The following is a 127442-nucleotide window of genomic DNA, read 5'->3' as shown; positions in this document are numbered from 1 at the left end:
ATTGTCTGTTCCTGTGCGCTGCTCAGATCTCTCCTCCGAACGAGCACATCGTGCTGGGCAGCCCCTGGAGGCCCTGGTGGCAGAGGTACCAGCCAATCAGCTACAACCTGTGCTCCCGATCTGGCAGCGAGAACGAGCTGAGAGACATGATCACCAGATGCAACAACGTCGGGGTAAACAATGGTTGATTTGAATTAACGTCTCTGTCTTCGGGCTGAACCAGTGGAGAACAGCACGGCTCTGGCACGAGCAGTGGGAGGAATGTGTGAGGGAGGGTGTGAAAACAACAGATAGGAGGATAAGTGTTGAGTGTTTGTGTTGCAGGTCAACATCTACGTGGACGCTGTCGTCAACCACATGTGTGGAGCCGGTGGCGGAGAGGGAACACACTCGTCATGTGGAAGCTGGTTCAGCGCCGGCAGGAAGGAGTTCCCCAGTGTCCCCTTCTCCAATCCGGACTTCAACGACCACAAATGCAGGACCGGCAGTGGAAACATTGAGAACTATGGTGACTCCAATCAGGTAAAGAATGCCACTGAGCAAACTGAGGGGAGATGCCCTGGCCCCTTAGAGTCCACTCATCCTTACATTTGTTATTTATTCCGTTGTTTTGGTCAAACTGACTTAATTCATTTGATTAATTTGGTCGTCAGACTAATCTGAATGAGAAACTTACCATGTTGGACTTTAAAGGTCACTGATGATCTCAATATTCATGAGTTTTAAGACTGATGATGATTTATCTTCATAAATATATTTTAATAAGGATTCTATACATTTAGTTTTCATTGGTATGATATTACCAGCTCCTTTGAAATGTTATAAATATGTAAAGGACAGCCGCTCAAGATAAACTCTGGAATCATATACTTTTAATGCACCTATTATAACTGTGCTGACATGCAAATCATAGAATAATGTACATTATTAAGTAACTTAGGCACAATGAATAGACTAACACCTCATTAGCTGACTCTACTGAAAAGTCATGGACGTATTTAACCAAGTGTGTTTTAGATCCCGTCAGTTTGATGTTGAGGGAGAAAAAAAACATGAATTTTCTTGCTAGAATTATCTTATTGACTGTTCCACTCATAAAATCTCATTAGTCAACGGGCTGCTGCTAAAACTTGTCAACAAGCTCTGGTGAGTGGTTTTCCATTAGCGGAGGTTTGCAGTGGCTCAGTGCTGAAGGAGCAGGCGCAGCTGGGCCGGCTGCTGGCAGAGGCGTCACGAGGAGTTTGGTGCAAGTTAAACAGGAGGAGAAATGAGGCGGCGTGATTTATCGTCATTCCGGGGGAACGCATTACATAATAAAGTAAACACCATGCAGACGCAGCACATTGTACCGTGCAGCGCTCAGATCAGTGAACTGGTTTGTGGACAGCAGTGGAGTCACAGCACTCTCTGGTGGATTAACTACACAGTAGAGACTCTGGTAATAAAGTAGTTCCAGCCTTTATAAACACAGACACAAGTTTATTTGCAATTAGCTTAAATCAGCTGATAAACCTGGTCGGCCAATGTATCGTCGTTTGACCTTTAATTGGTAAATCAAATCATAAATAATGCTTTGAGTTCTGATCTCCACTGCTCCAGGTGCGTGACTGTCGCCTGGTGGGTCTGCTGGACCTCGCCCTGGAGAAGGATTACGTCCGGGGGAAGGTGGCCGGCTTCATGAACAAGCTGATCGACATGGGCGTGGCTGGATTCCGAGTGGACGCCTGCAAGCACATGTGGCCCGGCGACCTGGCTGCCGTCTACGGCCGTCTGCACAACCTCAACACCAAGTGGTTCAACGGGGGCTCCAGACCATTCATCTTCCAGGAGGTACACGTTTGTTTTATTTCCGCACAGGATTGATGGAATATTTTAAACATAGAAAAAGTAAAATATCGTCCAGGACACAAACCTTGGACTTCTCTTGAACATAGCCTAAATAAAGTAGGTCATCATGTATTTGACAGTTTAGTGTTTTGCTCTGAACTGAACCTGAAGAAGAACGGTACAGCCAGTGAGCATGAATTTAAACATCTTTTTTAATGTCTTTAACATAGAGAAAAACGTTCAGTGCCATTTAATGTTTGATGCAACAGCAGCAACTTGGTTGAGATCTGTTGTAACGTCAGATTTTCCAGTGCAAACATATTATTGTAGACCCATTAAACATCAGACTCAACGTACCACAGCGTGCAGGAATATGCAGAACACGTGGATGATATCAACTTTGTGTGTTTTCCGTGCAGGTTATTGATCTGGGAGGTGAGCCCATCACATCCAGGGAGTACTCCCATCTGGGAAGAGTGACCGAGTTCAAATATGGAGCCAGACTGGGAGGAATCTTCAGAAAGTGGAACGGCGATAAGTTGTCTTACACCAGGTATGTGTGTTTCTGCTTTTGTGGCTGGATAATATTTCAATTAGTTTTTACATGCAAAGGATTAAGCTTTGGCCTTTTATATTCAAACTCATTGATATACTTGTGTTCTTGTCTGCAGGAACTGGGGAGAGGGTTGGGGTTTCATGCCCGACGGCAATGCTTTCGTCTTCGTCGACAACCACGACAACCAGAGGGGCCACGGTGCCGGTGGTGCTTCCATTGTCACCTTCTGGGACCCCAAGCTCTACAAGATGGCCGTTGCCTACATGCTGGCTCATCCGTACGGAGTGACCAGGCTGATGTCTAGCTACCGCTGGAACCGAAATATTGTGAACGGAAAGGTAAAGTTATCAATGACCGACATTATCAATAAAATCTGTTTACTCATCTAGCAAGTGCATTATCGAACCTTCTCCAGCCAGGAAGTGTTGCTTCAACCGAAGTGGTGACATTGAGGAAATGCATTGAATTGTGTGTATTTGGATCGTTTCTCCATCACTGTAGGATCAGAATGACTGGATGGGACCTCCCAGCCACGGTGATGGATCCACCAAGTCAGTTCCCATCAACGCTGATCAGACCTGTGGAGACGGATGGGTGTGTGAGCACAGATGGCGTCAGATCAAGTGAGTCTTCAGGAAGCGAGAGGCAACACGTGCACACAACACTGGTCACCTCTGCTGGGTCACATGCCTGTGTCGTTTAGAAACCTCATGAATATATTTTTTTGTGACACACCCCTCTAGGAACATGGTGAAGTTCCGTAACGTTGTGAACGGACAACCTCACTCCAACTGGTGGGACAACAAGAGCAACCAGGTCGCCTTCGGACGCGGAAACCGTGGTTTCATCGTCTTTAACAATGACGACTGGTGAGACCTTTATAATCTAACTAGAACTGACAAAAACTAATGTCTTGCAATTACTAGCAAGATAAAACAAACGTGCATGACCAGATCGAAATGCATGTCGACATCCAAGGAACAAAGAAGTCTGTGTTTCCTTAAACAACATTATTGTCCAGAATAAATAATTCAACAAGGTTCTTCTAAAGGTTTTTAAAATCTGAGAAATGTACCCTGTCTTCCCCCTGAAGGAATCTGGATGTGACCCTGAACACCGGCATGCCCGGTGGCACCTACTGTGACATCATTTCCGGCCAGAAGGAAGGAAACAGGTGCACAGGGAAGCAGATCAATGTTGGAGGCGACAGCCGCGCTCACTTCAAGATCAGCAACAGAGACGAGGACCCTTACGTTGCCATCCACGCTGAATCCAAGCTGTAAAAGCGTCCTGTGTAACTAGAAATAAAATTTATTTTCTATCTTGAGTCATGAATTGTTTTTTCTCTCACAAATATTGTTATTTTATGCATAATTTATTTCCTTAAATCTACAATATTGGTATTAATGAAAGCCTGGCATTTCTAGAACAAATTTTTATTTAGAAAAGTAAGGCCAACAGAATTAATCAGCATGTAAGGCTGCGGGGGGCGCTGTTGCTCAACAAAATATACATAGTGTTGCTTTAACATCGGTGGTTCTGGATATGATCACATATCTTGCCTCCTGAAGAGGAAATCGCATGAAACAGCCATTGATGCATTAACAAGGGGGGAAAACTAGGACAACATGACGATACTGTTTAACCACCGTCTGCTTGAAAAGTCTCTTGACTACAGTTTCCTTCAAACCTTCGCTGTGATTACCGGGCTGGGAGGGTGCTGGATATATTAAAGGTTAATAAGCTGTCAGAGGTGTTCAACACTGGAGGAAAGGAGACTTACAGTATGTTCAACTCTAATAATAACCAGAGGAATAAGTCTGACTTCACAGAAAGTGTGAGGTGCAGTCAGACCAAGCGCTAAAGGTAAATGTTCTGTGACATTCAAAGAGAATCAGCACGCCAATGCTACACTGTGCTGCAAAATAAAGAAGAAATATCCATATTGGTCAAAAGTTACAGTTTTTAAAACTATAAAAACTTAAAGTTACCAAAAAGGAGTGGAATTTTTCTTTTTTCCATAAACAAGGAATAGATTCAATAATATTCCAGAGAGAGTGAGAGATAAAGGCAACCTGTGAATCCACATTCAGGTTTTAAAGATCTCCTCCAGTCAAGGACAGTCACTGCATTATATAAACAGGTTATTGGTCCAAATCCAATCTTTGGAGCTGAGTGTGAGTTGAAGCTGCTGCTGTGTCCACATGACATGGTTACTGAACTGATGATAAAAGAGGAGAAATGGAAATTGTCGGGTTCTGACTGGTAAGAGTTTCCAATACAAAGGTACGGTCTTAATATTAAAATGAATGCAAAATAAATGTCTAAATGTGACATTATGGTAATATTCAAAGTCAGAAGAAGGTTTTAGGTGATCTTTCATGTTCTTAAAGTTCATCTTACTGCTAACTGACAGAGGATGATTCCTCTGAGCTTGCTCACAGTTTTTTTTTACCTGTACAAAGAATGGAAATATTTCAGAGGAGGTTCAGGAGGCCTCAGGCTCTTTGGGATGTGTTCAGTCTCTTCTCACATTACATTTAAAGAGGGTGTACATGGGCACCTCATGTTTCCACTGCTGGTTCAGAATGAAGGAAGGAAACCTTGATAAAGAAGCACCTGTTTAACATCCAAGCTGATATTGGCCGGCCTCTCATTGGTTCGATAAGAGAATCAGAACCAGTATAAATACTAAGTGGAGAGGCAGCTGCAGAGTGTTGTTTTCTCTCTCATCCTGAGGAAAGCATGAAGTGGTTCATTCTGGTGGCCCTGTTCGGGCTCGGCCTCGCCCAACACAACCCGCACACCAAGAAGGGCAGGACGGCCATCGTGCACCTGTTCGAGTGGCGCTGGGCCGACATCGCCGCGGAGTGCGAACGCTTCCTGGGTCCCAATGGCTTCGGTGGAGTTCAGGTGTGTGTGACATTGTTTTACTCAATTCTCTGTCTGATTCCCATTAATCGAGCTGCAAATTGATGATTCACAAGTCAGATTGAACAAAGATTACTATAATCTTCTGGAAAACAAAAAGGATTTTAAAGACGTTTTGGTCCTACAAATCAAGAGCTTTTAAACGGTGTAGTAAACACCAAACATTACCTTTAACAATATCACTTGATTTTTATGTAATCCCAAAAATTCTAGGATGAGGAAAATCATGTGGTTTCATTACCAGTGGGGGTGACACATGGTCAAGTTTACCGGAATCTTTGTGTCTGTTGTTCCCAGCAACTCTGACTTCCTCCAAAGGAATGCAGACTCTGATTCAATTACCTGGAAACTCTAAATTGCGATGCACTGATGACCTGTTTCTTGAGAATCACTCATTCTGAAAAACTTTCTTGGGCCGTCACAGTTACCAACCAAATTTAAGGCCGATCATTTGAAAACTGAAGTACAGACAGATGGTGAATTATGATCTATTTTCTACTGATGAATGAAGCCTGGAAAAGGACAGTAAAAGCTAAAGCATCCGGGAAGGAGAAACTCTGAGCAAGCTCCGAAAATAATGGATCATACATTTCTTACCATGCACCTGTATAACAGCTTGTATTAGACCAAGCTACTGCTACAGAAAAACACACACACACACACACACACACACACACACACACACGTCTTTCAAAAACCCAGTTTGCAGGAATACTATTAAATACAATTTAAATAACAACCATAATGGCATAAACAGGGTTATTCTTTTCAAACTTTTGAAAGTTCTCCTGGACCCAACACCACACTGTCTCCAGAAGTCCACATGTTAAATTGCTGTGATGCCTCTTTTATAACCATTAAGTAGACTCATTATCGTCCTGGTTAGCAACGATCTTCTGTCTGCAGAGGATGCCTGTGTTCAAACTGATTATTGCTACCGTGTCTACTTCCTGTGCGCTGCTCAGATCTCCCCCCCGAACGAGCACATCATACTGGACAGCCCCTGGAGGCCCTGGTGGATGAGGTACCAGCCAGTCAGCTACAACCTGTGCTCCCGATCCGGCAGCGAGGACGAGCTGAGAGACATGATCACCAGATGCAACAACGTCGGGGTAAACGACTCTACAACAGTCATCATTTAGTGAGAGGCATTAAGGACGCTGCTCTCGAGCGTTAGACAGCAGCTCTTAAATCTTCAGCCTCGTACGAGACAACAAACTCCTTCCAGGATCCTAACGAACCATTTGACTCCTTCTGCTTCATTATCAAAGTGTTTATACAGCAACAGGTACCTGGCAAATTCAAAACATAAAAGATATCACTGGATGAAAAGCAGCAATTAAACAAATTTAGAAGAACTTTCATTTAACAAATGTTACTTGAGGCAATTAGCTTGAAAACTGAAATTCCCGACAGGTCAACATCTACGTGGACGCGGTCATCAACCACATGTGTGGAGCCGGCGGTGGAGAGGGAACGCACTCCTCATGTGGAAGCTGGTTCGACGCCGGCAAGAAGGAGTTTCCCAGCGTCCCCTTCTCCAACTGGGACTTCAACGACAACAAATGCAAGACCGGCAGTGGGGACATTGAGAACTACGGGGATGCTTATCAGGTAATGACTCAGAGACAAGGTCCAAACATTTCTCCCTGATTTACGTTTTCCAATCAATTTTAAAACACAGTGACATCAGAAGCTCTCACAATACCCACTGACTAAAATTACTTTGCATTATAAGTCTGATTATTGTCATATAGATGTTATAGACAATCATCTTAACAGAAACAACAGTTATAATGTAGCAAAACTTAGTCAAGGTGAATTTGAGCAATTATATTAGTAGGAGGAGTTTTAACTAACTTTGTTTCTATAGCATATATCCTAACAAGGTTACAGACACAATAAAACAACACAAGACATATAATTCATCCTAACTATATATGTTTAAAACTGTTAAAATCCGGCATTAAAAGGCTTCCATATTATATATAGTGTTTTAAGTGCTGGTTAAAGTCTGATCTCCTCAGACGAGGACTTCCAGAGCCTTGAGGTCCTGATGGCAAGCCCTGACTACAAGCTGGTTGGAAGATTTTAGATTTAGGTTTGGAGTAGCTCTGTAATATAACAAATTAATAAACCGATTCTTAGATCCTGAATTTAACATGAAGCCAGTGAGTGGGAGGCAACAATTAGAGAGATTTGGGGCCTTTATGCTTCGTGTTGGTTCAAATACAAGCAGCATGTGAATAACAGCAGATTTCCACTGCTCCAGGTGCGTGACTGTCGTCTGGTCAGCCTGCTGGACCTCGCCCTGGAGAAGGATTACGTCCGGGGGAAGGTGACCGACTTCCTGAACGACCTGATCGACATGGGCGTGGCTGGATTCCGAGTGGACGCCTGCAAGCACATGTGGCCCGGCGACCTGGCTGTCGTCTACGGGGGTCTGCACGACCTCAACACCAAGTGGTTCTCTGGGGGCTCCAGACCCTTCATCTTCCAGGAGGTAGCTTGTTTCTTAAATTGTTTTTTTTAGAAGTTGCTAAAGGAATGATTCAATACCTCAAGAAGAAAGCAAGAAAATGTCAATCAGCGCACGACCATTAACCTTCACTGAACCAAAAGGCTGGTTGACGATTTACAGGGAAATCAAGAAAATGCAGCAGGGTAAAAAAAAAACAGATGTGCATTCAAGGGCGTGATTGGGCAAACCCCCGGCAGTAATCTGTATGCAAGGAGGTGATTGGAGAAGTGGGAACCGCCCCCTTGTCTAAATATTGGTACTGATAATGCCTCTGCAGTCAGCAGAGCCGTGGGAAAGAGTCAAGGTGGTGAACACAAACACTGTGGGAGCAGGTGGTTGTATCAAAGAAGTCATTATCAGCCGACAAGCACCATAACAGCACACGAGATTTAATGCTGTTATATAAAACGCAACTTGGAGGCTGTGAGTTCCTAGAATAACCTGCAATCAAAAAATAACAGGGTGCTCTGTCTTCACTAAGAGACACCAGGGTTTAGCTCCATAAACATGGTTCTTATTATAAAACCAAAATGTTTACTTCGTGTCTTTTTAAATTCACAAATCTCTCACAGGGCACAGTTAATACAATCTAACATTATATGACTGATGGATTAGTGATATAAATGTGAGGCTGTCTTTCCCTGCAGGTTATTGATCTGGGAGGTGAGTCCATCACAACTCGTGAGTACGTCAATCTGGGAAGAGTGACCGAGTTCAAATATGGAGCCAAACTGGGAACTGTCTTCAGAAAATGGAACGGCGAGAAGCTGTGCTACACCAGGTGTGTGACATCTGCTATACTTTAAGGCCCAAAGTGAAAATACCAATTTTAAATACTTTATGTAATATATTGATGCTTGTGTTCCTGTCGGCAGGAACTGGGGAGAGGGTTGGGGTTTCATGTCCGATGGAAACGCTGTCGTCTTCGTCGACAACCACGACAACCAGAGGGGCCACGGTGCCGGGGGCGCTGCCATCGTCACCTTCTGGGACCCCAGGCCACACAAGATGGCCGTCGCCTACATGCTGGCTCATCCTTACGGAGTGACCAGGGTGATGTCGAGCTTCCGCTGGAACCGACACATTGTGAACGGAAAGGTAAAGTCACTTTAAGTAGAAATTAACAGACCTTTATCGTGCATATTTGGAATTGTTTTGTCTAAATCAATTCATCCCTAATGGTATTGTAGGATCAGAATGACTGGATGGGACCTCCCAGTCACAGTGATGGATCCACCAAGTCGGTTCCCATCAACCCCGATCAGACCTGTGGAGACGGATGGGTGTGTGAGCACAGATGGCGTCAGATCACGTGAGTCCTCGGGAAGCGAGAGTGCATCTCTTCTCAAGTAGCTGAAATTTACACCAACTGTCTCTTTTTGATTTTCTTTGACATAGAAATGAATCACCTGAAGCTGAGACGCATCATAAGGCCAATATGAGATTTTAGACTGTGCTAACACTTAACAATAATGACACAAATCAATCAGTGATGTGTTATTTATATCATCTCCTCGTCAGCAACATGGTGAAGTTCCGTAACGTGGTCGACGGAGAGCCTCACTCCAACTGGTGGGACAACCAGAGCAACCAGGTCGCCTTCGGACGTGGGAATCGTGGTTTCATCGTCTTTAACAATGACGACTGGTGAGTATTATCTACTCAGAGCAAAACTCTTAATATAATCACTATTATACACTATAATCAATAAAAATCAAATGAGTGGTTAGAATTGGCAGATGTATGTTTCCCTGATGAATATCATTCATTAAGAACAAATCATTTTTGGGTACTGATCTTGTCAAAATAAAGTTTAACCGTGCCCTACCCTGTCCTCCCCCTCAGGGACCTGGATGAGACCCTGACCACCGGCTTGCCCGGGGGAACCTACTGTGATGTCATTTCCGGCCAGAAGGAAGGAAGCGGGTGCACGGGGAAGCAGATCCAGGTCGGAGGAGACGGCCGCGCTCACTTCAAGATCAGCAGCAGAGACGAGGACCCTTTTGTTGCTATTCATGCAGAGTCGAAGCTGTGATCACGTCCTCGTGGGACTTTAAATAAACCTGATTATTGCAGATTAATAAAAAAGAAAGCTGTTTCATTCCTCACATATATACAACAGTTGTGGCATAAACAGTGATGCCACCTCTATTTGAATACTCTAATACCATTTGATTTGACTGCAGCGTTACACAAGTAGAACAGTTTTCTACATCTATCTCTTATGCTGACTTTGAATAAAAAAAACCTAGTTTCAGTCTTAAATTTGTACTTACATTTTAAAACTAAACTCTCATGTCCCAGAACAAAGTCATGCTTTTGAATGTGTGTAACGCAAGTTTTCCATATTATACGATATAGTGTAATAAATAGATTTGCTAATGAAATGTATTGTTTTCCGACATAACAATTAGATGGTTTGGATACATACTGGAGAAAAGCAACATTAGCAGTGATTCAATTCATGCTTGAATGTGTTTTCACATTTTAGGTTAACCTTTACATTTCAAAAATATTTGAGGATGGGGAATAATTAAATTTTATATACAGAAGTACAGAGATGAATCTGTCCGCGTGCTTCTTCTCACATATTCTTTAAGTGCCCAACTGTCCATTGTGTTTGGCAGTGAAATAAGACATTAGTTGTGTTATTACTTTTATCAGACAACCACACACGCTCCACTACAACATGTGAACAAACCAGAAGTTTGCCTGATCCTCTAACCCTGGTGAACTTTGCTGAGCAACGATTGGCCGGTCATGGGGACGAGATTTCGGGGGGTTTCCCAAACACTGAGTTTAAATATGAAACGACAACAGAAAGGTTTTTGACATGGTTGTCCAGCAGCCGTGTCCTCAGACAGCTGCACGGCACCGAGTGTCCTGGACGAGCCCCGTGACGCCCACGCACGTCTTCCACTGCTGCATTGTGCATTCCCCTCACCTCCATGACTCCTCGCCATCCCACCGCAGCCACTTCAGTTTCACCTGAGTGCAGCACTGGCATCCGTCATGAGGACATCACAGGGGCCCGGAGGGGCAATGAGTCCAATATCCGTCCTCACTTTCTCCCTCACTCTGCCCGTCTTCCTGTCCCATCACCCTCACTTTCTTCCTGTCTCCACCTTCCCCGTGCAGCCCACCTGCGTACCAGCCGCCACCTGAGGTGAGAGAGTGGAGGTGACGCCTGCCAGCACATTCAGCTCATCTCTGGCTGTCATGGCAATGTGACCCTCAGGCAGCAGAGAGCTTCTCCTGCCTGCTTCATTTAAACAATAGGAAGAAGCAATGAATGGAAAAAGAAAAACACAGTCTTGTTGTTTCTCAGTGAATCGTTGTGTAAACACTGACCTGTGGTTTTTAATGTGACTCACGATACAATGACAGTGCACTGCAGCTGAGTGTGAGTCAGATCCAGTAGATTCTGATGAAAGCATCAGCGACACAAAGAGGTTTTAGATGTGAATCCTCATCATCAGGAGGAATCAGCTGAAGGTGCGAGTGCCTGCTTCTTTTAAAAGAGAGCAGAATAATCCTTGTCTGCAAAATGTGCAAAAGAAAAAGTCAAAATGACAGTGAGTGCAGGGGGAGGGGGTGGGGGGGGTAGACGGTGGCCTGAACGTCCGACCAGACTCAACATATTGCAACTGCTAAATTATTGACCCTCTCTCCATCTTTTGGTCCGGCAGCTGCGAGGGCCTGTACGTTCCGATTAGCTGCCGAGACGTCAGGGTAGCAGAGCGGCGTCCGTGGTCCTGTCATCCTGCCTGATGCCTTGTGACATGGCTGTCAACGGTGTCCCCATCCTGTTTCATATTTCATATGGTGCACCAGACCTGTCTGTCACATCAGCTGGGGAGAGAGACAGTCGTCAACTTAAGGATGAAGCCGCTGAGTTTTTTGGCTCCGTTCAGCTCTTTCAAACACCGGTGGAGGTGAAGCTCGGGCTGTGGTCTCATAAAGATGGAGTCAGGAGTCTTAATACTGTTGATACATAATAAAGCACAGAACTGTTCATTTCAGATATTTAAACGAATATAAATGTTTATTTAAGATGCTTTTTTTATTTTTTATTTATTTATTATTTCTCTATTGGTGACATCAGCGTGTTATGATTCGTTCAGCAGATAAGTACCAGAGTAATATTCAGCTTCCCACCACTTGGGGGCAGTATTGAAGCAAGAACTATGAAAGTTTTGTCAAAAACAAGATTCAAAACCTCCATGAGGCTCTTTGCTCTTTGTGAAATTTATTTCATAACCACTCGAAATTCCGGGTCTTGATGATAAACGAAATATGTGCCTGATATTTAATTATAAAAATTGAATTATAAGTATTGTCGATGGAAGTATAAGAGGTTTTCATCCGATGCAGATTGTATAAAAGTATAAATTGATGTAAGGAGTCTATATTTTTGTATTTGTATGATATTAATACCAAACATTTCAGCCAATAACTCTGCTAAAGGCCTCGGAAGAGATGGTTATTGATCACAAGGTCTTGACAACTGAATATTCATTGATTTATTTATTGGTTTTCCGGTCACTGGCGAGTCCTGTCATGCTTCCAGCTTCCTCACCTTCCAGCTGTCACTTCATATCTCTGTGTAGTGGCACTTCCACCATGGCAACCAGCCATGGCAACCCATACATCTGAAAATAGGCTGAATATTAGAACATTCAGGGATTATTCAGAACATTTGTGAATTTGTGAAGATTTCACATTTGCTTTTTTCAGGGATGAAAGTGGATGAAAGAACGTTTAGTTCCTCGGTCTGAACAGAATATTAATTATATAAGGTGCTGTTTTATTTACTGTCACTGAAAAGATATATAGTTTTTTTTTTGGACATAGTTCAAAACAATGGAGAAAGTTGTGTATGACTTGTTTGACTATTAAAAAACCTCCTTATTTCCCCAATGGAATGATTCTATTTTATCTCCTATGTATGACACAAAGAGGATTAAGTTATTCTAACCATTAGTTTTATCATTAGTAAGATGTTGTTTTTCTAGAAAGTGAACGAGGCCAATTCAGATTTATTGTTATTGCTTTATTTTGGATAATTTGAATAACTCACGTCTAAACTTTGGGATCTAAACTGGATATTATTTCTATTCTTATTGTTGTGACAGAACCTGTGACGGTTGTCTTATCTTGTTTGTGTTTTATTGCACTTTTTAGTTAAGTCTCTCTCGAAAAAAATACATTTCCACCTCAATCAGGCTTTTGAAGGGAAACAAAAAGGAAACTGAAATTAAACAAATGAGGATGAAAGTTCTAGTTGGATGTAAAAAATATCTTAATGATGAGTCATGGGCAATTATTTTGAAGGTATTAGAAATATAACTATCATGCTGGTTTACTTTTCTCAGGCACAGTTCATATTCTACACACGGCTGCAAATGCATGAATAAGAATGTTTCCTGCTCCAAAGTAATAAAGAGCAATAAATAAATATAATGGTTAAAACAGGTAGCATTTATATGAAAATAGCTTGAAACTCCACTGATGCATGTGTTCATTGATCTGTGTCACCGTTACCCTTTCCCCACACCTTTGCTGTCCTTGCAATGTTCTTATTCATACCCCCCACTATCAGATTATACAGCAGCACACAGAGCAACGTGAAGGTTGGCCTTTTGTGTCCTCATACATTTCTCTGCTTAGTCTTTAATGATATCATTGCCTGGCTAAGTCATCTTTTATGGCTGACACCCCGCAGGGTGGCCAATATTGAGTCTCGTATATGTGTGTGTGTGTGTGTGTGTGTGTGTGTGTATGTGTGTGTGTGTGTTCTAAATGTATGTGCGACCAGCTCCTACATAGCCCCGGGTCTTACAGCCAGACTAATACGAAGCTAAAACACCAGTTTGTGAAACAGGCGCCCAGCACAACTTTGAGATAATTGAGACAAACTCATTCAGTCGCGGCTCATTTAATATAATGAGCGGAGTGAGCTGTTCAATTTGCATACTGATAAGATGCCTCCATCCGATTACAGAGCCCCCCCCTCTCATAGATATTCACTGTGGATATTACATCTAATCAAAGCATGGATTTATTTTACACACACACTCAGAGAAGTGCAAACTAAGGGTTTCAATTAGGCCGTTGCCAGGTCTTAATCACCTCAAAGACAAATTGGGCGGCGGGTCAACGGCCTCCGGAGTCCTGGTGCCGATAGAAGTGTCTCAGATGTGGAAGGTTCAACGCCGATCGAAGAGATTGGAAAAACACAAAGCACAAATTTGCTACCAAAAACAAAAATGAAATCCTCTCTATTTCAGGAGCATTTATATTTCATGCGTGGCTTGGGGATTGTGTGTGATGACCCCCTCAGCTGTCGCCCCTGTGCTGTCTTTATTGATCCCTGTTATTGCTGTGGAGGTCCCCAGCCGCTCGTGTTTGCTCCCCAACAATCCCCCCCCCCCTTCCAGCAGGTTTTCAATTGCTCTACCTAGGTGTTTGCATAGCGTGTGGCCGGTGGAGCCGAGACCAGAAGCAATGAGGGCGGCAGCGCTCGCTGGTCGGAAATATCACATGTTTTTGCAGTGGCTCTAAGCGCCGCTGGAGGAATTGGACCGGGGATGCTGCCCCACGGGCGGGTTCCAGAGCCCATGAGCCTGTGGAGCAAGACTTTCTGAAAGGGAGCAGATGGTGACATGAATAGTGCAGCAGGTCCCGTCCACCCCTGCCCATTGCCTTGCGTGCAGCACATTACCTCAACAAACGCTCCTCATAATTGATGTGCTGGAAGGGGCCCCATCATCGCTGGCTTTTTTGCAGAGTGGCAGAATCATCAAGGTCATTTCTGCTCCTCTGGTTCACTCGTGCAAGGTCTGGTACTTGGAGGGGAGTGGACTTTCTGAAAGTTCTTGGATATTACACACGCAGATACACTGGATTTATCTGTCTCCGTGTAGGCAGCAGGGTTTGGGGGGCGGATGGAGCTTATAAATAACTTACCTGGCCGTGCGTGTGTATAAACTGCAGTGGTAGCAATTTGATTTTAGATTATATTTCATTCAAGATACATTTTTTTTTTTTAAATTTCCCCCCCTTCGTATCAACACATATTTTTGTCTCTGAGAGTTGATCCTAAAACACTTCTGCCTCCCACCTAATTCCCTATCTGTCTACCAGGCATAAGGGGGGGGGGGGGGGGGCACAGAAACACCTTAATTATACATGGCAGCCTTGGGCAACACATAACATTAAACTTGTATGGCTCGGTTTAGACAGCGTATGTCAAAATCTGTTTTTCTGACCCTGTCAGCCCAGCGCTCTGCCACAGTATTTCCCAGTTTAATTTATAAAACCACAACAGCAAACAATCCTCATGTTTTCCTACATCATTTCACCTGATTGACTGTCAGTTTAAAACAACTGTACAGTCCACATCTGCACTTTCACAGACAAAATAAATGTTTGTTGAGAAATAAGATGTGATATTGTTCTGATTCATCTAAAGGAGACCACAGAATGCTGAAACCTGATTATTTAGAGAATGTGTTTTAAAATATAGACATTTTTAATAGAAGGATATTGAACGTGATATATATAAAAATAAGAATATTGACGCAACAATTATCAAACTGTTTGATTTCACTGTGTTTAATTAATGCTAAATGCTCTTTGCAACTGCAAGGTTACAAACAGGTCATGTCAAATTCAAATGATCAGAGGAGATGCTCTGATTGTGAGTTAGCTAGCAGGCTGATGTCAGCGCCACTGCACAGTTGCAGGAAGAGTTTGACATTTTTTAAGAAATATTCTTTGAGATTTGCTTCGAGAATCTGGTCACAGGATGAATTATAAAACTAAAGCTCTCATATACTTCTTCATATTTTGTCCCCGTGAACTTTTCTGTTGTCTCTACGTTCACACATGCATCCAGTGAGGTGTTGTGTCCATTAGTTCCCGTATTTGTTGTGACTGCTGTTTACTGTTAGATCGTCCTTTGTGTGCCGTATGCTCGCCAGTGAAAATTAAATGAGCCCGGGTCCCTGCCAGCTGGGAAATACGGCATAATCACATGTTCTTCATTGTAACTTGCTGATAAATTGTCACTCACACTGCAGCCCCCCCAACACAATGACCAGACCGCGGGCTGAAGACATGTAAACCCAGGGGAACATGTCACATTTCCCAGGGATATTCATGAGCCTTTCTGAGCTTAAATCTGCATAGAGGGGAACAACAACAACAACAACAACAGGCACCCGGCCTCTCCAAGGTGAAACACAAGTGTTATTTTATTTATGCCCTACCCATCTCACCAGCGTCCAGCCCTCCTCCCCTCTTCGTCTGCCCTCCCTGGGGAGCCCGGCCGCTGTGCCCCAGAAAGCTGACATGTCCAGGTTGAGGGGAGCGGCCCAATGTGGAGCGATGGGCAGCGCCTCGGCCGCCCAGACAGAGCCGGCCCTGAACACATGCAGCAGTTCTCCTCCGCTGCACCGACACACACTTTCCCCGAGCACACGCGTGACCTTCAGAGATGACTGGAGGATGTGGCGGGTGAAGACGAGGAAGAGAAAATAGTTCACTTTTCTAGTTGAGGGATTAAGGGGGTGGTAAAAGCAATTTTAGAGTTGGAATTAGTTGATAATTACGGTGGTTAAAAAGTGAAGTTTACATTTTAATTCTTGTTTGTTCTTAAAATGTGAAGGAAAATAAAATGCGTCATTTTAAAATTAAGAAAATTATAAGTACGATATAGCTTTGGCCACTAGGGGTCTCTCAGTGTGTTTTTCCTTGTTATATGACATTCACTACAGACGTTATAGGAGAACCAGGATGTGACGCAATATGAATGAATCACATAGTGAATTTCTCTGAGTTTGAACATTGTTGGACACATCTTGTATAAGTTACAAACACAAGTCAACATAGCTCTCGTCGTTTCTAGTTATTCTAATGAAGAAATGTCACATAGCACCTCTTTAAACTACACATGGGATAAGTGACAGGTCCTTTCTGTGAGCCGCCCCGCTTTCACCGCCAAAGACTGATTGGCCGCGAGCGAGATTGACACGTCAGTGACAGCTGCCCAGCAAACCAGCCCTGTTAGGTCAATGCACCCTGACAGCTCGCTGACATCCCAATTTCCTGATGAGCCGCCTGCTGCGCGCTGTCTTTTAAAGAAAGCTTAAGACATCTTCCCCGGCGCCCGACCCATTCCTGCTGCTTAATTTCTTTCCATCACTTGTCATCTGATTATGCGGTTGTTCACTTTGTTGTGTCAGCAGATGGAGAGGGGGTTAATGACTCCGGATGCTGAGAGTGCTTCAGCGCGCCCCCGCCTCGCAGGACATGTAACTCCAGAGTGCAGAATGGATTAAGAGACGAGGGACGGAGTGAGTGGAACATGTATGTGCATCAGCGGCTTTAAAAAGCCCACCTGTTTATACAGTCAGAGTTCTGAGATGAGAAGTATGTACACGCATTCGTTAGCTGGTTTCAAATATATTTTCCGTTGATGTGGCATTTTGATAAAATTTTATTTTAAATAATGTTAAAACATCCTTTTTTTGGTTTTTGCATGAAGCCAATATTTATTTACCCTAACTATTAAGTTATGAAATATGATGTGCCCTCAGGTGCAAAGCTTCAGTGTGCAGCCAAACAAACTTCCAATAAAAGTTAAAGACAAGATAAGAGAGGGAAGCTTATTCATTTATGAATTTAGCCATATGACAATATTCACAAACAACATATTGTTTTTTCCCCAGAGCATCCACTCTATTCATTTGTGGTGACGGCAGCATGATTCTACTTTTTTTTAATGCTTGTTTTTAGTCAAGAAAAGATCATGGTCGGTGATTTAATAGTGAAAAAGTTCACAGGAACTAAAGACATTAATTAATCAAATTGCTTACGACACATTTATTTATATCCGTGGTTTTAACTACAGTTAAAAATAAGCAGCTAGTATTATCAGCTTTTTGTCAGTGAATCATGAAACAATAATAATTTTTCTTTTATAGTTTCATTTAAAAAACATTCCAATAAGAGAATTTTCATCAGTTTTTACAATAATATTGTATTCTGCAATTATACAACTGTATAACTGAACGTTGTAAGAGATATATTAAATGTATTAACCTGTGACAACCTGTTATTAATGACTCATTTTGACTCTAACAGCTGGTAACAGGACATTTTTAACGACTATAATATTGTTCTCTTATCAAACACCATATAATGTGTAAAAAAATCAACAGCCCTTTTCCATCCCCAGATTTGAGTCCGATTATGAACACGCCACCCCGAACAAGCAAAACCGTCTGGGCCTTCCTCTGCCTTCCCCGGAATGAATTCACCTCACGCTGTATAATGAGAGTTGGTATGGGGTCCATATGGTTACAGCAGGGTTGGGCAGGACCGGAGATAGGGAGACTGGGGGGTGGTGAGGTGGGGGGGTAATGCACGTTTTAATGAGATGAGTCTCTGTGGCACACCTGCACTCCAGCGAATCTGTGAGGATTGCTCACCGGAGCCTAGAGAGACTCGAGATCTGAGGGAAGTGCAATGGAAAAGCCTGAAAGTGCCTAAAAAGGCACCAGTGACTTAATCAAGTGCAGCATTCAGTGCTCTAACGTGTCCGATTTGGACAAGACCCCTGATTTGCAGCATTACTGGATCTTCACTCTGTTGACAGCGAGCTACACAGAATGCTAATTAGGTATTACTCCAAATTCTTTCCAGCACGCGTTTGATGGTCACTCTGCTTTGTGCAGGTTTTGCCGCACAGCTTGGATTTGGCCCCCGAGTGGCATGTGACTCATGGCGTCTGTGACTCAGCCTATGTTGTCTTCTTCTGTAGCAGCATCACAGAGGGTTCGTCCGCCACATGGCTGAGTCCGAGCGTTTCCTTTCTGCCGCGTGCTCGCAGCTGAGTCGACTTCTTGGCTTCCATGTCACATGACGGCGAGGCGGGCGTGAAGGCGAGAGGAGGTGGTGACAGCAGCCACAGAGGTCGCTGCACAAGACTTCGTGGATGGAAGTTTAATCTTTGATCTGTAAATCATCTTAGTCCCATCAAAGGGGATAATTCATCCAATCACTGAAGACAAGGACACCCACACACACACACACACACACACAGCATTCTGGTATCCACAATTGTTTCGACCTTGACGTTTTAAGAGAAAAAGATCTAAGTTCCTCTGCGGCGTGGCCACCAGTGCACAATACAGTAACAGCAGTAACATTTATTGCCAATCCAAAAAAGCTCTATGATTTCAAATGACAGCCCAACTGGGCTAAATTACCATGGACTGACTGGGACATAGCCAGCCAAGGTCAAACCGAGACAAACAGCATGTTATCCTGAGCCAGAGGGGGACCCATTTGACTGATCTCACACAAGAAGACTACACAAGGACCACCAGGGGCCTATTAGGGGCTACAGTTTGTTGGGCCTTGTCATGCATTCCCTCTATTTATGCCTCTCAGTTGTCTTTTAAATTATACATCCCTGCTTAAGCAGAGTCCTGCTTTTTTAAACGCAGCACCTGGCGTGCTCTGGTATTCTGCAGTTTGCTCCCTCCCGAGGCACCGGTTTTTATAAGGCTTTGTGAGGGAGCTTTGGTTCAGAGATGTGAGCGGAGAATATGACTGAACTGGGAGCTGCTGCATGACAATGATGTCAGTTGGAGGGGTGGTTGGTTTGTATTGTGCAGTCATTGAAACTCACGACGCATAATAAAAGAGGAGAGGAGAGTACGGAGGCTCTGCAGTCTGACTGTTCAATGAGGATTTCATACAGCACATGAAATCTATAGATTCGATTTTAGATTCAACTTTATTGTCATTACACAGTACAAGTACATATACAATGAAATGCAGTTTTGCATCTAACCAGAAGAGCCCAACAAGGTGGTAAAAGTGCAGAGTAGTGTGCATAATGGAATATGTAAATAAATAAGAAGTAAAGTAAGAAATATAAATGGAATATGAACAATATTAACGGGTATGGTATGATACAAGAATGATGAATACACTATGAAGAAGATAAATATATAAATATATATAAATATGACTATACTATAGGTGGTATTATGCAGTAGTAAAACAAATAACAGTATAGTGCAAATGATAGATTCAATGTCAATCAAGATTTCTACTATTGAGGATTTGCAGAAAACAACATTCATACCCTCCTGTTATTCCGATACTCAGTTCTAAGTGTATGCAGATCTTATCCATATCTTGTGTGTGTTCCTAGTTGGCCACATTAAAATGTGAAGTTTCCTGTGTGTTGCAGTCCCGGGTTCAAATGTGTGTGTCTAATGAGGCCTCTCAAAGGCCTATTAGAGCCGGGGCTCCGGCCACTCAGATCCGGGTGGTTAGCACTGGTTCCCTGGTGGACCTTTGATTCTGACCCAGTTTGTAAGAAAAGCATAATGAGCTGAATGCTCGCAGAGTTATTGTCTCATTAGTTCTGACCTGTGCTCAACAGTTTTCTTTGTCCTCTGCTGCAGTGTTCTGCATTGGTTCTGTTTTAGGTCTGTAACTGCGGGGGTGACGGAGAAAATGGTGTTTGGCATTAGATTTGGAAAAGTGTTCACCTGATTGTTGTTGGTGCTGGTTTAAAACCCCTAAAAGGTCACATTACAATAAAAAGAGAAAAGACTCTTAGACTCTTTATCGTTGGTAAAAACTCACTTTGTCTTAATTTTGGCACAATGTGAAATTGATGAATTCTAATCGACACTGTGACGAGTTAACTGTCTGGAGACTCAAAGCTCACATTGTACGTTTCGATCGTCAGGTCACAACCTCACTGCTCACCTTGGATGTACCTGTCAGACACCTCTGACCTGTCGCACTACTTCCAAAGAATAAAGTTTCCTTCTGAATACTAATAATGACTTGTTTTGACCATATTCAATTCCCTTTTATACGTCCATCACCAAATCACCATTTGAGTACAATTATCTTAAGGCACTTTACGATCTTAACCCAACCATGTTGGTTGCATCCTTGCAAATGTACATTGAGTGAAAAATGGATCAAAAACAGAAAGATGTATTTCTTTGCCCTCCGATTCAAGAATCACAAGTATTTAAATATTTCACAGGTAAATAAAATTTAGAGATTTTGAAGTATAAAAACCTTTTACCCCAGATATATATATATATATATATATATACATATATATATATATATATACATGTATATATATTTGGTTAAATAAAGCTATGTTACATCACGTGTTCAACGTACTTGGGGTTATAATGTTTAGGGTGTTTTCAGTGTCACACCCCCAATCAATATTTCTCAACACTGGGGTATGGAGAGTGGTTTCAAATGGGTTTAACACTGATCACACATGTCAGTTAACTGGTCACAGGAGGTACACGTCTTTAATTTGCTGAATAATTTCTCCCGTGGCCCCGGAGAAGCTTTGTCAATACAGCGGCTGACTCCGAGAAAATTACTCATCAGCCACGATCCTGGTTCAGGCTCAGACAAAACAAACGTCTGAAAGGACGCCTGCGTTAGAACCTGGAGGTGTGAAAGAGAACAGAACAGATGCTTCACAATACAAAGTTCATATCCTAACAATTGAGAAGCTTCATGAAAAGGCTTTGTGTAAGGGATGGAGTGATCAGATGTCATCTCCTGGAACTCACCACTAACCAGTAACTCCTGTTTGACATTGACGCAAATGATGGGGAGCAAACAATTAAAATTCCAAAAGATCTGAGAGCAGACGTCTGATGATTCCCGTCACGCGGCTACGAGTGCTCATCAGAAGCGATGTGTTCTCGATCACAGACGGCCGCACAGTGTGGGAGCGTCTCACTCCGCAGTGGAAAACCAAAGTCCGGAGACGGGCCTGTGGACGGAGCTGGAGGTAATTAAATGGGATTTACACTCGTTCCATTTCACACTGACGGAACCTGAAGCAGATCTTCACTCAAGACTTCACACAAACGACAGACTGCCGAGTCGCGGCGCTCGGGTCAGCGGGGTGAAGTTCACCAGCAGACACGGACACGGTACCCTGCAGGGTCTGTGGCGGCTGGAATCAATCCAGTTTGTCAGAACACAAGGTTGGTGGTCCGAAACCAACAGGAACACAAACATTCTCTCTGAATCGTGTGTTTGACGTCGTTTTTAAAATGTGTTTTGCTGCAGGTACTTTGAGATGGAGTGTGAGACGGGTTGGATCGGCTGGCGAACATCAGCCCGGGACCCACAACTTTTACGAACAGCGACAACTGTGTACCACCCAGCGCCGGCTTTTAATCTCTCAAGTTTTCCCCAAACTCGACACCGGCAGATGCCACCAGAAGCAGACGACTTTACGAGAAAGTGAAGAAGTTAGTTAGGGAGAATTAAGTCTAAAGGAGACGCCTCGAGTCATAAATTCTTCCTTAAACAAGATTAAAACACTAAAAGCTTCATCATCTTAAGCTTTTTGGAGGAAGAGCTCAAAATATAAACACACAAGAGAACACGTCTGAGAACAGACACACACACACACATCTTCATAATGATGAAATTACATGTCTTAGCTGGAAGCACAACTTTGAAATCTGCTCGGTACAAAAGCAAACATCAATAATAGAGGCATTAGGAATTTTAATCATGGATTTATCTAACACGGTAATTGCCGGTGACAAAAGCAAAGGGACCAAATTAAATGCTGGAAGCCGACAGTCATGCATCTATTATTTCAGTCAGCCGCCTCGCTGCGGCTCCACCTACAGATCTGTGTGTGGTATTCCGGGGGGGGCGATGGTATCACTGATTCCTGAAGCGCCTCTCTCAGACAAACGTTTAGCATATTCAACAGCCCCGGATCAATATGTTGTCCGGGAATCTGTCTCCCGCACTCCGCCATTAATTCACTGATGATGACCTCTGGCTTGAGTTTTAGTGGAGCCGACATCATCTGCCTGCTGATGGGACGGGGGGGCAAAGCACCTGTTTTAATACTGCTCATTAAAGCACCACAATAAAAGATCAAATGGCGCCGGAACAACCGGGATCTCGTTCAATGACCTTCGAGCTAGACGCTAAATGTCGCCCAGGTTGTGACCGAGGTCGGTTTTCTATTGATCAGCAGGTCTCAGCAACATTTCCCCTCATCCTGTTATAGGTGGTGATTAGGGGGGGGGGGGGGGGGGGGGGATTTAAATAGCCACATCATACAATAGGACGTGGTATATTAAGTAGTAAGAGATGTATTTAGATTCTGAATGGTGCCTTCAAAAAGGCAGTATAGTGTTCAACAAATGTTCGGCTATTTAAAAAGTGCTTGACCACAATGAACCGATTGAAGAATAACTAACAGCATTTTAATCATCTCTGTAATAAAATGAACCAAATGAGACTTTTCAAAGCAGTTTGTGAAGTTCAGAAATCTCAGAGATGCTCATGGGGAGAAAAGGGGGCCGGCCGTGTCTTTACATGTTTTAATTACCTTTGTTTGTTTGTTTTCAACAGGATTTCGCAAAAAAAAGAAGAAGTTTGATCCATTTTGCTCTGAGGCACCTTTCACGTCTTATTCTGTTTCAGACTAAACTGAAAAGTCTGAGGTTCCAGACCCAGACCAAACAAAGTAAGTGTCAGAGGCCATGAGAATGATCTTTTATTTTGAAATAACACGATGAATCTCACTTCTCAGTATGAACCCAGTGTCTGAATGGTCTCTGTGCCCGTCCCTGAACATCCTGTCATCCCTGCAACTTCAACACCGAAGAAAAGTCTGAGTACCCCCCCCCCCCCCCCCCCCACCCCCCCCCCCCCCCGGTCACACACCATCATAACAATGTTTGCCAGACATACTCGCTAATTTGTTTGTGCTCCGTTTGTAATTACAATATTTCCGGCAACAAATGGAAGAACAAAGGTTGAATGCTAAGCGGTGACATTACACTCCTGCATGTTGATGTAAGTCAGACTTTTTTTTTTAGCTCTGAAGATTCACTCATTTGCATTTAAAGTAACCACTGCCTCATTTGTTGTTCAGTGATGTTTCTGCCACAGTGACATGTTTGGATCTGCTCCTCATGTACACACAGTCTCCCACCATTAAAAGGTGTGTGTGTGGGGGGGGGGCTGGAGGATCTATAGAAAGCATTTCCATTGAGGCTGTAATCATAGGCAAATTTTCAATATTTGATGAGACTTATTCATTTTTTAATGAAGGCATAAGCTCTTTAAGTCTTGTTGCTGTAAGTAGTGAGGTTCAATGTGCACAACGTTAATGTTCCAAACCTTAGAATGTAATCCTGTAAATTCTCAATACTTTCTCTAACTACGTTCCTAGCACTTTAGCTGTTGAATGCCCCACCATCACTACTTGGCTTTTTTGTGTGTTGAGCATGAACACAAGGCCGAAGACAAACAGTAAAGTGACTCCAACTCACTATACAGGTCAGTGAAGCTGAAGGGACGCTGCAAATTCAGGTGATAATTCTCTTTAGTTTCATCACCATAAGAAAAATACTTTACATTGCTATTAATTGTGACCGTGTAAAATCAGCCGTAACCAAACTGGGCAATGAAACAATTATCAAATCAATAGTTCAGACAATTCATAGATTAAAGTGATTAAAAACGTTGTGGTCATCGTGTTATTCGACCTCTTGCTTTAATGATGCTGCAGTGACTCTGCCATCAGACGCTCATGTAACATGGCGATAGGTTCTCTCCCTTTAACGATGGAGAAACAGACCCTCCAGTCGAAAACAGACCGCCAGTCATCAATGATCCGGGGATTAGCCTCTGCTGGATATCTGAGGCCAGTGATGACGACGATCGGGAGAACTAGGCAGATTAGATGAGAGTGGTATATTTTTGTACTCTCTGATCGGGTGAAGGAAATGATGGATGGACTAATACCTGCCTGCGTCTTCCTCCTCTCCTGGCTCCGGCTTTATTGAGGTCTTTAGATTCACTTATCTGCAGGCCCCCAGGTTCTCTCTCCACTCCTTCAATGACAAGTGCCACCTCAGAGAAGCCCTGAAGACACTCTTTTCCCTAAACAAAGGAATCCATACTCCGGCTTCTGTCATGCAGATAGAGCACGAGCTGGATCTTTTTTGCTCGCTGTTGCAAAAACAACAGATTCATTTTGTCGCATTCAGATCAGCGATAATCGATCTGGTTGTTAATTGGGAAACTCACTGCATTTTTGGAGGCTGGAAACAGTTGCACTCTTTTGTTCTGACCGTTCGACTCATCATCATCATCATCATCATTTTTTGGTTGTCTTATCTAACTCCGCACATTGGACCGTAACCAAACAAGCAGACATACCTTTGCATGGATTTGAACATCTGTGTTTGAGGATCGTCAACATCGTGCCAGTTGTCCTTGTTTTCCGTCGCCAGCGCAAACACACAAACGGTGGAGAGTGAGATGGCAATTCACTTCCGTTTGATTTGACTTTATCCTTTTGACCAGGCTGTATTTAAACAAATGGTGTAATCTCACTGACTGGCATCTGTGGGGGGGTTACCCAATACAATTACTGGTGCTTAAACTCCCACTTCAGAATTAGAGTGGGACCAAGTAGTGTGCACATCTCTGCAGAGGCCCAACAGTCCCGTCAATTTGATCAAGCCCCACCGACTTACACACATTATAATATCTCTAAATATGCTTCATGAATTATTACCGGAGAAATCAGTGAAAATGTCTAAAGATTTAATGTTAAAGAGAGTTATTAAATAATAACTGGATCCCCCCTTTGTTTAAATCCACAAATAAAATCCAATGGGTTCTTTCTTTAGCATTGACCCATCATTCTGCCAGGTTTTGTGAAAATCTGCTCAGTGATATTTGTGTAATCCTGCTGTTAAACCAACCAACAAACAGACAAATTGCTAAACTGTTAAACAATTATATAAACACAATTTCTAACGCTGACGTGAAAGAACTTAAATAATTTGTTGTTAGCAATTGAGGTGTTTTTTGAGTTTGAATCACATTTTTGCTCAGTTTCTATTTTCTTAAATTTATTTCAGTTTGAGCAAAAACTCATGATTCTTTCAAGCCCAATCTGCTTGTTCATGTTATTTCCCAGGCACACGAGAGCTTAAGGTTGAAAATCTGCTGAATATGTTCTTGCAAATATCAGATTCCATTTGATTTGGGAGTTTCAGTTTCTCCAGTTGTATCTCAGAACCCACGTCTTCCTTTGGTCGTCCAGCTGAGTCCGACGGGAGCCACACAGAGACGATGCTTATCTCCTCCCACTGCCCCCGAGGAGAGTTCATCCACTTTCCCCCCACATGAGTCTGGATGGTGTCATTATCCAGGATCAAGCCCAGATCCCCCTCCACCACCACCACCAGGCATGGCTCGATTGAGTATTGACAGCATCGACTGCTGTCTCTCCTCGCCGATGATAAACCAACTATTAGATCCATTCAGTGACTGAATGTGCCTCAGCATGCCACACACATATGAACCCTCAACACAAGCCGTGCATACAAATAAAGACAGCCGTCATTTCCAACTGTTGGACAGGACATACAGAGAAATGATCTCCTGCTGCGCTGGTGATTCTGAATAAATGAGCAAACAGGGGAAGAACACGAGGAGAAATTACAGAACCACTGGTAGGCATTCCTAACAAGCAGCCTTCCACCTGAGCACACTTCCCCTTCTCCTGTGAATCCGTATCAAAAAGTTGCTGGGGAAGTTTTACCAGACAGCCGGCAAGTGTGACGCTTTGAGGGGAGAAGACAGGAACAGCGTGATGTCACCTGGTGCCGCTTCCTTCAGATGCCCCGGCTCCTCTGCCTCGGTGGGGAAGTAGTTTCGAGGGACGCCTCAGGGCTACGGCGCCTCAAAGAACTCGGAGATCTGGACTTGACCGTCTCGAGAGCGCCTCCTCTTCAAAGTGCAGCTGCTTTCAAACAAAGAACAATTACCGAGCGTGTCCCGTGTCGATACGGGGAGGGTTATGGTTGTATGATGACATATTTGACTTTGAATCTCAAGGGGTGAATGCTTAAACTCACGAAAACAGGATTAACATATTTCTCAAAATTTTGTTGAATAGTTTGAAATATACCGTTTTTGCTCCTACTCGCTCCTAAGTGCAGATTTTTTCTGCTGCACACGTGGATTTGATTACCATTAATTAAATTATGTAGATTCTCAACATAAAACTGATTAAAAGAGGGTCTACAAATTAAATCTTACAATAACACAAACACAACAGCTGTTATTTCTGTATTGTCATCTGCAAGTTGAAGTCAGTCAGATGTGTTTATGACTCCAAGCTGCTTGTTAATATTTTATACTAACAATGGATCCCAAGAGGACATAAGGGCAGCTCCCCCTCTAGTCCCACAGGTCTTGTTAAAACGACTTTCACGACACAGAAAACAGAAATTTATCTATGTTATGAAAAACAAGTCAGGGCACGGAAACTTTTTTCATGCTGGTTTTGTTGAATCTGTTCACTGGGATCTCCTCCACCTTGCACCGTACAATAAAGTACAAGGCTGTGATGAAGCGTCCTCCTGACTCTAACTGCACAACAGCTTCCGCGACGAATGCATCACAGTAATGAAAAGTAAAGCCACGACGCTGAGGAGCTGCAGCAGGTGAGACTTTGTAGTTTACCGCACTTTCAGAATCAATGTTTGAACGATACCCGGGTGTTAATACGCAGTGGATGAGAGGAATGAAATGCACGTCCCACTGAGGAAGTTGATGGTTTTCAAAATGAGACAACCGTGAAAAATATTTGTCTAAAAAAAAAACTGCTGGATCAGCACTGTCATGCATTTTGAAGATTAAACTCTCAAAGAGGAGTTTTTTTATTATTATTTTTCTTTTCAAACTATCTGCCAACTTACATCAATGCATCCCCTGAATCCAATCTGGTGCCAGCAGCCGAGGTGACAGTCACTGAGCAAGGGAGGAAACAATCGGCTCAAAACCCAGCGAGGAGCGCGGCCCTGTTCCACCCAAACGGATGTCGTTCATTTAGCAGAGCAGGTGTTAGACAAAACAATTATTTCCTGGAAAATGTTTCTGAGAGAAAATACACAATGGGTTCAGACTAATTACTGAGTGACACAACTCCATTCAGCCTTTTATTCTCCCAAAAAGCGAAATCCCCAGTTTGCCAATTTCAACCTAATATTCATCATAAGTTGAAGGACAACGGCAGATGAAACATTATCCATCTGTTCTCCGTCCAGTTGCACTTCTCCCCCTCCGCCCCACTCGTCCCCCCCCTCCCCTGTTGAGGCCGAGGCAACCTGCGCATTACAAGTGGAGGGCTGATGATTACATTGTTGGACTGAGAGCGATGCTCATGGTGCTGTAATCCCAGCAGTAATCAATATCTCTGGCCGCTTCCCTGTCCCATCCCTCCTACTGCATGTAAAATATCCCCGAGCAACACTTGGACCACACTTTAATTATTCTCTCAAAGTCATCAGTGGCTGGAACCAACACTGGTCTCGAGAACACTACAAATGAATCACTGTTTTTTTGTTGTTGTTGTTGTTGTTGTTGTTTAGGGTCGGTTTACGACACCAGGGAGGCCAGCGATAAATGATAACCACTGTGGAAGTTTATGTTAGAAGCATGGGATGAAAATGAGAAAATCATTGCGCATCAGGAGGAAAAACAACCTCTGAAGATGCTTCGGTTATGATAAATATATTTAAGTCTAAATGGAATTAAAACACAATTGCTTTTTTACCCCTCGGCCCCAGTAAGTGTGTTATAATTGTCTCTCCATTCAAATGGAGAATGTACAAAAAGCAAATATTCCATACCTCCACTGAGGAGGCTGTGTTTTTGTTTGTTTGTTTGTGAGCAGAATCACACAAAAACCACTCCACAGATTCCCATGAAACTTGGGGAAAGGATGCACAATGAGTCATAGAAGAGCCGATTCAATTTTGGTGCAGATCAGGATCAGGAGCATATTTACCTTTTTTAACATTGTGCGATGTCAACGTATTCACCATCGTCTCCAAGAAAGAATTCATGAAACTTGATGGAAAAAAATAAGGAAACATTGAAAAAACAGTACGATTCATGCCTTTTTGTCACATCTTGGGCATTTAGAAAAACCATCACTGTCATTAATAATGCATTATTAAATTAATAACGAGAAAACTAAATTTCTGTGTCAGGTTTCAGGTTCCTGGTTACGCTGTGTCCACAGTAATGCAAATATTTCGCTAATCAAATCATCCCCCTGTGTTTGAGCTCAAGCATCTTTCTATGTCACTAAAACTGAGCATGTCACGCCATCCAAAAGCTACGTTTTCTGTTTTTATAACCACGCGTGAACGAAAAATGAATCGTTTGAGAAATGATGAAATGATGCACACCTACTGTAACTTTGTGAAATGATCAGGAGCCAGAAACAACACAAGCAGATATACACCATTTGTTCTACCATTGGTTAGCACAACATATGCCACAGCGTTCTTCTCTGTTATTTGATGGATCCTTGATGTAGACTGTATCGCCTCCTACTGGCCTGACATGCTTGTTTAAGGGTTTGCAGGCGTTTTAGTGCTCTCATCTGGAAGGACATTTTTGTCAGTCCTGTGGATGTTTGGAGGTTCAAATATAATTTCAATAAAATACCTGCAGTGGTGTAGACAAGGCTTGGATTCAAGGGAATAGTTGAGTCTTGTCAGAGGATATTGTATATATGTATATTGCTGTATTTGTTTGTAATTTAATTATATATATTTTTGGTTTATGCCTTGTCTATTAAACCCGTTATTGTTTCCTCGCAAAAATAACAATAATATGATTATTTTCTGAACTTTGAATATATCTCAACCATGTACCTATTTTATACTTTCCTGTTTTACTCTCACAGCTCCTCTCCATGTTTTATGCCCTCGAATGTAACCCTCTATAACCACAGATCTGTCTCACACTGCAGCCGTGCTCAGGAGATGATGATGATGATGATGAGTCCCAGAGACCTTTTTTAAGCTCAAAACTCAGGAAGCGATGATAGAAGAGCTGGGAGCTAAATTTAGACGACCGCCTGCTACATATTTTATCTCTGCTCATCACATAAAAGCCGGCTGGTGAGAGGTCAGCAGTCCAGCTCTGAGGCACCGTGTTCCACCACCAGCCAATGTTCCATTTGGGACGAGCGTGCACGTCCTCTGTTGCCTTTGCACTCGACGCCCTGCATTGAATTAGTTTCCTCCCTTTGTTTCCTCCGTTGTACTTGTGTCTTTGTGTTAACGCAATTAATTATCGGGATTTACTCGCGAAGATAATTTCACTTTGGCTAATTTAACACAAAACATTATGCAAGAGAGCGTTTAATGCAACTTCCAAAAGCTTGAATGTCTTATTGTTTGTGTGATCTATTCTATCTTCTACATTGTTGTTCTGTTTTCCCAGGATGCACTCTGTAACGCTATTCAATTACACATATAAAGAAAAGAAAAAAAAACGAATTATGCCGGCAAACAGGGGAAAAGAAGAAAAAGCCATTACTTAGATTTTTAGCCTCAGTGCCCGAGCTAAAGAAAATATATTTTCTTCCAGCATTTATTTATGTTGATGCAGCTATTGATCATGCTCACAAGGAAATTATGTCTCTAGGCCTCAATGCTAGTAGGTGGGCAAGGACATTAATCAGGAAATCAATTGTGCTGTCGATTTGCCTGGGTGTGTTTGGAAAAGGATTGCAATCTGAGGACTCAGTTGGATTTGGAGTGAGAAGCTACTTATTCTGCAATTACACAGCAATATTACAGTTTGTGAGGAATTTCAGTTTGAGCGCTCTGCGGCCTAATGCTATCGTTCTACTTAAATCACATCAGTGGACTGTGGAATAATTAGATGTTATCTGGAAGAAAACATTTATGGTTTGGTAGATTTTAAAGGGTGAAGCAGGCGATTGTCTTTATTCTCTTTATTGCAGACAACTCATGGGAAAATAGCTGATATCGCTTCTTCTTCGTGGCCATTGACCTTCAGTGTTGTCAAACCACTGGCAAAGGCACATCGGTGAGTCACTGCTGCACTTGATGATGTTCCTTTGTTAAAATGGACAAAAAAAGAGAAAGGAGTTTATTTTCGAGTCATAAACCATCGTCCTCCTGCAAAAAACAGCAAAAAAGCATATTAATCCCTTGGAGAAAAATAATCCCCAACAAAAGCCATAAAAAGTGGTGTTTGGGCAGCATTTGCTAAAGAAAACTGCAGTGCCCCATTGTCTTTGGAAAGCTATATATCTTCAGTGGAGGAGAATGGGCTCGGGGTGGAGAGCCAGAGACAAAGCAGGAAAGTATTGAGGGACTGACTAAGGCCACGTTCCAGCCAAAACTGGAACCTTGAATGAAAAAGCACGGCCACTCTTCTGACACTGTGGACGTGAAGGGCAACGAAAACATTCGAGGGGTTGTCCTTAAGAGAAGTTTGGATCCTGGGTCGACTTTTGAAGGAATTCACGACAACATCATCCGACGAGGAAGAGGATGCAAGTGGTCTTTGAAATAAGTGCACTCAAACATTCCGGGTACATTTATTTAATAGATTCATTAATTTAAAGATCATTTTAAGACGTGTGGGACAGTAAAGAAACAGCTATGACTGCTTTGGGTGTCTATTAAAATCAAATAAACCAGTGCACAATATTCATGCATCTAATAAGCATGAGTCATATTATAGTTTTTCAGTTTTTTGTTATAAAGTTTTTTTGTGTATGTTCGTGGTGAAGACTCTTGAAACATCTCATTAGTCCGACAGATACTTCGGGGGAGTCATCGAGTTCAGCGGCTGCTCTGACACGGCAACATTTTCTAGACTCGCCAGAAGCAGGTGACAAATCACAACAAAGTGTGCCAGCCGGCCAATCAGAGCAGAGTGGGCTTTATCAGGAGGGGGGGACATTAAAGAGACAGGTGATCAAAACCAAGTTTTCAGAAAGAGGCTGAAAAGAGGAGCTGCAGCAATGGACAGTGTGAAGAACGTGATTTGTTTTCTGAAATTAAAGCATCAAAACAGTTTGAAATCATAACACAAATTTAAATCTTGAACCATTGTTTCCTTTAAAGCTGTAAGTTAGAATATCCTTAACTGCATTTCAGTAGTTTCTGTCTAATCTAAAGCTTTTGTTTTGATAACAAGAAAAATAACAACAAAACACAAACCTCATTACATTGTTTCATTATATTTTTGTCGTGCACCAGCTGTAAACCAACACTGGTTGTGTAGCTGTAGAACTCGACGTTCTCTCTTCACTCTATTTCCTGCACCATGTGTTAAATAAAATAGTAAGCAGCACCCCTCGTATTTCCAGTGTGTCATTAGTGCAACATAATGTCAAAATAACCTCAGTGTGCACTGAGCAAACATACTTGCCTTTCCCCCCCCCCCCCCCACAGGTATTCACTCGACAATCAAATGTATCCTGTGTAATTTTATCCCACGACCCTTTGTTGTCACAAATTGAGATGGAAGGTGCACGAGTTCAAACATTTACACCACATGGCATCAACATACAGACCACATGTGGTTGGAATAGTGATCAAGAGAACAACAATGCCACTGTTCTTGGGGTGAGGTTGAGGTTGTCTTTGCGTGTCCCCCACTACCCGACACACACATGCACACACACAGACACACACTGCCATCAGAAAGCTCTTTGACGTGCCGTGAATCACTCGTGCCTCTCATTCCATCTGTCAGTCGTGCCTCTGTCTGTCGTTCCCTGCCTGTGTTTCTATCTCTCTTCCTTTCGACTAACCGCGTCCTGGTGAGCGCTTCACATATGTCCTTGAGAGGACACGTGAAGAACTTCACCATAATATTATTCCTCCAACCGCGCTAATTTGTGACAAACATTTCAGAGAGCTTCTCCTTCAGGAGCTTTCAGGTGATTTCCACAAACTCGTCGTAATCAATCCCAACTCTCGGACACGAAGCTTTTCTGCGACTGGCACACGTTGGCACTTCCAAGCTTTGAGAATTGTTTTGTGAGGTTGGAGTACAAAAAAAAAAAAAAACTCCAGTAAGAATATTGATGCAACCAAATCTGTCAGGGAGGATCATTATCTCGGGAAAGTTTCCCACCGTGAGCAGCTGGGAAATTGTCAAAAAGCATCTTGTTGTGGATGCAAATGAACCGCTGTGAACTCCCCTCCATGTCTGTAGGTGTTTACTTCTGTCAATCACCATCGAACAGTGCATTTCTATAGCAGCCCTCTGTTGTTCGGATGCAGCGGTGCTATAGAATGATTCTGCCATAAAGCTAGTTAAACGTTATGAGGAAGATCAAATGTTAGCGTCACACAAGTCTGGATAGTTCATGATGGTTGCTGCATTCGAATCAGAGAAAGATACAAATTAAAATCACACAAATCATATAATGTGCTGCGTAAATACACTGGACCTAAAGTGCGCATGAAGTTTGACCCTGTTTAATAACATCAAATAACTCATTAACACCAAAATTACTGTAAAGGAAGAGAAACAATGATTTGACGTGTACTTTGACTTTTGTTTTGGTTCTTGTCCCATCCGATAATACGGAGGAGGCAGGTATTCTGCAGCCAGCCACCGGGGGGGAGGATCCATTTACTTAAAATACATAGTTCTCCGATTAACAGAATAAAGTAGAATTAGTGTCATCTGTTTAAAAACGCTGTCTTTTTGTGCAGAACATGTCATTCTGTGGTTTCTTCTGCACGACGTCTGTCTACGTTTTCATGTCATCCTTTTAATTTTTGTCGCACTGCATTAAAAGTTAAGGAATATATGTAACTTCCTCATAGGATTCTCTGGTGCATATTTATTTTTGCAGTATCTTTGTATTATAACCTGAAGGGCTTCTGACACAAGGCTGGTTTCATTGCTGCAGTCGACTCCATCTAGTGTATCGAGTGACACGTTTCTTTTCTATTATTATTTGAGAACCCCACCAGCTTTAAAGCGAGCACAGATCTGCGCTCGGCAGTTTCCAAGCCTCTCTTCTTTTCCACAAGCTGCTTTTAGATCCTCTCACAAAAGACGGTTTATCTTTCGTACAATCATTTATGATCATGTATTTTCTCTAGTGAAAATTTTCGGTTTGTGTCTCTCGCACGGTGACGATTTTACAAAGCTTCCCTGTGGTTTGGTTGACTCCTGTGTGGGAGATGGATGTGACGAAGGCTCCCTGATGTTTTCGGTGGTGACATATTTGGAGCGCTGCCGACGAGGACATCGGTGAACTCTGAATTTGTGAATTTTCTCAGCTTGTAAGTGACTCGACTGCTCAGGTCACAGAGTCACAGAGGAAGAAAACACTTTTAATTTGGAACCTGATTAGAACAGGCGAAGCTGCAGGAACACACTCATCACCATATAACTTCCATTGTGGTTCAGTTTCTATTTTCAAAAATATAGACTTAACAAAAATAACTTAGTGATTCAATGCATCTATCTAGTCCTAAATATAGCCTTGCGTTGTGTTTTTGTATTACTGTGTGTATTGCCTTTTTTGTGTTATTGTGTGTATTGTGTCTCCACACTCACTCCCTGAAGAGTTGGCTCACTCTGCATCACTGCTGCCTCAATAATATCCAACACTACTATAACATTCAGATTCCCAAGTTGCAATATTGTACCCTGTACAGACAGAATGTTCAATCTTAGCACAACATACTTAAGTTGTAAAACATGTGTCAGTTCATTATTTCAACATCTGCACGTATATACAAAACAATAACTTAATATTTCCTAATAATTGAAGCCAAATTATAATATAGAAATAGATTGGCCCCTGGTGGCTGACTGCGGTATAGATCAACACCTGAACTACAGACCTTTTTAAACTGGGCAGTTTTTACCAGATTGTTCAAATCATACTGGAAAACAATATATTCAAGTGCTAATTTTCCCTATTTAATTTATTTAATGCACAAACAAATATATATATATTTATTTGTTGAAATGACACGAAGAGGCTCCAAAGGCCAGAGGACATAATGTAAGATATTTAATGGTGGTTTGTTGGTACAAGCAATCATTTTGTATTACATGCAGTCATTAGACCCATTGTTTATAAAAACCATATTAATTAGTGCAGCTTTTGAAGGCAAAGATCATAGTGATGGTTCAGTAACAAACTGAATGGAAACCTGAGCCACCAGGAAATTCACTAAACACCAAACCACCGACGTGATAAAGCAACATCATGATCTAACTGTGGATGTTATTCATATGAGGAAAAATTATCAATTTACACCTAATTATTTGAGACCATGTTGAGTAGATTTCATTTAATTGTTGATGCAACAAACAGTTGGATCAGCTCGATGTCATCACGCAGAAATAAAAGCTCTGTGTTTTCATCTTCAGGTAATAACCCAATGAAATAATTAATTAAAATGTTGTTTAAGTTTAACCAAAGCAGAAAATACACATGTGTGCGTAGTGAACTCTATGTTACGTTTCCCTTTCTCCAATCTGTAAAAATAACTGCAAAAATCAAATGCTCTTTTTCTCATTACTTTTGTTTTCCAATATAACCACCAACTCCACTTTCACCTCCCAGGATTACACTTGTAGCATAGACTCTGACATATAAACAATGTAAATGTAGAAAAGGAAAAAAAACAACAACTAAACAAACATGTAATCCAGAGTACCACCCCCCCCCCCTCCCCCACCCCCCCCCCCCAGCTTGCTTGTTGATTGCGCGAGTCCTCTAGATGTCAACCTGAGCATAGGTGAGCTGCTGAAATCCAATATTAGCTCTGTTAGCAACCTAGCCATCGTTATTAACCATGGTAGCCAGATTTAGAGAATTACATTTAAGGTAACTGGCTCTACGTCAGGGATTATTATATATTCATGTTAGCAGATGGGACATGGGCCAAACTACTGTCAGTTCAGAGAGCTCTTATTACACTGATGTGTATTCAAGTCTCTGTTTGTCCAGTCAGTTTGATTGGCTCAGCCTGGCCTCCGATTGGTGGATCTGGTGTATTAACAACACCTTGACACAAATTACGTCAAAAGCACAAAATGGCTGCAACCATTGTGCTGAAGGGGAGAAAGTGAAGGCAAGTCGTCCATCTTTATTTGTTTTTTAACTTTTTCTGTTACTGCCCCATGTTGGTGTAATTTTGGCGACATTATAAAGTGTAACGGGAGCACAGACACAACAACTATCCACCCGTCAGCACCCGTCACAGCAGCTCTGCCCCCCGTCATCGTAGCTGGATGTGTAACAGTTGCTTATTGAACTCAAGCCCGGAGGCGGAATCATGAGGCGAGGCAGGTGTGGTTTAAACCGTCGGTACGAGGCGGTTGGGATGGAGCACAGCTGGCAGAAGAAAGGCAGAGAACTCCAAAGAAGCACGGTTCCATCAGTTGTTCACGAGAACAGGTGTGGAGGAGAGAACATAGATTTCGGCTGAAAGTTAGAACAGCGACAATGAGCCGCAACAACCGAGCTCTCTTCTCCGTTAGTCTCAGTAGAGACCAGTGTGGGGGGGGGGGGGTTGACTTGGTCAGACAATGAGCAGGAGCAGGAAACCCAGTGGTGGAGAGGTGAGGTATTACAGGTCACAAACAACAGTGCTGGTTAGTATGCAGAACGCTGGAGTGGCTGCAAGGAGTGGTGGAGGAGGGAGGAGAAGAAGGAAACGAGAGGAAAGACAAATGGCCTCGTGGGCAAGAGGCAAAACTGAAATGTCATGAGGGAGATTAATTATATTATTTTGCTGGATATTAATCACATTATGAAAACCTGCACCGATTCAGATTTTATTTGAGAGAACTGTTGTTCTAGGTTACTGCAGGTACTGTATCTTTTGAAAGGATATTTCGATCCTCTGTTTGGATTTAAAATAAAGAATATACATGGATATAAAACTGTCCGGACGAGAACACAAAAAAAAAACTTCATACTTTGGAGGGTGTTTGTAAAATGCTCCATTGTGTGTATCTTTGTTGTTTGTGTCTCTACAAGAGACATCCTTGAAACTGAAGTTGGTACAAGAGACACAAGCACAGAGGAAAACGTTTTTTCTGTCAAACATGCACATTAGCTTGTGCAGAACAGAACCAGGCACCTGAACCTAGACGCCTAGATCGAATCTGGTGGTTATTAATGCTACTATATATTATTAATGACACTGGGGCTTTTTCTGCTAAATGTCAAAAATGTCGACAGCTTTTTCTCTTTTCTTATATTTACAACAGCAGAGACTATCGCTCACCATTGAGTCACAGTGTAGTTTCTCCATCACCTCTATTAGAGAATTTGCAGGGCAACAGGAAAAACACATTCGTCCTTTTGGTGCATATTCGGTATATTTTTTCCTTTCATAACGGTTTAACGGTAAGAACCAGCCTTTTTCAGGAGGATAATTGGTGAAGTCTTCCTTTAAGGACGGGTAACTGGAGGAAATCTAACAGAGGCATTTGGGGGATTTTTGGAAAATCTTAAAATAATTAATTCAGCACAGATAGAAAATTGGCTTATGGAAGTAATTACTGTAGCATTTCATCATATTGAACCAGGCTTTTAGATGCCTGGAAAGGGATTTGGATTTTAAACATTTAAGTTATTAATCTCTTTTAATGGTTTGATCTCCCCTAAATAAAGGATACACAGCATGTGTGTGTGTGTGTGTGGAAATAGATCTGTAAAGTCAAAAAGGTTGTTATTCTTACGAGCTTTGTTTAAATTGCACACATCAGCCTGGTATCACAACATGTTGTATGAATTACACAAAAATCAAAATGCATCAAACAGTCAAGAGATATCAATGCGCTGGATATATATCTCAGTATAGTGTTCCCTCCCTATTAGTCTGTGGAGTAATGGCCACCAAAGGGAAATTGTTTCTTGGCCCCCTGATGTGTAACATAATTCTTTAAATTTAAATATCCTCTTACAATTCAGTGGACGGAGAGAAAAGGGATGAGCATCTGAAGGAAATGCACTGGACCTGCCTGGGAATACTAAACAGATTATACATAATGTGCAGGGGCCAGCACACCTCGGTGAATAGAGAGCCAAGGATTTGCCGAGGCTCTGTCTCTGGCATTTTAATCCAGTATGGAGATTTAGGCAGTAATCCACCTTCATTTCAAATAATTTGACACATACTGTTCAGCGTGTCCTCATCACTGCTGGCTAGGTCTCAATTTGAGAAAAAATATCATGGAGGGCAAATTCAACGTACAGTCTTTTCGATTCCCGGGGAAACAAGGAGTGGATTCACGTGTTGTGTTTGTGATTAAAAGAGGTCGTTTCTTGAACCAAAATATAATCAGAGATCTCTTGTGCCACTTATCGCCAAAGGCTTAGCAACTATATTTAAGTTGTGAATTAAATTTCAGTGTTAACTGGTGTTTCTGCAGAGTTCCAGTTCAAACTCAACCCAGAATAACATCACCTTGTTCAAACTACATTTCCCAGCCCTCATCTTCCACCGTGATACACGAACGTCACACGGTCTCCACAGCAAGGACAGGAATCCTGAAATTGCGTGCAGTCAGTGGAACACCTTCTACTCCATCAATCACAAGCTGTCATTTATCTGTCTTTTTATATAAATAGATAAATAAATATACACATATATATTTATATAAAGGTATTGTGGGAAGAAGATATCATTTCCTTCATTGCCTGTCTGAAAGGACACTATGGGGTAAATCTCTCCTCTGTGATGGCCTCAGGCAGCTGGGATCTCTCTGCCATCAGCGTGCTCTATCTTTGTAATCCTGCCTCATACAAATGCTGATGTGTTTTAATAAATCCTTGTGTCTCTGGATCCACTTGGCTGGATCACGGAGTCAAACGAGACGCCGCGACAACAAATAAAAAGCACCCCCAAAAAAAAACAATCACATTTTTTTGACTGGAAGTGAGATTAGACCGGAATTAGACTGAAAACAATCCCAGCTAATCTCATTTTTGGTTTTCAGAATTTAAGCTTTCATGCCTCCGGATGTCTTTTTAATAGTTAACATGTTTTTTAATTAGTTAAATGGAAACAGACTGGGGGTCTACGAGACATTTGGTAGAACAGGACAGTGTGTGGGATTCCTCTTCTCTCAATAGTTGTCGATATCAATGGATGTAATTAAAGGGCATTTATTTATTTATGTTGTCTGTGTCATTACGTTCAGAGAAACAAATTAAATGATCTGGCTTTTCTTTTCCAGGTTAATGTCTGGTTATCAGCTGCCACAGGAGAATGAAGGTGATACTTTTCCTCCATGCTTCAGTATTTTACTCTGTGCTTCCTGTGCAGTGAATTAATCAGATTAAACAGCCTTATATCAATAAATCACTGGTGCAGTAAAGGAGGTGGTGGGCGACAGTGATGTGAAGCTTTAATGTTTCGAAAGCCATGGTTCATTATTCTGCTGATACGGACAATATTATGATATATTGAAGACAAATACACAGCCTCTACTGTGTGCGTGTGTGTGTGTGTGTGTGTGTGTGTGTGTGTGTATGTGTGTGTGTGTGCATGTGGCTTTAATCGAGCCGTAAGTGGACGTTTATTTATTTATTTCAGGCTCTGCGTGCCGTCCTCCGCTCAGAGGAAAGCCAACGGTCAGGAAAAGCCAAGACGGCAAAGTTTTCAAGAGGATTACGGGCAGACTTTGTCAAACAACCCAGGACAAGGAAATCACTTTCACTAATCCCATTGGCTGATGTGCACCCCACAAAATGTCCCTTTCATCAGCAATAATTGAACATTGAGCTGACTACAATTGTGCTGGAGTCATTTCCTGTGCCCTCAGCCTTTTGACTTTCAAAGAATCTTGTATCTCTGTTCTGTCTCAGATTTGGTAAATGTTCTGTTAGTGCACTAATGCTGTTTCATAAGGGTATATATATACACCCCCACCCCCCCTGGTTAACATTATACCAGGTGGGTTCTAACAAGGCTCGTACTCAAAAGTATTATAACAAAAGAAGAAGATCTAGCACTTGACTTCTCACGTTTGTTAACTGTTCATGAATATGAGCACGCTACAGATTTTTTCTTCTAATCTCTGCATTATTTCTTTTGGATTTCACAAAAATGCCCCCCAATAAACCAATGTTAGAGAAGGTGACAGTAAAATTCCAGGATCCAGGAATATATTTTGCTTTGTCGGAGGTTAGTAGCTCTGGATGCTACATGCATGATAAGCTACATAAGCTCCACACAATCGGCTACTGATCGACCAATTAAATATAAAAAAGCAGAAAATTTAGCGTTAGCTTGCTAAAGAATTTTACTTTTTTGGGTACATCGCAAAAAACAAATTCATATTTTTTAAGATGAAACCTAATAATGTGTTTATAAAAACAAGGCCATGCAGGAACTCTCTGAAAAAAACTGTCGGCCTTTTGAGTAGTTAGCTTAGCTAGCATTGGATGCTAATGACTGCAGTTTACATTCGGGCAGACACACAGTTGTGTTTTTGTTTTTTTGCAAAGTTTTGAAAGACCTGACCACCGTCCAAACTCTAGATGGTGAGTTTCACTCTTGCAGCAGCTCTGTGCACTCTCAAGTGGAGGGATCCAAAGCCGACAGACCTGCCATGCCTTTTGTGAAACTGTGGTTTTTGATGGACATTCAGTGGTTGGGGGAGAGATTAAGCAGTGAATTCCTTAAAACTCAACAAAAAGATTGCTTAATTAGGGGCAAAAAGTGCATGTGGCCATAAGTATAGCCCCCCCTCTAATCTTTACTCTATGGTGGTAGAAGCTTCAAACTCACATATCGTGAATGTAATCCTTTGTGAATCCACTGACCTTGTGGTTCCCAACTCTACTCGGACTCAAATTCAGCGAGACACTTCAGTTTAACTGGTGCGGCTCAATTCAACAGCACCTGGATGAAAAAAAACACAATTTTAAAGTGCTTCATCCCAAAAGTGAGTTAGTGAAATGTCAAAGTAGGCTTTGGGTACTGCTCATGAATTTACAAGGAAGGACAGGGTGTTAAAGTTTTTACATTTGGGCTTGTTGTTTTGTCTTGTTTCCCCAGCAGCGGAGACTCCTCAGACCTTGCCATCTTCACACGTGGTTTAGCCTCAGGCACTTTAAAACCCCTCCACGTCACACACACACACACAATCACACGCAAACACACACATAGACACACACACGTCCTCCCCCCCGTCCCCCCAACCCCTGCCTCTCTGCCTCTCGTTCTCCTCTTTTTTCTGTGTCTGTCACTCGCTCTCTCTGTTTTTGTTTCTCCTTCCCTCTCTCACCTGCTTTCTTCCCCTGTTCAGTGTTCAGTTAGTGAATCCCTCAAGTCTCCACCGGACCACTTCCTTTGACACACACAGCAGAAAGCCTGTCTGTCAGCTCCTGCACTGACAGGATGAGGCCAAGCTTACCCCAAAGTTGCGTGGGTGTACGTGAGTATACGTTGGGCTGTGCTGTGTGAACACAGGACTGCCCTGCATGATTTTTGCATGCGTGTGATGTAAGTTAAGGTGAAGTTGGCCGCACGCGCTACTCACTGTCAAACGGTTTCAACAGGATTTAAAGGAAAAAGTCCGGAGCACTTGTTGTGATTGAGACACATTTTGCATATAAACTGGCACAATAGCTACCATTGCGATTGAGTGAATAAATACGATGAATATAAATACATTAGATATGTTATTTCTGAGATGAGTAAAGAATGATTCATGCTTCTGCGTCAATGCTACGCCGTAGGTGCGCACAGGGCCAAGCACTCATAGTTGTCCGAAAGTGTGTGTGAGTCATGCTCCAATTACACATCCAAGACACTAGTAGCTGTAGAGTTCCTATGTTGGTGTTAAGTATTTGCTTATTTACAAATTATTTTGTGTCTCTGTTTACTGTTTTACTTACTTGATAGATGTTGAAGAGCAATTGCTTTTCTTTAAAGAACTGCAATAAAGAACAGAAAGACTTTTTCCGTGTTTGTTCCTTCAACTCAATTCAAAACTGGCGGCGAGTCTGCCTGACTTTTGAAGCAAGCGGACCAATCACAGCCCTTGTGGTCTGCGTTGCCTCAACAAGTTAGGGTACTAGTTTTTGGAGCAGAAAGAAACTATCTTTGAGAAAAAATGTAACTCTACATGTTCTTTGATCTTTTGTTTGGTCCTTGTCCCACTTACTAACATTGAGGAGGCAAGGATTTGTGACCTATATGGAAGACAGCCACTTGAGGGCGATTTGAAATAATTTGGCTTCACTTTTGGGAACATACGGCCTATACTTAACGCTGTATTAACATTAGCATGTGGTTTACGGTTTCTTTGCTTTTTAATCACAACATTTTATATTTTATTTATCTGTAATAAGTCCCTACTGTAAACATTATGCAGAGGATGAAGACATAATTCATCGTAGTAGAAAGTGAATCAAAGCAGTGACTTCATTCAGCCATGGGTGGGCTCTCTCTGAAGTATTTTATCCCTGAGTCAGCAACGTCACATTTAATATCCTCACTCCCTTTTAACAAGCTATGAATATGCAGCGTGCGATCATACTGTGGAAGGACGGAGAGGATTTACAAATGAATCACAAGGTGATTGTCTGTTGCACCTTCACGACGAAATGCTGGAGAGAAAAGAGGAGAGCCCGGACAGATTGCCTGGTCGACTTTGCTATCTCCTTCAAGGGCGTCCGCTCCCTCCTTATCTCTCTGTCTCTGTAGGCTTGACTGGCGCAATGGAACAAAAACATTGACACCTTGTTTCAACAAATGAGAAATGACAAATGCATAAATCATTCAGGCTCTGCCGAGTTGAGCGATATCATTTTGACACAGTCTCAAGCTCTTTGATGCTCCGCTGATGAAAACTTTCCGCAGGAGCTCATGGAAGCGCTGATGTGCGGAAAGGGCCGGCATCTCACTCGGGCCTGATCTTGGTGTCTTAAAAAATAAATATCCAAATGTAGAATCAATGCACTAATGTCGGAATAAGTGGGGAAATTCAATTTCTGTTGCTCTACGGCCTCGTTGTGACGATATTGCAACCGATATTGTGTTTGACCTCAATAGTGAAAGACTGGATTCTGTGTCAGAGGTTAGTGTTCCTCTGTGAGCTGAAACAATATGTGAGATTTCCAGGGAGAGTTTACCTTATTGAATGAAGATGTATAATGGTGCTGCAGCTTAGATATTGAAAATACCAACACAACAAGCTTCAGTATTTCTACGCTTTGCCGGGGCTGTGCCGAGATAACGAGATGAAGACACATAATATTCCACCAAAGCTATAAAATGTACTCTTTAACGTCTTTTAAAGAAATAAAGCAATTTCTTCCCGTCTAATAAACTTACAAATCATGTACACAAAGTGATTACAGTAAATTCACTGGCTTGCATTTCTCCAAAAGTTACTGTATCTCCCACCAGGACAAATTTATCCGCAAATGCTCCCATCTATCTTCAAGCCCATTCAATTATCTATTTAGCCAAATGCATAATTACTCGCCTGTGTGCCAAGAGTGTTTATTAGGATTCCTTGCACACAAATTAAATTGCCCCCATAAACAATTTAGGAGCCATTAGAGCGTCTCAAGAAATGATTCTCTTAACGAGGGGGCGGGATGGGAACGTGGCGACGAGGAGACGGGGGGTTGGAGCGAAGACGCAGCATCCAGTGACATTGGGGAAATAGACAATTAAGTCTTGGCAAGCTGAACTGCTGTAAACTATCATGATGGCTTGTTTGAAATCAATATAATGAGCCACATGTAGAGTGTTGCAGGGTTTTTATTATGCAAAAACAGATGGGGAGGGGGGTGGAAGGGGGGGGACTCCCTTCTGCAGTTCGAGAGGGGGAAAGCTGAGACGGCTTTTTACAGCGAGAGCAGAGTGGATCCCACCGGTGTTATCGAGTGGGGCGTCGTCCCGTCACACGACGTCTTGTGGAAGCCGGTCCACGACGCCTCCGGAAGCGTAAACAGTGACGAGTGGAATAATGAATCTGTGGAGCAGCTGTCCTTCATTGAGGATGATTGATTTATCCACTTCCACCCCACGGTTAGAGATATGCAACACAGATTTTATATTTGGACAGAAAGGAGCGTTATTTAGACCCTTGACTTATAAATCATTACAGCAAAGTGAAAATGAAAAATACTCGTGTTAAAACTCGTCGTGTTCATTTTGCAATTCTGTGATTGACAGACATTGTGTTATTCCCTCAGCCAGGTTACGTTTTCACCCCCTTGCCATTTGTGTGTTGGTTATTGTTTTTTGTTTTGTCTTTTTTTGCAGGATTTCCTTGAAACCTGAGGGAGGAATTGGACATTGGTCAAGAATCACTTTCTTTTTACATTTTCACCAATTTCCCAGGGAATACTGCATTGGTCTCAATAAAAAAAAAACAGTCACTAATATCTGAATGAGGGCAATTTGTTGCAAATTCCAATAAAATTCCAGATAATATAGATTTGAATGTTGTTTACTAAGGAAACTGTTGGATCTTTTTGGAGGTTTGAGCTCTGGTGAGTGTAAATCATCAGTTGTAGTTTATAAATGTCATTTATTGAAGTTGGAGCCAGTTTCTTTATATGAAGTTAGAAAACCTAGTCCCGTGGTTTTAAAGCTTTGGGTCAACCACACTTTAAAGGGTCACAAGAAGTTCTGGTGTGAAAAGGAATAATTTGTTATTGAAAAATCTCTTGGGTGGAAGTTGGGACAAAAATGACTGTATATATATTATGGGGAGGGAACCACAAGCCAGAAAGCTTGACACCCACTGGTTTAATCCTCAAAATTGTGTAATTTGCTATGTTACTATATAAATGTAGTTGAGTATAGAATAAAATTGAAATTGTAGTAGTACATCAGACATTTTCTCAAGTGCAATAGTTGAGAGATGTATTAAATTTCTTTTCTCCATTGAACCAAATTGAAATTTGAATATGTTATGTTTAGTGATAAATACATAAATAACACAATACATGTGTTTCCTGTTACACATGAGACATTAGATCAACATAATTGTAGTATTTAAATTGTTTGTTATTATGTAATTGTCGAAGTAAAGCCAGCTGCAGAGCACAGTTTGTGTTCTGAACTTCTTCCAAACTAACCTTAAAGAATGAAACTTTGACCACGAGAGGTGCTGTCATCTCTTATTCACTAGCAAGTGAGGACTTGTGTTTTGACACCTCACTTCAAAGAATCTGGATTCTATTTCATGTCGGCGTTGGAGGAAAGTCAAAAGGATGCCAAATGCTAAAATCGTAACCAAGGTCAAAGCTACTTCCCAAGATGACAGAGGGGTCGACAGCTTCATTGTCGGTGCAGGGACATGACGCCACCTGTCCCCCCCCCCCAAATCCTGTTCCAAGCATTAGCTTTGTCTTTTTCGATCCGGCGTGACCAGCTCTCTTTTCGCTTTAGCTGCTCTTTCATCTGTTATTTAATGGAGGGATTGCCGACATGAAAGACATGACCACTTTGCCTTTCATCGCAATGACATCATCCCTCTGGCTATACCTGAGAACTTCTTCTTTTTAAAGTGGAATGCTGCGTAATAACAAAGACATCCTGTGTATTATTCCTGCTGTTGACAGGAGTTTAAAGGGGATTGGGATGTTATCAGGGAATCTAAAGCTCCTGCAGAATCCACGAGGAACAGCTGCTGCTGTTGAGGATTTATAAAATGGAGTTTTATTTCATTTTAAATGCAAATTTTATCAAACTTCTTTTGATCCAGAGCAGCATCATTGTGCTCTGACAGGCTTCCCACAAGCTGATGTCTTGTACTTTACCATAGTGTGGAGTGGTTTTGCATCTCCCCATTGTTTTATTGATGACCTTATCAGATTAAATCTCAAAGATTGTTGTTGTATTGTCCTAGTTTGGTTCATATTCTTATTGGTTGTTATAGCTTTACAACAACTCAGTTATTACAAAATAACAAGGTTTACATTTAATGTATGAATGATCAGAATTATTGTTATATGTTTTTGGATTTTAGTTTCAGAACAAATAGTAAAATGTATGTTTCCCATTGGACCCATTACTTTTATAATAGTAAGCATCTCAATTATCAGCATTTAAAACCCAGAAGCAAATGTACTTGTCTTCTGTGGGAATGAAGATCACGTGGACCATAAAATTAAAGAAATATATATATATTAGATCTTAAATAATTAAAGTGTATTAATATGATGGGAAAATGTCCCCATGTACTGTAGATTATTGTATATCTATAAATAGTATGGACAGACTGAAAGACCATAGTGACGAATTGAAATAGACGTACATTAATCCTATTCATTAACTATAGGCACATTGGTATTTAACAGTAATACCGGGTGTTTTCTCTGTGTGAGTGTCGACTGCCTCCTCCCCAGCTCCCCTGCTGTTCCCTCAGCACTGCTGCAGTATGAGTTTCAGCACCGAGCAGGATCATTTCTACCAGATGATTATCAAACCTCTGCAGTTCCTCTTATCTGGATCCTGATAAAAAACCTTTGACGGTACTTGTAAGGTGAGGCGTCAAAATCTGAAGTGATTCACTTTTTTTATCTTGAGCTATCGTCAGAAAGAGAAGGCAGAGGGTGTTTGTGTTCCCGTGCATCATTAGAACAATATGCTTCCTCTGCAGTAACAGCAGTCGTCTCATTTTCCATCTTAACCCGAACGCACCGAAGAGAAACTCTTGAACTGCTGCACTGATTTCAACATAAGCTTTCTGGCTATTTATTGAAGTAGTAATGTTTGGCTGGACTTTTGTTCCCCCCAGAGACGGTGGAGACATCTTCAAAAGAACAGCTGCCCTTATCAGCGTGCTTGACCTATTTCCCCTGCTTCTGTGCTCCATGCCTCCCACTGCACGTCTCAGGCTACAGAGGACAGGTAATCCCATTGACACGAGCAGAGACGGATGCAGTGTACCTGTGATCTGGTTATCTTTTCCTATCTGGGACCAGGATGAAGCCGGTAGCGGACCAGCGAGGGCCTTGTGAGGGGTTCGATCACAGAGTATCACGTTCAGCTGTGGGTGATATTAAAGGATAAAATTGCATATCAGAGTTTAATGATGCTGCTGATAAGGGCTGCAGCAGGGCCAGTTGTGTGCAGTGATGTAATGATGTTTGGGGACTGACAGAAATCTAAGATGGATAAAGGTGGCCGGTATATCTGGAATCATGATATGTTTAAGAAAAAATCTTAGTATACTTATGTATAAAAATTAAAACTAATGCCCTGTCCTAATTCACCCCTTAGTCTTACCACTTGGCCCGACCTCTTTGTTTTGCACATGGCCATGAAGGGGTACTTCTAGCGTTTCAAAGACCCCTTCAACCGTGGTGTATTTCTGAATCCTTATTAAGGTATGAAGGGGATCAAGATGATGAAGATGCAGGAAAAATTCTCCTAAAGGAAAGTATTCCCGCGTCCCGTCTACGAAGTTTGAATAAAACTTCCCAACAAACGTAATAACGTTTTTACTGCGGGGCAGAAGTTTCTATGGACAGGACTAACCTCACATTGAAATAACCGATGTAAGCAGGTTGATTGACTGTGTATCGATCAATAGATCAATCAGCCCCGCCTCTCCTGCCCTTGATGTGTCAACGTAAAAACATGGTTGGCTGACGATGAGGTAGCGAGGGATCAGTCCCAATTCATAGGGGAAGATTTTCTATCCCTTTCTCTTGTGGCTCTGTTTGAAGGGGCCTCTTCCAGCGAAGGCCACTTCATATGTAGGGGTTAGGGCCAAGGGTTAGGAAGGTGGGAAAGGGGCTCAAGCTCAAACTAATTAGACCCTGCACCGCTGAGCATGGTCAATAAAAGGGGAACAGCTCCACATAGACAAACTACACCTGGAGGATGAGAATCTCCTAGGAGGCAAAGCAAAGGCGTCTCCTGGTGCCTCTGTGTCTTTCTCGCTATCGCTGCTGGGCCTGTAGGTGATCAGCTTACCCCCCCCCCACCCCCCCCTCGCCTTCCTTCATTTTTTTAAACATAATGTGCACTTTGTTTTATCACAGTAGTGCAACCCGATCCGGGCAAGAGTTGTCCACTCATTCAATTAATTGATTTTGCTGTCATCAGCCACTCTCTCCCGCGTGCTCGCCCCGTCCCGCGCAGTCTCTCTCCCTCGCCGCCCTCTCTGCGGGCTCCTGATGGCAGCTGAATGGTCATAGCGAGGCCCAGCAGGTATTTAGGCTTTCAGCGGCTCAGGATAATGTGCGTCTAGTGCACAGAGCTAAAAATGTAGCTACTCAAGCCTCCCTAATTCATTTAGTGAGGCCCAAGGAGGCTGAGCACTGGATCTGCTAAATCCATCAGCCGGAGGAGAGAGTTCAGACGGGAGTGCGGCAAACAAACTGTCTTCAAGAAGCTGTGATAAGTGCGTGGAGGAGTTTTTAATCCTCTGTCACAGTCGCTGTTTTACCAAGTTACAGTGCAGTGTTTACTGTAAAGGTAAAGGACAACACAGGAGAGGCAGAGGTGCTGATTAGGCTCAGGACTTCCTGGTTCTGGAGCTTCTTCTTTTCTCTCTCTGCTGCTCTCAGGCAGGTTGGCTCTTTGTTCTGGTGTTGTGCAGGAGATGCTCATCTTTCTTGCTAAAGGAAACCAGGGCAACCACCTTCTGACAACTCCCCCGACTCCCCTGGCTTATGGAGTCAGACAGCTAACACATGCACACACACAGGCACCCGCCAACACATACTGTAGGTGGTGATAGACAACTAAGAGGGGCAACACACACACACACACACATAGTGTATAAGGTGAGACACACAAACACATGCATGGAGGTGCAGGCAGAAAAATGGATAGGGAGTCGAAGGCAAGACACAGATAAATGAACTGAAAGAGCGATTCTCATTTGACTGTTTGTTATAATTAATCACACAATCCTATTAAGCTTTATAAAATGTCTCCATCAAATGTGACAAATAATCTCTGTTACCATGTTTAATGCTTTTAAAGCTCTCTCTAAAAACACACACAAAACCCTGTGTTATTCATTTCACGAATTCTAGCATGGTGGGTTTTATTAAAAATTGATAGAGGCTTGTCTACCCACATGTGTTTGCTCTCTTCAAGAACATTTGATCCGCAAAACTTTTTTTTATGCCGCCACTCGCTCCCACCAAATGTTCTCCTGTGTTGACGGAGGTACCGAGGCCCGACTCTGACTGATGTGCTGTGGCACGAGTCGTCTGGGCTGAGACGAGGACCAGGCAGGGTTTTGACAGTTTTCACACTGAATATCCTGCTCCGAGTGGAGCTGATCAGAATAGACGCCTCGCTCAACACCGCCAGGCAGGCTCCACATCCCAGTCTGTCGCCACTGTCAAAAAGTGGGCGACTGCAGTTGGATGTTCACTTTACAACGTGGCGATGGCCTGTAACATCTCGTTAAACTCTCAAAAATGTCAGTGTTTCCTTTTTGTTGTGGGGCTCAATCGTGGGTCTGGACCTGTTATACAGGAGATATGCCTTCATTTCTCGTCTCTCAAGTCCCATTTCCACTGGTTCAGAAAACCAGCTAACACCCACTAACATCTGGCTTTTGTCTGCAAAGGAAATGGATACAATCAGCAATCACTCCCCGGTCAAATGACTCTGCAGTAGACACAGGTTATTATCGCCTCTGGCTCCAATTTGCAGTGATAGAAACATGATGCTGACAGATGCTAATTTATTTTCTTTCTTTTTTTTTGGCCGTATATATTCTGATGCTGCACCTTCTCTGGAGCATCATTACGACGTGAATGGAACTTCCGGGCCAGGAATAGCCATGAACGTTTGAATACCTATGGATTATTACATCTTGGGAACGACGTGTATTGTAAACGATTCAAAGTACTTGTTTCTGGGCAGGTTGGGTCGCTAATTTTGGTTAAAAATAGTTATTGGATAAACCCACGTGGAGGAAGAGATGCCACATCCTGAGCTAATCCTGGCAACTCAACCTCTGTATCAAAATATCAACATTATCTAGTTCATCTTTCACCACAACCAAGGCGGTGGGAAACCTGGGTGTCAAGTTTATTCACCGGCTTTTCTTCCCTGACCACGTATCCGTCTCCGGGTCGAGCTGTTTCGCTCTGAACAGCATTAGAGAAATCTGGCCTCACCTCCCGGCCCTAACTTAGTATGCCACCCAGCTCCCGGTACGGGCCAAGGTTACGCTGAGCCTCTCTTCATGCACGGTGAAACCTTTACAGATGGTCCAGAATGCAACGGTGCATCTGGTCTTGATGAGCACATGTCGCTGCTGCTCATTGACCTCCACTGACTAGCCATGGCCCGCGGAATCAAATTAACGTCACTGACGCTCACCTACAGAGCGACTTCTGGGTCTGCAGCCATCGCATTGAACTCAATCATTCGGGGTTGCGCTCTGTGTTGGCTTCTGCGTTGCTCCATAAAAAGTCTTCTGGCTCTTCTGGTTATCGTCCCCACAAACAATTGCAGACTGTTCATATTTCTGCTTCTCCACTTGGGGAACAAGCAACCGAATGGCAACAGTGCAGGGACGTCTTTCTCTAGCTTCAAGAACACAACACCTCAGATTTAGCACTTAGTATGTATATCTATCATGGTCTTCTACAGTCCTAATACTTGGATGTAACTTGCTCGTTTAGATTTTTCTGCCTTTTCTTTGTTCACTTTTGTCCTTTCATTAGATTTAGTCAAACCTAAATTCTTAAATTCAGATCAGTTACATCTTTTCTGCGCTATTAGAGTCTCCTTCCTCCGCAGACAGCCAGAGGATAACTCACAAAGTAACACTGCAGTCCTGCTGGGCCCGCTGGCGATAATAGCCTACTAACTTTCCAGGTACCAACAATAGTCGTGGTGAATCAGTACAAGTTTAGGAACGACAGAACAAGTCATTTGAGTAATAACCTCATTAAAACCAAGGAGACAAGCACAGGGGCCATTATCCCGGTCCTTCCCCGACATTAGAGGTATTTATTACTTTAGGATCGCTGTGCTTTTCTCATCAGCATCTTGATTAGGATTCTGCCTCGGCGTTGAGGCTGCAGTGCAGGACGGCCGGAGAGAGCTCCCATCAACACTCAGCTGAAGTGAAATCTCAGACTGACGGAGCCCTCCCTGGTGACTCTGCAACATGGCTAATGGCCTTGCTCAGGGCCTGCCCAGGCATGGCTTGTCGATACAATTCTCTTCCGCTTTTCCCACTTGCCAGTTCCCATCTGGAGCCAATTCATGAACTGAGATGGTGTGTACCTTTCCCACGAGGTCACCGCCTGCCTTCACATAACACTTAGCCCCGGTTCTCCCCTCCACATCCCCTCTGGTCCTCTCTGCTCTCGCTCCACTGAGCCTCCGTTCATCGTGACAGGCGGTGCAGTGCAGTGCATTACAGTGAGTCCACTTCCTCGTCACTGCAAAGGGTTTATTCTCCAAGAAAGTGTTAAAAGTGCCGCTGTGAGCCAACTCAAGACCAGACCACCACTCAACGGTGTATGTTTAATGCAAGATGTGAACAAATGTGAACAAATGTTTCAAGAAGTGCAATCAAGACACAAGTGGATAGAAAAATACATTTTAAGACCTGTTGTTGTTACTTTGCTCTACTGCATTTACTTTTGTTTGTATTCGTCAAAAATGTAAAATCACAACTCTCCAATGAAGTGGGACTGATCTCTCTTTCAGGAAATGTATGGATTGGTTATTTCTAAATCATAGGAACAGCATAAATAAAGTGATGCCAGTTGAGTTCGTACTCATACAGTATCTCCAGGTAATCAAGTCAAATGTAGATGATTTCTTATGTAGAAATACATCTAAAGCTTCATTTAATGGCTTTATCTATACTGTATTCTACAGGGAACAATCCATTAAAATACATTCTAACCGGAGATAACCATCCGTCCATCCATCATTTATACGGCTGATCGTTTGAGGGTCTCAAAGGAGCTGGAACCAATCCCGGCTGATACTGGGTGAGGGGCGGGTATTAGATATACTGCATATACTGTGGACTTGAGTTAAAAATGCTTCAACATTTATATTTTTACATATAACAGTTCCACACGTAATGGTTTCCAGACCACAGTATTCTGCTGGTTTTCTCTCACAGTGTCACTTCAGGTGTAAATCACCAACACCTAGTTGGCTGCATTAAAATCAACCAAGGCTCTGATTCCTAAGGACCACGATTTAGAATTAATGGGTTAGTTAATTTTATTACAAATATCCAAACACTATTGAACAAGTGCATATAACGTCCCTGCCGGTGGCACATTTAACAAATCAGTTAAAGGAAACTCAGCCACTTTAAGAACTTCATCTGTAGAAAAAAAACAAAAAAAAGTTTTGCTCTTTTTTCGAGTGGCTCCGCTTGTGATCCGCCGAAACATAATCATAACAAAAACTTTGTAAGCTGCCACGAGTCAAGTGCCGAACAGCAGGAGGCTGTCAGACTGGCCGGCTGAGGGGGTTATGGTTCCCACTCACCCAGTCCAAGTGCATATTCATTCACACTGCTCCGCTCTGGTTCAGCGCTGAACTGTTCAACTGTGTCTCAGGGGTGAGCATCAGACAGGCATAATTTCAAGGCCATGCCCTGTTGCTCTCATTACTATTCAGAGCCATATTTACCTGTTTAGCTGAGAAAAGACAGCGTGAACAGGTGAGACTGAAAGAAGCGTTTGATCAATTTAAACAACCGGGACTTGCTTCATATTTTGTATTAGAAGCTTCAAAATAATGGCTTGTTAGTCTTGACTGCAGCAGTTAATCATTTATGGGAAACATCTTCATTTTACATCCGTCTATGTGACCTTTTTTGAGTCTCTGGACCCGGCTACAGAGGCTAAAAAAATCCATAAACTCCAGGACAGGCCGACAGTTCATGACAAGGCTAAAACACACATGTTCACACCATTGAGTCTCCACCTGACTGGAGATGGAAAACATCCAAACACAAGGAGAACGCAGGAAGAGGATGGATGGCTACATTTGGGATCCTGGCTCTTTGGACTCGGATGGACTCGTGGGACATTTCTCCATCTCATCATCATCACCTTGTTTTCCCTTTCAGGAAATTAGCATGTGCTTGTTCAGCCAATGGGGATGAGCTCGAACATATGGGAAGTGGCTCAGTGTTGGAGTCTCATGCTCCCCAATTCTCATTTGTCATGAACGAGTGGAGCAGTGGGATGTCGGGAAAGCTGGGGGGCTTTCAGCGGCTCTGCCATCGAGGACTTGGGTTAGGATACACAATAATGATCCTGTTTTCCAAAGTGTGCAGTACACAGTACTACTGACAACAAAGTGAGTCCCTGTAAAGCTGCCACTTCCTCCTACCTAGACTACAAGTTCATCTTTTCCACTTTTCAACCGTGATAATAATCTTGCAGTCCTTCGTATTCATGCTGCGAGCCTCAGATCTGGCTTATAGATGAAATGCTGATGTATATAGATTTTTGGGGAATTGAATAACACGACCGCACCCGACCGCTCTAATGCGGCTCAGGTGGTAGAGCGGGTCATCCACTTACCGTCGGGTCGGTTGTTTGATCCCATGGCTCCTCCATTCTGCATACGAAATGGAACTTGGGCGAGACATTGAACCTCTAAATGGCCCCTGACGGCTGTGTGTGGATGTTAGAGATTATGGAAACACGCTAATGAAGTATTTTCTCTTCCAACACATACAGTATGCACATGAACTCCACTGGCACAAGAAGGTTCCCGGTTCGAATCCTGGTTTGGCTTCAGTCTTTCTATCTGCCCGTTCTCCCTATGTCTACGCGATGCAGATGCAAAGAGCCGCTCAGCACAGCAAGGCAGCAACAGTTTGCTTTAAGCACATAACTCCATAATTGTCACAACACAAGAAGTTGAGCAGAATAATCATCACATCTCACATCATGTGCTCAGCATCATACTAGACAAAGGTGCCAGCCTTTCATACCCACAGGTCTCACCCTCTCGGCAGAGCATACTGAACCCGACACACACCACCCATCAGGGTGATATGCCACTTCCCACATACTTTTGCCTCTCGGCAGAGGTGTTGGGCTCGTACACAGTATATCAGACGCGGTTGGATACAGTGTGCAGCACTGTAAGGCCCAGGCATCTGTCTCTCACACCCACAGGTCTCCACTCGGTCCGCAGGTCTCTTCCACAGCACCCTCGCTCTGCAGCAAATGCCACCCACCAGGTGTCCCGGCTGCCAAACAGTAGGTGGTGGCAAGCAAAACAAGTGCAGCGGCTCCTGGAAACACAAAGCAGCCTCACGTGCAAACAGCAGAGCAGGTCTGCTCCTCTTGTGAACTACGAACTCCAGGAGATACCGAGCGTGTGATATCTGACCAAAAGAACATTGAACAAACCTATTGTTTATAAGTTATTAAGGAAAAGACATGCAATTCAGGCCCATACAAAGTTTTTGAAAACCAGGAAAAAATCAACATTGGATTATTACACAGCCCTGGTATACACACACACCATGTCAGAGTGACACGGATCTTCCTTTGTGTCTCTGTGTATATTACAACTCCCTCTGAAATGGGAACTGCCTGTGAAGCGTCTGCACACAGGAACGAAAAATGCTCTATTAATATCAGCCGCAGGCAAATTCCTTTGCCAGATCTGTCTCTTCTTTCTCTCGCGGAAACAACACCATTCATGATGCAGGATCCAATTATAGCAGGCAGGAGCTTGTCAAGGGCAATGAGCTTCTGTGACCTCCGACCCCACAGTCGATTCGTCACTGCCTGGGTCTTAATTTCCTGAACACAGCAGCCTATCACGTCACTGTCACATTCTGTCATTCATCTAATTGTCTCGCACACCGGTCAAGCAAAGGAAACGATGACTTCCTGCACACTGGCAGTAATTTAGAGGCATCGTTCGAAGTCTTGAGTCTTTTGTCACGGCCGGTGAAACGCTGCATTGAGGGGATTGTCTTCACCAATATTACCCTGGAGGGGATGTCTTGATGATGATCTCCGCATATAATCCGGGTAGAGAAACAATATAAAGCTTGAATTGGTGGGGGGGCATGAGGCGTTTGATCCCCGGCTACTCCCACATGCAGAAGTTAAGAAATCACAGTGAAGCCAGAACTCAACGTCATATATTGTTAAATAATGCCTTTTTGAGGTTTCCCAGCATCCAGACGGCCTGAAGCTGATATAGATTTAGAAATAATGTACGATCACACGTTGGGATAATAATGTTCCGATGCATTATTACAATGTAAAACCAACAGCATCGTCTGATTGGGGAACATATACAGCACCGCCCTTCTGCAGCTTAAAATTATTTTCCAAGACCGCTTTTTTTAATTTCACCTTCTTATATTAACCATTTCCACCTTTGATTTGCATCATACGGGTCTTTACATAAATCATTTGTATTGCATGAAGGAGCTTTTTATCAGAGGTTGATGCTGCTGTCACAGGGAGATTCCATTTTCACTGGTTGGCTCTTTTGCATTGATTTTAGGCCCAATGACGGTTAATGTTAGAAAATGTAATCTTTAATAATCTCTGTGCTTGAATTGTGAGAAATGTTTTGTCCCCATTTTTAGATTTGTCTATCAAAGCAAATCTATCAAATGTGCAATAAACAGCTTGATTCTTACGTCAGGTCAGATCCACGCCCGCTCTGTTACCTTATATTAACTGCCTCAAATATGTCCCATTGCACTGAGGCATGTTGTGATAGAGAGCGTCCACCATGTCCTCACCAGGAGTAAGACAGACACAGAAGTGAGTCTCCAGTGAGTTCCTGCTTCTCTTAAGCCAAAATATGCTGCTAAAACACCAAGTAAGTGAAGGGTCCTCTGTGCCGGTGCCGACACACACAGCAGATCATCCACTTGTGGTAGAAGAGGACTGTGAGTGCATGGAGTCAAAAATGTCCTCCTTTATTTTAAGGATCTTCCTGGTGTCGCTTAACAAATCTTAAATAGAGGATTAGAAATCAACCGTAAACGAGTGATTCAACTTTGACATTGTGGAATCGTAATTTAGTTGTAACAAATTATAAAGAAGCAAACAAACGCGATCCACAGCCGATCAATACGTCCTCATGTGAGCTGAGCCGGGTGGATCCTCCCTCCATACCTGCCGCTGCTGCCTCTCTCTCTCTCCGAGGTAGGTAGGCGGAGGTGATGGGGGGGGGAGGGGGTGGGGATATTACACGGCTCCTTTTTTTAATGTTCTCTGTAAATCCTGTGGGGAAATTACCCGAGCCCGGTCACCCCCGTTTGTGACAGATGGAAAACCTTTCCAAAGGGATTATGATGCCCTAGACTTGCTCTCGTTCTCATTTCTTTTAAAGCCCGGTTATCAGTTATCTGTCAGCCGAGCCCCGCGTTGCCTTGACAGAGATGCACATGTCTCGGCTCGGCCCTCAGCAGAGAGCGCGGGATGAGCCGCCGCGTTATGACCTCTCCTGTCTCTGCCATTCACAGCTGTCAGGCGACAGAATGACATGATGGCGACACTTGGAATGCACCTTAATAGCGCCCTGCTGGGTCTTGTTACCTTCCTCACCCCGACCCAAGAAAAAAGGGTTTATGGCCCATCAGCAGTTTGCCACGTCCTCGATTGGCCCCTCGAAACAGGATTAACTCTCAAGCACACGTCTGGGAGGAGGCGCTTTGAGGGGGAATTGATGAACTTCTCCATTAGAGTGGATATTGTGGCTCTTTCTTTTATTAAGATGTGATGAAGAGTTGGGAGAGAGTTGCTCCGGCCTGCGGATTCAGACTCATGTCACCACGTCAGCAAGTTAAAGCTTTACAGGAATATCTTTTACATTTCTTTTTTAAGAGAGGCACATGATATAAAAACAATGAAACATTGAACTCCAAATAATAAAACACAGATTTAGTTGTTGGTGATAAATACCCATGTGCTCAAGTATTATAATTAAGTAGGATTTACATTTTACTACCCCGCTTATGTTTATTTTTCCCCCTATCATTATTCAAGAGCATGATCCGTCAGTTTGAGAGAAGGACTTTTTGACTTCAGGTTCAGATTATCAAATATTTTCATATTCAGTTTACTTGCACTCATTTGTTTGACTTAAAATGAAATCAAAGCTTTTATTGTCCTCATACAACACAACACAATTCTGAGGGCTTCTACTTTCCACAGACAATAACAACAAATAATATAGAAATACAAATGTTTTTTAGTTATTGCACTTATTGAGTGTGGATGGATTTCCTGCACTCCAGCTCTTCCAGCTCTTCCAGCGCTCACACTGCTCTGGTGCTCATGTCAAACATCAGCTCTCGTAGTTCTCCTCTGCTCTTGGTATTTCTTCTTTTGGACTTTGGATTATTCTGTGTGCAACAATCGCACAGCTTGAGCGGTGTAGTGGAAATTCACAATACTCATTCTGATTTGCTTTCATCTGTGAGGACTTTGAATCAGGTAGAATTTGCTCTCTGTTTTTTTCCATGTGGAATTGCTTGTCGAAAGATAATCGATAAACACGTGTCCCTACCTCTGGAAAATATATTTCTTGTTTTTGTTCAACCTCATGTCTGTTTCTTCCCACATACCCCCCCCCCCCCCCCCTTGTTGTACCGTATACACACTGTGCGTTACCATATACTGTCCCCAAAGACTCTCATTCAAAATGTGTTCTGTGGCACTGAAAGCTGATCCGTTCCCCTCCCAGGAAAGCGATGACACAAAGTCACATGGGGAAAAATCATTTCGTAATATTTTTATGGAATTCTTACAACCACATTTTTTAGGGAGACATATTTGGAGCTTCTGCATATTTGTGATTCAGCCAAAGGTTAACGTGTTTGGTTCTTCAGCAGTTTGGTCAGGAACCAAAGTCATGAAGCACAACTGAAGCTCTGAACTTGAGAATGGAGCCAAATAAAAAAAAGACCCACTACTTGTTGAGAAATTTCCTTCATAACTTCATGGTTACGCCAGAAATTCTTTATGGCAATGTGTCCAGTTGTTAATTGGATATTTAATTCTGGACCAAAGTTGTGGACAGAAAAAAAAGACAGAAGAACATTTCCATCCAAAGCTGCTATTACTTATCTCATCTAAAGATTGTGTTACACAAAAAAAATAACATTACCTTTATTAGAAGCCTGTATTGTATAAAAACTCCCTTTTTGTGTCCTATGATTTTCCTAATTGTTGCCTCACACTAATTCTTCCTGAAGGAAACTCATTCCCATACTTTGACGACCTCGTCCACACCCTCACTGCGAGTGGAGATGTGTGCGTGTGTGTGTGTGTTGTGTACAATATATTCATTGTCTCCTTTCTCACCGGGGCTGTACGCGCTTACCTCCTTGACATTCATTTAAATGGTAATCACAGATTCAGTTGCATCAATCATAATCATCACCTCACAGCCCAGGCTCCATGTTTAAGGCACATTCAGTATATATGAGAGAGTGCTACCGATGCTCGCCTCTCATTTTAACAAGGAAGTGAATGAGTGCATATGAAAAATAAATGTCAAATTGCTCCGATTAAATTCAGGTTTTAGGTTTTAATCTCGTTTTTTTCCTCTCCAAAATTATACAACACTGAAAGTCTGAATCATTAGTGACTTATGTTTCCTTTGGACTTCTGGGTATTGGAGTCTTAAATATTTTAATGCTTAGCTATTGCTTTCTTTTGAAGCTACCATCGAGGGGAATGTGTGGGTGCATGTACTTCCATATTCAACCCAACACATGCTTCTGAATGGGATTCAGTCTGGAAAACCTGAGAGTACATTTTCCCCATTTTATTCCTGAATGCCACTATCTAATTAAAACCTAATGAATTAAATACTTTACTCATGAGTACACTTTAAAAATCTGATTTTAAATTGACATCTAAAAAGTCTATTAAGTGACCAAACCTGAGTAATCGTGGAAAAAAGGGGAAACGGCAGGGAGGGTAATCTTCGGAGACAGGGTTGTAATTTTGCTAAGTGAGTCATCAAAGATAGCCATTTAATCCCAGATCTGCCCCAGAAAGGAACAGAGAACTCTTTTGATCAGAGAATGAGGCCAGCTCTGGGCCCTGGGAGGGGAGGGGGACAAAAAAAACAAATCCATTTTGGGGATTGAAGTCAACTCAGGGAATGAGAAGATCACAAACGTTCTATTTGTCAAATCCAAAGTCTGCGTTTATCTAATTAAGTAAAAATATATACACAGAAGAGACGATAGCTGCGTGGTGACCAGGAGTCCAGGAGGATTTCTCTTTAGAAATTCAAATTTTATTCATATTTGAGCCATCAAAAGAAGTAAAAAAAAGAATCTGCCCGATGATTCCAAGAGAGGCTTTTCCACGACAGCAGGGAAACGTTGAGAATCAGTAACAAGTGCAAATTATCATTATTCAACCATCGAAATCCGCGTCCCGCTAATACACACAATCGTCTGTTTATGTTTTCTGTGTGGTCGTGAACATGTTTTATGCCGTTCACTGTTACGCAACCATCTCTCCCTCCACAGAGATATCACAGCTTCGATTGCCGTGCTCCATTATTGAATAGAAGGGGAGAAAAACTGCAGGTGGTTGGCGTTTAATATTTAAGAGGTTCCTCTGGATTCCGGCACCTGCCCTGCATACTGAGGACGGATGTCTCGGCAGACCTGGCCTGTGGACCTCACGGCCTCCGCACCTCCCTGCATCCCACAACCCCCCCCCCCTGCAGCCACCCAACCCGTCCCTGCCGTCACCACAAAGCCCTGGTCTGAACCCAGACACTTTTCCCGTCATGCTTTATTCATTTTCCATAACATGAACATCACAAGTGAGTCTCTGGCCGTCAGCCACTCTCCAGATTCTGGGATTAATGTAAACCCCCGACAAACAAAGAGGATTCAGTGGATCGGTGCTATTTGCATTGTAAGATGAATTCATTGGATCCGTCCACACCCAGGCGACAGCTGCCTGTTCCAGCAGTGACGCCACGTTTTGTTTCCTGTGAAAACAATGCTTCTCTCCGGATGAGGGCCGGAGATCGAGGTGTCCTTGTTCATCTGGGGAAACGTTCATCATGATTCCTGCGCAGTCTTTTCTTTCCCCGACAAATCAACTCCAGACACTTTTTCCCCCCAACATTTTTTGGGGGGGAAGATGTGCCACCACGGTCCCTCAGGACTCCCAATGCTGGAGCGTCTCGGTGTTTGTCCTCTGCGAGTCTCTCGGCGGGGAAGGATGCAATGTTTCATGTCTGAAATGAGAAGAGGTGTCGTGAGGCGTCACTAAATGCACGGGGGCTGCGTTTGATTGCTTTGCTCTGCCACGAGGGGCTGTTCTCGTGTCTGTTTGGTGCCGATCACTTGCCGCCGGTTCGCCTCATCATAAATAATGCAGTCCCCACCCTGCCCACCCAACAAACACCTAAACGAAGAGAGGCTGCATTGCAGATTCGCGGAATGAGAAAGGTTACTTCAAGGAGCGAGGCGAACCTGAATGAAGAAACAACAGGGAAGCGTTTGATGAGGCGTAGGGCGGTGTTTACAAATATGTGTACTCTTGTTGGAATGATGTGTGTGTTGGTGTCGGCACGCTGGTGGGCACTTGTACTTGCTGGTGTGGGTGGAATAGATAACAGGTACCATATATATCAGGGGTAGTATGGAGCGAGAACAGAGGAGCTCCACGGGGGGATACGTAAGCCTGTAAAATACAGTAGCTCTATCTCCCAAAATATCACTTTTTGGGGAGGAAGAGGAGATTGGTAGAAGAAAAATATGCGATGACAGTTATCTTCCACATAAAAGTCAGCTCAAGCAATGCTCCCAAAAAAAAACACAGAAAAGGCTGAGACATTTCAACAATGGAGAATGTGCTTCCCGTCTACTTTTAATCACCGGAGTTTCTGATGAAATATCTTAGCTGGAGGCGTCTGAAGGCCTCTTAATACCGAGAGTGAAGACAAACCAACTGTTCCCTGACCGCAAAACACCAGCGAGCGGCTCAATGCACGAACAGGTGTCGTAATAAACGTCCTTTCACAGATTTCCACATGTTTCTGAGTGTCTAATAACTCATTAAATCTGCCGTTATAAGTGTTATTAAGTCATTATTGAAGGGTAATGAGTTTAACCATAATAAACCAGTTCTTAATGCAAATAGAGGCTTTAATTAAGGTCACAGACTTCACACTTTCTCTCAGCTGCCATTTTATTACTAACACATCGTGAATAGAAGGTTCATGCAATTGTCAAATGTTAATAAAGTGTTACTTAATGTAGATTAGAACAAATGCAGCACCTTTTTAATGAAGCTATGATGATTGCGCTGAAAACCTATGGATCGCATATATACACAAAGCAAGCTGAGAAAAACCTGACAATGCAAAAATAATTAACCATGAACCATTATTCATCCCCCATACAATTTAAAAAAGTCCCTTCATAGATAACTGTACAGATGGTTTAGTCATAGAAGGGTAGGACTGAGCTCTATGGACAAACTCTATCTATCTTTTTTTGTGTCAGGTTATATTGTGATATCAATATATTTCAGGATTTCATTTTCTGCTAAATCAATTTAGAAACTGGTTAAAGTTGAATTAACCACGAATTAATGTCTGCTTGTATCAAATCCAATAAATTAAAGTTTTTCATCAGAGACAGAGAAAAAGATATTCAACACAAACTTAATCTTTTAATCTGTCACATGTTCCATCCACTGACATGGAGGAGGGGTGCGTTATGTCCTCTACAGGCCATCTAGAGGCCCCTGCGTCACTGTTTAGCTATATCTTTATTTCTATTACGTATATAAGACCTAAAACAAAGTGGTCGACAGACAGGAATCAAAAAGAGGAAGAACCATGAGAACCTGAGGAAGGAGATGAACATGTGACTCTGCACTGAGAGTCCTGGGGAGACAGTGGGAGCAGGAAAAACCCTTTTATTCCTTGAGCTGAGTTTCTCGTTCCTCCCGATGGTTCAGCAGCTTTAACAACCGAGTTCAGTTTGAGTCCCTGTTGCCCCCCCCCCCCCCCCCCCCCCCCCCCCGACACGTTAACCTCAGTGAAGAGCAGTTTACACATGGGTGAGTGAATGCCTGACCGAGCGATCACACTCACAAATCAACACTGTGTTTTTTTTGTTTTTTTTTACCTCGTATATATATGCTAACCTATACCGAGTCGATACCCTCTAACTGCACCTGGGCATTAACAAGCAGCCTCCGCCATAAAATATGTAACCCTCAATCAAAAGGAGATTAGCTAGAGGTCAATGGCTGCTTTGTCGGGCTGCCAATGGTCCATGTTGGAAATAATGAACCGCTCAGAACATGACAGACACAAATAGCATGATGTATGGGAGGAGCACACTCGGCGCCGACTGTGTGGGCTTAATTGATAGTCGGGTGATTAATAAGGCACAACACTAGAATACTCCCATCAATGAATAGCCTTGTGATTGTGGGACGACACACAGAGAGATGCAGGTAGTGGCCAGGGAAGAATAACGAGAGGACTCGTGGAATTTTAATTAATGACAGTGGTGATGTTGGTCTGCTGAGCGTTCGCTGGTTGGTTCCACTGAATGCCTTCACAAGACGTACTCATCTCTGTAATATAATCCAGATTCACGGATAATTGGTTCTGGGATGTTTTCCATCCACGTCTGCCTTCTGGAAAGCAGGCTCGCGGTTACACATCTTCTGAAAAACCTTCACGACCTGAGTTTTGAGCCAAGAAGCAAAATCTTGGCCTGATTCATCCAATTGATTTTCATTCTTATTTCCCCTGACAACAAAAAAAAAAAGAAAAAGATGTGGTTTAATAAACTTTACAATATACGCTCCAACAACCGCTGCCTCCCTCGGGAACCGGGAATTAAACCACCGCAAATGTCATCGTGGCAAAGATCAAGACACGGAGATATTTAAGTATCATGGTCGTTCACATTAGTATGAAGCCCCTGTCGGCTGTAGAGCGCTCAGCAGGAAGTCCACCAGCGCTCTTCTCTTAAACGTCTACACCTTTTATATTGGACATATCAGAGCCGATGCTTTAACGACAGCAGAAGTTTAAACAATGCAAAGCTTCCTCCAGTCTATTAGCTCGTAGATTATTCTTCTTCTCCTCCGGAGCCGCCGGTAGCTACCTCTCACTTTCGAGCTTTGATTTTCTTCGTCATGGATGCACTTTTCATTCAGTCTGTCGTGAACACTGAATGATCCTGTGGCAAGTGTGAGCTGTGCACCGTACATACGGGACCCAGCGATGTACTTCAGCAGCAGCATCTCCTCTGTGGATTGAAACAGGAGGGCAGGGGAAATAATCGGAATCCGTCAATTGGCCCGTTGTTCACATTCATCATCTCGTTCCACGTGAAATTGTATCCTTGATCCTAAAAGAACCCCCCTTTCTATCTCCGCTCAACTATTAAGGAGGGCCGCTGATGAGCTGATTTGTTGTTACGGCTCAGAATGACTCGTGCCATCCATCATGTTGTGAAATGTAGCACATCTCGCGGAGAGGTTGGCGGGTTGCCCACCGCTCTCAAGGCTCCAGCTGCTCGGCTGCCCTGGTTTCGGTGCAGCTGAGGTGCCACCCGCTTGTTCGCTTACCTGGCAAAGAACGGGAACGTACCTCCCACACAATGAGACCTTCTGATTCCAGAGTCCAGGGGTTCAAAGATGACAGTCTTATCTAATGTTCTCAATTCAATTCAAGTAAATTCAATTTATTTGTGTAGAGCCAAATCATAATATAAATTATATACATAAAATATAGTCGCAATAAAAGTACAATAAAAAGGAATAAAAGGAATTAAACAACACAGTAGCACCAGAGTTACAAATGTTAAAATTGCTTCCCTGGAAAAATATGTTTTTTTTTATGTGACTCCCACGCATTAAGACTTTTTGATCCCTGATTCCGGAGGTGATGACAGTCTTGCGTTCTTCCTGTCTATGTATCTCGAAAGTAATTCCAGCCATGAGGTATATAAATGAACAATCTAACCTTATATGTGTTTAAGGTTGTGTCAGTGGCACTCGCAGGACTGAAATAAACGCAACCAATCATGTCATTCGGTCCAAATGAAATGATTGGTGATAGCCCTGCCTGCACGCACCAGGCCCCGTGCTCTCACTGCGCATGAGAGGAGTCTTCACGAGACCCAGAGACGATAGCAAGAAGATAGCGAGCGGGTCACAGAAGACTTGAGATTTCGTACATTGCCGGTGAGTGCACGCTCATGAGTTTTGGGGGCGTAGCTTAAACAAGAGGAAAGTCTACAGCGTTGATTTCAAAGAACTAAGAGTTCCAGTGGACCTGCAGTTCTCCGGGAGCTTGTTCCACGAATGTGTAGGATAGAAACTGAACGCTGCTTCTCCAGGTTTGGTTCTGACTCTGGGGAAAGACAGCAGACCTGCTCCAGTCGACCTGAGGGGTCTTCATAACGGAGCAGGAGATCAGAAATATATTTTGGCCCTGAACCATTCGGGGCTTTATAAACCAACAGCAGGAGTTTGAGGTCCATTCGTGGACAGACAGGGAGCCAGGGTAAAGAGCTAGTAGCCATTATGTTATTTTTCTCTCTGGCAACCTGGAACCTGCACAGTGCACGCTCACATGCACATCCCTGATTGACAAGACCAAAGAACAAGAGCTGGTGAAGTTACTGACAAGGCAGGTCAAAACTTTTTAGTGTTTAAACTTTAACACTAGCCAACGGTCTGTCTATGTTAATTATATGATATAACAGAGTAAAGTAGTAACTTCAGTCTGTGTTCCAATACACCAAAGAAGTAAATAAGGATGTTTACACACTTACATGTCTTAAATGAGCATTACTTTCCCCGACACACACACACACACACACACACACACACACACACACACACACACACACACACATACTCACCCACGGACACACTGCAGAGCTTGATCTAATTCCAGAGTGTGTTTCCTGAGTCTCCCATCTCCTTCCTGATCACTTCCAGCTCCGAGCTGCACTGCGGTGGCTTCGGCACAACTCTCCAGAATAAAAGTGTGGTAATGAATCACTCAAATTCCACATCTGTGCCTCACACGGTGAGGATGCACTGTCACATGCCACCACACAGACGTCACCTTTAGATTGTCATTTAAAGGTGACGTCTCACTCCGATTATCAGCCGTCGTCTGTGACACAATCAACCCACACTCAACAATGTGATGTTTGTTGTGCTCGGTGAGTTTTGCTTTAATTAAAGCCAGGAGCACTCTGGGGATCTTTATGTAAATCACCAATAAAAGCAACTTTTCGGTTCACTTTGACAGTTAATTGGGAAGTTATCTAATATTTATATCCCCTCTAATTGCATGCCATAATTACAACCTTGGCCTTAAGAAAGACTTTGGAATAAATTGAATTAATTTGGCAGCCGTAAGTTGCGCCTGCATGCTGATTCTCTCTGCCCCACCTCTGGAGAAAGACCCGATTAACTAATAAAACCTAAACCAGACAGAAAGGCGTCATGAGAAGCCCACAGCCGGATGGGAAAGAACCAAAGTTTTATTGCGAATCCCAGAGCACGCGTGAGGAAGATCTCGATCCACATGAGGGTTGATGGTTGAGAAGTGGCTCGATGGACTCATTCTTTCTCCCCATCTTATCTCTGTATGTCTCAATGTTTCTTTATCCTCTCTCTATATCCGTCTCCTTTTCCTCTTTCTCTCGCCTGCTCACACACACATGCACACGTACAGGGCCGCTGATCCCGTCCCCCTCTGTGGGCTTCCAACATGCAGGTGGGGTCACGGATGATTAAAGCAGTGGCGGGTGGACTCCACTTTGAAACTATCAATAGACCCCCGGGAGCCGAATCAAACAGAAAGCCCTCCATCTCTGTCAACCGAGCTTGCGGTGGCACCGAGGGAGAGGACATGCAGAGGGTGAGAGGGCAGGCTCCACCTCTCTGTCCCCCTCGTACGCTGAAGCACTCTGCTGAGAAGGGAAGAAGAAAAAAAAGCAAGGAGCTGCTATATGGAGGGATTCCTGACACTCTGATGTGATTTCAAGCGCGCTTTGTGGATTCATTCGGCTGACCCCACAGCCTTTGACCAGAGGGGGCTCTGGCGAGAGTGGGGAGAGCCGTCTCCTGCAGCCTTTTTTACTCCCACCATCCTGAACCAGTGTGACATCAATATTCATTGAACTCTGGTCTAAAAGCTGTGGCTGCACCGGTGTTAATTCAATCAATGAAAATAGGAAAAGCAAAGAAGGATGACTGAAAGGTCACTTGTTTACACAATGATTGGGTCAAAGGTGGATTTAGGATTGTTTAACTTATTTATTACATTTAAACTAATTGCTGGTTTAATTGTCAGCCGGATTTTGTAAAAACTACAGAACAGATTTCCACGAAAGGAGGCATGGGACACGCAAATCAGGAAAAAGGGCAAGATTCCGATATTTTACTTTCTTTAACATTGCGAGATGCAGGCATGAATCTTAGTGCAAATAAAACATATATTTAGGGGAGTGATATCCATGTGACATTTGGTGAGGATTCATGCAACCAATTGTCATCCTACAGGCTGATATCAGCATTTCACTCACAGATCTGCTGCAGAGCTTCAGCTATTTATCTATCTATCTATTTATTTATCCATCAACGCATTAATCCATCCCTCTATCTATCTACCATCTACTATCTATCTATCTATCTATCTATCTATCTATCTATTTATCCATCAATGCATTAATCCATCCCTCTATCTATCTACCATCTACTATCTACCATCTACTATCTATCTATCTATCTATCTATCTATCTATCTATCTATCTGTCTGTCTGTCTGTCTGTCTGTATGTCTGTCTGTCTGTCTGTCTGTCTCTATCTATCTATCTATCTATCTATCTATCTGTCTATCTATCTATCTATCTATCTATCTATCTATCTATATATATATCTATCCACCCATATATATATACCTACCTACCTACCTACCTACCTACCTACCTACCTATCTATCTATCTATCTATCTACCTACCTACCTACCTACCTACCTACCTACCTATCTATCTATCTATCTATCTATCTATCTATCTATCTATCTATCTATCTATCTATCTATCTATCTATCTATCTATCTATCTATCTATCTATCCACCCATCTATCTATCTATCTATCTATCTATCTATCTATCTATCTATCTATCTATCTATCTATCTATCTATCTATCTATCTATCTATCTATCTATCTATCTATCTATCTATCAACCTACCTACCTACCTACCTACCTACCTACCTACCTACCTACCTATCTTTCTATCTGTCTATCCATCCTGCTCAGCATCAGAATGAGGGAGCAGAGTGGTGGCTGTGAGTGTCAGGGTGGTAAGGCAGTATTTCCAGGAGGAATGATTTAATGGAAATGTCAAGAGCAGCAGTTGCTCCAAGCAAAGGCTGAACCCTCTGATACAATGTGAGACACTAACCTCGGTGGGGATGAGAGACTTGTTGTCATTCAGCTCCGTTCTCTCCCCCCGACCAAAATCTGCCTTTATCAGAACAGAAACAGCATTGTCACTTTTTAATGGGATGACAGGTCTTTCATTGCATATTAATTTGCCCAGAAATCGATACCGGCTGCGGTGCTGTTTGGGGGAATTTGAATCGCTTAGCTGCTTAGTTTACATTCTGCAAAAAGGAGTAGGGAGAAGACTGGAGATTAGATTTGTCTGTGCTGGGTATATGGTTTCTGAAAGTGAGTAACGATGGCATGAAGCAAATTTAGAAGGTCAAATTGACCCTTTTAAAGATAAGCTTTTTCATTCCAATGGGTCTAATGTTAGATTTTAAGATGAAATAGAAGAATGTTGGTTGTGAGAAAGAAAGAAATGCATGAGTAAACATTAGAGAATGAGGGATAGAGGGGAAGGATGGACTGTATTTCACTATAATAAACTACGTTCATCAGCATCAACTGTTTTAAAAACATATTTTTGAATGAGGAACATTTCATCGTGTTCTCTGAACAAACCCAGAAGGTGCTGAAGTTTGGGAGCTGTCCGGGGTGCTGAAAACGAGGAGGTTTCACATGACGGTTCAAAATCTGTTAAACGTGACAAAACTGGTGTGTTTCTGCAGATCTGTTTGCTCCTTTTACATTTCTCCTTAAACGGTTTGCAAACAGGGGAGAAAAGGAGGAAAGAGCAAAAGGGCTTCTGTGCTGGAAGTGGAAAGAAAACACTCCCTCCGCACGCCCATATAGAAATATGAATGAAAAGAAAAGCAGGGGTTATTGTACAAGTCGGTTTTTTTGAGGCTCTGGTGGCATCGACATGGGACACGGTCTGCTCGATTACTGCGGTGACCTTCGGCTGGGTGCGGCTGCTCTTATCGTGCGATCCACACCAGTTGTCATTACGGCACAATTAAAATGCGCGTTCAAAGCGACCTGTCAGCGCGGCTGCTCGCCGGGCTGCGTGGCACCCTGTAGTGGAGAGGGTGACATATGTGACTCCTCGCCAAGGGAGCCCGGTGCACGCACCTTCTCTCCAGCTATTCCTGCAGCTCTGGCGGCGAGATTCACCGAATAATTAAACCAAGAGGAGTTTTCATTTTTTTCCTTTTCCATTTCTTACCCCCCTCAAGCGCACTTTCAGTCTCTCACCTTTTCGGATGAAAGGTAAGATCTTGTTTTATTTGTTTTCCGAAAGCTGTTGAAGCACTACTGTAGTGATAATAATCTCTGTCCTCGGGCAAACAACCAAATGATATTGTATTTTCAAACACTGGTTCTTTCTTCGTCTGAGAATCTGTCCTTGCTGCATCCTGATCGTGTTCTACTGTGGATTCCTGCCCTGAGCTCCCGCCTCTGTGAAGTTGCTTTTAGATTCGTTTCTCTCCTAATGCCTCATTTATGGCGATGATAATAAAAACTCACAGAGTTTACTCATATTTCGTATTTGCATGGCGTTAAGAAACACTTGACATCAGTGCGTCTGGAGCTCGCATCTGTGAGAGACTTCTTCGGCTGCACAGCAGTTATCGAGCAACTTTAAATAGAATGTTGCACCTTAGAGTCGCTGGAAAATACGCCGAGTCGTCCCATGCAAGAGTTTGTAATTATTTCCCAAACTGAGATAACTGAAATAACTCCAGTGCTTCACTCGCCTCTCGGAAAAAAATACTCTAAATATGTGGCTCATTAACGGGAATTCAGCAGGCGCGTAAAACGAAAGGCTGAAGCTGAGATTCACTAACCAGTCGGTGTTCTCTTTAGGACCCGTCGGATCGCTCACATGTATCTGGACTCTGGCTCCGTTTAGAAAAGATTTCTTATCTCCCTCTCTCTCTCTCTCTCTCTCTCTCTCTCTCTCTCTCTCTCTCTCTCTCTCTCTCTCTCTCTCTCGCTCTCTCGCTCTCTCTTCCTTTCCCGTCTTCAACTCGAGCTGAGAAACGACTCGAGTTGACCCAAAGAGTTTCTCCCCGGATGTGTTTTCGCACGCGCTGATGGACTTTAATGACCCTCAGACCTCCGTGAATCCAAAGTCTTTGTCGTGCGCCATTCCGATGAACGCTGCGCCAAAGGCAGCGCTGCGTAAAGTCAACCCGCTCGCGTGCGAAGCCGGACGGAACTCGTCGGCGTTAGTAAGCAGACAGAGTGAAAGTGTGAACGTTAACGATTGTCGTTAGGAGCAGAAGCTGGTTTAGCGAAAGACAAAAGTTGAAAAGGAAAGTTGGGACGAAGGGAGAACCTCGTGTTGTCCGTACGAATGCGCGCTTCCTGCGCACACGTCGCCTTCACTACAATCTGGTGGGAAACCAGAGGAGCACTTGGGAGAGAAGTGAGAATCGTTCTGCAGCCACGCTCGGTAGATAACTTGTTGAATGAGTTCGTCCCAGGAGCAGATTCACGCGTGAGTATTGTTGCGTTTTGAGCTTTCGGGTTGTGCATTTTTCATCCCCCTTTTGGCTCATCATCGCTTGTATGACGATGACAGATGTGACAGAACGAGCAGGAGCAGGGTAATTAGAGCGGTCTGTTTCATGGGCGGGTCGTTAACAGTAATCAGGTCTGAAGTGAAAATTAATAAGGAATGAGCGGCTGATATGAAACAGAATAAAACACAGCACAGTTTATCCACCACGTCTCCCCGGTTCCGCCTCTTTACGGAGTTTAATGAGGAGACTGTGTTTGGCGAGATGTGGGAGCTCGTAAATCTGGATTTGCGTCGTGTGCAGTTAATGTGAAGCTGCCGTTGTGTTAAACGTGTTCTCATTAGCACGAGTCGTTTTTCACGTGAAACAGTGTCAGTTTAACCTGTTGCGCATCAGATCAGTAAAGTCACATGTGTGCCTCGCCTCTGCGCAAAATGTGACCCAGAAGAAATAGACAAAGGTTAATTATCCAAACCACAGCACGTGCTTGCTCTCTTTGCATCGCAATTCCAATCTGGTGTTTGACCAAATCAAATGTAGAATTCTCGGACCTTTGCTCGGGTTCTCCGTCCTGAGATTCTGACTGCATGAATGTTACATGTCCTGGATTTTAAATATTCGCAACATGCTCTGCATTTTTTGCATTTACGTCGTTCTGGAGTGGAACTTTGAATAATGCATGGCTGCAGATTTACGTGGCCAGTGGTGTAAGGCTGGCTGGACTCCGTACAGAGGGACCCTCACATTTTCACAACCACATCTTCTGTGGGGGGGAAAGCTCTTTGCAGGAAAGCACAGCCTGCCTTTGTGGTCAATAAGAAAGCGAAGTAATGGAGCTTCAGTTTCCCAGGTCACAGGTGCAGCCTTGAGACAATAATTGTATGTTTTATGTACTTACAGATCCAGAGCAGGGCGGTTGCTATTCAGAGAGAGAGAGAGGGGGACAAAGAAATAGAGTGGGGAGGAGAAATAGCAGAGCTGGGAGGTTGAATGAGGGACCGAGAGAGAGGGAAGAATGAAGGAGAGCAACACAATCAGAGGAGAAATTACGTGCCAGTACAGACATGCTTGTGTTTGCCAGTTGATCCCACTGTGACTCACATGGCAGGGTTGGTCCTTGGCTCGGGGAACGTTGGAAGCATTAACCAGTTTATTGTTGCACTCATCAAGCAGCCACAAAGCATCAGTCTGCTCACACTGGCAGCGGATCAGGAGTTATTGGTGGGAAGTCAGCAAAATCAATAAACACAACGAGGCGGCATTGCATTTGTGCAAATCCAAAATCCTTTCCTTTCGACGCAGGATGGCAAGACGAGAAAAAAAGCAATTGTTGAGGGATGAATAACAGCGAGAGCTTGAGTCTGTCATGTCAATATCTGTGGTTTGGTTTGTTTTTCTTTGTAAACAGTATTTAAATTCATACCACAATCCGCATGGAGCAAAACAGCGAATCTGATGTTCTATAGTTCAGCACCACGGACAGTTCCCCCCTCCACGTTGGGAGACACACTGGAGACAAACTCGGAGACAGACGGCAAAGCAACACTTTAGTTGGATTACTATAAAATGAATGGAAAACATCCGCCATGCTTTATAGGAGTCTGGCTGGGAGTTTGTAAGCAATATGAGCCACGGGGCACGGCTGCCTGCTGACTTTTAAAACACTCTGCCATGCATGAGCTGCCTAGGGGATGGAATGCAAGCGGACACAAGGGGGTGTTTCAGAGGCTTCAAAAACAAGTGAGGAGAAAGAGACTGAGAGAGAGCGAGAGAGGAAGGAAGAGATAGGCAGAGAGGAACCGAGCGAGAGAGAGAGAGGTGGTCACCCTGAGTTCTAACCCCCCCTCCCGCATAGGAGGGCTGCTCAAATATTGATGACTTTTAATATAGAATCTGACCTCATATTTTTCTCGGCGAAATTATGACATTCCTGAGATTCTGCCTCGCATTCGGAGCTCGTGGTGGAGATGTGTATGGGGGGGGGAATCAGAGTCGGAGATTGTAATATTGCTGTATATTGCATTTTTAGCTTTGTGAAAAGAGCCTGATGTTATGAGATCGGAGGGACAGCGCAAAGGAAGATTCACAGTTATTATAACACGAGCAGACACAGGATGCCGCTTCCAGTGATGTTTCTGAATCAACGCAGAGGGAGTGGCTTTCTTAAACCGGTGTCAGAACACTTCTCGTGCGTGGGAATATTGTCTCATCATGAGACATATATGTTATAATCCCTTTTTTCTCCATTATGGTCTTGTTAGTAGGGCTTTAACGCTGAATTATATCTGCTCTCTGAGGTTTCGCTGAAGATCCCTCCCCCTGCCTCTTGTGTGTGGATTGCATTCCTCCAGGTGTCCATGAATCAAAACCAATATTCCTGTGGTTAGCTCCATTAGCCGTGGCTTATTAGCTTTGAACGTCCCCTATTAAATAAAAATAAGATAGGGCGACCTCCACCACCCTGCTGCTGGTACCTAATTTGACTGCCTTTATAATGAAAGTCAAGCTCTGTATAATGAATTAGGGTGTGTGTGTGTGTGTGTATGTGTATGTCCTTCTCACCACACATTCCTGATCAGGGACTGACATATGTGTTATATATATTCATCACGCCTGAGCTCCAGCCGTCTTATTGAATTTGTAATTGCCTTCCTCTTAGAAATCTTGTCAACTGACACAAGCACATTTTAAGAGCCAAATCTTCTCGCTCCTAGGGTTTTTTATCCCAGTCCCTTTTTCCCAGTAGAGGTCTTTTCAAACGAAGCCTCCCATCCATACCTGCCAACAGGCCTACCTTGGAAGGGTCTGCCGAGTCTGAACAGCAGCACAGATAATTTCTCAGGCTCAGACGAACGTCTTTCATTACAGTTGTAATGTATTCATGGCCCGGAGTCATTTTTTAAAAAGGGGCATTAGGTTGGAAGCAGGGAAAGCAGTAATTGCCTTAGATGTGGTCAAAACCGATTCAGTTCACGGTCCAAGATAAGATCTCAAAAAAATTAGAGCACTAAATTCTAATGCCTGGATGTGCCAGCAGAGAGCAGAGGAACCTGCCTGTGTGTGAGCCCCAGGAACACATTAAGGAGAGTTCATGTTTCCCACATTCACATGAGACTTTTTATTAAGTTTCCTGCATTTATTCATTTGATTTGACAGAGACCTCAATCTTTTGGACACGAATCCAAACACAGCTCTTTTTCTATGAACGTAAAAGTCTCTTCGCATTCTTTCAACCCGGTCGTTAGAATGTATTTTCGCTTTTCCCCATCAACAAGTGCGGCCGACCGAGCCCCTGAGCAAGGCATTCAGCGAAAGAATAAAATAAATGTTACGCTGCGAATGCGTATTTGCTGGAACTGTACATGTTTGTGAGAATAATGCCCCTACACGGACAGGAGGTTATACTTAGCCCCTGCCTCGGATCAGTGACTTCCTGGAACATAAACTTCTTTTCATTAGGAGCAAACCTCCGGCCGTCTGAGCTCATTGACAGTAACTGAACTCCTATTTACACTGTCTTTACTTCGCGTGAGGTGGCCACGTATACCTGCTCCACTTTATTATACCCCACTACCACACACGCACTTTTTTACGTGAGACATTGAGATGCGCTGGGTCTCCGCTGACTGCTGCCAGGCACCGTTACCTGCCGAGTTAGGCCATTTGACTGATGGGTTGTGATAGCTCGGAGAAACGTACAATCCCTCAAATAGACCATTTCTGTCTTCCAATTTTACCCTAATATTTCCCAAATGCCTCAGAAGGCATCTGGACAAACACGCTCGACTATAAAAGAGCAGGAGTCGCAGGGAAAGAGCAATAACTTAAAAGCAGTGACTTGACACATGGAAATGAGCCTTTTTGTATGAAAATCAAATGGAGATTAGGCTTCGCGGAACAAGCTTGATTTGGATTGTACACAGTGATTTGGGCACGGTTGTTATTGAGGGGACCCTGCGTCGGGTTTGTGTGAACATTATCTACAGCCAGGTGCTAGTGGGAAGTGAGACCCTCTATTTATACGCCTCAGTGCCCTTAAACCGTGTTAATATTTCAGTCCAGTGTTTCTGATGTTTTTTTATGCTTTGGTGTGATCTGTGTTATTCACCAGGCCTTCTCTCTCCTCTGTTCTTCAGGATGCTGCTTGTGGCAAAGAGGCACAACTGACAGGAGATCAAGCGACGACATCTGACAGCCGCTGACTTATGTGGAGTGTCACTCCCCTCTTCTCATCTCCTCTGACCCTTTGTTGACCCTCTCATCAACACTTCTGAAGGAGCTCACTCGGTGACACACCTCATCAGCCGGAGCAGAAGTGGCGGCAATCAAAGACAAAGTAACCGAATGGGGGCTAATCGTCGCCTGGAGCTGCCGACACAGATGTAGCAACATGCTGCCACAGTTTCCAAATCCTCCACTGCACCGTTCAGAGCTGCGCTTTATTTAGAAAAACTCTCGGTCATTGTGTTGCTTCTGTGACGAAGCGGCAGCTGTAAAGTGAAAACCAGAAGAAGAATTCCCTCAGAGATCCTTCAGAACGACACCAGCGATGCTTTGGCACGTTTTGTTCACGCTGCAAGCCGTCTGCGCCAGCGTGGCCCTTACCATGCAACATTACCCGGCGGCCTGGGGACACTATGACGTGTGCAAGTCCCAGATCTACACGGAGGAGGGCCTGGCATGGGACTACATGGCCTGTCAGCCGGAAGCCACCGACATGACAAAGTACCTGCGAGTGGCCCTCGACCCCCAAAACATTACGTGTGGAGATCCGCCAGAAACCTACTGCGCTTTGGTGAGTCGTAACCTCGCCTGTCCCCTGATGGAGACGGATGAGGCTGTAGCCAGGATCTCACGGCGCACTGGGTCAGGGATAGAGAGCAGCACACACAAGGCGATGTGCAGCCGCCGCAGAGATTAATGTACACGCCCGACCCGCTGTGTATCAGGATGCAAGTGCAGCAGACAGATACACATGTACTCACTGAAATGTATTATTATAGATAAACATATATTGTATGTGTGGGTACATAGTCACCCAGACTCAGGCTTATGGGAAGGTGTGTGTACGTGTCATATTTCCAAAGTTACTGATATTTTCCCGTCAAATATTTCTTCTGTGGACAAGCAAAACTATTTAGATGCAAGGAAATAACATCGACTTTTTCATTTCTGCAAAAACTTTCCCTTGAAAGATTTGTTGTGTTTTCCTGCAAACATTTGCATACAATTTTGGAAATAAAACCTTATTTGTTTCTGCTCATCTAAATATATTTTTCGCATTTGTCTCTTCAGAGGCTCCCCAGTAAATCAGCAACAGTCAATTTGTATATGTTTACAGAAATATATCAACTTTGGGACAATATTGTTAAGATAGATTTTCTCGCCAAACCCAAACATGCAAAGTAGCCTACATGCAAATCCACAAATCACTGCACACACACACACACACACACACACTGAGTCAGAGGGAGGATTACCTTAATGATAACAATTACACAGTTATTATGTGCCGCATGCTCAGTGCAGTGTTCAGCATCGTGTTCCATTGGCCCTTATCAACCATTACCAACAGTTCAACCCCGGGTTGCATTCGTTCAGAATCTCACTCAACGGAAGCAGCTAGAACCCGTGCACTTTAAAGCGCTTTGTTAGAAGTCGTGCACGTGCCTGCTGAGAGCTCCTGCAAGCAAATATTTACCAATTAAAATGGGCATCTTTAAAACGTAGTTTTTACTCTCACGGCTCCAGATGGCATTGAGACATTTAGAGCCACCGTAGGATGAAAAAAGAGCCGGTCTCCAGTCGCCTGTGACGTTTTGTTGAGCTTTATATCAAAACAAAACAACCTTTATCGGCCTGTAAGATTATCCTGAATACACAATATTAACATAATAGATGGAACATAAAGAGCCACCTAGAGACAAAGAGGCATCAGAGTCGTTAGTAACTGTTGGTAGTTAGAGATGTCACTTTATTGTCCATGTTCCCCTTTTGAGTTTATTGGAGGTTTTAAAAAGATTACAGTATATTTTAGACCTACACCTTATTTTGTCTTAAATACATATTTTACACTGAAAAGTTTAGTTTAGTTATTACACATCGGGACCCAGCTCATATATTACTCTGTATGCTTGTAACTACTAATGTCTGCGGACAAGAGGATAATCAAATTACATTGTTGGCCTTTGCTCTAATTTTAAATTATTTAAACAACGGTGATGATACATTCTAAAAGCATCTACCTTGATGTTGAAAGAGAGATGATGACAGTGCTGGAGCTTCGAATTATCATGTGATAAACTCCCCTGATCTGCTCCTCATGACATTGGTGTTTGATCCTGATTGTGCTGGCACTGGGACAACAAAACAATAATAGCTGATGCTACATCCCATTTAACTGTTGACGGTCAGGATTTGGTCGCTTGACCAATTTGGTGCCAAAAACACTTCGACAGCTATTGGATGGATTTCCATCAAACTTGGTAAAGATGTTCTTATTCCCCCAGAGTCCTGCTGACTTTGTTCCAGAGCTTCTATAACTATATAACATTGATTGCTGTGAGATGGGCTGGCACAAGACGTCCATGTGTCTCAGATGATGAATCGTAACGACTTAATGAATTCTTTTCACTTTTCATCAAGCATTTCTCTGACATTTGTAATTTTGAGTAAAGAGTCTAGATTCAATATATTGCCATTTAATTTAATGCAGATGTCAATGTCTGCATTAATTACAGACTTTTTCCAACTGGAGCCATCTTCACTTATAATCGCAATTACTGTTCGAGCATAATTCTCTAGTTCGAGCATATTAGCAAATGTAAGCATGTTCAAATAAAAAGTGAACCTCATAAACATCCGAATATTAACACTGCCATTGTGAGCATGTTAGCATGTTGACTTTGTGTGGGCTGACAAAGACATATTGCATCCTAGACCTGCAGAGACTTATCAAATAATATGAACATTACATCATTTTTTTTATTTTAACACATCAAACGATCCTTTATCTTACATCCTGAAAAATATATTTTTACAGGATTACGCCTAGACTGTTTATTGATCAATGATGATAAGTTAATCCCATAGCTCAATGGGCAATTTCTATTTCATTTAAGTATTATCACAATTAACAAAATGCACAATTCGTATATCTGACACTGGCGTAATCCCAGCAGGTTGAGAAGGTACAAAGAATGGTGACCTGTCGTATAACTGGTGTTTTTCCCCTCATGTGCAGAATGAAGCAGTTCTGTCCCCGTGTCTCTAAACACGTTCCATCACACTGTAACCTGACTTCACACATGTCCGAACGTCTGATTGATAGTTTATCCATCACCTCTGACATGAGTTCGAGGTCATTATCGCTCAGATGAGAACACGAGAACACCGGCTCCTCCCACACTCACTTAAACAGCTGTTGTGCCTTTGATCTGTTTACATTCTCGGCCTGCACGCCGGCAGACCGACACCGGTGACCTTATCCACCGGGGCTTCCTGAGAGTTTGCCGGAGATGAGAGGAGCGTGCAAATGAGCTCCCTAGCCAATCACTGCGTTGCCTGCGGTTGCTGCTCCGGTCCACTTTCCTCAGGAGTTGGTTTGCCTCATAGTGGTCGGTCAAAGAATCCTACATGGCTCAATCCCCCCCCACTCCTCTTTCCTTTGCACTTATGAATCCCATCCCAGTCGCCCAAGGATGTTTTTTTGTCAAAACTAAGCTCTGCCAAATATAGTTACGACAGTCTGTGCTCATGAAAGGGGCATTAATCATTCAACAGTGGATATTTTACATCTGAAGGCTTGAGGTTGTTTCATCTTTGGATGAACTGGATATTTTGCTTTGGGTTCAGATTCTAAGTGTGTTTTCTCTCTCTTTCTGTTCGAGGACGAGTGATAAAGAAGGTCCAGGAGAAGCGGTGTCTAGGGCAGGTGTTCTGGCTCAGGAAGTTAGCCCTGCTTTTATTTTTAGCTGCAGACCTTGAGGGGTTCTTCAAACCGTGTTGGTGTTAAGGCTGTTCACATGTGGTGCACTGTTCCGCTGTGGCTCAATTCCATTTAATCAGCAGATTATTACTCTAACATGCAGCGTAAAAATTATTTGATTGTATTCAAATTCATTAATTCAAGTTACAAGGTTGTTATTAGCTTGTTATTACTTCATTTGTATAAATTAGTATAAAATAAAAATATTGACCCTTCCTGTTTTAATGAATGGTAAAAACACATACTAAATATTCAGCCCTAACACAATTTACCTTATTAGATAATAGCAGAGACAGTTTTTACACCCCTGCAGCACGTGGGTCCTAATGAACGAAAGCTGTTAATACAGAAGATTTCCTGCTAAAACACATCTGCTGCGAAAACCTCTCATAATCCTCCCTGATATGGTTAACAGGCACAAGAGTGCTTTTAATTACACAGCTTCTCTAACCCTCTAAAGTCCAAATCGGGTTGGCTCTGGTTAATTTAATGGCAATTCACAAAAGTGGAGCCATTAAAGCGCTTTCATTGAGAAAAGAGGTTTAATTTTCATGCACTTGAACCAAATCATTTTGTTGCTGCCAAGTAATGGCCATGGAACGTGTTTACTCCACAAAATAGGAATAAGTGTTTCGGCAGACGGCTGTCAGGCTCTTACATTTTTGAATATGCTGCATAAATAAATTAGGTTTTTGTTGGGGCAGACCACCCTGTCAAATATTCCGGCTGTCGTGTTAAAGTGGTGTTTGAATCACGACCTGATTAATTAGCAACTTTTCACCCAGTGGTTTGAAACGCGGATAACCTTGGAAGACAAATTCCAGAGACGCTCTGCCGTTGCTCTGGATCCAGATGAGAGAACGTGAGCCTTGAGTCAGGGAGTCAACGGACCACACCCTCCACGGCATCTGCAGCCATTCATCTGCGTTATGTCGGTAATTGTATCAACATCCGTGAGACTGATTCAGCCGCGGGCGTTTCTTCCAGCTCCTCCGAGTCTTACCGGGTAGAGGCTTGTAATGCCACTGAACTTTACTCAGTTCTCACAGAACGGATGAAAGCAGTTGTGGCTGCCAGATCACCACACGGCCCCCTCTGAGGCTTAGAGGGGAAAGACAAGACGAGAGCTCCCACTAAGCTGCTCGGAGACCGCCATGTTATTGACAGTCAATGCGGCAGACTTATCTGTGCCGGCAATGACGGAAGCCATTGTGAACTTTCAATCTGTGCCTTACATGCCCACAAGAACTGATGTAATGGACTTTAGAAAGAGAACTAGATAATCGACTTCAGAGAAAGGGAAGTAACCTTTGCTACAGTGGCTGTGAGGTCATGGACATAGAAAGCGAGTCGACAGAATGGCAATTGAGACGACTCAGTGTCCCACAAGATGTGCTCGAGAGCTGTACCTGCTGTGCTTCTTAAATGTTACTACCTGAATTCAATTCACTGGCACTTTCCCTTTCCAGTCTGCAAGTTTGTGCCCTGAGGTTGAAGTTAAGTGCTGAAACAGCTGAAAATGCATTTAATTGATTTCATTGTGATTCAAGTTGGTGTTGAGTTTTCAAATGTTCAACTATTCATGTCATTGTACCCGAAAGCAGTTTCTGATCAGAAAGCACTCTGTTGTTAGAGAGAGGGGACAAGGAATATTTTATAGTTTGACCAAAGGTTTGAGCTTCTACCAAAGGAAATATCTTTGTTTTAAACGATGCCCACAAACATCCATTCTTCCTCTACATTGGCATCGTGGTTAGATTCAATAAATCCACTAGAGGGCAGCACATTGGCAAGGGTTTCTGACAACAACAACAAACAATGGCGACAGTAGAGAAGGTTGTGGTTATGTACCTCTTTAGTAATGTGTTGTTAACGTCTGTACAGCATTGTTTGAATTTCAACCGTAACTTATGTTGAGTATAAATTAGCCTTTACACGACTTGTTGATTTGTTTCACTCTCACCACTTTAACAAATCTTTTTGTTAGTTGCAGAAAGTGAAAGTTTTATCTAATATCTCAAAACTCAATGAAGCAACACAATTAAACCTATCACAAATGGAAAAATGAAGTATCCAAATAATAAACATAACTCCTTAAGCAAACAACAGAGCCCAGTTATTTCTTCTCAGGAGTTGGAGGAGACCAAACCAGAGCTAAAACAGGAGAGCAAAAAAATCATGTGATTCCAGCTAAACGCTAAAAGTGCTCGCTATCTGCTGAATGTGCAAATAAGCAACTAATCGCTAATGTGTTTGCCTACAGGGTGATAATTTGTCAAAGCTGCTATTACAGCTAGTTTCACTTCCCCCAAATGACCAAGAAATCTATTAACGCAGGTTTACGCTCCAAGTGTTCCAAGTCGCTCGAACAGAGAATAAAAGTACAAAGTTAAGGTTTCTGTTTTGTTATTTTTACACTATCTAGTCTACGCATTTTCCAAAACCACAATGTTAAGACTCAACATAAAAAGCCTACTATAAGTGTTACATAGTGCTAGTATAGGTAAGAGGAATTGAGTCTTTACACAGACCTTATCTGTGCCAGTTTGAATATCAGGGTCAGTTTGTAGTCACTGAGCCTTACAGGCAGTTCAGAGGTCAAACTGAAACTGCCCCTCTTTGATCTCTGTGCCCTTCTTCCTTGGGGGGGGGATCCACTCATCCATATATTTGTTTGGAGACAGGGAACAGTTGGAGCGTTTAGCTTCCTGTCACCCCGGTGCCCTTGACTCTGTTCTGAACTGGCCCTGCCCAGCACATCATCACCGCGCCACTGCGTACCAAGACAGCGAGATGACATGCAACATGTCCCCTGACTCCAGGATGGGGGGGGGGAGGGGGAGTCGTCATTTATTCTTTCACTCGCCTGCCACCTCTTTTGCTTCCTGGCTTTTTAATTTTCTCCGTCCATTGTTTTCTGTTATCTGATGATGCATAATCTCCGTGGCTTGTTTGAAAACAGAGGGGGGGGGGGGGGGGGGCGCTCCATACGAGGTGAGCACTTGACTGATAGAGATGCGTATGTCTGCATTATTCCCCGGGATCTGTGACAGGTTAATTCTTAGAGAGTTGTAAATACAAAGAGATGAATTATGCATGGGGATTTATAAAAAGAAAGGGATGGGCTTTGTGGTTCGACTAGACAGAGTCTTTCTGGACAGCTTAACAGTTGAATGCGTGTTTGCTGTCTGAAATGGAGCGCATAACTATTTGCATAAGTGCCTTATTCTTTTTGGAATTTCTCCCAAGGAGGTATAATACTTGAAAATCCAGTTTGGGATATTTTCACCTAGGTAAATGCAGGAGTAGTGCTTTCTCAGCAGAAATCATAATAATTGCATTTTTTTTTTCTTTTTGTTGCCCATAATCTTAACATTACAAGAATGTCAAGATGTCTTGTACTAATTCAAATGTTGTTGGAAATCCCCATATATTCCCTTAACCGTTTTACTTCCCTATTATCTGCATTGAAAAACAAATAGCTTTATAAACAGTTCTAATTCAGTCTGCTAACTGCTTTGCATGGGGGACTGTCAAACCTTGATATTACGCTGCATGTTTGAAATGAAGTGAAAGGAAACACTTAACACAGCCGGAGTCAAGGCAGATTTAATTCAAACAATGCAGGGAGTAGATTAGACAGAACTATTAGAAGAGGTGGGGCCATCATTATCACATTTTCACGCAACGTTACAAACCACAGTGCTTTTATTTCACGTCTTGTGTTTATCCTTCCAGTCATTAATCACATATTGTTTGGTTCTCAGGATATCTGGGCTACGCAGGGTTTTCCATTCAGTATTTTTTTGAAGTATTTAATATTAGGCTTTTAGTCATGATTGTTCCCACCACTTTGCTCCAGACAAAAAAAAAAGATCTCTCAAAGAACATCTTTTGATTCATTATCCAATAAATCTAAAAACCAGTTCAGCCGATTTCTCAATGACAAAAACACCTGCTATGGGTCGACTATTTATGTTCCTGCCTTTTTTTTATTTCTTCATTGCATCTCAGATGAAGACACAGTTGCTTTGAAATTGTCTTTTTTCAACATCAAAAGCAACAAATTAATCACTGTGCTCTGGTGCCTTTGTGTTTTCTGTTCCTTTGTAAGTTTGCTTTCCCTGAGCCGTGATGCATCTGATTCGACGTCATACTGGTGGAAAATGTGGGCAGAGCTAGTTTGGCAAATCATTTCTGTACTTTAATGCACATGTGTACTGATGTTAATGATCCCCAGAGGATGAATCCTTTAAATAGCTCAACAGTCATACAGATATTCATGGTCCTCTGGGGATAGTTTCTAATGACTTAAATTTCCCTGTAGTGCCACTAGTTGGTTGAATATTTTCTATTAGTCTTTATTTTGACAACTGTTGATTGGATTGCATTTAAAATAAGTGCATTTATTCAATGTTGCCTTTAGACCAAATTGTTTCTGGCTTGGAGGGGAAGGAGTTCTTGAAGTGGGAAAAAGTAACTAATACTCAATGAACATATTCTACTTGAAGCATCGAGTTAAATGGAGCTAAATTAAGGCTTTTGTAAACCAGTTGTCCTTGTGTATGTCGTTTTGCAGATCATAGGAGAGTAGTTTGATTAATAACTTTTTACCAAATTGAGGAAGCTATGAAAAGGTTAGTAATAGAATATATAATATAGATTAAATCTACACATGTGTATTTTTAGACAAAAAGTTGATCTAAGCCTGCTCCAAGTTTACGTGTGAAAAAGGCAAAGTGACTCGACCACATCTCTGCTTCTCATCTCTTTTTCAAATCCGTCAACTCACTTTACATAAGATACTAAATCTTATTTTTGTTCCCTTTAGGTTTGAATTTCAAAGCACGGCGACAGAGATAATTCTCATTAGCATTTCCTGGATCGTGCTCGAGGACCCGAAATGCTAGAAATAAGATGGTATTTTGGAAAGACTCGCGGGAAATCCTCTTACCTCATTTAGCTTCCCCCTCTTCTCGTTGACGAGCCACTTTTAACTAATTTGCTGCAGATTTACGCACAAACTCATTTTTTGCCGCTTCACTGGCGGAGGCGTGATACAAGCACGAGCGTTTCCTCGGTGAGTCACTGGGTTTGTCTTACACCTCACTACAAAGGGAACTAGTTATGTGTGTGTGTGTGGTGCCTGTCAATACCATCGAGACAGTAGTTAGACACAGTAGAGAAAGTGTCACCGCTTTCACTACTTACATGGTGACGAAATTACTGTGTCACGTACATTCCCTGGTTAATACTTTGATGAATCCCCCCCCCCCCTCCCCTTGAGTGCCTCCTGTTGCAGTGTCTGTCTCAGCTTCAATAAATAAAATAGAGGGTATCTGTAATAAAATTAAATAAAAGGAATTCCTTCCCCCTAAATTTAATTATTTTCGTTCCCACTACCTTCAGTGCTTCAACGCCCATTCAGCCTCCTTTTATGCTTGACAACCTTGAATGGGATTCTTGTAAAAGATACGGTAATTGAAATACTCAAAAGATGTCAGGCTCTCTGTTGCTTCCCAAACAATTTGACTTGGCTCACCCGTCTGCCGAAGATTTTTATTTGTTCGTACTTCTCAGGCAGGGGCGTACATGTGGGCGTGAAGGACTTCCCCTCCCTGAAGACACTGTGTAATTCTGGCGAGACTGAGGAGTGTCAGGCAATCGAGCTGTAGCCTCACGGGAGACCACAGATTTGACCTTAAGAGTCTGTCGGTGGGAACGTTTCAAATGCAGCCACTTTTTCATATGTTTAACATAACACAGCAGATAATCTCCTCCTGAATGTCATGCAATCACAATAGTGTGGATTTCTGTGTGTTGACATCGAGTTGGCCAAGAGAAATTATTCATTCATCGTGGTTCATGGGCGCATATCAGCAATTATGATCCTAAATTTTGTCATTAAATACGATAAATTGCTTTCTTCCCCAGAGTCATTTGAGAAAATTGGTATAATTATTGTGTTTTTAGGTTAAATACAGAAATACAGTGAAAACACTGTTACCTTATTGTAATATAATGAATGGTAGCAGATACCTATCAACTCACATACAGGCTACATGTTTGTTTTAACTCTACAAATACAGAAAATTAAGATTTCTAAATTTTGGGTTTACATTTTAAGCTTTTAGCTACTTCTTGAGCCAGAGCCTTAAGGCAGTTAGCTTAGCATAAAGACTGAAAGCAGAGGGGAATAGCTAGCCTGGCTCTGTCCACTAGCATCACAAAGGGTTAACTCTAACCCGCTACAATAAGATATATTGTGTTTATTTAGTCTTTCAACAAAACAAAACTAACCACAAATTGCTTATTACTTATCTCTCGACCAGGCCGCTGGTTTTCCAGAGTGTGGACTTTACTTTATCTCTCAACAGCTAGCTAGCATCTCTACTAATCATTTAAGGTGTTTTTATTTAAGCACATTCACTTTGCAATGTGTTATCTGGAAATTCAGAACCAGTACAGAACCACATCAAAAGGACCTGAAATAGAGAAATGGTGGTGAGATGACAGGCCACTGGTTGCGACCCACCTCCCCTTAGGAAACCCAGCCATCATGTTGTCAGGCCACATCAATCTCTGAGAGAGAGTGAAAGAGGCTGCGCTGTAGAGAGGAAGGGATGAGAGCACAGAGGGGATAGAAGGCCATGTGTCCAGAAGTGGATGGTGTGATTTTATCAGGCTCAGTGTAAGGGTGACATTTCAGTAATGCTTTATTCCTCACTTTGGCATTTCAAATTAATAAAAGCCTCCAATAACTATGCAGAATGAAGAAAGATGGAGGAGGAGGAGGAGTTGACGAGGAGTTGGAGCCAACACACTGATGAACAATGCAGCAATTTCACTCCGGCTCTGTCTCATTCTTTCCCTCACTGTCTCAATTTCATCCCACTTTCTATCAATTCCTCTGCGATGACCCCTGCATCTCATTGAGAGAGGCTGAGCCCTGTGTCCCTGGAACACTGCAAATCCCTCGGCGGCAGTTTTTTTTTTTATAAAGCTGATTATATAAAACTAGCAAAAGTCTAAATCAATAACGCAATGATTTTGGCATAGTTTAATTGCTGTACTGTCGGGGGTGGAGACATTCTGGAGTCACAGAGATGGATTCAACTTTCTTTCTCATTCTGTTTTAAATTGTTCCAAACTATGTGGATCAATAGAAGTGAAACAGAGTTGAAAAGTTAGAAATTGGGTTTTTGCAAATAATCCGACTTCATGTGACAAGTTGTGAGGCCTGTTGTGGCAAATGACAAAATACAGTCCAAGTACGGATGAATGTAGTGGTTCAAACTACATTTATAACATTGGAATCGCCACGGTGGCCTATTGAGATGAGATAATATCATACTTAGTTTTAGTGTGAAGTCAAGACAAGGGTCGAAATGATGGTTTTCATCCAAAAATTACAGCAGATAGAAAAACCCAATCCACTAAATGTGATGTGTTTAGTAGGGTTGAAAAGGCTTTTTAGTTTAATTCGGAGAAGAGCTTAGCTATTTGTATCATTCAGCCTCGAATCTTAATGCTAAGCTAAGCTAATTGCCTCCTGGCTTTAGCTCCGTGATTAATGCACAGACATGATATTTCCACCAATGTGATTTTAGAAAAGAATATTTTCTAAGAAATGTTGAACTTTTGCTTTTAGTGTTGAGGAGGAAGAGAGAAAAAAGAAAGAGTCTAAAACGGAGTTTATCATATCAGCTTTACATTCACTTTACATTTAAACATGTTTAAAGGATCAATAACCTGTGGACCTCATATATACCTCGTATTAGCTCATGATTATGGCTGGTTTAGCATCCCTTAATATATGTACTAATATTTATAGTTCATTTAACATGTAAAGTACCTCACATTCATTATGCATATGACATAAACACACAACACGATGAACCTAAGCACTTTGTAAGTAGCCTTCCTACGTTTTATGATCGGGTGACAGGTGACCCCACCTCATGTGTGTCCCTGAATTAATTTTACAAGTGGGAATCAAACCTCTAACCCAGGCACTGTTAGTGTCTTGCTCTACAGCATCTGTACAGGCTACAGGATCAAAACAGTTGCCTGTAACTTCATCTGATGTGTTTGTTGTACACACAGTTATCCGCCTGTGTATGCATTCCGTGTAACGTATCTCGAGGAGAGCTCTATCAGTTTTTGCCACACAGGCACGCAGTGTTTAATCCAGCGGCTGCTTTGGAATACAGAGTGCGAGAAGAGAGAGGTGAGAATTAAACATCTTCGCATTATAGCAATGTTAAAGCATTTTATTGAATCCTGACATCAGAGGGAATCTAATCCCTGACACAGCCAAGCGCTTTCTCTCTCTCTCTCTCAGACACACACAAACACACACACACACACAGATAATATACAGGCATAAAAAAATAAGGATGAACACACACACAAGACAAATATGCATGTAGAAAATCACGGCTATACACACACAAATTCCCACAACAAATCAAATCTGCACCTCCACCTTCACCAGCAAGCCCAATGATCACAAGGCAGTATTAAACTTCCTCCCAGTGGGATTCTGCCACATGGGACAGATAATGAGGCCAGGTGTTAATTAATGTGGAGTGCGTTTCCCCCCCGTGTGCCGACGCCCCGTGAATCCCAAGCAAGGCCGCGGCCCTGGAATCGCCGCGCGGTTGATTTGCCAAGCAGCGCACTTCAAACGGCCAGACTGGCTGCGCCGCAGTCCTCAAAGGGACTGCTATGGCGAGGGCCGCGTTCCAGAGGGCGGAGTGCTTGGCGTGTGGCAAATCGAAAAACATGAGCGGCGGGAGAAGTTTGTGTTTTTGTTTTGATCAGACATCTGGGTCGATAGCGAGCTACAGCCGTCACCCCTGCACCCGGCCGCCGAGCTGTTTACCCCGACCACCTGATGCAACCGTCTCTCGTCACGTTTGCCGAGTTCAGCCTCATGCATTCCTGCTCAGAGGAACACGCTCATGTCTGTCGAGGTTTTATCTCTTTAACTACAAATTTATGAATTCCCTTTATTTCAATCTAAGCAGTGACTGTTTGTGTCCACTTCTGTGTGATTTGCAACTCTGGAGCACGGAAGATGAAGAGCTGCAGCCAGTTGAAATAGAATAAATGTAATTTATTTTTATTAAAGTCATTTTAACACCCCTAGAAATTATCTTTGGACCCCCCGGGGAGCAATCTCTGGATGACATTTCTCAAGCCCATTTGAGTAAATGTACAGAAATGAATATTAGCCTGTGGTAACCTGGAATGACAGTACATGGGATTTACAAATCACAGATAATAGGTTTTTTAAAAAGGAGATCATCAGGGTATCATGTACAATGATTTTTCTTGATATGGAATTACCAATATCTGTTATCGGATCTATGACATTCATACCCCCTTTCCCCCCCTCCCCCCTCCCCCCCTCCAACCTGATGATATGATGGAGCACTCACAGGTCAGACGTGCAATCCCACCGTCCTTCATTCCTTTGAAGGTCAGGAGAATGAAAAGCCCGGCTCTGTTGTGAGCCACTCTGCCCCCGACTGCAGGTTATTAAAGCTCTATCGAGTTTCTGCCAAAGCTCTGACTCTCCCAATATCTCACCATGGCTCATCTCAGCTGTCTCCTCAGTCAGGGTTTATACGGAGCTGAAAGGATCGAAAGCTGGCCTCTGCGTTCGCTATACACTTGACCATTCCCTCCTTCAAAACTCGGACCCGGATCTCCTTTGATATCATCCTTTTTGGGCCTGTCGCCTGTGTATCACCACGAACTATCATCCTCGCTTTAATCAGGGTATCATGTGAGAGCAGGGCGGAGAGAGCCTGCCCTCCACACCGACTGAAAGTTGAGAATTTGATTGTGCTCCGTGATGGGCCTCTTGTGATTTGGTCAAGTGGTGCTTCAGCTCGACTTATCCTCATTTTGGATTGTCAGGGATTAACTCCCTGAACACTGCATCACAGCCAAGTGATATCATCTAGCTGTCATTTTGTCAAATTCCTCCTCCTCCTCCTCCTCCTCCTCCTCCTCCTCCTCCTCCTCCTCCTCCTCCTCCCCCTCCTCCTCCTCCTCCTCCTCCTCCTCCTCCTCCTCCTCCACCGGTCAGGCCGTGAATGAGCGTAGCCATCCGGAGGTGTGATAGTGGGGGATTTGGGCCAGCGACAGGTCTGCAGGTGCCATGTGGCAGGTAAGAAGGTGCAAGGCCGAGCAGGATGATGGGCTGATTAATCCAGCAACACCTCAGTTCCAGTGGGAGCGATTTCTCTCACATCCACGGAGGCTCGACAGCGAGGAGGCTACTGAGGGCTCAGCATTAAACCAGCAAAGTACACACACAGGTCACAGACTTAGAAATGTTACATTGCTGTGTTTTTTGCATTGGAGCTTCACCCAAAATTCAAAGTACACGTAACAGTAATAATAATGTAGCATTTAACAGAATACAAAGGACAAAGAAGTGAAATGAGTTTAACTAGACTTCTTTAATAAAAAGGGGAAAAAGGAGGGTAATAGAATTACCTGAACACTCTATTACAATAAAAGACCAACTTTGACTTGGTGAAATTACTTGAGGTCTATAGACATCAAGGGACGTTGAAATAAAGTGGTTTGGATCTTCTGGACAAACTTTTGTCTTTGTCCTCGTCCCGACCCCTATTGGTTTTTCCCCTCTCCATCTTTTGTTAATCAATGTTTTCATAGCACTCATAGAACAGCGATGAAATTATTACCCATTGTAAAACCAGAGTCAAACTAAACTGGGATAATCCTTCAAAGACAATATTCCTATTAATTCAAAATCAATCTTCCTTGAATTTGAATTTAAATTCAAAAACCTTCCATGGTGATCCATCAAGTAGTTTTTGCATCATCTTGTTCACAAACAGACAGATGGTGATGAACACATATACACTCCATAGGTAAAATCCAATTCAAATAAAATCAATACAATGGCAAATAAAAGTTATGAATTTCTATATTTACAGAAGCTGCCATGATGGTGGTTGTATTTGTCTTCATTATTAGCCACGTCACTATCTTCATTATCAAACTCTGCTCTGCCATTATTTCTCTAACAACTCATCCGTCTATAATAAGTGTTTATTGTATGTTTGCATGTGCTGCATTTATGTCAGTGGGAGGTTTGTTGTAAACTATGGCAAATAAATATATAAAAAAACAATAATCACAACTAAATGAATCATTATCTTACCGTCCCGCTGTTTGAATTATTAAATACTATAATTGCAGCAACTAACTGACACACTGTTATATAAATATCATTATTATGCCCTTTCAGTGTCGTGTCTTCAGACTGATCTGTTGGATGTATGGTTTTATTTATATGCTGCTCTCTCTGTTTACACCCAAAATAAACATTGTAAGTTTCTCCCAGGAATGTTCAGGGACTGATGGCACCATATTTCTTATTTTTCTTGAAAAGAGGACCATCGTTCAACTCGAGCCAAATTAATTTAGAAAACATTTACAGAGTGAAGATGTCTCATAACAGCCTTGTCTCCTATAATTTACATTTAAACACACACACACAAATAAACTATGATATTGTTATCTTTTGAAGGAAGCGTGATTACGACCAGATTACGTTATTAACGGTAACTAGCTCGAATTAAAAAAAAGATGGCCGGTGCAGGACCGTCTGTGATCTGAGCTCGAGTCCAGAAATCTGTCAGCCCAACTGATTGGTCGGTTTCTCCCTGCTCCCATCCTTCAACAGCAGCTGTCATTGGCCGGAGGATTTATCTGCCGAGCCACCTCCTGTGTCAAAAGGCACATCAACAGTGGGTTGTGCTTAGTCAATCTCACAGGCCATATGTCAGTCACATAAACACCTGCCTCGCACCATCATGGATGTGTGTGTAGGCGTGTGTGTGTGTGTAGGTGGCTGTGTTTTGTTTGCATGGATGGATTGTGTGTGTTTCCACATTTGCTATGATGGTGTTGTCAGGGCAGCCCATTTAAGAGAGAAAATATTTATTATTACTGCGTCTTTTATGTCTTTTTATGTCGATAATCTTCATGGATTTTATTTATTCAGCTGTTGTCGACATCCATACATTCTGTGTTGAGCTGCGTGTTGCGTCATGGCTCATTGATTCCTACGACTGAAACTCTAGGAACTATTGAACAAAACCATCAATTTACATATAAATATCCCCGGAGCCTCTGTGATGATGTGAAGAGCCGGGTGTCCAGATTGCTTTATATTCCTCTGAATGACATTTGGATTCACATTCTCAGCTCAAGCCCCTCTCTCTCTCTCTCTCCCTCTCTCTCTCTCTCTCTCCGTCTCTGTCGTCCTTGTTCTCCTGCTCTCCTACTGAGTACGACACCCTGATATTGGATTGACCTTATAGGCTGCAGAGATCAGGACATCATTAGCTGCGACCAGCCGCAGACTTGCTGCTCGGGCCTCCTGCACTAAGCCAGTGCCCCCGGACGGATCATATGGCATTGACAGAAACCGGCTGGGCTTGGTTACACAGCAGCCATGGTGGCAAAAGCCATGTCAGCAATACCAATAAGAGATTGTCAAGGTTACACTTGCTTAGCACTGGAGCGACTTGCAACAGTTTTCTCTAAGGGGTATGAAATAACTCGTAACTTGTGGTGACAATATTATTTCCTTAAGGTTAAGTTTTCTCCCCTGTTACTGCAGAAGCCGTTACCTTAGTGGAAGAATGGGACTTGATCCAAGACTGAACTTTTTGCATTTTCCTCCAGAAAACGAGTGGATCCACAATCTTTCTGTAAAGAGAAAGAGCGATGAAACAAAATCAGACAAATTCTTGGGACTGATATCTATGAGTGTGTGAAATTAGTTGCATCTTGAATCTAAAAGGACTGTTGGCCCTTGAGTGCTGTTCAAATATATATTATGTATTAATTTTTAAATGCTAATTCAATAATTTCGTAGTCCTCTTGCACAAAGCGGGGGATTTTCTTTGAGACACATTCTCCAAAACATTTTCAAAACTGGAGCAGCAGAGGCTGGGAAATCCTGACTTTTAGCCCTGAGGGTGGGACAAGGTCCCAAACAGCTGAATCCCACAGTCCAGCTCAGCAGCCTTTAGACCCTGATTGTCTGGGAAACCCCAACATTGCTCAGTTTCTATGTTTCTAGCTTCATCTTATCAATGTTGAAAAAACTGATCATGCAATGTTAAAGAACGAGAAAAATGTTGGATACAAGCCCGGATTTGGATTCACACCAAGATATTATGGGTTCCTCGGAGTGAAAATGATTCGCAAACCCTCCGCAAATAAGTAAAAGAGTCTTTTTTGCATAATCCTGAAAACTAGGGGAGGTAAATATATAACTAGTGTTTTAATTCTGGGATAAATCACACAAGCGTTCACGGTAAATGTATGAATATCAAAACTTCGATACTACAATTAAGCAAACATAACAAATTTTCTTTCTGCAATTTTTAACATGTTACATTATGGTTTGTACAAAACAACTTTACAAAACCTAGGACTGTTACTTTCATGGCAGCAGTATTTTTTAAAGGGCAGGTTAAATATTTGAATCGGTCAATATCTAATTTTGGTGCAGAACCCTTGTCTCTGGAATTCTCTGCTGACCTCTTCACTCTCCCACATCCCTGATCACAGGTAAGGGATCAAGCTGAGAGGGCTTATTGTTCTTCTATAGATTTCCCCCCCCCCGGCGTTGCACTGAAGCCCTGGGTCTTAAATGACCACAGAGGGTATTGATCTTCATAATGCTCTGTTTTTGTTGTTAAATAACCACCGCAGGAAATCCGCTGAAAGGTCCCGACCTTTCTCCATCATTTCACCTCCGCCGGGCTGTATGAAAGCATTCCAGTATGGCGGGGGGGGGGGGGGGGGGGGGGGTTTGCTTTGAGAGAGTAAATACCGTACATGTCAGTTAATGTTCGATTGGAAAAACTGCCTTCGCATTATTGAGTGTTATTAACGATGGGGGGGGTCAGCCAGCCGGCTGCTCGGTTAGAATGATCTGTTCCCCGAAGGCTTGAATTTCGATGGCAGCCACCGAGAGAATGATTATGGATTGAATTTATGACTTCTTCCCACTGGTCTCTGAACACTTCTTAGGCTGTGGGCATGAAGCAAATGTCTCTCCTCAAAGCTCCTGTTTACTCTCACTGCTCGGCCGGGAAATTGTTTTTCTCATTAGCCACGGAATGCGGCAGTCGGAGTTCTTTATATCGTCGGAGAATAGGGCTCCCGTTCGTGAGGCGGCCCCCCCGCTGCTCCCTGAACCTCACCGTGAAAACAAATGAAACAAAGATCACACTCTTGCATGACAGCGGGGGAAATCACTCTCCTCTCTCTCTCTCTCTCTCCCTCGCGCACTGTCAAGGCCCGAGCTCCGAGCGGACCTCCAAGGCTGCTCGAGCACAAGAGGGGGACGTTACGAGCGGCAGCACACATCATTGTTAAATAGTTGACACAAGTACAATTTAGTGTCCCTGCTGCTTAACCGAGGCAGCCGCCATCCTCCCTATTACCCCTTAACTCCCCCTCTCACATCTCTGGGTTTCTGTTTCCAAGCTGTACGTGTGTATGTGTGGGTATGTGTGTGTGTGGGCCACTGAATCTAAGATCTCCCTTTCAAAAAAGACATAGCGAGAAAAAAAAACGGCCTCGTCATTTGCATTCTCTCTCCCTCCCACTCGCTCTCATTCTCTCTCGCGCGCTCTGTCTTAGCGGCGTAACCCTTATTACCCTCCTAATTGGATCATGCAACGCTCCTTTGAGTCAGCCCTAGCAGGCCTAGTGACCCACAATCCCTCAGTCTTGTTCCACCTCATTGAGTGGTTATCGCTCCGGGGCGAGGAGCAGGTTGCAGATAGCATATCGCCGCCCCCACAGGAAATAAGATGGACTGCGGAGATCTGTATCTAAAAACAGGGAAGTCACACGATCCATCTCCCTGAGAGGAAGATAAAAGCATCAAATGGAGGAAAAAATATCTTTGGATGTGTTAAAAATGTCGGAGCTCTACTCAAAAAGACAAAAAAAACAGCTATTCTTTTTTTAATATATATATATATATATATAATGTAATGGCGTCTGCTTATCAGTATTCCTGCCAGAGATCTCCCCTCGACTAAGTGGCAGTCTGGGTCGAATGCGTCGCGATACTGGAGAGGCGAGCGGCTAATGCTGCAGATAGCCCAGTTCTCACCTTTAGATAATTTTGCGTGTAGAATGTCGGATGATTGCTGATTATTGAACCGCTTTACAGTTGATCTGAATCTCATCAGCACTTAACCTCATTGTTCCTGGAGCAGAGGTGAGAGGAATGTCAATTGGAGTGTGTTTAGCGCTCGCTGGCTCTGTTTCAGCCCCGTCTCTCTTTTCCATTCACTCCCTCCCTCCCTCTCTCTCACACACTCACACACACACACACACACACACACACACACACACACTCACACACACACACACACACACACAGGCAAACACATTCACAGCTCTCTACCCCTCTCGCAAACAAACACAAGCACATCAAGAGCTCCTCTTTCCCCTCCCACAAACATGCTCGCACAAACACCCAGACTCTGTGGGTGTTTGTGGTACAGAGCAGACAAGGGCCCATGAAATATGCATGTCCCTTTGTGTGTTTCATAAGAAACTCTCATCGGGATTCCACTCCCATCTCAGCTGAAATACCACACAGGAATATCAATTACGCCGGCAATTTGGGTGGCGGTGCAGAGCGGAACGCGCCGAGCGAGAGTCTGGGATCCACGGTGTCACCGTAATGAGAGGGTCACTGTCTTCTGCCGCCTCATGGGCCAACGCTGCTTCAACATCGGCCTGAATGTGTGAGAAAGTGCGGTGGTGGAGTCACAACAGGAAGGAGAGTCAGCAAGGCGGTGGAAAAGTAATTAACCTCTCAAGGCCAAACGGACGAACAGCCGACCCGAGAGATGCTTGAGTGTTTGGGATCGCGAGGGCGGGACTTTGTATATTGACAAACAAGGGTTTCAATATTTAATTCAGAATTAAATATTTAACTAACCCTTTTCACATTTCAGTTGCTTAACTTCTTGTCCTCAAACTACAAAAACAGCTTAAACTCAGTGTTTCCACTCAAATTTCATATATTTTCCACCCGAGCCTCGATCGCCACATTTGGATAAAATTTCTGATCAAATCATATTTTCTGGAGAGTTAATGAGTGAACTCAGTTACCTGGGAAACGAGAGACTCGAGCAGTCTAACACAAAATGAGGGATAATTACGCTACTGTTATTTGTTTGGTTTTATTGGGAACACCTCAAGGACATTTCTTGATTTGTCACAGGAAGTTTTGAATAAAAATTGTCAATTTGTTCCATTTTTCATATGAAAAACAATGAAAAAACAAAAAAGATATAGTTCCTTATATTTTAAGTAATTTGTGTATGATGGTTTTAAATATAAAAATACCCCAATGCACTGGAGTATCATGAATATCTTAATGTTATATTGTCACGTGACCCCAAATTGAACCATTTGAACGACTCAGTTTTACTAACCTGTATCTATGTGTGTCTTTTTCTATAGGAAAACCCTTACATGTGCAACAATGAATGTGACGCTACCACCGAGGAGCTGGCTCACCCTCCTGAGTTGATGTTCGACTTTGAGGGTCGCAACCCCACGACCTTTTGGCAATCCACCTCCTGGAAGAAATACCCTAAGCCCCTGCAGGTGAACATCACGCTATCATGGAACAAGACCGTTGAGCTGACGGATGACATCGTCCTGACCTTCGAGTCCGGCCGACCGGAGCAGATGGTCCTGGAGAAGTCGCTCGACTACGGCCGGACCTGGACCCCGTACCAGTTCTACGCCACCGACTGCCTGGACGCGTTCACCATGGAGCCCAAGACAGTGAGTGATCTGACCCAGCGCACCCTGCTGGATATCATCTGCACTGAGGACTACTCCCGGGGCTACGTGTGGAAGAACGACAAGACGGTGCGCTTTGAGATCAAGGACCGCTTTGCCCTGTTCGCCGGCCCTCGGCTACACAACATGGCCTCTCTGTACGGCCAACTGGATACCACCAAGAACCTGCGGGACTTCTTCACCATCACCGATCTGAGGATTAAGCTGCTGAAGCCAGCCAGTGGAGCCACCATGATAGATGAGAACAACCTGTCCAGATATTTCTACGCCATCTCTGACATCAAGGTGCAGGGAAGGTAAGAGCATTTTACTTTACCCATTAGAATTATTCACGTTCTGTTGCTGCTTTCAAGCTTTCAGAATATTTAAATTGCCAACTCATGGGACCAAACTGCAAGAATCGTGTTCCTCCAATTCCCTTAATGTTTCACCAGTACCATAATGGCCCACTTTCATCTTCTTTCACTGACTGCAGAGCTGCTCAAACTGGCCTTTTTCCAGGTGAATGTTCCCCTTAAATGCGTCTTCAAACAGCAGGAGATCTCCCTCCTTCTCTCTAACATTGACTAAAGCACAATTGATATTTATACAATAAAAACCGATTGACAGAAATTTGTTAAACAATAAATATCCCACGGCATCAGTATAGAACAGGCCGGGGGATTGGCCGACTTTGAGCCACGGAGAGCCAACAGTCTGAAGTGTTTGTATTGCAAACAAAGACACCACACAGTGTTTAGCTTCCCCTCGAGGGGAGAGGAGGAACACAGTGGAATCACCTGCTGAGGTGATGAGAACAAATGACAGACTGCTGCTTTTCCCTGGCATATGGTTGACCCCCCCAGGGATATACCAACCTTCACTTTGCTGTGACAAGATATTCAACCCATACCTTAGTTGTGGTGTATTTAATTATTCCTCCTTGGACGGCTGGTCTGTTTTTATAAAACACCATCAAATGAGCAGAATGATTTCACTGCCGCAGACTAACGAGAACTTATTTTAAAAAGGCAGAATAAGGAGCCTTCAATGTTTTCCTCCTTTTCCCTAAACCAGGAATTTGGTGTTTCCAAAGTGGAAAGTGTGTAGTAACTAAGTTCTGCACCAAGTACAAGCCACAAAACATGGTCAGACATTACTTAGAGTGTGGGCGGAGACCTGTGAGCAGTGGTTTTATGGACTCCTCATGGGTGACTTGTTAGAAGACAACCACTTATCCCATTAGACATCCAGCAACACCAGGATTGTTTACTTTCAGGACAATTACCACTCTTCTTTCAGCTCATGTTTGGTCTCCACACACTCCAGAGACCAAAAAAATCTGACTTTGTAGCTCGAATTCCTGAATTTTAACCAACTGCTCATGGAGCTGAGGGGTAATGCAGATTTGAGTGATACAGCTCTGTGGGTTTGTCACCGCGGCCCCCTTTAAATACTCATTTGAGCTCTAAAAAGAGCAAATTGAAACTGACTCGTTTGAATATCAGATTCTCCTCCCTCTCCACTCGCGGCGCAAGGTCACGGCTCTATCATTTTTCCAATTTTAAAGCCCCCGTTTTCAGTAGGATAAAGATTTTCCGGTGCACGTCGCCATTAACACAGCTCGCAATTCTGCAGTGCATAATGCTTCCAGTGAGTCATCGGGATGCCTCTGCGATTTCCAGGGAACGGAAACATTGTCGTTTCATGACGCGTGGAAACGGCCCACGCGGCGCTCGTAAAGCCTCTACAGCTGCTCTCCGAATGGGACCTGCGCTGCTGGCTGCCGTTGGTGTATATGAGGATAACTAGGTCGGTAATGACCCATCAGATGGGCCCCTAGGTGAACTGAAACAGTCAGTCCCTAATTAGAATTCAGCCGACTTCAATGGCAGATTAGAACCATTAGCATGTTTGGCTAATTGGTATGAGACTAATCTTGTAATTAAGAGCATTTGCAGCTGATTAAATGGTAATCATCTGAGACACATCAGTGAAACATGGAGACATTCAGAATTGCCAGGCTGTGGTTCCAAATTTAGCTTGGCCCTGTTTCATGACAAGTGGATTTTACAGTTTAATCTACGAGGTTTCCTTTGTTAGCAAGTGTTGCTCTTAATAACTCACATTTCTCTCCAGCGTTTTTGACAGCAGCTAAAAACATTTGAAGTCGTCTTTCATCACATGTTCGTCAAAAGAGTCAGAGAAACATGCTGAGCAGTCAGACACACTCTCCCAACATGGACACGCATACTGTAAACACAAATTGAGTTCCAAAATTGCCAGACCCCCCATCCGGCACAGACCAGCGTCTCCTTATTTTGCCATTTATTAGGAAGAGTAGGAAAATATTGGATGGGGGGGGGGGGGGGGAATAAACTATTTTGCCCAATTTTCCATCCTGCCCCTGGGCTTCAAATTCAATTTTCCGCCAAAAGTTTGCAGTGAGATAGAAAAGAAAATAAACATGCGATTTCTGTCCAGAGGTGGATAAGTAACTCACTCGAAAGAGAATGGTGTAGAGGGGCGTGGGGGAGGGGGGGGGAGACTGATTGGAGCTCCCACCCCAGCGTGAGCAGCCTCCTGGCTACGACCAAATGTGAAAGCCTTATCGGAGAATGGCCATCCTGTCCGAGAATACTCCATAAACGCTGATAAACTTCCTCTCTTACACACACACACACACACACACACACATACACACACACACGCACACACACAGCTGAATATTTGCAATGTCAGGTATCCCGGGGATATGTTCATGAACGTCTGGGCTCTGAATGGATGCTCACACACGCTGCATAAATGCCAAATTAAATCTTCACAATGAACTGAATCTGACTTTTTTTTTTACATTTATATTTCAGAAATGATAAAAAGTAAGCTGCAGTTTCTGTGTTATACTGTGAGTGCACACACAACTTTAATGAAGGACGCTCATTATCCGCACACTCTTGGTTGTTGCTAGAAATCCCAAACTTAAAGCGCCCGAGGCAATCTGAGGGAGCCTGTGCGCACACACACCAATAAAAGTAAATAAAATTCCACTCGCAGATAAATCCTCTGTAGCCTCAGACGCTGCACAAGACAATATAAAAGGACTCTGAATGGATTCCTCTTAATAATGTAAGCATCGTCACGGAACACAAGTTTATAAAAACGGGCTTTACAAGGCTGAGAATCACATTATACTAAAAGATACCAAGACAAATCCCCCTCTGCAGAAATCCTGCATGATAAAAAAAGTTGAGGATAAAAAGAGACATAAGGAAAAGGCAAGATAGGGGGATTGTGTTTTTCCACTTCTCCTGAGTCGAGAGTGGAGAGTGTGTGCGGCGGCCGACATTGATTTCTGACGTTATTCCACATCAACAGGAAATAAAAACCTTGAACCGTGCAGGCTGTCCCACCTTTCACGTCTCCTTCTCCATCGTTCCTCACTTATTGATCCGGTGTCTGCTCGTTAATTAAGACATGACCGCTGTCGGCCGTCTGCCCGGTCACAGCCGCACATCTGGAAGGTGCAGCAGGGCCTGGGAATGAGAGGCAGCTAATCCATAAGTGCTAATGTGCTATTTCTCTCATCTCCTATGTCAGCCTCAATTTTTTTTCTTTCACCTTTCACCATTTCTTTCTTAACCCACAGTTTCTTCCATTTCCACTTTCACTTCAACCCTTTTACCCAGTATTCATTCATACTGTCAAAGTAACAGAAAGAATAAAAACTGTTCAACATGGCTGTGTCCTTTCATTTCAATTCAGAGACAAAACTCAAGAACCAAAAAATTGAATGTGCATCTTACTGAATCAGGTGTCGGAGTCAGACCCCCTCCCAGTATAAATGCCCCCCTTTAAGACCCCTGGTCCTATAAATATCTGATGTCCACCACTGCTCACAAATAAACACAATCTACACACATTTAATATGTTTATATAAAGCAATTCTCAGACTAAATTCAGCATCTCCTGTTTTTATGCCTCACCCAAGTAGGTTGTAGTTTGTAGTTGCTCACGTTTCCCGTTTTTTGCAACATTAAGGTGTCACAGTGAAGTTGACCTCTGACCTCTGACCTTTTGGATATGAGTGTCATCACCTTATAATTTTGTCCTATAGATAGTGAAAAGTGAGATAGGGAGCCCCTCTATTAAGTTCCATTAGCATTTGAACTCTTGAGACAAGTTAAAAATGGTTTGGGGATGTTAGAGTGATCTTTGACCCCAAAAATAAAACCAATTCATCTTTGAGTAATAATCTTTTATGGCAAAAAAGAAATTCAAACCAAGGGGTTATTGAGAAAAACAGGACACACATACAGACAACCTGAAATATTTTTCCTCCAGTCACATCTGTTTCCAGTCTGGACGCATTCAAAGTGATGCACCAATTATAAAGGTTCATAAAGGTTCATCGCTAAGTTGGTGGTTTGATCCCGAGCCACTGGACCTCTAGTGAATCATTTCCCCTGTACTGTCGTGGGTGTGTGAGATTGTGTGTGTGCAGGTGAACGAGAGGCACACTGTAAATTGTGCTGGTGCAAAACCAAAATAGAAGTAAAGTGCAGTTGTCTAACGTAAATTTACCTGCGAGCAGAAACTGAATTTCATTTGAGTTCGGAGACGTGTTCAAGGACACGTTGACAGACATCAGACGATACATTAGCCTCACTAACCACTCGGGTTGGCCCGCTGCATGAACTCATTTGATGAGAGTCTTTTCTGTAAATGCACTATTTCATTTTCCACTGAGCTGCGGTAATGATTGATCGCGTCGTATAATAGGACCTGTGTGAGCGTCTTCTGTGACAGCCTCATTCATTAGATCACGTCCTTGCTCGCTTTGATCGACACCCTCCCTGTTGTCTGACAAGGATTTCCACACGGCTTTTTCTCCAGCTATTCAAAAAAAACATTTTCCCCAATTTGTCGGAAAACTTTGAATTACATGTATTGGCCACATTATCTGGAAAACTAAAATGGCACTTAGTGGAGCGAATGCCTACGCATAACGTTCCCTTGAAGTCAATCAAGCTACATGAAATCAGTTTCATCAAGATCCACGAATTACTCCCTTGGAAAATGGGTGAAAATGTAGAATATCATGTAAGGTTAAAGAAAGTATGGATTTGCACCAAATGTAGATTTTCTTCCACCAAGTACTGTGTGAATGTTTGTTTGGTATCTTGCTCAAAAGCTTTGTCAGCGGTGATTAGTCAACTTGCTAAAACTGGCACATGTACAGAAATGTCGATGTGTCTTATTCTTGTAAATACATGAAAATGAAATAGTGGATGTAAATGTAAAAACTAGTACGAGCAGTAAAGGTACAAAAAGGTTTAATATCGTGATGCACAAATGTACAAGTTGCACCCAATGTTAAGTTTTGACCCGAGTTGCATGAAGTCAACATCTGGTCCGATCAGCACTTGCAAAGACAGATGTTGAGGACTGAGAGGCTGGAATTCATTAATTTAACATATATGTATATCTAGGGGAGTCCCACTTGTGTGTATTCCCATAATAGTCCTGACTTTTTCATCATAAAATACCATTTGATTATGGTGCACTTCTTTACCAACTAAAAACTCTGCTTTTTAAACACATGAGGAGTTCAGCTTATCTAATATTAACATGACTGCAGGCCTATAGAAATTAAAGGAAGAGATGTTTTCGTTCCCCGCTGACTGTCGCTGCTGATAAATGTTGAACAAAAGCAAATTTCCAAAAACAAAAAACATATTTTATCCCCAAACCTTCCCTCTGAGGTAGCCGTTGCATGAGAATTATTCAAAAGGCAATTTGGATTCAAAAGGAATAATGGTTGTAGATAAAAGTATGAAACATTTGAGTGTTATTTTATGCTCCCCAGTGGTTCCCCCGGAGCCACAGACAAACTCTGTATCTCCCTCTCTCCCGGTGGGAATCCGGAGCTCATAAAAGTGCCGTATCACCCACTTCAACTGTATCTCACACTTAAGAAGGAGTCTAAATTTGAAGCGCCTTCTCATAACTGCGCCGCGCTCCGCTGAACCTCCGACAGAAGCTCTGAACCCCGAGGAGATCCACCGTAGGAGCTCTGCGGTGGTCGCGCATAAATATTCAAGGAAAAGTAATAATGATGTTACACCATATCATCTGCTGCGTTATATGCCAGCACGTTTCCATTTAAACTTATGACATTTGAATATCCTGAGGAGTCGGCTCTCCCCTCCCTCCGATTCTCTGGCTTTTAACTTTACGAGGACGGACAGAAAAAGTAGTGTTTAAATTAAGGATGTTGTAGTACGTGGTGGATTCTTAGTTCTTAAAAAACTGTTGAATGCAGCAGATTTAAAACAGTCTGAGACGAGCTGATGTAGAGCAGTGTAACATCTTTAAGTGGCATCAGGAGAAGCAACAGCAGACAGAAAGAGAGAGGGGGGGCCGACCTTGGGTTCTCTGGATGTTTGTTCCAGATCCTGAAGTTCTGGAGGGTTTCTTAGCAGAGCAGCATATCAGACACGTATTCAGGCCCTGAACCAGTCAGTGCTTTGTACGTCAATAACAGTTCTTTCAAATGGATCCTTTGCTTTATTGGTACAATCTACTTTTATTCTGCCGACGGCTAAACTGATCTCATCCTGAGAAAGCAGTTAATTAAAGTTTATGTCGGTTATTGACATGGACTTTATATAAAGATGGACGACTTGACAGCTCCTGTAAAGTGAAGCCAAATCATCTTGAATCCCCCCCCCCCCGCTGGCTGGCTGCTTTATAAACCTTACCTCCTCCATGTTAGTAGCTGGGACATGAACCGAACTAATAAGTAAAAGAACACGTCAAATAGGTTTTTTCTCAAATATGGACTCTGACATTTTAAGCAGCTCTTATAACGCCAATTTATTCAAGTGTTTTCGATGCTCTGAAAAAAATGCTTTGAAACGTCTTGATTGACAGCTGAGACTCATTTGCGAAAGGTCGAATGTCTGTAAAAGTTGGTAAAAAACATAAAAATGTGTTCAAGTTAAGTAATTTTCTCAAACACTGGTCTGTAATCTTTTTTTCCTCTTTGGAACACCGCAGGCTCATCCCTCACATAACCACACACACACACACACACACACACAAACCGCCTGGGTGTTATCCTGTCTCCGACACACACACACACACACACACACACACACACAACCCACATACAACCCACCCAGCCCGTGCCCTGTGAACCATGACAGCTGTAGCCGGATTGATTGACAGAGTTTGAAAGTCAAGTTCAAGAGCAGGTTCACACGGCCCCCAGTGTTACTCTGCTCCCAGCGTTCACTTTCTCTCCGGCGCTGCCAACGCCTGCTCACTTATCTTCCACCAGATGTCTGTCACATGCTGCGATCTTTTCTGCCAGTCATCTCCTCGTCTCCAGCGTTTAATTAGTGCTCATTAAGGCCCGGGCTTTCTTTGTAAATAATATATTGGTGCCAGGGAAAGTACATCAACATAAACTGTCTCTGGAGGGGCTGCAGCGGCCATGAATAGTGAATGCATCAACATGTCCTTTCGCCACACACCTATTGTAGGATGGAGCCTTACTGTGTGGAGCGGACAAGGTTGTTGTTGCATTCCAATGGTGTATAGGTGTGTGTGTGTGTGTGTGTGTGTGTGTGTGTGCGTGTGTGTCGGTCCTCAACTGATTAATACAGTAGCAAAGCGTGTCTCGTTCCTACTACATTAAAGTGTTACCACTTCTATTCAGAAAACATTTTTTTATTTGTACATTCACCCTTCATCCTTTAGAAGGCGAGTGCCTGCAGTAAGCACGTGCATGCTCCTGCGCACAAACACACACACACAGACACACACACACACACACACACACACACACATACAAACACACAGTGCAGAATGTGCAGCCGGCCTCTGATTTCCATATTAATATGTCTTCCCATTGCCGATTCCTTCACAGCTCCCTCCTTGTCTCAGAGGCTTACATCACATGAATGAGATGGCCCTCCACGATGTGGGGCTGAGGTGGGACTGGGGGAGGGGGAGGGGGGGGCATACATTACCATACTCTATGCCGACATCAATGCATAACCTCAATAATAGGCCCTGTCATTGAAACAAATCACAGGCTTTTCGGTGGCAGTGGTCCAAGCACCCCCGCAAATTCAAATTTCATTTCGCCTCGGCGGAAAATTGGAGCAGGGGGAATTAACTTGTGATCCGTTCCTAATATTTCTCCAACAATTTAGTGAGCTCTGGTGGGGCTGCTTTATATTTTCGATGGGGCGGACGCAAACAATTTGCCTGAGATGTATTACATTACACCCCGAAGAATGGCTGAGATTGGCCACAGCACAGAGCGACGAAGAAACAAGCCTAATCGGACCCTTCAATTTCATGGGGACACGGCCCGGTGTAATGAGGTGACTCTGTGACTCTCCTCCAGGAAAAGTTCAATGCCGTCTGAGACAGAGGAGTCACCGTTAAAGTCTTTATAGAAGCTGGGTTTTCTTTTCACCTGGTCGAACGGCCGATGCCGAAGAAGGAAAGCTTTTCTCCTTTTCCCTTTTCCCCCTGAAAACGTACCTCAGTTTGCCAAAGACAACCAGGATGCATTGCACTAGTTTAATGGAACTTGAGAGATACTGAGTTTAATTCACTGTTCTGAAGCTCAAACTTCTAATTAAGTCAGGTTGCATATTAAAGCAAACATCCGTTTTTACTTTCACAGAGCTGCAGTTGCATTAACTCTATTTTTAGTCAGCATTATGCAAGCTATATTATTAATTAGAAACATGAATAATTTAGTTTTTTTTCTCCTAAAGTAAATAAAGTTAAGCAAACTAGATCAGATCAGACTGAACGTTTCCCCGACCTCAAAGTTTCATAGAAGGCAAAGCAGGACCAGGCCCTTTTATCAGTATATGTGCACGTTAGTTAGTATATATGCATCCAGCAGCTGGATATCAGAAATACTAGATACTAAATACTTCATAAGTTCAACCCTCACCCACCGAATATGCTAATGATAATTAAAACAATTAAAACAAGCGAAAATTAATCACTGTGCAATGTGCAAAATACGACTGAGTCATAACTTAGAGTAAATGGAAGCTGAGGTTTAAATCTTAGATTCGAAGAAGTAAATTAGGTTTTTACTCGGTGGAAGACTGAAGTACAACCTGAATGGTTTGTGACATAGCAACATATAAAATGTACTTTGGCTTCAGTGCTTTATAAACCCAATGCTTTTACAAATCAGGCCAGTCTAAGAAGTGAATTGAGGAATTGACGTTTTTGTTTTTTGAGAGAGAACTGACGGCGTAATGAAACCATCACAGCAGCAAAACCTGTTAAAGAGAAAACTCACAAGATGTCCGTCCGTCCCATTGTGAACACAATATTTGAAAGGACATCTTCAGAGATTTTCTTCAAATTTGGTACAAATGTGCCCTTGGACTCACAAAACAAGAAACTAACAATAGCTCTAACAATAACAACAACAATAATCATAAGTTAGAGATGAAAAGATGAAAAATGTAAGGCAAAAAAAAACTATTGAGCCTTTTGAAGGGACTCAAAAGCTGATTCGATTTCAGTGGTTAGGTCAAAGGTCAAGTTAACCTCAAATGAGTCCGTCAATAAAAACTACGGAGACTTTTACTTCACTGGGTAATTGGTAGAGGAACTGGGGCTTTTTTTCTGTTTTTTTTTTCTAAATCCTGCCGAGTAAAACACCTTCTATTCTTCATATGTCAAAGCGATTGTTGGCCTGAAACCAGGGTCAGAGCCGGGGACTGCATCAGAACGTGTGGCTGCGTTTGTGGTCAATCATTTGTGTTTCACTCCTCCGTCTTTCCGTCACACCAGGAGAATGACTCACTTACTTTGAGCTGTAATATCGCTGCAATGGACCCATTCATTCTGCCAATAACAGCATGGAAGGCTGTAAAATGCATCATTAATTCCAAACACAAAAAAACTAAAGAAATCACACTGTCACACACAGTTGGCTGGGGGGGGGGGGGGGGGGGGGGGTGCAGCTGTCGCTCACATGCATAGCAGCCGTGCTTCCTCTCATGCAGGGGAATCAAACAAGCCCCCCCGCGCTGCACGGCTCTGGTTTCTTCAGGTAGCACATTGACATTCATCTAAAACTTTCAGCAAGGCCACACTTTCCCCTCAACAGCCTTGATCTCTCCATATCTGTCAGAACCATCACGGGTCCAAATACGTGAGCCCTCTCCAGCTGTCTTGTCAAGGAAAGTTTGGGGGAACCTCAGAATTCATTTATACAGCGAGGAGCCACATTACGGCCCCGAGCACAGCCGGCGTGAGGAGCAGGTGAGATAGGGGGCAGAGGGAGTCGGGCGTGTCTTATCGCTCAGAGCGCCAGGCATGGGTTAAATCTCTAATGGGGAAAAAAAAGACAGAAAGAAAGTCGGCTTTATGTTTTTTTTAAATACCGCACGGCCGCTCTTAAAAACTTTCAAGACGTGCAGTGGACATAAACATTCCCAGGTCTCAGGCAGCGGTCTTGGAGGAAGTTATATTCTCAGTTCAGAGAGCATTTTGTATAAGCTGCTATCTTTTTTATTTTCCCTTATCTTCAGAGCAGCAGAATAACACAGAGGCAGTAGCAACCAGCCGTTTGTCTGTATGTGGCCTGATCCCGGGGCTTCTTCAGCGTATAGACTCTGCTACCGGCCGATGGCAGGTTGCCTTGAGTTCAACCATTTACACGACAAAATGAAGACATGCATAGCAGCTGCAAAGGAACAGAAATGCAAGATATAGAGCAGATATTACCTTATTAACACTGGTGTCACGATTTTCATGTCAAAGACATTGAGATGTGGTTTTAAAACTGGTTAGTTATTTCAGCAGCATATCAGTTGTTTTCATGGACCTACTGCATTGAAATATAGTCAGTCAAAGGCTGTGGGAACAGTTATTTATAGCCAGGTTGTCAGAAGAGTGTTTTTATTTATGGGTAGCACAATTTTCGTGATTAGCGTTAAACAATTCTGACTGTATTTTGCAAACACGCCTCCTCCCTGCACTGAACTCCACGGATCCTGACAATCTCCCGCTGCGTCAAGCACGTGTGAAAGAAAAACTTTGGAGAAAGTCCAGATTCAATTGTCAGGAGATCCTCAACAGGTCCTGTTGGAAAAGGACTTATAACAACACGTCATTGTCACTTTAATGTAAACCTTCCATTTTGGGGCTTTAGGAAAAAAATGGCTAAACTGTCTCAAATGATCGCTAGATGTCACTTAACAGTAAAAGTATGATTCATGGTAAACTGCCTGGACTAATGACCTATAGAGCCGTTTTACACCTGAAGACATTGTCATAAACACAGGTGGGTAGTGAAGCATTTAATGTGACAGTGAGTCTGCTTACACAGGACGAGGACTCTAAATCTAGAGCAGCTAAATGGAATCCAGCCATCATTTCTTTTACTACTAACATTTCCCGTGAAAAGGATAAAGGCTTTATGGAATTTTAAAAGGTGTAATTTGGGTTTTCTGCGAGTTAAAACGATCATATATGTAAATCAAGCATGTTTGGTTCATGCCAACGCCATCGTGGAAAGGTCGAAGTCAAACAGGTGAAGCCATCTGTGGGTGGACTCGCAGGATACACATGAAAATCTGAAGGAAGATACTAGTTTGAAAATCAAATATCAATAATCCAACTATTTTCATGCATATTTTTTCAACAGCAGTTACATTTTCTACCTTTAATTCTGTCTTTCACATATTCAAATGATTCTATCGCTTGAGATCATTGTCATTTATATATTTCAGGAAAACTTTATTCATTGCCTCTGTGACGTGACTTTTATTTTTTTTCCCGGGAAGTCAGTGTTGAGTTTCGACTTGAAAATTAGCAAATGAAAGTTTCCCTCAGCCGTCACTTCAGCCTCCTCTCCTCTGAGCTCCTGATGTCACGAGTTCCGTGCACCTCTCTTGTCTCTCGGATCAGAGATGCGAGGAGCTGTCACGAGGAAGAAATGCTGTGTTAGACATAGTGAGCCTGTCAACGCGGTGCCAAGACGCCGGGAGAGGCAAAGGTTAGGCAGCAGCCGGCGGAGGAGATCCTGGGCCCCGCAGCTGTCTCTCTCCTCTGGAACATCAACTCACAGGAGATCCAGGAACCTCGCCGTCCTTCACTGTGGAGACTCAGACATTTTTTTGTTTGTAGCGTGCACGATCGCAGGCCACCATACGGTCTGAACCAGATCAGTCAAGATTAATATCTATATCCTATTAGAAGCCAGGAGCAGAATGAATGACAATATAATTTTTTTTATAGACCTCTTGATACAATATTAGTTTTTTCCTGTTTAATGTTGAAAGTTTGGTCCAAAAAAAATATGTTTTTAACCTGAAATTTGGTCTTATTTTCTCCAATTGTCTGTGAGATTCCTGCTTTCACAGTGAATTCATATGTGGAGCTCAAATTGACAAATGTAATTTGCTAAATTCTGCAGAAATGTTTCTACAGTTACAATACGATTCTATTTCTTCCATTTCTACAGACCTTGCTATGAAAACTCTTTTCATGGAAACTACTTCCCAGTAAAGAGACAATCCAACAGAAACTGGATTATTTAATTATTTAATGTTTCTTTTTTCTGCACAAAGATGTTGCTGTTGATTTGTTTCCAACAGTTTGAACATCACAACGTAAATTCCCTTTAACTCCAGACACAGATATTTTAAATCCTAAACAAAGACAAACTAAATTTCTTCCTGGTTAGATATAAATACTTCATTATTGTATGTTTGTAAAGGTTTTTACTGTAATTTGGGTTAACTGGGACTTTATGAAGAGTCTATTAGTAACTCCCAAATGCAAAAACACATATCCACCTATACTAACCCACCTATATTAATTGCCTCATCTCTTAGGAGCATTATTACCCCTGGTTTAAAGAAGGAACAGCAGCTCGATGCTCTATAGTGTCTCCTCAGGGACAGTCACTTGTTTGGATAATGGATAATAGCAATTGCTATTGGGCCGAGCTAAAAGGTCATTAAAACTTTATGAAATGTGTCTTTGTAATGGTGCCGGTTCAAAAGGCTGGACATCCAGGGGAGGGGGGGGCCTCATGTGGCCCAAAGCGGGGACCGAGAAACTCCCTGATTTCAATATGACAATGCCAGCGGCAAAAGCATCTCATCCCAGAGCTCCCCCGAGTCCGCGCTCTGTACTCTATCAGCGCGCCGCCCGCACCGGTCGGACCCGATGATCCAGATTTTGCTGGTTTTTAATTAAGTGGAAGGTCAAATCTCATCGCTCTCGACTTCAGGGAGCTGCCGCTGTCTGCATGGCAGAAGAGCTACAGCCAGTCATTAATTTTATGGAGCAGGGACTTTAATTGATTAAAAAGTTAAGGACTATGGGGAATGTGTGGTAAAAAGGCATTTGCATTTAGTTGCTGTGATCTGGGCTCATATTCACTTTCATCCTCCGCGGCTGCTGATAACCTGAGACAGCGAGAGGCTGATTTCATTTCATAGACAGACTTGAGTAGTTGTGTTCAACTTTAATAATGCTGTCGCTGGTTTTTTCTTAGTTTAATGTTCAGGTTTATGTGAACTTCTGTACGATCACTTCAGATTTAGTGAATTTTATCTTCTGTGTTCTTACTTCGTTCCTTAATGAGTAATTTTCCAAATTGGGGGAAACACATTCACACAAATCTGCATCAAGTCAATGAATGATTGCTAACACAACATATATTTCAAATTTTTTGCCATATAATTATGTCTTTTGTAGTTTGAACTCCCTTTAGAAACAGTTTAATAAACATTCTGCATGAGCCCAGATTGTATTTGGATGATTTATTATCACTAATTGTGTACTCAGTTAATATCAGGTTTTAATCCAATTAATATACATTACACTTTGAAGCCATACATATAGTTTGTGCTTGTATGCATTGAATAAATGAATGTTAATAACTAAATCCCAGGAAGCTATTAAAACTATGTCTTCAATTTCAAAACAAGTGCATGTGCATCTATTCTTATACATTCATTTATTCTCTCATTTTAACGTCAATAATTTATTATGAACATTTAATGACGAGTGAAGACATAGATGGGTTTAAAGTTATCTACAGAGCTGCGTTACCAGAAATCCAATTCCATCAGACCTCAGTCGCTGACTTTGTGCAGCTGCTCATGAGATAAACAGAAGACGGTAAAGTTTCCCTTTGTTTCCCCACTTCTATCCATCATTAATGTGAGATGCCACTGTAAGGCCAGGAAGTCAATTAGAATGGATGTATTTCTGACTGCCGCTGTCATTTCTCCGGCTCAGGTTCTCCGCTGACCGTTCGAAAAACGGGAGACATCTTCCCCTCGAAGCACTTTGTAAAAACAAACACACGGCACCATGTGAAACCATGAGCCGGCAACCCCTGGGAGGGGGTTCTGTGTCAGATCCTCTCCCCGGCTCCCTTCCTTACTGTTTCTGTACCCCCCCACCAACCGCCCGAGAAGCTGAGGTCACCGGTTGTAACCTCCTACCCTCCCGGGAGTCGGATTAAATACAGAGAATTATATTTGGAACAAAGTTGGAATATGAAACTGGAATATCTCATGTCACAACAAACCCTGCCTGTTCTGCCCTCGGCTCCCGCTCTTCACTGGAGGATAAACACGAGCCCCTCGGTGAAATCAGAAAGCCTGTGCTCCGCCAGCGTGCAATTTACCCTCTGCATCCAGGTTGTTAGCCCCACCGCGAGTGAGACTCGAGCTGCAGCCAATTTGTTCGTTTCCCTGCGGCTCAGAAATACAAGCACGTTTGTTCCATGTGGTCAAATGGGGTGGGGGGGTGGGGCGGGGGGTGGGGGGGGGGTCTGGTGGAGTGTTGACAGCCTTCAGGCCTCGTCTCCCCTCCTGTCAGGAGAATCTGTCAACTCTGCCACGGTTCTGTCTAATAAACCAGCTCCAGCGACCGGTAGAGGCTCGGACTTCCTGCCTGCAGGCTCCCTCGCAATATAACAATGTAACTTTGAAGAAAGTACAAAAAAAAAAAAGGTGAATTCTCAGGATATTCTGCTCTTCTTTTTTAAGGCCATCATCACTCCATCACACAACCTGTTTTCGAGTCAATTAGTGAGTCTCACTTGCCTTTCGTTTAGCTCTCCGTGTGGCAAAAGTGACCTTATTCACAATCGCTGTTCCCTCCGCGGGGGGGGCAGCGACAAATGAGGCCTTGTGCTGTGTTTTTTTTATAAAGCAGGTGTAATGAATCTTTGTGAAAGGCACGATCCAAGTGAGATAACCCACCTGGATCTCTATTTACCCCCCGTGAAAAACTGTGAAAGGCACAAACAAACATCAGGCAGACTTTTTTGCGTAATTCTCTCCAGAAGGCATCGATCCAATAGGTGCAGAAACAGTCCCATTCATGTCTTTGTTTCTCTTCTTGTGCCGTTATCTTTCTGTCTCAGATGCAAGTGCAACCTGCACGCCAACAGCTGTGTGTTCGACAAGGGGAAGCTGGGCTGCGAGTGCGAACACAACACCACGGGGCCAGACTGCAGCCGCTGCAAGAGGCACTACCACGGAAGAGCCTGGAGTGTGGGCTCCTACCTCCCCATCCCCAAAGGAACGGCAAATATATGTGAGTACACCAGTGTTTCTATTTCTACTGGGATGTCGTTGATACTGGTTCTAGCAGTCAGTGATATCTGATGGCGATGGCGATACTGTAAACATCATAACTTTGACTTATTTATTCGTTTTGCTCGTCTTTGACTTCTCTTCAACCCTTTGCCTCTGGGCAGCATCTCTCATAAATATATATCTCTGAGCCCTGCCTTTGGTTTGGTGAAGCTCCACTGTTAAATACGTGCTATAAGCAGAGCTGAAATATACAGCGTGTCATTTGGCTGCCGGGAGTTGAGGATTGTTTCCCTTCGGGCGGGAGATTTCACGGTTGCGTCAGAAGACTCACAACTGGCTCTCGGATTGACCTTTTGTTTAAGTGGTCGTGAGAAGCTGCACTCAGGCGAATGATGAGCGACAGAAACAGACGAGCAACCGTATCGATCCTCAGCCGTCACAAAAAATCTTTGGCTGAGTGTTCGGACTGAAACACAAATTTTCACAGTCAACATGACTGCAGATCGACTGAAAACTTCAATAATGATAACCAGTGCTGACTCCGTTCCCAGTGTTTTCTTTTAACAGCCGTACTTATTTGTTCCTCCCATTTCCTCAGGACATGTGTTTCAGTGAAAGCTTTGGGAAAAGGGTTTCATCAGGTTTTCCTTAGCAAAGTTTTTATTTGCTTGTTAGTCTTAATTCATAATAATTATGAGTGAAGGTTAGAAAAAACGCTAAAAAGTTATTTTTCAATCAGTCAAAAGGTTCACTAAAAATTATTTGTATTTGAAATTAAGCCCCATTTCAACCCAAGAAGGCTCCCTGGGCTTCTACTTCCAACACCACGTTGCATTACCACCATCCACTGGTTTTTTTTTTCTTCTTCTCTCAAGCTCTTTGGGCTAAAAGCTGCACTTTTGGTCAAAACTCAAATATCTCTATGTTTTTTGCAGCTTTCACATCTTTAGTTTTCTGTCAGTGGTCAGCCACTTTGAGTTTCATTCATCCAAAGTTAAATATTTGTGAAAATCACTCTGTCCAAAAATAAAATCTGGCCTTCCTGCCTCAACTGTGTGTTCTCATGGTGAGTGCGAGGCAGAAGGTGCTCTTTTACATTATCCCCATTATAATCTTGGACAGGAGTTGAGTCACATTCATCAAATCCCAGGCCTGAGGCGGGGGGCTCATTGCCTCAATAAATCTAATGCAGCCACTCAGGGATGGGGCGGTGGACAGCCAGGCGGGGCCAGATGGTGGAAGATCTAGGCCCCTCGTCCTCTCCTCACACTGAGTCAGTCTTCCAGTCTGAGACTCTCCCTGACGTGGGTCATCTGGGATTGACAGCAGGTTTCTCAGATGCTCTGTTTGATCGTCCGACTTCTTAGATGTGGTGCTTCCATTGGATTTGTTCAGGAACATGATATTGCCATCGATCTCCTAGTTTTGTGTAAGTTCGTGCCTTTGTTGCTTTTGAGGATTATGCAGTGATTGGTGTGAGCGTGTGTGAGTCTGTGGTTGTGTGTGCATGCATGCGTGTGCCTCTTTGCACATGCAACACCTTTGATTGTGTGTGGGAGTTTGCTTGCGGGAACGTTTGTGAACTCTAAGGAGTTATTGCCGGATTTACCGCTGCGCCTCCTCTGTGTTATGAGTCGGGTTTGAGCGCGGTGCTCCACGTCAGATTGACAGGCCGTTATTAAAAAATCCAACACTTGGCCGCATCTGCGCTGAACTGATGAAACCGAGGTCTAGCCATATCAAAAGCAATATTAGCACTTGTTTGGCGGCGGCATAAAATGCAATAATGTTGCACATGGAAGTGACGTAGCAATATTGGTCCCCCAGGTGTTGGATGATCACACTTTTGTCTTGAATTATTCCTATTCCTCTCATAAGTAAAGCCACGGCCCTGCAACAGGCCTTTGTCCATTATGTGAGGCTCATATTTCCTATGAGGATATTAAACATACAGGCCTCGTATCAAGACAAATATGCTGAACGTGCGAAATCTAATTATGGTTTAATAGCTTTCATCTGTCTTCAAGTCTTCCTCTTTAATCACGGAAGTCGTTTATCTCACAGGTAGAAACAGGACGAGGTCTATCACGTATTCAAATCCCCCCCCACATTTAGATACATGAACATACGTGACCCATCATCTCGTAAATTAGAGCCCAAATTGGAGTCCACTGCTCGACTGGGCCGCAGCTGTCGACAGCAGAGTGTGAGTGAGAGTGATTCAAATCCCTGGAAGAAGAAGGTCCGCAGTGAAAATCCTTAAGTTGCCTGGAGAGCGGAAGAGGAATCACTCGGGGAATTATGTTGACAGGCCACTTTACAGGGAGCGTCAACTCATCTCGTGTTGCAAAGCAGGTTCACAGGTTGAAGGGGGTCAGGGCCGAGAGTTTGATCAGTTTGTAGAATGTGTTTTGGCTTCGGAGGGCAGTTGTGTTTGCCCTCTATTCCTCACACGGAAAACAACTTCTGCTCAGACACTGCAGCTCGCTTGCTTTCTTGCAAATTGGAGCTTAAAGTCAGCTTCCCCCTGCCTCTGCAGTGTTGTGCTCTTTCCAGCGGTGCTGGCTGCGACCGCCTCAAACTGGTAATGAAGTGATGGATGGAGTGCAAACAGAATGAAAGCCCCATCCTCGGAAAAACGTAATCACAGAAGGACAACGCGATGAAGCTGGTGAAAAGGATCAGAAATTACACTAATTGTTGGTTTGGATTTTGTGTGCTGATGACATTAACATCACACAAAGTGGTGCATCCAGACACTGATAACACACACGGTTCAGACAAAGCCTCATCAGGGTAGAAGACGGGTCGGCTCCAGGCCAAAGACAGGACCCTGTTCAGAGCGTTAAATAAAATATATAAAGACGATGGAGACAAATTACCGTTATCTATGTGTTGAGGGTGGAGACATAAAACTAAATAACATGTTTATTACAAACAAAAATGAGACTGTTATGTTTCCAGTTAGATTTTTTTGATTTCATCAGCCGCAGACCTGTTATTATCATCAGAGGAAGGCGGGTGTTGGATCACGAACTGGGCAGCTTGTCTGGAACAACATGGCTGCTGCTAATCAGGGGACACACTAGAGACCAAATCGGATAAACTACACAAACTATGTTTTTTTTTTTTTTTTGCAGTTTCATGACCAAAGTTTCCAAAGTGGACTGAAGTAAGTTCACACTGTGTGTCTCTTTGCTCTTTCTGCAGGTATTCCCAGCAATCATGGACCAGTGCGTAAGTTCTTCAGGCTTTTTAAACTTGCATGCCGACTAATCCCTCCCAGTGACTAACTCTCGTTTGATGTTTGTGTGACAGATCATGCTCTGCATTACAGTTGTCATTCATTAGGGTTGGGTACCATTAAAATATAAACCCATATAGGAACCTGGAATACGGTACTGGGATCCATGGTTCCTTTAATGTGCCTTTTAAAGTTGTATATCCCGATGACAATGTGCACGTATTCATGTATTATTGGTTTAATTCAAGTATTCTGGTCGTACCAGTGGCTCTTTACTGGTTAATTCTAGTAAAAATGCAAAACTAGCTAAGCTAACATCACCAAAACACTGAATATATTTCTCACAAAAATTTAATCTGACTATTATTAATTACATGAAGATGTTGATGAAGTTATTGATTGGGACTTACTTAAAGGTTCAGTTTGTAGAGTTTAGTGACATCTAGTGGTGAAGTTGCATGTTGCAGCTGAATAGCCCCTCCCCCTCCTTCCAAACATGAAGGAGAACCTGTGTTAGCCTTCAGTTGTCATTAAAACTCAAAAGGCTCCTGATGTAAAATAGAAAACAAGTCGTAGAATTCAGATGAAACACACAAGTGAAAACATCACTAGGATTATTTGATATTTAATTCCATCCCACAGATCCCTTACATCTAAATCGGACTCACTGAACCTTTAATGTTTCATCGTCCATGAGCCGTTACACTGTGGCTGCACTCATGCTAACATGAGCTGCAGCTGCTGGGAACCATGCAGGCTAGAAAAAAAAGCATATAGAAGCTATAGAGGTGATGATCTTCGTCTTGGTCTCTCTTCTCTTTCCTCTCATGGACTGAAATCTGGCACCGTGTAATTTAATTTAATGTGAATCAGTACGTAACCTGGTCATTACTCGCTAAAGGTATCGAGCTCGGTACCCAACCCTATCATCCATCACTATGTTTTCCACTCGGGAAAAAAAGGTGAATCCAAATAAGCCATTAATATAGAGTTACATCTTAATCCTCAATTTATATGAATGGAAGTGAACCAGTGCATGATGGGACCGAATAAGAATCATTCCAGGAAGTTCCTCGAAAGAAGTAGAATGGTCTCAACGCACTGAATGACTTTCTGTTATTGTCATTATGAACCATATACTTCCGAACATTGCTTTAAGAACAGTTTTGCAAGCCATGTGGTACGGTCCGATATTTGGAAAATGTTGTTGTCCTGACTTTCTGGGGAGGAAGCAGGAGCCGAATTCCATTCATCTCTGTACAGGATAGAAAAAAGCAAGAGGACACGTAATGATAAAGGAGCTTTAAGAGAATTCTGTTACAACACACAAGCAGATTTGAATTTCCACAGTGTATAAACATCGATGGAAACGATGGAAGGAAACGTTCAAAGTGCAGCATGGTTTGCAAAATGGCGACAGACGGACGACAGAGAGACAGGCAGATTCCCCTTGTCCATATTTGTTGAGCACAGCCGGATATTTGCCCCAAAGCCAGAGAAAAGAAAAAACATCTTTTATGAATACGAGGTTCCCACCATGCATCCCTGCGCATGTTGATGCCTGGAGGTGACTCCTCACGCTGGATACCACAAGCAGCGACCACATGTTGCCATTTCTGACTTTGTCTTGTGGAAGATTCACTCATCACAGCTGCATGCACACGATTCTACATTCTCCCGTTTAGCACCGCAAACACGTGTCCGGACTGATTCGGAGGCAAATCGACCGCGATCCAAATCCTGATCATCTATTAATCTATGCATGCTGACCCCGTTCTTTAACTATATAACAGCATGTACTATATGACTCAGTGTAATCTATAACCTTTCCCATTTTTACACAGATCGAGCAAATGCCTCCTCTCTTGGTGTTGCAAATCGTAACCAAGGTAGGCTTATAGGCTTTGTAACTTCAGCATGATATAAACAACACAAAGGGAGCACTGATTGCCTATTAATTGGCAATTCTGGGAGGGGGGGGGGGCAAGGTAGAAGACTCAAATAGCCTTTATACAGTTGGTTGTTTCTCCCCGAAAGCCCAGATACTCTTCTTCCTCCATGCACAGCAACACACACTGGTCCTAACTAGGCGTATTCCTTTTGTGGTGAGAACACCGTAGGGAATGGACCACATGCCCCGCGATCGCAGAGTCCGCAGCGTCCTAACCTCTTTGATCATGCCCTCTTTTTAATTACCCCACAATGCTCTCTGGGGGCGCAGCCTTTCTGCCACGCTCACAAGGAAGAAGGGGAGAGGGTAAGGAGAGGGGAAGGAGAGGGGAAGGAGAGAGGAGGGTGGGGGCTTGTGTACATTGATCTGCAGCCATCTCCTGTTAATCCTCAGGCCCAAATATCCTGTGTAGTAAGTGTTAAGTCACCGAAGGAGGACGAGCAGGATTTCCATGATCAAGGGAGGGGGGGTTTCCTTCTGGACACTCGTTGTATAACAAGATGATAAAGTCATATATCTCTTTATGCTTCTCAGAAAAACAAAAAACACAAAGACAAATACTTTACAATAAATGGGCGAGTCATAAATATATGTTTTTTCAGTTATCAGGTTTAATCTTGTCAAAGAACCAGGGGCTGTAAAATTATGAATAAATTAACCTTGAAACCTCTGCCTATGCAAGACCCTGATACTTTAGGGTAAATGATAATTGTTGGGTTTTTAACATTAACAATCAAGTTCTCCAATCGATCAAACACTTTTGTCCACATACATGAGTTTTAACATTCAAATAATAGCATTGTTTTTGTGACACTAGTGAGTTGAGACATGGATATTAACACACACATGCTCATTTACGCCTTAACATTTAAGCTTCTGCATTGTTTTGCACACACACACTCAAACATTTGTCAGAACCAGAGCGTGTTATGAGTCTCATAACACATTGATCATTTGTTCTGGCTTTAATACCGTGGCTGATAAAAATCTGCAGCAGTTTAAAGGAATAGTGAGACATTTTTGGACGTACCTTTATTACCTCGGTTAGCTTAGCATTAGGAGAGGAACCATGAAAAAACTACCTGTCACTGCCCACCGTTATTCCATCTAAGGCGTAGAAATGAATGCACTATTCTTGTCCTAAAAATATTTAAAAATAAGATTTGACATAATAAGCAATTGAACACGTGGAAACTCCTGCAAATTACAATCCATATCTTTTTTTTTTTATATTTCTGTTCGGAAACTGAACCATGAAGGTAATTTATGTAAGTCTTATATTTTTAACTCTTAAGACATAGGCAGGCTAGCTTTGAGAGTCTCAAGTTAAACGAAAAAAAATGTAATGTAACTTTTTATATCTCCTGATCAGGAGCCCTCGTCCGTCTATCCCTGTGTCCAATCGTCTTTCCCACTGTTATAGTTTTGTCTCCAAAGCAGAACTCAAGAACCACTTGGAATTTTCCATGAAACATCAAAATGATATTTGTCAGGTAGAGAAAAGGAGTTTTTTGATATTTTGGATTTCTCATAATGGGGGGGGGGTACTCTTGTAAAGCTTCCCATTTAGACTTGACAAGAATTTACTGAAACTTGAATTCTTGAAGGCAAATAACTGATCTGTGTTTAGCTGCAGTGCGCCCCCCCCCCCCCCCCCCCCCGCGCCCCTGTCGAGTGCGACTATGCAGCTGACAATTTATTCTGAACTTCCGAGCTTGCAGTCATGACTAATGATGATGCCTTCATGTTAATATGATAACAGGAGGCACCGCTGAACGCAGGTCTCAGCTTACCCTGACATTATGGCAAAAGATATTGATCCAATGTAATTGTAGCAACACTATTCTGTCTCGGTGCATATAATTAGCAGATCCTGTATCTGGAAACTGTCTCCAGTTAAAGTAATTACACTGCTGAATATATAATTATAAAAGCCATTTGAAAAAAAGGGGGAAATTAAATCAAGCTGCTGTTGTCTCTGTATTTCATGTTAAAAAGGAAACTTTTATTGGATTAAAGATAAATGTCTGCATTATAACTCATTGATTTTTCGTAATATCCGATCTGTTAATATGAACTGAAGTATTTGAAAGGGTTTGCTTTTTCCAGGAGATTCTTTTCTCTGCCTCATAAAATCTAGATTTTCCACAAATAGGATTGACAGGCGCTGTGGTCCGGGGAACGGATTTATCTCTTCAAACTTGTTATCGTGCTCCGACTTTCTGTATCTCAGAGACTTCGGTTTGCAGCAGGAGACGTGTGAGGACATCCTCTCATCATCCCGTCAGATCAGAGGATTAGAGAACTGCCCGGCTATGTTGAGGACATAAACAGACTCTCAGATCCCCTGCAAACACAATAGACAGAAGTGAATGTCTTAAGTTTCGGGATCACATTAGATGCAACGTGTTCCAATAATCAGATCAAAGACTCTGGTTCAGTTTGTGTTGACGAGAAACAGGTTTTAAAAATAACAGAGAAGGACTCTTTCTTTAGAATCATGCTTCTAATCACACGTTGTGAGAATTCCCTCCGTGGAGGTTCGTGCGACACCAAGTCCCAAGGACGGATCTGTCATAACAGTTATCCTGCTAAAATGTCACACATCGGACAGAGGTGTGAGGTGCACGTATGTCTCGGAGGGCGCGAGCTGCTGGTGCTTTGTCGGGACTCAATTTGCCGTGTTCTCACTCGCTGCCAGCAGAAGCCCGAGAGGGAGTCCACACCACCAGGGGGATGTCAACGCCACGTTATATGGAAGTTGTTGGTGGAAAACCGTTCAAATAGGATGATAATCACTTAATTTTCTTAATGTTAAAAGTTAGTAAGTTCGGTTCCCGGGGGAAAAATCCATCCTTCCATTAAGATAAGATGAGATAATCCTTTATAAGTCCCACAGGGGAACATTTGCAATCTTACTTATCCTTTAAGGGTTTCGGGGGGGGGGGGGGGGGCGCCTGTCCATCTCAGGGCCAAACACAACCAAACAAATAGCCGTCCAATTTAGATTCTCCAATTAACCGAACCCCAGGTCTGCATGTCCCTGCACTGAGGTGTTACACACACACACACACACACACAAACACACACACACACACAGGTAGAAAACTCCAGCTCCACACAGAAAGGCCCCGGGGCTCGAGAGCTTCTTGCTCTGAGGCAACAGTGCTAACCACTGCACCACTGTGCAAAATAACACTGAATCAATACACAGCTAAATGTTTTCTGTGGCTCTGGAGGGAGCTTTACAAAGTCTGCCAACATAAACCAACGCTGTCCAGGCTCTGCTGCTTTCATTTTAATATTTTCTCCAGGATCCGTCTCATGTGAGTTGTCCATTTTTATTAAAGTCCAATATTAAAAATCCTGGATTCACCTCCCCCCCCCCCCCAGGATCTCCAAGATTTCATGGGTTCCTCCCAATAATCAAATATTAGATGTTTTACTGGCTTTACTGATCATCGCTGAGCATGTGTAAATGCATATTAAACGTGTTAGTACTGAAGATAGAAACATTAATGGGATATTGTTTGGTTCAGGACAGCAGGTCCTGTGACTCGACTGAGACTCTGCAGGCTCATAAGCCTCCGCACAAGTAAACTAATTGAGCCACAAATGCTTTTAGAGCGACAGTCTTCCTGAGGGGCCGCCGGAGGCCACGCAGATTATCCTCCGGCCACAGGCAGCACATTTAACGCCTTCACTAGACAATGGAGATTCCCATGGACTTTTCTGTGAACACACACAGAGCAGGTGTCCATTAACTGAGAAACGAGAGGACAACATTTCTCTGCAGTGTGGCCAGGAGGCCGTTAATGTTTGGATCCGCTGAGGACGGGACCGGCTGTGATTCAGGAGTTAGTTAGTTAGTCACTTAGTTTTCATGCACAGTTCAACAGACACTTTTAACTCGGTATGGAGGGGGGGGGGGTAGACTCAAGGTCCTGGTTTGATAGGACCTGATATTTAGTGTTAAGCTTATAATGTGTGCAGAGTTGTGGGACCACTTTTGGTCAGGACGGGATTAGACTTTTAAATATAAACATCACAATCAAAATATAATGAAGGGCTGTTAGTCATCTCCTGGCTGCAGAAACAAGCTATGAACTTCACACTCACTTATTTCACTTGATGCAGCGATGATGTTTCTGATCACATGACAAACAATAGTCACACTCAATGTAGCTTGATTTTAGTGCCTTATATACCCCAAGCTGCTAAATGCAGATTTTGTATGTCTGATATTAAAGATAAAAATCATAAATAATAAAAGTTTCCTGCCACAAAACCAAAACAATGAGTAGAAAGACGTTAAATGTGGAAATATTAAGTTTTGCTAAAACTTAATCCAAATCAGCTCCAAATATTTATGGGTTCTTCCTTTGGACAAGCCCCACTCCTCCATAGGATTTAATGGAAGTGTGTTCAGTAGTTTTAGGTAATCCTGCTGAGACCATTTAAAAACAACCAAACAAACAAACAAGGAACTGAAAAAGTCCTTAGTTTGGTAAATAGTCACTATTGTCATGATGTCTGTATCTGGTACAGAACACAAACTACAGAGGACATTGAATACATGTATCACAATTGACCAGAGAATGAATCCTGAGCGTTGAGTGCAGCAGAGTTGAGGAGGGAGGGTGGGGGGAGACACAAAGTGCTGCAGGGCTGAGAGGCAGCTGAGTAAAACCTGAAGACACAGAGTGAAACAGGAAAATAGAACTCAACAGAATCAAGAACTGCTGAGACTAAGTCCAGAATCACTCTGGTGAACTGACCAAGTGCCAGAGAACAGAGGCAGCGCTGGGTTTATATACTACTGGAGTGAACTGCATGAGGATTCACAGGTGTGCAGTGGAGAAGTGGGTCAGACTTGCAGCAACTTACGACACACAACCAAACACACACACTCAACACAAACGCCTAACACACAAGGGGACGGAAAGACAGGAGAGAGGAGGAGAATATACTTACTGTGCATGTAATTGCAAATCAAAGAAGTGCAATATGTTTTTCTGCAAAACTGTAAAATATCAGTAAAGTGTTATGATCACTCGGCTGTTTCAAGGTATGACAGGAGTTGTGTCATCAACGCCAGTGACTATTACAGCCTATTAAAATATTCAAGATTCTAGTTCAACCATTTTTATGAAAACCTGTTGCTCAAAAAACATCTGCAACATCAATCTTTTCTTTGTTCAGTGTTGATTTGCCCTTTAAATGGAAATGAGTGTAAACACACAGCGTATTCATGATAGGATTTGCATATCAGTGTATATGTGTGTGTGTGTGTTTCACTTAAATCTGAACATCACAATATCATATTTCCAGCATCAATAACATGTTTGTGAATCCATCTCCAACATCAGTGGTAAATGTCAGGTTTCTCTGTCAGTTCCTGAATCACAAAGAGCAGTGGCTTATTGCCAGACTCATTATTTTTCACCAGTGCTCAACAATCATAGAGAGAGAAATCTGTCACGCAGGCACCGGAGCTGCTGCATTTTAAACGAGCAGTTTGAATGATATTTGCTCCTGTAATATTATCACTATTGATCTTTCCCATAAACACATAAAAACAGTTTAACAGAACAAAGTCATTACAACAAATCCGCTCCGTCTGCTTGTGGCAGATGAGGCATGAAAAGTGGATCCTCCCAGAAAAAACTAAACAAGAAAAGAAATGGCAGCACCGCACAGAAATACTTCAAAATCCCAGAGTGATCATAAATCCCTGCATCCACAGGTGGAATTTCCATGTAAAGCACATAACAGCAGCTTTATCTGTGTGAAGAGGGTGGAGATTTTATGAAGTTAACTCAATCCCGGTGCCTTTTTTAATCAGTTTTGGCAGCGGCGATGATTATTTGTCGGGTTTATTCTGACGCATGAGCCACATTACTCAAAACCAAAAATGTGATTACTATTTATGCAGGGAGCGATATCCAATTACACTGAAATCTCTTGGCAAATATTACCTCTTCCAGGATTTCACCTCTGCCAGCGGAGAGGCTTCCCGGGATAATTGAGTCGTGGGTTTTTGTCTGGAAATGTGGATATTAGCTCATGTAGTGCTAATCAGTCCCTATCAAAACAAAGAGATGTTCGGCGGACGCCGGAGCGTGTGCGGTTCAGGACATGACATCCATTTCTGCCAACAGTGTTTTATTGTTTGTTTGTAATGTTAGCCGCAGTGGAGGAAATAACAGCAATTGGCAAATAACCTGGGAATTCATTTGCATATGAAAAGGTAGAGCTGGTGGGGCCAGGCTTCCGTCTCACGTCTTCCCCTCTCTCTGCCAGAGGGGGAGCAAATTTTAATTCTGTCATCCTGAAAGCGAGGGGCTGTTAATACTCTGGCGTCCTTTGATTCACTTATCAATAATTTCACCTCATCACCGCCATCGGTTTTGTTTGCTCTTTTGTTTTGCCGGCATTGTTTGCTCCTGTGGTGCTCCCCAATAATATCCATAAAATCCATAAAGGTGTCCGTCTGTGTTCCTTTTGTCACCAGCAGTCACTCAGGGAAAGGGCACCCCCCCCCGCCGGCTGTGGGCTGTTTTCACACAGTACATGTGCCCTGGTTGTTTGCCTCCTCTTCCTCTCTGCCCTCCTTCACCGAAGTCCTTGGCTTCGTCCTCCCAAATGTGTCAGCTGAGCTCTCAGGACGCCGAGCGGTGCAGACAGGAGCAGAAGAGGCAGCTTGTGCCCCATGAACCTGCCTGTTGATGTTCTCTGCCACCCTATCGCTGAGTGATCTATTAATCACCCCCCCCCCCTCCTGTCTCCCCCCTTTTTGCTTTGTCTCCCCGCAGCTCGAGTGTGTGACAACGCGATGCTGCGCTGTCAGAACGGCGGCACGTGCCACCACCATCAGCGGTGCCATTGTTCCCCCGGCTTCTCGGGCGTCCTGTGCGAGAGAGCTCGCTGCCAGGGCCCCGGGGAGTGCGAGGACCAACTGTCCGGACAGGCCACGTTCCATCATCCGCTGATCGGCTGCCGAGTCGCTCTCACCGCCATCATTCTCCCACTGGCCGTTGTTTCCCTTTGGTGAGGGACCGGGACGGGCCTCGCATCCTCAACCAAAACCCTAAGACCACATGTGATGAGACTGAACTCTCAACATCAAGGACATAAAGGACAAGAGACGTGTGAGCAACGTGTTCGGCATAAGCAACTCTTTCGACTGCCCGCGGTTGCAGGTGTCGGTGTTACCAACAGGTCGAGCACCGATCTGCTGTGCTGAACGATAGAAGGATCCGTGAAGAGTCCCCGCTGTCTTTCACTGTCACGGAGGAGAGCGGTCGGAGGCCTCACTTTGCGGTGATGTCATTGGCTGGTGAATCTCATTAGAGGCAGACGGGCGACTCTGAAGCAGCGACACACACTCTGAGAGCAAACTGTACAAAACTAGACACACGATTTCTAAGTATCATCTGAAAGTGATTAAAAAATAATACTGTGGACGGGGACATCTTAAAACGTCTCGCCTCGCCGCCTCCTTCCTTACTCGCCGTCTTCTCTGTTCTCCCTCCCTCCCCCGCTCCTTCCTTCCTTCCTTCCTCCCTCCCTCCTCACCTCCTGCCTCCTCACTTCCTCCCTCCTGTGCTTTGGTGACTCTGGTGAATTTTTTTTGTTTGCTGAAGGGTGTCAGTTGTTTTTTGCGAAATGCTGCACATGTATTATTATCAAGCCCCTCGACAAAATACCAATGTAGTACTTTTTTTCTTTCCCAGAAGCTTTGTAGTCATGCTTGAGCGCACCTGTACGGGAAAACAAACAAAAAAAAAAGTTGTAACATACTGTAACTGTATTTAATTTTTGTATAAAAACAGATATTTTCATGACTACGCAAAGCGAAAAAGATGTATTACTTGTTTTCTATTGCTGCCGCCCTGTCCTAGATGTGGACTATGAGTGCGTATAGGGACTTTGGTTGTATCGTTTCTTTGCTTGTGTGGCACGTGGCTCTCTCCCCAAAATGAGAGCGGCTGTCAAAACTATGTTTACATACACACGTACAAAATACACTTCCACCAAAGGGAAAAAAAGATGTCTGTGTCTTGTTGTTGATCAGTAGTAAATTTGATTATGTGGTAACATGACGTTGGAGATGTGCTGGAGTGAAACCGTGTGTTGTTTGCAGATAGGTACAAGCCAATGACAACAGCTGAATGTCATTATAAAGGGGTTTTATTTTGAAATGCCAATCCTTGACCAACTCAGTGGAGCACCCATAGATATATATATAAAGGCTAGATGTCTTGTCCGCGTTGCTTGCCAACGGAGTCGAACGTCCGCACAGGGCGGCCATCTTGCCACAGGTGGCTCGCCCATCCTTAACATTGTGTTGGTAGTGGTACAATGAATTTTTTTAAATAAAATAAAATAAAATAATTATTGATGTATATTTGTAAAGGGAAATCTTGTACCTATATAGAACATTATTCAATTAAATAAAATAACATAATTATTCATAAGTATGCAGTGTCCTAACTACATCTCTGACGTTTATAACAAACCAAACCGTTTAAAAATCGGTTGAAATTGAGCAAGTTATGGTTATTTAAAAAGTACGTACAACTACAGCACCATGTCATGGGTGAGCGAGATGCTGCCATGTGCAGACGTTTGACTCCGTTTGCTGAGACATCTAGACTTTATATATATATATATCTATGGGAGCACCAGTTGCTGGTAACGATATATAACAGTAGACAAATAACTGGGCGGATGACTGATGTTGTATTTTTGACCAATGTGCTGTAATCCCTCCTTCTCGTGCTCGTGAAACGTGGAGGACGCGGCAGGATCTCCAGCTGAAATCTCATTAGCTTTATGTGAATTTAACAAGAGGAGAAAAAAATGGAGATTGCAAGGCTGTCTCAGAGGTTGTCCAGCTCAAATCTGTAATCAGATCTAATCCCTGAATCGAATGGGAAGAGGGGAAGGTTCTCCGAGCCGGTTGGGGTTGAAAGCCGGCGTCCTGCTGCGGGAGCCTCCGCCGGGCGACCACGTTCAGAAAATGAGCTTTAATTCATCAATGATTAGAACTGAAGTCGCATCCCACTGGGTGACATATTGAGCACTGAGACCAATTTCATTTGAGAGATTAATTTTCCTCCCGAGGTTGTCATGAAACTCCTAATTGCGTTAGAGTCTACTGTAAGTGCCTCTCATTAAACGACACTGTCAATGGAAAGAGTGGCGGACGCCTGGTTTGAGAGAGACTCTTGCCTTGGAGACAAGCTTCAGGACGAAGAGGAGGTTTTTAAAATGGATGTTTATTCATCCGGCAAAAAGGAAATTCACGCAGCTCGTGGGCAGCGTCAATCTGGAGGATGAAATACAAGAAACTGCTACAGTATGTCCATTAATTTTATTTGGAAAATAAATCAACAACCTCAGTAAATCCTTGACGATCACAGATTAGTACTAATGACGAGGATAATGGATTCTACACACTTTAAAATTGTGTGTAATAAGAGTGATAATTCAGAGTATGGAGGCGGTTACTCTTTAAAATCCTATTTAAAAACAAAAGAATAAGAGCACATTTATAGAAATTGATTGAAACTGTGTTTATGTGCTAACAAATGCTAGCATGTCCAGCTAACTGAGTTTTACCTTCAAGGCTAAGGAACATTCCGGTGCAGCAGTACACAATAGAATAATCACTGTAGACTTTTCCTTGTGTGTAAAGCTACTTCTGGCCGCCCACAAAGAAACGCACTATTACACAACACTAACAATAAAGCTTCCTACCCGTCTTACTTGTCCAAGTGCGTAGAGGGTTAAAGTGTGAGATCTTGTACGTGTCCCTCTCATACTTCTAAGCTAGTTCTATACTGAAATAGAAAGGAAGGAAATACTCTTATAGATTGGCCCCTAATTAAAATAATTCAGTTGGATAAACAAGGTATTTCATTATCAAGCAGCTAATGTAACCTTAGCTTAAATAGCTCGCTGGCTACACTTCATGATGTGTTATCCTACAGACGGTCCTTGGCTGGAAATGAGAAGTTTCCTTCAGTCCATCTCAGCATGAAATCAAGAACTCAAGACTTTTAATGGTAAACTTCTCCGGTGTTTATTGTGATCTACTAACGGTAACTAAAGGAGACAGGGTTCGGGGAAAGGTCAAGTATCTCTTAAAACTTAGGGATGCGACTAAACCTGAGGAATCACTTTGCTTTTACCCCGACTCGCAGTTACAGTTGTACCACCTGCTGTGATTTAATAGTTTTGTTCAAGGCTTCTCTCTGTGCAGAGTGCGAAGTGGCTCACCTGGGACCGTTTGCGGTGACTGTTGGCGAAAGGTTTTTTTCTTATAGCACTGTTTTGGGGCCAGAGTGTTCGTGTATGAAGGACAATTACCTTTATGACATGTTAGTGCAATAAAATTGGTGTTTTATGATACTGGCTCCTGGCTTTGGGCTGTGTATTGCACATTAGGGCAAAAAGTTTCACGTTTAGTTTCACGTCTGCTGCACTTAAATGCAGATTATGGCAGAAAAAGGTTGATGAGGAAGATGTTAAGAACATGTGTGCTTACAGAGGGAGTATTTAACCTTCCCTTTTCCTTCAGAACTAAACTAAAGATAAAAATAGAAAAGATGTATTGGTATAGAACAAATTCAAGCACACCTTTTCCAATACAAATAAAAATGCCGATAATAAGACCTACAAAGATTTTATGTTAGTTCATTTTTGGTACGTGTGAGCCTGTTTTTATCAGGGGTCAGAATTTCCTGCACAAAGTAAGACCTGAGGATTTAGCTCGAGAGTTATCACCTCCGCCGCTCCTTGTTCCTCCAGCGCCTTGCCCTTCCTCCTTTCATTTCCAAGACTCTGAGGGGGGGGGGATTCTCAGGACATCTTTAGACGCGAGCAGTCCTTGTGTTCTACCTCCGTCAGCACCGGTGGCACCAACAGATAGTTACACAACATAAGACGAGGGGTATTCAGTTTCCAGGAAAGAGGAGGCTCAGCAACATGACTGGAGCACTCAGCTTATTAGCGATCCAATATCCATATGCAGCTCACCAGTGACACTCTTTGAAAAGGACCCAGCCTCGGAACTCAAAGCGCAACTTGATGGCGCTCGGGGGCAGAAAGCTAAACTTTCCCTGTCAGTCAACGTTAAGCCATAGAACTGCAGTGCTGTAAAACAAGCATATAGAAACCATTTAAATATTAATAAAGCTAAAGCTTAAAATGGTGACACAAAATCCGGTTCATACTTGCTCCCTAGGCTGTTTTCATATCAAGGGGTTATAAAGAAAGCGCGCGTCCTATTTAAATCTTGAATTTTAGGTTTGTTTTCTCAACAGCCGAGAATCTAAGATGGAAATCCTCCTTATACTTTTCACGAGCCAAGTTTAGCTCGGTGTTTGTAGCCATCAGTCGGCTGGCTCAACTGTCAGTGTAACAAAAGAAATGAGACTACATGTGTGGCTCCATATGGAGAGTCGCAGCTTCTAAAAAGACCTCTTCCCTTTGAGCGGCAGCCCTGTTCTCGGGGAGCGAAGGCTGCCTGCTGTCTGACAACGGAGGAGATCTTGTTTTCTTGTTTACTTGTTTGCTTGTCAGTTTACAGAAAGTTTCACTGCAAGAAATATATATCCCCCATTTGAAGAAAAAGTTACAGCCGGCACGGAATTCAATTTAATTGGTGTGCGTTCTTAAAACAGTTGAATGGCAAAGGCACTTCTGAACAGATAAATTGCCATGTTGGATTGAATTTAAACACATTTTATTGATTCTTTATATAGATTATACATAAGTTTATCCAACGATACATTATAAAGCTTATCCTTTGAGGAACGCAGGGGCAATGGAGCAGATCAGGAGTAAACCATGTACAGTTCACCAGTGAATCAAAGAAACCATTCACCCTCACACCAATGGACAATTTAGAGTTTCCAGTTAACCCAACTCCTTGGTCTGGCTTGCACTGTGGGAGGAAGCCGGAGAACCTGGAGAAAACCCACTCAGACACGGGGAGAACATAGAAAAGTTAATTGCAAATATAGTGTGTTCTCTGTTTCTCAATAAAAATAATAGAAATAGGGAGAAGTGTTGAATTGTAATTCAGTTAGT

General features: G+C 43.0%; 3 protein-coding genes across 3 annotated transcripts in view; all 3 read left to right on the top strand.

Annotated features, from left to right (window-relative positions):
- Positions 1-3674, top strand: part of LOC133968219 (alpha-amylase) — a 4539-nt gene extending 865 nt beyond the window's left edge. The window contains exons 2-9 of the mRNA XM_062404134.1: positions 27-173; positions 325-522; positions 1600-1830; positions 2247-2380; positions 2499-2721; positions 2885-3006; positions 3127-3252; positions 3477-3674. Coding sequence (XP_062260118.1) covers positions 27-173; positions 325-522; positions 1600-1830; positions 2247-2380; positions 2499-2721; positions 2885-3006; positions 3127-3252; positions 3477-3666 — 1371 coding nt within the window. The 3' untranslated portion in view covers positions 3667-3674. The remainder of the gene's footprint in view (positions 1-26; positions 174-324; positions 523-1599; positions 1831-2246; positions 2381-2498; positions 2722-2884; positions 3007-3126; positions 3253-3476) is intronic.
- A 1421-nt stretch (positions 3675-5095) lies between these two features.
- On the top strand, positions 5096-9927 carry LOC133968218 (alpha-amylase-like). The gene is made up of 9 exons (XM_062404133.1): positions 5096-5296; positions 6280-6426; positions 6731-6928; positions 7587-7817; positions 8483-8616; positions 8711-8933; positions 9026-9147; positions 9357-9482; positions 9681-9927. Exons 1-9 carry the CDS (start codon positions 5129-5131, stop codon positions 9868-9870), a joined length of 1539 nt encoding a protein of 512 aa, XP_062260117.1. The 5' UTR covers positions 5096-5128; the 3' UTR covers positions 9871-9927.
- A 63857-nt stretch (positions 9928-73784) lies between these two features.
- LOC133968661 (netrin-G1-like) lies at positions 73785-123358 on the top strand. Its single transcript, XM_062404824.1, has 6 exons — positions 73785-74437; positions 94193-94836; positions 109971-110143; positions 113356-113382; positions 115234-115278; positions 122156-123358. Exons 1-6 carry the CDS (start codon positions 74192-74194, stop codon positions 122392-122394), a joined length of 1374 nt encoding a protein of 457 aa, XP_062260808.1. The 5' UTR covers positions 73785-74191; the 3' UTR covers positions 122395-123358.
- The last annotated feature ends 4084 nt before the right edge of the window (positions 123359-127442 follow it).

Source organism: Platichthys flesus, chromosome 14, assembly GCF_949316205.1.
Source record: "Platichthys flesus chromosome 14, fPlaFle2.1, whole genome shotgun sequence".
Classification (NCBI taxonomy): Eukaryota; Metazoa; Chordata; class Actinopteri; order Pleuronectiformes; family Pleuronectidae; genus Platichthys; species Platichthys flesus.
This window is presented reverse-complemented; position numbering and strand designations above follow the sequence as displayed.

Excerpts from the sequence above, each read along its gene's own strand:
- LOC133968218 (XM_062404133.1), top strand. The coding sequence starts at position 5,129 with ATGAAGTGGTTCATTCTGGTGGCCCTGTTCGGGCTCGGCCTCGCCCAA. Across the intron at positions 7,818-8,482 it reads GACCCTTCATCTTCCAGGAG|GTTATTGATCTGGGAGGTGA; the intron begins GTAGCTTGTTTC and ends CTTTCCCTGCAG. Across the intron at positions 8,934-9,025 it reads GACACATTGTGAACGGAAAG|GATCAGAATGACTGGATGGG; the intron begins GTAAAGTCACTT and ends ATGGTATTGTAG.
- LOC133968661 (XM_062404824.1), top strand. The coding sequence starts at position 74,192 with ATGCTTTGGCACGTTTTGTTCACGCTGCAAGCCGTCTGCGCCAGCGTG. Across the intron at positions 110,144-113,355 it reads CAAAGGAACGGCAAATATAT|GTATTCCCAGCAATCATGGA; the intron begins GTGAGTACACCA and ends CTCTTTCTGCAG. Across the intron at positions 115,279-122,155 it reads TGTTGCAAATCGTAACCAAG|CTCGAGTGTGTGACAACGCG; the intron begins GTAGGCTTATAG and ends GTCTCCCCGCAG.